At 45.1% G+C, this 128,136-nt stretch overlaps 3 protein-coding genes across 7 annotated transcripts; all 3 read left to right on the top strand.

The window, feature by feature from the left end:
* The first annotated feature begins 11,360 nt into the window (after window positions 1-11,360).
* RAPGEF3 (Rap guanine nucleotide exchange factor 3) lies at window positions 11,361-34,081 on the top strand. Of its 4 annotated transcripts, none has more exons than XM_074325788.2 (28): window positions 11,361-11,907; window positions 12,360-12,572; window positions 18,530-18,583; window positions 18,669-18,775; window positions 18,980-19,101; window positions 19,254-19,422; window positions 20,053-20,137; window positions 20,469-20,529; window positions 20,640-20,716; window positions 20,901-21,047; window positions 21,580-21,692; window positions 21,966-22,054; window positions 22,355-22,433; window positions 22,640-22,790; window positions 22,866-22,948; window positions 23,946-23,985; window positions 26,658-26,739; window positions 27,014-27,160; window positions 29,120-29,217; window positions 29,694-29,819; window positions 29,905-30,086; window positions 30,330-30,420; window positions 30,561-30,611; window positions 31,657-31,744; window positions 32,121-32,185; window positions 32,632-32,686; window positions 32,779-32,850; window positions 33,655-34,081. In XM_074325788.2, the coding sequence occupies exons 1-28, from the start codon at window positions 11,902-11,904 to the stop codon at window positions 33,771-33,773; spliced, it is 2,772 nt and encodes a 923-aa protein (XP_074181889.1). In that variant the 5' UTR covers window positions 11,361-11,901; the 3' UTR covers window positions 33,774-34,081. The 4 variants fall into 4 exon arrangements, with proteins under 4 accessions (XP_074181889.1, XP_074181891.1, XP_074181888.1 ...); XM_074325790.2 differs by having other exon boundaries at window positions 11,608-11,907; window positions 19,277-19,422; XM_074325787.2 differs by having other exon boundaries at window positions 11,770-11,907; window positions 19,209-19,422.
* A 10,599-nt stretch (window positions 34,082-44,680) lies between these two features.
* ENDOU (endonuclease, poly(U) specific) lies at window positions 44,681-59,777 on the top strand. The gene is made up of 10 exons (XM_019748344.3): window positions 44,681-44,814; window positions 49,072-49,194; window positions 51,422-51,505; window positions 52,025-52,159; window positions 52,619-52,790; window positions 53,174-53,373; window positions 56,236-56,349; window positions 56,980-57,086; window positions 57,855-57,997; window positions 58,650-59,777. Exons 1-10 carry the CDS (start codon window positions 44,760-44,762, stop codon window positions 58,768-58,770), a joined length of 1,254 nt encoding a protein of 417 aa, XP_019603903.3. The 5' UTR covers window positions 44,681-44,759; the 3' UTR covers window positions 58,771-59,777.
* A 3,531-nt stretch (window positions 59,778-63,308) lies between these two features.
* On the top strand, window positions 63,309-91,517 carry RPAP3 (RNA polymerase II associated protein 3). 2 transcript variants are annotated; one of them, XM_019748422.3, is made up of 17 exons: window positions 63,309-63,409; window positions 66,597-66,780; window positions 67,673-67,813; window positions 69,024-69,146; window positions 69,940-70,067; window positions 72,803-72,924; window positions 73,621-73,691; window positions 74,927-75,052; window positions 76,543-76,670; window positions 80,161-80,282; window positions 81,610-81,680; window positions 81,797-81,898; window positions 85,545-85,783; window positions 87,010-87,196; window positions 87,968-88,065; window positions 88,532-88,632; window positions 91,036-91,517. In XM_019748422.3, exons 2-17 carry the CDS (start codon window positions 66,628-66,630, stop codon window positions 91,119-91,121), a joined length of 1,998 nt encoding a protein of 665 aa, XP_019603981.1. In that variant the 5' UTR covers window positions 63,309-63,409; window positions 66,597-66,627; the 3' UTR covers window positions 91,122-91,517. The 2 variants fall into 2 exon arrangements, with proteins under 2 accessions (XP_019603981.1, XP_019603984.1); XM_019748425.3 differs by lacking the exon at window positions 63,309-63,409 and having other exon boundaries at window positions 66,618-66,780; window positions 67,696-67,813; window positions 91,036-91,343.
* Window positions 91,518-128,136: the final 36,619 nt, after the last annotated feature.

Here is a 128,136-nt window from a genome sequence, read left to right as displayed (position 1 = left end):
ATTCCATTCTTTAAAAATTATCAAGGTTGGGGCTGTCAAAATTATATTTTTATCATGGAAAGAAATTTCAACTCCCCAAGTCATAATGTTGAACAGAATTAGAGTATTTTCTTTAAAATTACTTGAAAAGACAACTGCAAGCTTATTATAGAATGCTTACATTTTCTTTTGTCTCTGTGGAATCAGTATATTGCTGGCAGCTATTGTATTAAAATAAAATATGTTTTCACTATCAAAATTAAAAGAAAAAATGAATGTGAGTGAATGAAGGTAAGCACTAAATAACGATCATGCACAAGAAATCTACGCAGTGCATGGGTAACTAATTGCTGGATGAGTGATGGAAACCATTGTAAACCACATTTGTCTCATTTCAGAAGTCTAGGAGCTTCTTAAAAAAGAAAAAGACCCCAGACTCTACTCCTAGCCCATTAATTTAGAATCTTGGGATTACATTTTTTAATGAGGAGTGATTTTTTTTTAATTTGGGAATAATGGGGAAGAGTGTGTCTTTCCAGGACCCATCAGCTCCATGTCAAATCATTGTTTTAAAATCTAGTTGGGGGGGGGGGGGCGCAGCTCAGCTCCAAGTCAAGTCATTGTTTTCAATCTAGTTGTGGAGGGTGCAGCTCACTGTCCCACGTGGGAACCGAACCAGCGGGCTTGGTGTTATGAACACCATGTTCTAACCACTGTACCAACTGGTCTCCCATGAGAAATGATTTTAATGTGGTGAACTCAGCGACCCAGCCCTCCTCTGATGGAGAGAGTAAGAGCTGGACATTCAGAGGAGGAAGCGAGGCCCATGGTCCAGAGTGTATTGCCCTGGATGGCTTCTCAGAGCTGGCTGGCTGGGATAACACTCCAGGCAGTGGGAACAGCATGCATATAGCCCAGAGGGAAGAAATAACGTGGCAGGTCAGGAAACTGTAAGTAGTTTGTGGTCTTTAGGTGGAGTGATGGATTTTGAGGTTAGAAATGTTCTGAACATAAAGGGCCTTGCCAGCTCTGCTAAAAAGGCTGTTCCCTTACCTATAGAGCCAGGCGAGGGAAGAAATTAGAAATGTGGCCAGGGTAATAGTGTAAGGCTGGAGTGCTTATGAAAACACTAGAAAGCAGGGAGATCATTGGGACAAGTCCTTTATCTCCCTATGCCTTAGTTATCCCATTTGTAAAGTGAGAACAGCAATGATATCTACTTTAAGTGTTGTGATGAGGACTCGGTGCTCAGAAGAGTGCCTAGCACATAGTAGGTGCTCAATAAATGTCCGCAAGACATCTCTTGCCATGGCAGCAGAGCAGCTGCCATGGCAAGAGATGATGAGGGGGAGTCTGAAAGGTGGTTCAGGCAGAGGCAGTGAGAGTGAAAATGAGGAATTTGATTCAAGAGATATTTCAGCTATTTGAACCTTAAAGGTCGGGTAGGAATTAATTAACTGGGCAGACAGAAAGGAGGAGAGCAAAAATATTATGAGTGGACATATTAGGAGTATTGGAGAGTAGGGAGCAAACTTGTTACACTGGAGCATGAGATTGTGCAAGAAAGTAATGAGGAAATAATTATGCAGCTTGGGCTCCAGTTGGTCAAGAAAGTTAAGAGCAGGCTGAAACTTTTTCTTAATTGTGGAAGCAATATGGAGCCATTGAAGGTATTTTACATTCAGACAGGGTCACCACTCACTCTGTAACCCTGGACAGTTCCCCTAATTCAATAGAAATTTCTGCCATGAGGAAAATTTTCTGTATCTGTGCTATTAGTCACATGTGTCTATTGAGTATCTGGTATGTGGCTAGCTGAATTTTTGATTGTTTTTTATTTTAATTTAAATAATCACACGCAGCTGGTGGCTACCGCACAGGAACCTCTCAGAACCCCTGTTGCTCCATCTATGTAATGGGGACGATGTTACCTCATAGGCTTGTTATAATGGTTAAGGTATATTGAAATTCTATAGTTAAAGCATTCAACACAGTAATTTAACCAATTTTTGTTGCTGTTGTTGAAATGGTTGCTATTGTTATTATTGAACAAGAGTTGCACGACATAAGCCATGTCTTGGGAAAATTGATTAGACTGTGATATCCAGGTTATATTTGATAGGAAAAAAAAATTGTAGAAGAGAAAGCATATACAAGGCTATTTAGGTGATAAGGGATGGGTTACTTAAGATCTTACCTGGAGAAAGGCCATGAGAATGGGAAAGAATGGAATGATTATTGAGCTACAAAGCACACGGCTGTGCACCATACATACATTTCTTCCCATATCATCTTCCTTGCCAAGGTACTTCCAAAAAGCAAACTTTCATCCCAACCCAAGACAGACACCATGGCCCACCCCTCACCCCCAAGACAGACAGCAGCCACCCTCCCTGCCTGCAGCAGAAACTGCTAATGCTCACCATTAGCTGCTCTTCTGGCACATGACCTACTAAATTTGAACTTTGAACACTTCCCAGCTCCTTGCAGTTCAATTGATGTCATGGGATGCAGTTCTGAGCCATGGAATCAAAGCAAAAGCAATGTGTGCCATTTCCAGGTTGGACCCATAAAAATCTCCCATGTATCCTCTATTCCTTCTTCCCATTCTATGATGATCTTAGAGGACACATGTTGAAGAGAGAAGCATCAAATGATGGAAAGAGCCTGGGACCCTTGAATGAATGAATGAATGAATGAATGAATGAATGAATAAGTGGAGCAGAACCATCCCCTCCTTCACCAGGCCCTCATTGAACTGGAACATGTGAGAAATACACTTTTGTTGTGCTAAGCCACGGAGACTTCAGGGTTGTTTATTACAGCTAACCTTACTGCCTGAATAAACCACCCCTCATTCCATTTCAGGTCATGTAAATATATCTTAGGACTATATGGATAACCTGTCTGAACTATCAATCCCTCTGAAGTCACTTATGAATTGGGCCCCACCAATAGTAAGACAGACTCTCACTCCCACCCACAGAGATCTTGCTTCCTAAGACATTTCTTCCTCAATTCCCCACAGGAGGCACATTCTAGACATATATCTCCTCCCATAATGCTGCATCAAGATTACCCCCACCGGGCTATCTTTCAGTAGATTGAATTTTTTGGACTTGTCAGGGCTTCCTCCTCTCTACTCCTTAATCCCCACACAGCAGGGGCGTGTCCTTGTTTACGATGGCTCCAGCCCTAAACCTAGGCATTATTACTGAGTCCTCCCTTTCCTTCACCCCCCACATCCAATTCATTAGCAGGTACAGTTGGGTCTGCCCTGTCCTTTCTTTCCATGCCTCTGCCACCACCCTAGTCCAGCCACCATCATCACCATCATTGCCCCCCTGCAACAGTCTCCTAACTGGTCCTCTTCTGTTCATTCTTTCCCCTCCAATTCATTCTCCACCCAGCAGCTGTCATGATCTTTAACAATGATAAGCAGAACATGGTACTCTCTTGCTTCAAGTCCTCCAGTAGCTTCTCATAGCGCTTAGGGTGAACTGATCAGGGCCTCGCCAACTCCAACAAGTCTCAGCCCTGCTCATTTCACTTCCCAAATTGGCCCTCTTTCTGTTTCTCGAAGGTGCCAAGTTTGTTCCTGCCTCAGAGTCTTTGTACCTTGTGCCTGGAAAGCTCTTCTCTGAGTGCTCAGAAGACTGACCCCCTCTTCACTCTAGTCTCCGCTCAAATGTTACCTCCTCAGAGAGGAAATTCTGTTTTCCTCATCTAAAGTACAACTCCTCATCTGTTTTATTTCCCATAGCACTTATACTATGTGAAATTGTCTTATGTATTTGTTTATCCTTTCCATCCACACCCTTTCCACCTCAACGGAATATAACCTCCAGGAGGGCAGGGGCTTTATCTGTTAGGGACCAACATCTCAGTTTGTCCAGGGCTGTCCTGGTTTTACCACTAAAAGTCCCACGTCCCAGGAAACCCCTCAGTCTAGGGCAAACCGTGATGGTTAGTCACCCTATTTCCTGCTTTGATCACTTCTGCATTCCCAGGACCTAGTCTAATACCAGGTGCATAGATAGGAACTCAATAAATATTTGGGCAGTGAATAAAGAAAAAAACCGACTAGCTGTCCATAAAGAATTCTTTGATCTTGGCTCTAGGGGGCAGCCTTCCCCAACCTTGTGCCATGAGACCCAGCTTTGCAAAGTTGGGCTAAAATCTCCTGTGCGTGAGTTTAGGTGGTGAGTTCCACACGATTCTCCCCAGACCTTACGTGGTCCCCTTGCCCACCCCTAGCCCTTGTGGACTTCAAGGTTGAGGACCCTGGGTAAGACAGCCCGAGGTTGTGCCTGACACAGAGGTGAATCACCTGTCCCCACCCCCTCTGCCCCCTTCCTGCAGCTTCGTCTTCCTCCTGAGGTCAGGCTTACAAACCACAGAGCAGAAAGGACTGTTCTAGAGAGGAGGAGCGATCACTGCAGGGAGAAGTTGGCTGGCCCTTCATGAGCATCCCAGCTGCCCAGGCTATAGGATGGGGTCCTGCGTTGAGGGCTCAGATCTGGGCCTTACCTTGGTACCCCAGTGCTGCTCCCCAGGGCTATGGCTGCCTTCTGCCCCTAAAGGGGGATATCTTCACTTCTCAGGGCTAGAGTGAAACTGCTCGGAGCCTGGCTTCTCTCAGCCCCACTTCCTCTGCCCGCCCACTGACAGCAGAAGGTCCACATAGAGGGCAGGATGCAGAGTGAGAAGATGCTGAGAAGAAGCAACAGGTCTCAGCTCAAGGGCTTAGTGAGCATCCCCAGACAGGGCTAGAGGCAACAAGGCGGGGGGAGGGGGGACTTGTGTGAGTTATCACAGCTGCATAGCATTTGGGAGGCCAGCATGGAGGAGCCCAGGCCTGCTCACCTCTCCTAACGTTCTCTGATGACTGCCGGCTCCTGACCTGAACACCCCTGCTCAAGGTACCTACTCCAACTCTCTTTTCCCTTTCACTGGGAGGTTGTTGTTCGGTGAGGGGAGGGGAGAGGAGAGAGTGAGGGAGAGAGGTAAAGCCTGCAGTTCGCCTGTACATGGCTTTGCCCCTGGTGCAGTGGGGAAGAAGCAAATACTAAGGCTGAGGGCAGGAGCGGAGGGCATTAACTCTTCCAAAGGGACAGAGCTCGGCACAGGGATTAGTACATATTTCCCCTGTATATTAGAATTTGGGGATTGGATTTATTGAATGAGAAAGTCACCACAGAGGCTTAATCAATACACGCGGACCCTCCTCTAGTCCAGCTGCAAGGGCACTGGGTAAAAGAAAGGGACTAGAAAATAAGGTTGTCATCTGTGCTCAGTCCAGAGCATGGGGCCCAAGAGGAGCACTACAGAGAGGTTCAAGTGGCCACACGTGAGGTGCTTCCTGGAGGAGGGAGAGGAAGGACTGGCAGTGTGAGGAATGGAGGTTGGTCAAGAACTGGGTGGAAAGGTACCAGGAAGAAAGATCTGGGGGAACCATGAAGGAGGTAAAATTAGTTTACCTACCATTGAACTTAAGAAACCTCTCTGGAGGGCCCTCTGTGTTCAAGGTCCCAACTGTGCCCGACTGTGCGACTCATGCAGCCTTGAGCAAAGCAAAGCTATTTCCTGCCTTCTGGGAACTTACATTCTTTTGGAGGAGGGATCACTAATAATAATTAGGCAATGATTTAATTTTAGTTGTGGTGAGTTCCAGGAGTTTGGCAGGGAAATAGGGGGGAAACCTGGCATAGGCTGGGGTTCTAACAGTAGAGAAGAATGAGGCTGGGGTTGCTGCTGCTTTGCCTGGCTCCCAGGGGCCCAGCAGGCACCCTCAGCTATGGCCTGAGGAGCTGGCGTGGTGAGGTGGGGAGTGGGACTGAAGTCTCAGGGAAGATTAAATCAGGATTTTGGACTTCCAAGGCCTGAATCCAAGGCTTCTGCTAGGAGGGGCAGCCAAGAGCAGGAAGAACTTCCCAGAGGCCTGAGATGGGACATCTGAGCAGCTGGGGAAGCCTCTCCATCAGGATGGGAAAGGCTGACACCAGGAGAAAAGGGAGTGACCTGCAGTTCTCAGAACTGCAGACTTCCCTCTCTTTCCCATTTCTCTCCGCTTCCTGCTCTGGACCCCATCTTTGCAGCCTTCCCTGGGCTTTCACTGTGTCCTCTCTGGAGGGAGGAAATGGGCTGTGGGTCTGGTGCCCGGAAGTCTTTGGATGTTCAGCTTCCTCTGTGGCCCCAGCACTTCCTGAGTGGGATTTAGGGGCAGGAGGGGGGTCTGCTCTGATGCTAGGAAGGGGCTTCTTTCCCTGGCCTGCTGGCTTGATTATCTGCATTCTTGCCCCCTCCTCCGCCAGTGCTCTGGATTCGGATAGATCCAGGTAGCTATGAACAGAGCTCAGGGCTCACCAGGACCCCTCCTTCAGGCCCCTGTAGCTGCCCTGCCAAGTCTCTGAAACATGAGTTTGAGTTTTGAACAAAGGCCATAGACCCAGGATGGTTTGGAAGATGGGAGTGTTTGAAACTCAGGTTTGGGGAGGCTGGGAGTGTTGGGAAGGGAGAAGGAGGAGGAGGTAGTGTGGGTGCTCAGCCCTGGGGAGGCTGGGGCGTGGGGTAGTAGTAAGTGCACGCTGAAAATTGGGATGGGGTACAGGAAAAGGAGAGACGCTCTGAAGCTGAGGGAAAGTGCCACAACCAGACTGGAGCTGCCATTTTACAACACTGATCACTCAAGGTCAGATGCAGTATCTCCTGGGTATTTGAAACACACGTACTCACACATACACATATAATTGAAAAGCAGCAGCTGGAGGAAGACATCAGATACTAATTTTTGCATGTTCATATAACCCCAAATTTGCCTGGTAGGCAGGCCTGTTCCCCTCCCTTTACCATAGCTCCTGACCTGCCCCAGCCTTTTCTCCTGCTCTCCCAGCCTCTCCTTACCCCACGGTCACCACCTTCACCACCACCACTGGTCTGCTCAGTGATTGCTTCCTTGCCCCAGTCACACATGGATAGTTTGAGTACCAGCCAGAAGAATGTGCCTCAACAAAAGTATGGGGTCCCTGCTCTTGCTTCATTCATCTCCCCGATGGTCACCAGGCATTTCCAGCCATCGTGAACCTCCCTCCAGCTTGCCCACCTCCCCCACCTGGAGACTGCAGGAGCCCATCTCTCCCCTGCCTCCCCATTCCACCACAGTCGTTAAGTGGCTCATGAGTGACTGGCTGTGACCTACTAGTCCTAGGGAGGTTTGGCTCAGTACCCATCAGCATTCCAGCTCCCTGCCTCTGCCCCCACCCCAGGAATGGGTAGGGAGGAGATGGGAGAACTGGACTGGAACCACCCTTGGGGGAAGGAACCTGGGCAAGCATCAGAGGACCTTGACTCTTCCAGAGCCAGAAGGTAGAGCCCACGTGAGGATCAGTGACTTCTCTTCTCGGTCCCTCTCCATGGCAGTCACCCGCGGCCAAGTCAGAGTCCCAGGAATGCCGAAGGAGGCTGCAGCAGCCATGGTACCAGGCACAGCCCTCACATCGTCTGGTAGCCAAGTTGGCCCTTTCTGCAGGAGGCCCGGTCCACTGGAGCCTGTTAGTTAAAACTTCCTCCAACCTCCCACTCTCCATCCTACCAATCAACCTCAAATGACACAGCTGAGTCTGTGAGCAAAGTGTGCAGCACAAGACAAAAGGAGAAAAGAGTAGGAGACAAAGAAGCAGAAAGGAGGGAGGAAGATGGAACAAAATGCCCTGTAAATGAACTGCAAAACCAGCCCTCTCCCTTCCACCCTGCCCTGGCTGCAGGCCCTCAGCAGGCACCAGCGGACTTCCCGCAGTTCCCATTCATTTCATTTCCACCCATATTCATTAAGCACCTGCTTTATGCCAGACACTGTGCTGAGTAGGGAGGCTTGACCAGATTACTGATACAAGAAATTCCCACTGGACTCCATGATCCTGATGCTGAGGATCTGCTCAGTTTTAGCTCTCCAGTGTACGGCAGAGTTCCCAGCACTTACAGTAAGTGTTGTAGAATGAATTAAAGATTTCTGTGGCATTACGTAGGAAGGACTGAGGAAGGCGAGGTGGAGACGAGTGATCAGGGAGGCAGTAGAAAATAGTGGTGAAGAGTGTGGGCTCTGCAGTCAGACTGCCCGAGTCTGGCTCTGCCTAATTCTATGTGTGACCTCGCGCGAGTTACTCTACCTCTCTGAGCCTCAGTGTCCTCACATGTAAATAGGGATTGTTCTGAGGATTAAAAGATGATGTCAGAAAAGGTCAAACCTCGTGCCCTGCACATAGTGCTAGAAGACACCATGCCTGGGCTAGGGCAGTTGCAGCAGGGATGGGGCATAAGGGGTGGATGAAAGAGATCATTCATTTGTTGAATCAACCTGACTTGGTGGCTGATTAGATGTGGGAGAAGGAGGGAATGAGGTTCCTTGCTTAGGCAGTGGGGGGGCTCCTGGAGCAGGGAGCTGAGAGGGGCAGGGCAGGTGGAGGGGCAGGCCTGGGTGGAAGGGAGATTTAGACCCACCTTGTGAGATTCAGGAACCTGTGGGCTCAACAGTATAGAGCTCAGCAAAGAGGCCTGGGGGGAGACGTACAGCCCAGAACCAAAGCCAGGGTCTGAGAAGTCCTTCTAACCCATTCACCCTCCTCGACTATTCCTTGGTAGACTCTTCAGTCCCCTGCCACCCACCTGAAGAGAATGGAGCAAAGAAAGTTGCTTGGGTAGACTCTGTTAAGGGGCCGTGCTTTTCAGCTTCCATCATCTGCCTGTTCCTTTCCCACCTCTGCAGCCTGTGCACCAAGGTGTGGGGGAAATGTCTCTGGATGTGGGCTTTTCCCTCTTGGTGGGAACTGTTAGTATATTTGAGAGGCAGGATTGCAGAGTGGTAAGTCACACAGACTCTAAATGCTTGGATAGAATCACTCACTGCTCCACATCTTCCTAGTTGTGAAATCTTGGGCGTGTCATTTGACCTTTTTGTTCTCAGCTTGCTCATCTGTAAAATGGGATAACAATAATAACTATCACGGGATTGTTGTAATGATTAAATCAGTGAATATATATAAAGTATCAAGAACAGGGCCTGGTGCTTGTTAACTATTGTTGTTATTGTTTATCTGTCTAACACCCCTGCCAGGCATCTAATGACAGTCGGTGGGGGGTGGGGGTGGTGGAGGCTGCACCAGGACACGGCAGGATTGTCTCCAAGATGACTCACCACCTGGCTTGGACTGTCTTCCTCAGACACACTCTCCTAGTCCCCTGCCCCCTCCAGGCCTCAGCCTCAATCAAATACCTACTGAGCAGTCATTCCACTGCCTAGCCCCCGCCTAGGAATACTGAGGCCTAGAAACCTGCCCCATCATCTGCCTTGACAGGAGGCAGGGGGCTTTGCCTGCCAATTATAAGAATGAGGCAAGTGGAAGGTACAACCCCGATGGTCTTCCCTGGCTACCAGGGAACAGGTAATCCCCCCAGGCCATCTTCTCAATCTCTCAGGAGAGGAGAAATGAGACAGAGATGTGAAAAAAGAAAGGCAAAGAAAGGGTAGTGTTGAGGGGAAACATAGATGGGGAGGAAGTAAGTTTGGGACACTTTCATTTTCACAGATTTAAATGTCTTTCTTTAGATCCTTGCACCCACCCCTCAATTTCTCTTTCCTTAGCTTCCTCTCTTAGACATATAGTTCAGATTAGAAGAATGAATATGATGTATACATGATACAGTATGACATGCGGTTAAGTGCAGCCATGCAACCTGGGTTCAAGCTCCAGCTCCATCATTTACTAGCTGTGTGATCTGGGCAAGTTACTTAATACCTCAGACTCAGTTTCACCATCTGTAAAGTGGGAATAACAGTAGTACTACTTCATAGGCAGAGGTTACATATACATGAAGCGCTTGCAACTGTGCCAGGCACTTCCAGGCTACTGTGGCCTGCTGAGAGGTCTCTGGAAGCACAAGTCCTGCCTCACTCCCCAGTTCCTTTTCCACCTGCCGAAAGTAAGGGCAGTATGAACAGGAAATGGGGGACCCTACTGACAGTCTTTGGAAACTCTCCTGCAAGAGCTTCTAGACCAGGTTACTGGCCACAGCAACTTGAAACTTCAACTCACTCCCCCATCCCACCCCAAACTCCCCCTGAACCCTCTTCCCCAAGCACACCTGTGACCCCAGCCAGTTATCCCTTCTTGCCAGTATCCAAGCTGTTCTTTCTTCTTCCAGATTCCCAGAACTTGGGTGGGTGGGTTTGGGCTTGGGGCCAGATTCCTTCTCAGGTCCCTTGCCTTCTCTGGAGGGGCATTTAAAACTCCACCATTGTTTCTCAAAGTGTGTACACAGCAGATAACTTGGGGGTGTTTATTTGAAATATAGATTTTTACATTTCATACCACTAGGACTAACTCTGAATTTGGGGAAATGGAACTTGGATTTTGATAAGCTCCTGGGAAAAATTTTTAAAAATACACATTAAAACTGAGATTTTCATCACAATTAAACCTCTCCCCAGCCCAGCTCCATGAAAATAATAGTCGGTGGAAGACGGGGGCTCGGCGTCCCCCACCAAGGGGATGGATTGTTAGAGATGTGTTTTCTCCGGTCCAGGGAGGCTCAGCAGCAAAGGCAAAACGACAGAGATGGGGCCAAAAGGGAACAAGTCCTAGAAAGCCGGGGGCGGGGCGTATGCCTCTTTCCAAAACCCTGGTTAACTTGCCGAGCAATTACCCGGCGCCGCGGGAGTCGCTGTCGCGGAGCCACTGTCTCTCCGCCCTCTCAGAGGCAGGAGTGGGGTGAAAAGGGCGGCGCTGGGCCACCTGCGCGGTGGTGGAAACTGAGGCCTGAGGAGGCGACAAGCTTTGGTACAGAGTCTGCACCGGACTGCAGTCCCAGGGCTGCACCTCCACCCTCCAGGCAGCCAGTGGGAGCGCGGTGTGGGGCGTGGCCCCCCTAAACCCCGCTCTTTTCTTGAAGCTCACGCACAACTGTGGCCTCCATCCACCCCCCCCGGGACGCAGTCCTTCTTCTCCAGCCTCAATTTCCCCAACCACGCCCTCTGTGTGTGTGTGTGTGTGTGTGTGTGTGTGTGTGTGTGTGTGTAGGGCAGGGAGTGGGGGGATGGGATGTGTGTACGGGAGCGCAGCGGTGGGAGGCTGGGCAGTGGGATTCCCCGCGGGAAAGCAGCCCAATCTCTCCCCCGGGCTATTCGAGACCCTGAACCGTAACATGAGGGAGACGCCCCCGGCCGGGAAGCGGCCCCAGCCCGGATTTCCCTCCCGGGTGGGGTCACAATGACTCACCCCCCTCCCCCTTCCCGCGTTTCCTTGTTTGCATTTCTCCTCCCGGCCACGTGGCGGCGGGTGCAGCCACTCACTGCCCCTACCCGGACACCCTGGTCCTGCAGCCCCGGCACACATCCCAGGGCTGCTCCTGGGCCCTGGGTTTTCTCAGGGCTCCAGCTCGTGCCCGCTCTGTTTACTCTAGAGTCCCGACTCTACCCCTGCAAGTCCCCTGCCCTACGCGCTCCCGGACCGCGAAGGCAGAGCGCCTCCTCTCCGCCCCTCAGCGGGTCCGGGAAGGGGAAGGGGGCGGGCAGCTCAGGGGGTGTGACAGCTCCCGCTCGGACCAGTGCCAGCTGCAGCCTCGCTTCAGTGCCCCGTGCCAGCTGGCTCTTTCGTCTGGGACGGAGGCGAAGGATCGGGGCTCCTGGTCGCTGGTGGGGGGGACTCCCCCCCTCCAGCCCTCTGTCCACCCAAGAGGAGCCTCTCCGCCCAACCCTGCTTCTGGCTGCTCTGGCAGCCGGGCCAGCTAGGAATTGGCCCTGGTCACTGCGCCTGGGACTTAGAGCCCACACCCCTCCAGGATCCCTTTATTGTAGCTGACCGGGGCTCGCTGGGGGTCCCTTCAGCCTTTTGCTAAAGCCTGAACGGCTAGGCGAGCTTGAGAAGGAACATGAAGGTGAGTAGGGGGGGCAGGGGCGAGGAGGGGCAGGAGAGGAAGCAGACACGGTGGGGAGTTTGGGTGGGAGAGAGAGGGTTGGTCAGGGGTGAGGGAGGAGGGGAGAAGGGTTTGAGCTGAAGCTGCATTTCTGGGGCATCCAGTGAGTCCATAGCCTCAGATTGGGAGATGGTGGAGATCCTCGCAGGGACTTGGGCAGCGGGGTGGGGCAGAAGTCCAAAGAAGACCGGGAAGGAGGGCCCGATCTCCCGCCAGCTGGAGACCCCTAAGTGCGCCAGACCGGCGGGCCCCAGTGAAGGTCTTCCTGTTCCTCCCCCGGCTCCTGGCGGGGTTGCAGCACCTCCGCCAGGCCAGTCCAGAGGACTCTGAGGAAGTGGTGCTGCCTAGGGTACTTGTGGCCTGGTCCAGCTGCCCCAGCCCCATGCTTGTCCGCCTTCCTTCCCACGTCACAGGTGGGCTGGCCAGGTGAGAGCCGCTGGCAGGTGGGCCTGACTGTGGAAGACAGCCCAGCTCTGGAAGCACCACAGGTGGGAGGCCTTCCAGACGTGGTACCGGAGGGGACACTGCTCAACATGGTGCTGAGGAGGATGTACCGGCCCCGAAGCTGCTCCTACCAGCTGCTGCTCGAGCACCAGCGCCCCAGCCGCATCCAGGGGCTTCGCTGGGTGAGTGCCCATTGCTTGCCCAGGCCAAGGACCAGGGCTGGAGGGGGGCCTGGATTGGGAGTGCGGGCATGCTGCTGGTAGCCCAACTTGCTCTGGGGGCGTACTGCCTGGTGCACAGTGGGTCAGGCAGCTTGGCTGCAGTGTGTGTGGGTGGCTCACACAGCTGCACTATGTGTCTGTGTGCATGTGGTGCCCAAGTGCCCCCATTCAGGCACTGGGGAAGAGGCAAGGGATTTGTCATTTATCCATCACCTCTGTGTGCCTTGAGTTAGGTGCTTGTGTGTTCTCCAGGGTGGTAGGAGGCATGCATGAAATACTGGGGGCCAGGTCAAGTGGGGGGTGAGATAAGCTTGGTTACTGTTCCTGATACATTACCGTGGCAACATTCTTATTTAACTGCATGGACTCTGCTTTTTGATCTTGGCGTGAGGTGGTCATGTGAACACTGCTTGGCATCTGGCTTTGAGGGGGCTCAGGGAAGGATTCTGGGAAGTTTGGAGAATCTAAGATGACCAGAGCTCCCCTTGCCGGTGAAGAACACCTCTGGAGCTGCAAGGATGAAGGAGAGAGCAGGAGAGGGGGGAAATGGTGGGGTGGGGTACAGGATAATGGTTGCAGGATCCAAAACAGCATAGAAGCTTTCTCCAAGCACCCAGACTTACAGAGTGACTGCACCTGAGGTTCAGTGTGTGTCTTAGGTGTGCCCATCTGTGTGTGTGTGTGGGGGCTACTTGGGTAAAGGGGTGGAGGGATGGAGGGAAAGCAGGACAGACTTGGGAGAGCTCACTCACTGAGTAGAGTGACCACCACCGTCTGCCTCCTTCCTCCTACCTCTCCCAACCACCATTTATATTTACCAAAACATGAGGCTGAGAGAACTGAGCCCAGCCAACATGAGTGGGTCCTCCTCGCAATCAGAATTGAGAGGATAATCTAGGTGGCAGTCCCTCAACCCCTCCCTGCCAGGGTCTTCCTGATAAGAGGCCTTTTGGGCCTGGGTCATGCTCAAGATGAGGCTCTGGAGGGGGCAGGGGAGCCGGTCACTTCTAGGCTGTCCCCACCGCCCCCCTTCGAATCACTGGCAGTAGCTACTGCTTGGAGCCAGTGGGCTGGAACACTCCCTCCCTCCTTCCCTCTCAGGCTATAATTACTTGTGCATTTCCTGTCCCCTTCCCAGCTTGTAGAGGCAAGGTGGGGAGTGGGGGGAAGGTCAGGTGCTAGGACAATGAGGTCACTAGAGGATCCTCTGGGACCAAGTCTTGGGGGGGTGTGGTGGATGAGGCCGCCAGGCTGTCTCCTGACTCCCCAGACCTCCCAGAATGGAAGGGCTGGTGTGCTTGGGGAGGCCGGAAGGGTGGGGGTGAGGGTTGCTGGAGTGTAAATGGGGTCAAAGGCACAGAAACAAGGCCCCTCCCCTGCCAAGTAGGGGGGCAAGTGGAGATTAGTGATTAGAAGGAACTTAGATATTTAGGGCTAGGGGCAGGGGCCACACCCTCCTAATGACCAGCTCTGGGGAGTGAGGGTGGGGTGGCTTCAGCCCATTGCTTCTATGTTTAAGAGGTTCTGGGTACCTGTAAAGCTGTAGGCCCATGAAGAGCTCACATGAGGGACAAGTGCCAGGCAGGGAATATGCATACATAGGGTGAAGGGTGGATGTTGAGACGGGGGTGGAGCCCAGCGTCCTAGGAGGACAGTGCTGGGAGTTATGCAGGTCAAGCCTGCCTCTTAGAAAACCAAGGGGGAAACCCATCAACCTCCTGAGGCCTGAAGAGAGCACTTTCTGTTCCTCCTAGACCAGGACAAGTGAAAATGAAAGCAGTTACAGCAGGAGGGCCTGAGGTTAGACATAGGAAGGACTTACCAACCCTGGCAAAGGTGACCCTGGAATAGGATGGAAGAACATCTCTGGAAAACATGAGGGGAAGAGGAGATTGCCTGGTGTCTGGGGGCGAACAGAGGGATCAATCTGTCTGGAGGTAGGGGCAAGATCAGGAAGACCTCTGGTGGGTCTCACGAACTCAGAGAAGCGTGGATGCTTCTCTTTGAGCGATTGTTTTGGGGGTGGTGTCTCTATGCTCTAACTCAGAAAACATGCTTTCATCTAACTTGTCCAAATAATGGTAGTAGCTAAGTTATCTAGTACTTATGTTCCAGGCACTATTATAAGAGCTTTACCTTTGTCCTATCGAATGCTCTCACAACAGCTCTGGGAGGCAGGTGTTAATGTCATCATCTCATTGTAGAGAGGAGAAAACAGAGGCACAGAGAGGCTAAGTGACAGGTCCAGGGTTACATAAGGGACAAAGCTGGACTTTGGTCCCGGGTAATCTGGCTGCAGAGTCCAAGCCCATGGTATACTTTCTCATGCTGTAGATTGTAACGCTGACACCCCAAAGCATCACCCCACCCCCTTCATCCTTTCCCTGTCCCACCATGCACAGCACAGGCTGGGCCTGAGACCCTAGCCATGGCCTAAAGGAACTGGTCTGACAGGTCCCCATGCGGCTGCCTGGCTCTGTGCCTACCTGCCAGTGGGGCTCTGACACTCAGTGACGGGGAGGGAGGGTGCGGCAGGCCATGGCACCAGTGCCAGGGGAGCTAGCTAGCACCTTCTCTTCCAACTTGAGTCCTTCCTGTCCAGGCATGAGAGAAGGAAGTGGGTGAGGGCCTCCATCCCGACCCATCCCAGCTACTTCTTTCCCACTGAGAACCCCTTAACGGACACTCAGGGTCATCCGATCAGGGACAGGGTCAGCCAAGGTACATTTCTTTAACATTTACAAAGCAGTTACGACAAGCCAGGCATTTTCTAGTATTAACTCATTTGATCTTCATAATAACTCTATGGGTCGGTGCTGTTATCACCACCCCATTTTACAGGTGAGGAGTATGAAGCATAGAGAGGTTGATAAGTGGCCCGAGGTCACACGACCAGCTAGTAATGGGAGAACAAGGATTTAAACACAGGCCTCCAGCTCCAGAGCCCACACACTTGACCACTGACCCTGAATAATACCCCCACCCTGATCCTAGGAGTTTCCTAGTACATAGGGACACGGTAGGGGCCCAGAGGGGCTATGATAATAAACCTATTGAACTTCGTTTAACCCAGTGTTTTCCAAGCTGACTTGCCCATGCCACATTCCCGAGGGCAGGATACCTCTACTATCTCAGCTTCCATGGCACAGTGAGGGAGACGTGAGGTAGGTGCCATGGAGATGGCAGGGCAGAGTGGCTAAGCACGTGGGCTTTGGAATCAGACGGGCATGGAGTGAATCCTGGTGCTCTTACTTACCAGCTCTCAGGGCAGGTTATATAACCTCTGAACCTCCTGTCCAGTGCGAAATAGGAGACAAACACCGACTTACAGGGTCAGCCTTGGTAGCAGTTATTTAGTAGGATCTTCCATTTCTAGCAGTGTGTGACTTTGGGTAAGTTGCTTCATCTCTGGGCACCTGCTTTCCTTGGCACAATGAGAGGGCTGCCTTCATGTCCCTTAGCTCTGATGGGCCAGAGCCCCCAGCCTCTCAGCCTCGTGCTCATCCCCTGGGGCAGGACAGGAAATGGTGTAAGCAAGGCCCGTGGATTTGGGATCTGGGTTGTGACCAGCCTGGCCACATGATCTGCCACCTCCCCTCCTGATGTGCCCTCCACGGTCAGAATAATACCAGGAAGGGAGCATGTGCTGGAGCCTGGGTTGTGGGCACCAGTGGGAGTTGGGGCAGGGACTGGGGCCACCTGGGCATTTTGACATGAACAACAACAAGTCATTAGCACCCGGCACTGTTTGTTCCAACTCAGGGGGCTGGCTGGGTAGCATTCCTGCCCTTCCTCCTTCCTCGGCTCCTCCTCCTCCTCCTCCTCGTTTCCTGTTGCTAAGTCTCCAGGGCTCTGTGTCTGGCACTGGGCTGGGCCCCATGACCCGGGCAGGGATACCCTGGGGACACCTAGTGACTTCCGCCCAATGCTGGGCCAGGAGCCGATACTCGCCAGACCTCAGGCCTCTGCCTGGTACACAGTAGAAGATGCCAAGACCAGGGAGGGGGTTCTGGCCCCACGCCTGGTTGTCCCCAGTTTCCCAGCCGGGTCCTTTTCAGGGACCTGAGTGCAGATGGGAAAGCAGGAAAGAGAGTGCTGGCGAGAAGAAGGGAGAAAGGCGAGGAAAAGGAGCAGGTGTGGCAGATGGAATGAGACCAAGGATATGAGCACTTCTGGTAAGAGCTCGAGTTTATCCATGGCCAGCTGCGTGTCCCAAGTATGTGTGACTCAGTTACCTGGGGGTTACCTGCGTTACCTCAAGTTTTGTTTCCTCGGGAAACAAAGAGGACAGATAATACCTACCCCGTCTAGTTCACATCTGATTCTATTTAATATAATATAGGATCAGAGGGAATCACAGAGATGGTCGTGCTTTGTAAACTGCGAAGTCCTCTGCCTTGGGGAGGGGCTCTTAGAGGGTAGGGCATCCTGTCCAGAGATGTCCACAAATTCTAGTTCTCGGGTGGCAGGAAAAGAAGGGTTGGTAGGGGCTTCATGGCCGACAGGCTGGGGAGTCCTGGATGGCTCGATTGATACCAAGGGCAGGAAACATTGCTAACCAATGTTTCCACATAAACCCTGTCTTCTGGAGTCCGTCCTGTGTGCCACCAAGCCTTACTCATTCTTACAGTGTTATGAACTAGCAGCAGCATTTCAGAGAGGAAAGGGGCCTTCCAGCAAGCAGCCGCCCTTTGTTTCACAGATGAGTAATAATAGGTAACATGCACATACAACTATACGCTAGGCAGTGCTTTGAACATTCAATGTATATTAACTCACGTAATCCTTCCAAAAGCCTGAATTGGTACTATGAGTGTTTTATAGATTTTATAGACAAGGAAGCTGAGGCAGAAAGAGATTAAATCATATTTGGGGTTACACGGCGAGTATAAAAAATGGAGGAGCAGAGATCTGAATCCAGGAGTCTGGCTCCAAGGTTTCTGTTAATACCAGGCTGCATTGAGGCTCACACAGGGCAGGAGGCTTGCCCACAGCCCTGTGGCTGGGGACAGACCCTGGCCCAGGAGCAAGAGTTCCAGCCACTCACTTCCTGACCTCTCACAGGCCTTCTTATCTCATTTCCTCATGCTTTTCCAGGTGGTTTACCTGGGCCCAGGGTAAGCAGAAGGGGGATCTGGGGATTCTCAACTGTGGGGATGCAATGCTTGCGTCTGGAAGGAAGACAGAGGTCTGGTGGTAGGGCAGCAGAGTGGGGGAGAGGTGACGCTGGGCACACGGGGTGCTCAGTGAGCATTTGTTTACAGTTGTCCCCCCTTATCCACGGGGGATATTTTCTAAGACCCCCAGTGGATGCCTGAAACCGTGGGTAGTTCTGAACCCTATATACATGCATACTACATTTTTTCCTATACATACATACATACATACATACATACATACATACATATGTATATACATACATACGTATATACATACCTTTTCACTTAAAGGCAACACTCGTGGCTTCTCTTTGGCATATCTGAATCTCCAGCATCACTACTCTTATGCTTTGGGGCCATTATTAAGTAAAACAAGGGCTATGTGAACACGAACACTGGGATAGTGGATCTGTCAACTGAGATGTCTAGTAAGTGACTAATGGCTGGGTGGCGTATAAGCGTGTACAGCATGGATACTGGACAAAGGGATGACTCATGTCCCAGGGGACAGCGTAAGATTTCATCACACTACTCAGAGTGGCGCGTAATTTAAAACTTACGAATTGTTTATTTCCGGAATTTTCCATGTAATATTTTCAGATAAGGGAGGTACTACTGTATTTGGTGACTGAATAACTAAATGGACGTATTTGGAGTTGGGAAGTAGGCAAGGGGTAGGAGTGAAGAGGGAGGGGTGGGGTCCGGGAGCTGGATTTGAAGGCCTAGCACTAACGTGTAGACTCTCCCCACTGCCCTCAGACGCCACTCACCAGCAGCGAGGAGTCCCTGGATTTCAGTGTGAGCCTGGAGCAGGTACGAGCCCGAGGGTGGAGCTGGGGCGGGGGGCAGCACGGCCAGGGGTCAGGGCCTGAGCCAGCTGTGCCGCTGTCCCTCCTAGGCATCCACAGAGCGGGTGCTCAGGGCTGGAAAGCAGCTGCATCGACATCTCCTGGCCACCTGTCCAAACCTCATCCGAGACCGAAAGTACCACCTTAGGCTCTACCGGTGAGTGGAGGCCTTGCCTGTCTCCTTGCCCAGCCCCTCTGTCTTCTTTTTCTTTTATTCTACTCCAGGCATCTGTGCCTGGCCTTGCTTCTATCTTACTGGAGCTGGGCCTAGGAAGGTGCCTTTCAGACGGAGAGTTCTTCCCTCTCCTCTCTCCCCTCCTGCCATTTGACTCTCCTTCTTTTTCTCTGTTCCCTCCTATAGGCAATGCTGCTCTGGCCGAGAACTGGTGGATGCAATCTTGGGCCTGGGGCTTGGGGTCCATTCCCGGAGCCAAGCTGTGGGAATCTGCCAGGTGCTGCTAGATGAAGCTGCCCTCTGCCATGGTGAGCCTGAGCCCAGGGTGGGGCACCCAGGGCTGGGCAGTTTTGGGGAGCAGGCATCTGGGGGTGAGGAGGGGTGGGCATCACAGTGGGGCCTCATACCCACACAGCCTCAATTTCCTCTCCTCCGCCACGCCTGGGCCTCTGCCCCCCAGTGAAACACGACTGGACCTTCCAGGACCGAGATACACAATTCTACCGCTTCCCCGGGTCGGAGCCAGAGCCTGCGGGAGTCCATGAGCTGGAGGAGGAATTGGCTGAGGCCGTGGCTCTGCTCTCCCAGCGGGGGCCTGATGCCCTGCTCACTGTGGCGCTTCGAAAGCCGTGAGTCAGCACCCTGTACCCTGCAACCCCAGGTCCCACATGGCTCCCAGAATCCATAGCTTCTCAGTTTCTTCTCCATGGGGATCCCTTACTGCTTGTTGAGGGAAAGGACCCTGGTTGGACCAGAGGCCTGAGCTCTGGTCTGCATTCTGCCACGGAATTGCTGTGTGATCTGAGCCCTCCTTCCCACCGCTGAACCTGTTTCTTCCTCTGTGACTGAGGGTGTGGGGCGCACGGCCTTCTAAGACCCTTCCCACTCTGAAGGGCAGCAATGGCTGAAAGAAGGTGGCCTTTGGAGGCTGCAGGCAGATCTGGGTTCAAATTCCGGTTCCACTGGCTACTAGCGGGGTGACCTTGGAAGTGTCCGTGCCAGCTTCCTCTTCTGTCAAAGGAGGATAGAATACCCATGTCATGGGGCTGTGGTGAGGGCGGGCTGAAATGATGCGTGGGGAGCGCTTAGTCCCATCTGGCACATAGCGTGCACTTGGGAAAGGCTGGCTTGTTAATGGTCACAGTCCTTGCTGAGGCACCCGCTGACCCCAGGCCTGTGCTTCATGGGTGGAGTGGACCCTGTCCCTGGCCCTGGGCCCATAATTCATCCTTTGCTTCCTGGTCCTCCCGTACCTGCAGCCCAGGGCAGCGCACAGACGAGGAGCTGGACCTCATCTTTGAGGAGCTGCTGCACATCAAGGCTGTGGCCCACCTCTCCAACTCGGTCAGTCCACAGACACCCCCCCGCCCCTTTCCCCAGAAGCCTCCTCTTCCTGTGACTGTTCTGAGGAGTCCCCAGCTGCTGGGCCACAAGGCACTTCCCTCCCCTTCCAGCTATGGCTTGGACATTTCCATCTAATTTCCTGCCCCCAGCATACTTGTCTGAAAATCCTCCTGTCTCTCTTAGCCCTTTACCTCCCGTTGAATCCCAGGCCATTTGACCTAGCCACTTCTCTGCCCCTGAGCACTCATGTCTTCGGGCCCTACCTCCTCACCCTTAACCCGGCCCTCTGCCCCTGGACTTGACCACGGATCCTCCTCTCCCTGCCCTGCAGGTGAAGCGGGAATTAGCGGCAGTGCTGCTCTTTGAACCACACAGCAAGGCGGGGACTGTGTGTAAGTCAGACATTGACAGGAAGCCTGGCACCAGGGGCCTGGACATGGGTGGAGGGCGCAGAGAAGATGTGGTAGGTGCTGAGGACAGGTCTGATCTGCGCTTCTCTCAGTGTTCAGCCAGGGGGATAAGGGCACCTCGTGGTACATTATCTGGAAGGGATCTGTCAACGTGGTGACTCACGGCAAGGTGAGTTCTCCCCTCGTCCCCAGCCCCCTGGGTCGCACCTGCTCCCTGGTCCGTGCCCTCATGCCTTTGTGGACCCGAGGCTGCTGATCTCCCAGGTCTTCTCCTGCCTTGGTGATCTCCCCACCGTGGTTCTGTTTCACGAGGGCTGGGGAGTGGGTGAGCGATGACTAAGGCCTGGATATAGGGGCTGGTGACCACACTGCACGAGGGCGATGACTTTGGACAGCTAGCTCTGGTGAACGATGCACCCCGGGCGGCCACCATCATCCTGCGAGAAGACAACTGTCATTTTCTCCGTGTGGACAAGCACGACTTCAACCGTATCATTAAGGTGCCATTGCTGGGGGTGGGGAAGGCAGGGGACATGGCAAGGACACTTTTTTGGAGAAGTGGTATGAGGCAAGAGGAGGGACCAGAGAGACCCAGTGAGGAGCAGGAAGAGAGAGGAGATGGAAAAGCTCAGAGGTGATGGCTGGAGGTGGGAGCATAGCCCGGGGTGTGTGAGCAGGTCCATACGGGCTAAGGAGGTTCAGTGAGCTCCGTGAACCACAGCTCGGTGTGGGAGACCAGGGGGTGGGGCTACAGAGGGGTGAGAGCCTAGGGTACAAAGGGGCAATGGAATGAAGACTGGGATCCATGGAGGGAAGCCAGGGAGGGATGGGTTGGAAGAGGGGCTCAGGCTTCGTGATGGGCAGGGGTGGGAGTAGAGGCAGATCCAAGCTGTGGACATTGAGTGGGGTGGGAGAAGGGCTGAGGGTCCTTGTGGGCTCAGGGTCTGGAATGGGGGAGGTGGAGGGAGGGACCCTAGAATGGGGAGAGGACTTGTGGTGTGTGCTGAGCACCAAGTGTGGCTCGTTCTCCAGGATGTGGAAGCAAAGACCATGAGGCTGGAGGAACATGGCAAAGTGGTATTGGTGCTGGAGAGAACCTCTCAGGGCGCTGGCTCTTCTCGCCCCCCCACCCCAGGCAGGAACCGGTAACACACCCGCCATGCTTCCTCTCTCCCTTCTCTCCTTCCATTTCCCAGGCTTTATTGCCATCCCCCGCGTCATACTCTGCCCGCTGACCTCCTGGAGGTGGGGAGGCATCCAGGGATTAAGATGTACTACCTGAGCCAGCCGCCCCTCTACCCTAAGATGGGGCAGGGCTGGCAAATAGGGAAGGGTGATATGATTGATTATTGATGTCTGCACTGGCTGTGGGAGGGGCCAGGAGGGGCACAAGTGCATGGATTGGCCATCTCTGCTAGGTATACGGTGATGTCTGGCACCCCAGAGAAGATCCTAGAACTGCTGTTGGAGGCCATGCGGCCTGATTCCAGTGCTCATGACCCAACAGGTAGGGGCAGGAGACACCCTGCCTGCTCTCTGACTCATTGGGTGGTCAAGCGCAGCCTGGGAGAGGGCCAGACACCTGCATCTGACCTCACTGGGTGCTGGATTGGTCTGTGGGGCCAGTCGGCAGGGAATCCTCATTCCTATGCTATTGGCTTGAGTGGGGAGCACAGTCATGGGGGCTGGGCCTTGCTGGTACCTTGCCCGTGGTGGGATTAGGGGATGGACGCCCCAGCTGTGCCTACCTGTGCTCAGTGGACTTGACCTCTGAAGCCCCGCCTGTCGCCACATCCCTGCCCTACAGAGACATTCCTCAGCGACTTCCTCCTGACCCACAGTGTCTTCATGCCCAGCGCCCAGCTCTGTGCTGCCCTCCTGCACCAATATCCTTCCAGCCTCAGGATAACTAGGATGGTGTGGAGAGCAGGGAGAAGGAATTGCTCATAGCATGGCTGTGTCAAACCCTCCGAAGTACCAGCCTCATGCCAGGCCCAACTTGTCAGCGGGCCCTGGGTGTCCTGCCCCTCCTTTGCCCAGGGTGTGGTGGGTAGCCCTGTTGGACGTTGTGGTTCCCTTGACTGGTGCCCACCTTCCACGTGGAGCCCGCGGGAGGCGGCGAGCAGGAGCACAGCACCTACATCTGCAACAAGAGGCAGCAGATCCTGCGGCTGGTCAGCCAGTGGGTGGCCCTGTACGGCCCCATGCTCCGCACTGACCCTGTGGCCACCAGCTTTCTCCAGGTACCTGGCAGTGGGGCAGGGCTGGACTGGGCTGCCTGGGTGGACAGCACCTAAGTGCATCCTGGCTCCTCCTAGAAACTCTCAGACCTGGTGAGCAGGGATGGCCGGCTCAGCAACCTGCTACGGGAGCAGTGGCCGGAGAGGCGGCGACACCACAGGTGATGCTTTGGCTTTTAGTTAATGTGTCATATGTGGGCCTGGCAGTGCCTTAGGCAGTGGACTCAGACGCGTGGCTTTATTATTTATCTATTTTCATTTTTTTTCTCATTAGTTTCAGACGTATAAAACAATGTAATAGTTAGACATTTATCATTTATATCCCTCACACAGTGATAACCCCATCTACTACCCCTTTGACATCACACACAGCCGTTACATTTCCATAGACACGTGGCTTTAAATCCAGGCTGCACCACTTATTGCCGTGCCGTCCTGCATGTTACCGGCACCCACCTCAGGGCTTTGGGCTCTTGTCTGTAAAGTGGGAGAGCACCTGCCTCATTGCGTGGATGGGATGAGTGACTGCGCCTTCCGAGCACAGACAGTGCCCTGTGCACCGTGCGTGCCATGCGAGCGTTGGCTGTGGTTGCTTATTTGTCTAGTCCTGCTTGTTTCAATGGACTGTTCTCACCAGCCACCTTGCTGTTCACCGTCACGTCATGCGCTCAGCCAGTCTCACACATCACGCAGTCATTTGTGTGTCATTCTCCTATCCCAGGTGCACCTGCTGTTCTCACTTCCTCCATTCTGCACATATTTATGACCCAGCCACACTGGTGCCAGTTCCTGCTGGCCCCGCCTGGTAAATTTCCTAGTCTACCTTCCTCCTCCCAGACATTGCCATGGGGGCAGCTGAGGTCCGGGGAGAGCTCATCTGAACCAGCACCTGCTCCATCTGACACCCAAGTCCATTTCTTCCGACAACTCTTTTTTTTCCTTCCCCTGCTGGGAAAATCACAGAATCCAGGGTCCCAGTTTCAGCAGCAGTGTTGCCCCTCTCTAAGTGATGTTCACCAAATCTGCAAAACTCTGAGCCTCTAAGGAGGGCGGATGGGATCCAGAGCACTGGATGCCTCCCTGCGCCTGACCCTGTGATGTCCTGCCCTCAGGGGTCTCGGGCCTCCAGTCTCACCTCCCTTCTCTTTTTCTTCACAGGTTGGAAAATGGCTGTGGGAATACATCTCCTCAGATGAAGGTGTCTGCTCTGAATTGGCTCCTTTCACATCTGTCAGCCTGGCTTGCTCCCTCTGCCCCATCTGAGGGGCTCTGCGTGGGAAGGTTCCCCACACACAGACACACCCTTGGGTCTGAGATGGGTGTTCACATGGGCTCATGTGGTGCTGGGGCCAGGTCCTGTGGGGACACAGAGGTCTAAGTTCACCCCTCCGCATTCACCCCCAAGGGGCTTCTATGTTAGGGAGGTAATTTATGTTCACATTTAAAGCCAGGCAGTAGTTCCCACGTGGGAGGTGAGGCATGGTGCCTGAAGGCAGCCAGGGAGGCCCAGCCATTTCTGTCAGAGCAAGGCAGGCCCCTCCTGGGGGTCAGAGGTGGCCAGTGCCATTCCTGGCAGGAGCCCCAGGAGAGCAAAGGGGAATATGAAGAGGTGAGGAGCTGAGATTTGGTTGAGGAACGGTGGGAGAAAGAAGTGGAAAGGTAGGTTGGGGCTGGTTGTGGGGAGTGCTGCGTTGGGAATGAAATCCAAACGCCTCACCTGGGCAGCTCCCTGTGTCCAGCTGCCTCTCCCACCTCATCCTGTCCCCTCCTCCCTGATGGAGACACTCACGGCCTTCTTCTATAGATGAAGCTTGTTCCCTCCTCAGGGCCTGCAACTGTCTTTCTCTGACTCTGCATACCTGGATTCTTCTTATTGTTCTGATATCAGACAAAATGTTGTGTTCCCATCTCTATATAGAGCACTCCCCCCACACACACACACACTGGCCACTGCCCTCCAAGGTGTCCACTGTGATTTTCTTCAAAGCATTATCACCATGTGGAATTGTTTTATTTGACTGGTTGCTTCTTGGCTGTTAGTATCTGTCACATCCCTCTAGGCTGCCGGCTTCAGAGGGGCCTTGACCTCTGTTTCCCAGGGCTCACAGTGCCGCCTGGCCTACGGCTGACGCTCAGGAACTAGCATGGAATGGCCCTCATGTGCCAGCACTGTGCTAGGAGCCGACGATGTAGGAATGGGCTCGCAGACACCCCTGGCCTCGAGGGGCTTACAGTCAAGCGAGGGACATTGCTGCTGAACAATCTCATGCTGCCTAAGGACTAAAACAGGGATCTCTGAAAGCAGGGAAGGGAAGGGCTGACTCAGGGTCGGGGTTGGGGAGAGCATCCTGGGCAGTGACTGCTGGGTGTGAGGGTGGAGGGAGAGGAGGACTGCAGGCAGGTATGAGGGAGAGGCGCCCACCCATTAAGAGTCGTGGAGGAGGGAGTGCCAGAGGGAGTGCCAGGGGAGTCTGGCGAGGTGGGCAGGGGCCAGAGCATACAGGGCCCTGTGGGCCACGGTGAGAGGTTTGTCGTTGTCCTCAGAGCAGGGAGCCATTGGAGGCGCTTGAGCCCGGGATTGACGGAATTTGTGTCTTGCACAGGTCAGCTAAGAAGGCTGTGCTTGCCCACCAGACAGGGATGGCCTTGCAGCCGTGTTAGGAGGCTTCGTCGCACTCTGCTCAGGCAGATTGGAGGAGGAAAGAAGGAGGCCCCTGAGGAGTGAGGATGTAGGAGAATGGTTGAGTAGATTGAAGTAGGTTAGGTACGAGGAGATGTGGGCAGGTGAAACTGGAGGGTTGGCCTGGGCTGGGGAGGGGGTCGCAAGGAGACCCTTTGTAAAGAACAGTCCCAGGACACCGTGACAAGCTGTGGGAAGCAGGGGAGGCAGGAGCCTTGAGCCCAGGAGAGTGACCAGGAGGAGTGGTCTGGGAGACAGAATGAGGGGATCCGACGGATGTGCTGAGCTTGGGGTGATGGAGCACAGATGCAGAAGGATCCAGAAGGCATTGGAGACCAGGGCATGGAAGGGAGTTCAGCGCTGGTGGTCAGGTTTGAGAGTCTTCCATGTGCAGGAGGTGCGAGAAGCTATGAGGAACTCTGAGGAGAGCTCTGAGATTTGGAAATCTAACGAAGAACCATGAACTGAGGTCTGAACCTGATCTGCCACATTCAGAGCTGGGAGGAGGAGAGTCACAGCAGAGTTGGAAAGGACAGTCAGGGTGGGCAGGGCGTTAGGGAGGCCTTCACCCCATCAGCCCATTGTGGTTGGGACCCACAGAGGAAGTGTTGTGGGATTGGACAGGGCACTTGAGAAAGTTGAGAGTCACAGAGGGAGGGAGGAGCAGGTTAGGATTGCAGCTGGGCCATTTAATAGCTGTGTTGCCTTGGGCATGTTACTTAACCTCTCTGAGCCTCATTTATCTCATCTACAAAATGAGAATAATAGTAGTAATGTTTTTGTCAAAGGGCTATTATAAATATTTAGATACTTAGAACAAGCATGTACCTAGCCTGGCATATAGTAAATAGCAAACTAGCATATGGTAGCCGAGGGAGGAAAAGGAAAATAAAACCAGGGTCAACAGCTGGGGTGTGTTCATATTAGAACAGCTCTGGGCCTATTTGGCAGAGGGGGTGACACACACACAGAGGGTCCATACTCGTTCTCAGCCCTGCTCTGTCTCTTCTGAAGCCTCAGTCACCGGTGCCTTACCTGGCTCAGGTTCATGCAGCAAGCAGAGCCTGCCCTGCCGGTGGTGTGCATGTTGTGTGGGTCCCATGCTCCCAGTGACAAAGGTGCCCCCCCCGCCCCCGACCCCCCCACATGCTCTCCTCTCTCCTCTGGGCCTTACTTTCTCTTTCTCTCAGGCCCGGAACATGCCTGTTTGGCTCCCTGGCCAGGACGAGGCCCTCCCCAGCAGCAACTGTGCCATCCGAGTTGGGGACAAAGGTTGGTCTGAGCCAGCCAGGGCATAGCTGGCACTCTGCTGTTATCACCCTTGACTGCTGTACCTGGATGAGGATAGCACGCTGTACTCCTTGGGGCCTCAGTTCCAGGCCCGCCAGCCCCCTCTCGGCTCAGAGCCTCCCACTTGCTCTGCAGGCTGCCCACCTTTAGCGCCCTTGTCCATCCTTGGGACCTTTCCCACTGCTTGCTGCCTTCTTCCTGGGGTAGGGAGACCAAGCAGCCTCTTCCCTCAGCTCCGCCCCGTCTTCCTCTCCAGTCCCCTATGACATCTGCCGGCCAGACCACTCAGTGCTGACCCTGCAGCTACCTGTGACAGCCTCAGTGAGAGAGGTGATGGCAGCATTGGCCCAGGAGGATGGCTGGACCAAGGGGCAGGTGCTCGTGAAGGTCAACTCTGCAGGCGGTGAGTTGTGTCTCTGGGTAGGATGGCCCCAAGGGAGGAGGTCCCCTCAGAGCCATGCCCAGATCCCCTAAATGAGGATCATTACCATCTCTATCATCTCCGTCAATGTGAATGATGGCTAACGTTTATGGGAGGTTGATAACCCCTCTTCAAAGTGCTTTATAGGTAGAGATTCACAGCATGAACTCTGGGGCCTGCTGCCTGCCTTCGACCCCAGCCCTTTAGCCCACATCTGTATGTCCTTGGGCAGGAGACTTCATCTCCCCCTGCTCTGTTTTTTCATCTGCGAAATGGGGATAAGAGTACCTGCCTCATAGAGGAATTGTGAGGACTAAGTGAGCTCACCTGTAGAAGTGTTTAGAATGGTGTCTGGCACATAGCACTCCGGCGGTATTAGCTGCTGCTATTATTATCACGCTTACATACTCATTTGCTCCTAATAACAATCATATGAGATAGGTACTTTTATCCTATTTTCAGACAAGGAAACCGAAGCACAATGGGATTAAGCAATTTCCCCAAGCTCCCACAGTGAGAGTGTAGCTTGCCTTGAATCAGAGAAGTCTTCATTCATTGGGTCAGTCAGCAAACATAGTTGAGGGTTAGCTACGGGCTAGTAATGTGTTAGGAGCTAAAGGTGCCATGGCAGGTAACATAGAGCAGCTTGGTGGTTAAGAACATAGATCGTGGACTCCCAGTCCTGGGTTGGAATCCGAGATCCACTCAGAAGCAGCTGTGTAATCCTGGGCAAGTTGTTTAACCTCTCTGCGCCTCCGTTTCCTTGTTCCTTGTCTGTCAAATGAGCTCTATAACCGAACCTATCACACCGGATCGCTGTGGCTATTAAATGAGGTGCTGTGTGTAAAGGTCTTAACATGGCACCTGGTACGAAGTCAGTGCGCAGGACGTGGCGGCAGGAGGCTTATTTAGACCTGCGTATGGAGAACTTGGGACATTAAAAACCCCTGTTGTCCATGAAGGATGCAGCCCAGGTCTGACAGCTGGAGCCCAGAGTAGACTGGAACTAGGGGCATCCAGAGAATAAAGCAAAGAGTGGTATTCTTCTTCCTTGCTATTATTAGCAAAGCCTTCTTCCTTCAGGAAGTGGGAAGGATGAGGTTACCTGTGCCTCTGTGTGCTCTACGAAGCACTGCCCTCTGGTGGCCACCTGGAGAGTTGCGGTTGCCCAAAGCTAATATTTCTTGAGGCCCTACCATGTGCCCTGCGCTGTTTGGGGCACTGATCCCTGAATTGTTTTGATTGACGCCCTTGTTAGTAACCGATGTTTTATTTCAAATCCCCTGCTTTGTATGTATTTGTATATAAGTCATATATATAATTTTCCTACCCTAATGTTACATAATTTTATAAAGCTGCACACAAAATAGAGATGCAAAACAGATGAGAAAAATAAATATAAGTAGGAGAGCTAACGTTTTTTCCTAGACACATGGATGGTCTTGCGTACCTTACTTTGGAGGCTACTGGTCTAGGGACTGGGGACTCACACATGGCTAAAAACACGGTCCTAGTCCACAGGAGCTGATGAAAATCAACACCGAGATTTCTGTAAGGCATTTCCCCATTTTCATACAGCTTCTGTATGTATCGTATACTTATAGCCACTATGTATATAGATTATTTCATTTGACCACGCATAGTCAGGGCAAGCCTTGTTGTCTCCATTTGGCAAGGAGGACATTGAGGCTCAGGGGCTTCCCACCTTGCCCCAGGTCCTCCTGTCACTAAGCCTTCCCTTTCATCCTCCTTGGGTGTGCTTCCTTGGGTGCAGATGTGTGGGCACGTGCACCTGTGCGTTTAGAGCACCTGCCCAGGAGTCTAACCCTGACACTGGGAGAGGGACCTCCCAGCCTCCCAGACAGGGCCTCCAGCCTGCCTCTGGCTGCTCCTGGCCTCTCTCCCTGTCCCTACCTAGCACTGCCTCTGCTCTCGTTGCAGATGCCATTGGCCTGCAGCCAGATGCCCGCGGTGTGGCCACATCCCTGGGGCTCAACGAGCGGCTGTTTGTTGTCCACCCACAGGAAGTGCATGAGCTGGTAGGAACAGGCAGGGTTCCAGGGCCCAGGGAGGATCTGTTTTTTGGGGGTGGTAGGGGCGGTGCTGGGGGAAGGTCACAGAGAGGAAGGAGGGGGGTCCTGGCTCTGGCTGCTTCTGCGCCTTAAGGGGGAAGAAAAAGGGCTGGGCCTCAGCTGATGGGGGATTCCAAAGAATGGGGAAGGGGGAGAGCCAGTTGGGGGTTCTTAAGGAGAAAGAGGAAGATGTGCCCTCATTAGGGGTTCTCCAGGGGACAGGAGCCCTACCAGGCGGGGTCCTAGCGTTGGGGAGCTGTCAGGAAGATGCTTCCTTGGGAAGCCCCATCCTTCAGGAGCCCCTCCACTCCCTGCAGCACCCCTGCCCACTCCCCAACACACTTCTGATCATGAGCACAGAGCCTGCCCCAAACTCTTTCCTCCCACCTGGTTCCTTTCCCCTGGATTCCTTGGACACGCCCTGAGTACTCTCCCACCTGCAGACTCCACACCCTGAGCAGCTGGGGCCCACGGTGGGCTCTGCTGATGGGCTGGACTTGGTGAGCGCCAAGGACCTGGCAGGCCAGCTGACGGACCATGACTGGAACCTCTTCAACAGTATCCACCAGGTGCAGGGAGCAGAGCCGAGGGGAGGAGAGCAGGCGGCGGGGCACCCCGCCCGACACACACTGATCTCCTTCTTCCCCCACCCAGGTGGAGCTGATCCACTATGTGCTGGGCCCCCAGCACCTGCGGGACGTCACCACCGCCAACCTGGAGCGCTTCATGCGCCGCTTCAACGAGTTACAGTACTGGGTGGCCACGGAGCTGTGCCTCTGCCCCGGGCCCGGTCTGCGGGCCCAGCTGCTCAGGAAGTTCATTAAGCTGGCAGCTCAGTGAGTGCCTGTGGGGGCTCATGGGGTGTGTGACGGAGTCCTGAGGCCACTTTTTCTTAACCCCCTGTATATTTCCAAATCTGCTAACCCCTTGCTTCCCTGAGTCCTCTGGAGCCTCTGCCTCCCCATCCCATCCATGCAGCTCCACTGCCTGCAGAGGCCCCAAGCCTGGCTCTTGTCTGGATGTGGGTCTCTCTGGGTGTGGCTGTTTCCCCTGAGGGTCTCTGGGTCTTCTGCTCACAGCCTCAAGGAACAAAAGAACCTTAATTCCTTCTTCGCTGTCATGTTTGGCCTCAGCAACTCGGCTATCAGCCGCCTGGCCCACACCTGGCAGGTAGGTGTGACCTGGAGAAGGAAGCCACGGCCTCCTCATCCCAGACCTGAGGTCAGGCCCCATGGCCGTCCTGGGAGTCTTGTTGGGGACGGGGTTCCCATCTGAGAGTAGTGACGGCTCTATTTGCCTCTCTTTCTCAGCGGCTGCCCCACAAAGTCCGGAAGCTGTACTCGGCCCTTGAGAGGCTGCTGGTGAGTGGTGGGCCTCAGCTTCTCCCTCCAGAAACCCTGATCCTTGGCCCCTCTACCTGTCTTTGGTCATTTCCAGGGTTCCCAACCCTGGTTCCTTCTGGCCTGTGAGGATTGGGTGTTTAGTATTATGGTGGGGGTGCAGAGTGTTATATCCCTCAGTATGTGTAGGTATTATGTGTGTGTGTGGGGAGCATTTGCTGTGGCTGTGAGGTCCTGTGTGATGACCAGGACAGGGCACATGTGGTGTCTGGGACACATAAGGTGCCAAGGGAGCATCACGGGGACACTAGTCTCCAGCTGACCTGCCTCAGGACTCGGGAAACAGGTCCCAGCCCCAGCACCCATCCTGTGCCAGGGCCTGTCAGTGGCCTCTCAGGAGACTTGATAAGCCTGTGGACCAGACAAGGTCAAAAGATGAGGAAAGAGTTAAGGAGCTGAACCTTAGACCCCAGGACTTTTGGGGGGAGGGGGTGGGAGGAGGAGGGGTTGACAGTGTCCAGGAGAGAACCAACACAGAGATGCTTTTATCAGCATGACTCTGGGAGCTCTTAAGAAATAAAATTCAGGGTGGCCGGTTAGCTCACTTGGTTAGAGCATGGTGCTAATAACACCAAGATTGCCAGTTCAATCCCCACATGGGCCACTGTGAGCTGCGCCCTCCATTAAAAAAAAAAAAAAAAAAAAAAAAAAAAGTCAAGAAATAAAATTCACCTCATGTGACTCAAGAGGGTCAAAGGAATTTATGAGCGAGAGAGAGAGAGAGAGAGAGAGAGAGAGAGAGGAAACCTCAGGGCCCCTGGACTAATTTAATGGCCATGAAGTCTCCTTGGGGCTAATCAGAAGCCAGGAAGCCACATGCACACATGACCTTTCCAGCTGCTGCAGAGCCTGCCCTGGTGAGATCTGGGGTTGCGGAGAAGCTGAGCTCCCAGGGGACGGACCTATGGCCCTCCCTGTGGGGTGGAGCATTTGGCTATGTTGTAGTATGTGGTGGGTTTTGGTGTGGGGGACCCTCCCTTCCTTACTGTGGCTTCTTCCCTTCCAGGACCCCTCATGGAACCACCGAGTGTATCGACTGGCCCTCACCAAGCTCTCCCCACCTGTCATCCCCTTCATGCCTCTTCTGCTCAAAGGTAATAGGACCAGTGCTTACCGTGCGGCCTCCAGCCCATCCATGACAGTACCTGTCTGTATGTCCACCTAGGCCTCTCTGAGAGATTCCAATGTGCTGACGCCTTGGGGGGCACAGAGATGAATGAGGAGTCCACAGGCTAGAAGCAGACTTAGGACATGCAAACTGATATTGGTGACATTAGATGGCCTATGATATGAGGCCTAAGAGATTCATGGAAATTGCTCTAGGAGGTCAGAGGGGAGCCAGAGAAAGATGGTAGTGTGGGGGTGGGATAGGCCTGAGGCTTCCTTCCCGTTATTGGCCCTTCACCTTTCCTGAGCTGCAGGAAGGGGAAGGAGTTTGGGGAGCTTTGAGCAAAACCCATCTCTTTGCAGACATGACCTTCATCCATGAGGGAAACCACACCCTGGTGGAGAATCTCATCAACTTTGAGAAGATGGTGAGTTCAAGGGGAGTAGTCGTCTGCCAGTGGAGTGGGTTGGGAGATATGACAATGGCCTTGGAAGGGGGCGAGGGCTGGAGACAGTCTCAAGTTATTAATTATAGAAATGGGAATACTTATTTTAACATAACCCCTGCCTTACTCCATTGCACTGGAAGGCCTGGTCTCCATAGGGGGGTGACAGCCTTAACTATGTCACCCTTCTATGAGAGCCCCTCCCAGGCCTCTTCCGCTAAGCCCTTCCTGGCCTCTGTTCTTTCCATTACCAGGTCCCTGCTGGGCTTCTGCATGTGCTGGGGCAAAGCAGACATGACCCCACCTCTTACAATCTCCTAGTCTCTAGGACCACCCTGCTCAAAGGGAGCTCAGGTTCCCAGCTGCCCCACTGGCCAGGCCAGGCTTCTGCCCTCAGGCCTGGTCTCATGTCCTTGCCTTGTCCGCAGAGAATGATGGCCAGAGCCGTGCGGATGCTACACCACTGCCGAAGCCACAGCAATGGTGAGAGGACTGGTCCCTTTGGGTAGGAGCCCTCTGCTTCATTGCTGCTGCTTGGCCCTGTCCCCCTGACTCCCTGCTCTCCCCCCACCCAGTGCCTCTCTCACCACTCAGAAGCCGAGTTTCCCACCTCCACGAAGACAGCCAGGCGTCAAGGATTTCCACATGTAAGTGGGGCAGGGTGGGTGCTGATGAGTTAGCCATGGCTGGCACGTACAGGCACTTGCATATGTGATGCTGATAACTTGGGAACAGCTCTGTGAGGTAAGTGGAATCTTAACCCAATTTAAAGATGCATAAACAGGCTTGAGCGTTAAAATAACTTGCAGAAATAACTAGTTAGCAATAGAGTTGCAACCCAGGCAGTCTTACTCCAGACCTGCATTTTTTAAATTGGCCAGCAGTTGCAAGAAATGGAATTAATCATAATCCACAGTTCATACCACACTTTCATCATTGGCCCTTTATTTTATTTCAGCGCGTATTTATTCTGATAATATAATGAACGTCTCTGAACCCAATCCAGCAATGACATACTTTTCTCCTGTCCCCTTGCCTCACCACCCGTAGGAACCACTATGCTGAATTTTGAGTTACTTATTTTCTTGTTTTTTAAAAATAGCTTTATCGTATGTATACACACATATACACACGTATATCTGCAAAATGCCTCATATAATATATGTATAATCACGAGAAACTATTCTTTAGTTGTAGTTGTTTTTGAACTTAGTGAAAGGGGTGTTATGCTGTATGTCTTCTTGGCGACCTGCTTTTCTCCGAGTCTGTGCTCTTAGTCACATGCTCTTCTGCCCAGAGATCAGTGGGAGGCGGGGCATCAGTCTTCAGGCAGCGGCAGGGTGGGTGGCAGAGGGCAGGAAGGCTGATTTGCTCCTTGGAGGGGGAAGGGATGGACTCTACAAAGTGGTGTCTGTGCGCTCCCTGACTGCTCTGTCCCCCCCCCCCCCCAGGCTCGGAGCAGTCCCTGAGCACCCGGAGTCCAGCCAGCACCTGGGCTTATGTCCAGCAGCTGAAGGTCATCGACAACCAGCGGGAACTGTCCCGCCTTTCCCGGGAGCTGGAGCCATGAGGAGGGGGCTGAAGCTGGAGCAGGCGCTTCCCGCTGGGGAAGTCAGGCCATGCCTGGGCCAAGGGGCCCACGGGCTGGCCACAGCTGGGCAGGGCTCTCCACGGACTGGACTCGAGGCCCTGGAGTGGGCAGTGTGGAGGCAGCCATCCCCTGTGATGATTGGCCGCTAAGGAGGACCTTGAAGTGGAATGAACCGGGGCCCAAGGCCAAGGAATGGGGGACAGAGAGGCCCTGGAGTGGGTGGGAGAGCGGAGCCGGCGCTGGGACTCTGTTCAATAGAGAGCTCTCCATACCAGGCTTTTTCCAGATTTTGTGTCTTATGGCTTTGTTGTCCAGCCATCTCCTGGCCCCTGTGGTTTGTTTTCACAGTGGACTGAGAGAGTGTCCACATGTGTGTGGCATGTGTGTGTCAGGGTAGGGCCGGTTGTAGAGGGGGCAGGAGAGGGGATGGGGCGGTTCTGCTTTTCTGTCCATAGCACGTAAGATAAACAGATGGGCGTGGTCAGGCCTGTTTGTGCGGCAGTGGTGGTCCCTGAGAAGCCCTATTGTTGCCGTAAATTAACAGAGATGCCTGTGTTCTGTGGCCAGTCTGGTGGGGGTGTGGCAGAGAAGCCTTGAAGCTGAGGAAAAGGTGCCGTGCCCTGGAGGGGACTCAGAGAGACTGACGCAGCAGCTCTCCTGCCCATGCGTGGTCTCTGGGACCCAGGCAAGCTGCTGTGCAAATCTAAGCCCCTTGGCCACAGAACCTGCTGGAGCCTGGAGCCCCTGTCTGTGGCTGACCAGCATAGCCCTCTGCTCTTCGCGGTGGTCTTGAGAGGACAGTTACAGCCCAGCTGCAAGTAACTCCGTCCACACCCTTGTCCGGCTCCACTTCCTATCCCTCGGCTTGGAGCACATCACGGCCTGTCTGGAGGAGCGCACGCTGAACTGCGGCCTCCGGGAGGTGGCCAGTGACAGAGAGGACACTGAGGCAGAGGCTTCCCAGGGGAGTCCATCCCTTGCCGAGGCCTAACAGGCTTTGAGGAAGTCAGGGTTTCTTGTCAGTGATGAGAATGGTCCTGGTCAGCTCTGTCGGCATTAAGTCCTCTCTGCAGCACATCCCATGGGAACCAGCTGCTACAACGACCCTTCCCACCGAGGAGCACACCTGAGGATGCTCTAGGCAGGGCTTCCCTCCTCTCTGCTCCCTGTGGCACTGAGCCTGGCAGGGGAAGGCCCACTGTCCTGCCCCAAGAGGGACCTCTCGGCCTTGACGATGACCCCGGAGTAGGTATTGAGCAGCAGGGCGCAGGGCGAATGGAGGAAGTGGGCCCTGCACTTGCTCAGCAGGTACGTCTGCCAGGGCTCAGGCAGGACACACCACTGCCTCCCTTCACCCCTCCACTGCCAGACCTCTCATCTCCATGCTCATGGACACACATGCAAACTGCTTCCAGAAAGTTTCAGAACGCTTAGCAGAAGCAGCACAGCTGGAATTCAACCTCAGGTTTCTAAGTGAATCTCTGCCTTCATCTCTCCATCTGTAAGATGGGTGTGATGATCTCAGTCCAGTTCTTAATGACAAACCAGTCAAGCTGCAGCTCTGCCTCCACAGCCGAGGTGAGAGCCATGGGCTGCCAGAGTGGCACCGTCACCTCCAGTGAAGTCGGGTGGAGCCTACCTCCCAGGGAGAGCCTGGGGTGGAGCAGGTGGCAGGGGTAACCAAGCCAGTTCCCTTGCCTGTGGGCAGAGATGGAGGACCACTGGGCACAGAAACTTCCAGAGCTGAGCAATCATGACAGGAGGCCTCAGCCTTGGTAAGTCCGGGCTCACAGGAGCTTTCTTCTCTTATAAACCGATTGTCAGGGTTTCGGCAAGACCAGCCAGCTGGCTGTGATCCTTTGCGACCCTTTCAGACTCAAGCGCAAGACCAGCCCTGCAACGATGGAAGATGAGCATGGTAGGGGCTCGTGTCCCCATCAGAATTTCTCCTTTTTTTCCTCTGTGGTCACATCTATGTCCCGACGGAATTTTGGCAACTTTTGAATCTCCTTCAGCCTTGGACTGCCCTGCAACGTCCCAGCTGCTTCAGTATCGGGCGGGACACCTTTTGAGCCTGCGGGGAAAGGTCTTGCCAGGAGAACAGTTCCCAGAATAGCAGGAGGACACACTGGGAGCCACAGAGGAGGGAAAGCTTCCGGGTCACAGTAACTCGCTCTGAGGGCTGTGTCCCTTCTGTCTCCCTGAGTGCCCAGGCATAGGGTGGCTGTGGTAGCATCTTGTGTCCTAGCAGCCCAGGCTTGTGTGTACGGGGCTCCTGGTTTGTGTCTCAGCTTCAGGAGAGCTGTGATGAGAGGAGGAATCCATACGACTGGTGAAAGAAGGAAGTATGAGATCAAGCCTTTAAAAAAATCGTTTACCTAAAAGGAGATAAAGCAGAGAGGGAATGTGTTTGTCCTCTGGGGAAGAACAGAACGGAGGGGGGAATTCCTCCCAGACACACACACACACACACACACACACACACACACACACACACACACTCCTCCTCCCTTACGCCCTTACCCTTGGCTTCTCTGGGCAGGCCTGGGGCAGGCTGGGGCCTGGGCCAGGACTCTAATTGTGGGGTGCACACCAGGGAGGGGCATGTTTCCAGCAGGCTGAGCAGGACCTAGTGAAGGAGTAGGGCAGGCTGGGGAGCCCCAACTCTGGCTGTCCAGCTTGTGTCCCTGGGAGCCAGCCCTCCCCTCTCTCCCCAGTCCCATCTAAGCGGGACAGACTAGAGATGGTGGTCCACCTCCCTCCACCCCACCACCTCCCACTTGGAGATAGAGCTGGGGGAGGGAGGAGGGTGTGGACCTGCTTTCACGCTCCTGGTGGCTTTTGCATCCCAACAGCCCTGGCCTCTGGCTGCCAGAGATCAATCTTCACATTGCTGTGACTCCCAGTACTTACCATGCTATTGGATTCGAATTGTTTTCATCCTTTCTAGCACACTTTCACTTCTATTACCTTATTTTTTACCCGAATGATAGGGCAGGTATTTTTATCCCAGTTTACAGTCAAAGAGACTGAGGCACAGAAAGATTTGCCTAAGGTTACGTCACTGGTTAGTCACAGGGTGGACTGATGAGGCAGCTGGATGTGTTTCAGCCATGCCTGTGCCATGGGCCTTGCTCATCCATGACCTTTCCTTGTGCCCCTGGCACTCCAGGTGCAATCTCCCTGAACCCCAACATTTCATCGACCCAGGCATGTAAGTTCCTCCCTCGCTTCCACCCCACTTCCCTTCATTTTTGAATATTTACTATGGGTTTGGTAGGGGCTCTGTGAACAAGACAGGTAGTCCTGGCCCCTCATGGAGCAGACCACCCACCTAGGCAGATGGACGCAGAACAAGGCCATCAAAAGGGACAAGGTGCCACAGAGGGCAAGTCCAGAGCAGTAGGTGCCTTGGGCTGCAGGGTCTCCGTGCTCATGGCTGCTTTTCAGGCCCATGGCTGCTCCCACGCTGGAATGGAGGTTCACAGCCCTAGTCATTGCATCTCTCAGAGCCCTGCACACCAGCCCACAAGTCTCAGCCTTCCAGAATTGGGGGTGCTCTGAGCTCCCCACTGGTACAAGCCGCCAGAGTGTTCCGAGTATCAGGTTATAGGGGCTGGTGGCCGGGGCGAAATCTCTGACCTGGCAGTTGTTCTTGATCCCGCCCTTCCTTCCGTGGATATATACGCCAGAACATAAAAGCATTTCCAAAATGTGTCCTTATACCCTGCTCACACACAAAGCTCTGGCTTCTCACTCATCTGCCAGGCCATGGGTTTGAACTAAGTACCTGTCCACTGAGGTCTGTGCAGTTGCCGCAGCCACTAGGCATCCTTCTCCCGGACTCTTCAAGACCTGAGCCTCGCACTCCTGCTGCCCGGCCTGATAGGGCATCTGAAGGCAAGGAGCTTACTTCTCAGGAGATGGGCGGCAGCTGTCTCTCCCAGTGATGATGATGACACTGGTCACTGTGAGAAGCTGTGCTTTGAGAGCTTGGAGTGTGACTCAGCTATGCTTCGAGAGCGTCTTCTCCCACACCTGGGGCCTTCCTGAGGCAGGTGGCCTTGATGGGGCCAGAGGTGGCGGCTGCTGGTGGTAGCTAGAACAGTGAGGCAGGAGAATAGGCCCAGTAACCCTCAGAAGAACGAAGAAAGCTGGGCTCAGAGTTCAGGCCCACTGTTTTGTACAAGAAGGCTTGAGAGTCTGGTGGCTTGTGTGTGTTTAGACTGACAAGTATGGACCCTGGACCAGGGACCTGGATACTAAGGGCCTTGCCGGACTCTCTGCCATGCTCTTGGCTTTTGGGAAGCGCTCAGGGCCTCAGTGTTCTGGCTGGGGTGTGAGCTGTGGGCAGCCAGAGCGGTTCCCAGGTTGCTGAGTGGAGGAGAGTGCAGGCTTTCCTGGCACTCTGGGACTCTGGCCAGCAGAGGGGTGGAGAGAGGGTGACATTTTGCTGGGGCCATGGCAGCAGGACATTTTAAGCTTATTGTGCTTTCCAGAAAAGTGCCCCGTAAACCAGAGCGTGAGGTGGCACAGGTGGGTGTCAGAGTGGTCCTCTTGCAGTGAGTAGTGTGTGGGAGTAGAGAGGCCTTGGTCTTAGCGGCGACGTGGCTTTAGTCAAATCCCTTTCTCTCCCTGGGCCTCAATTTCCTTACTTATAAATGAGGATTTGGACTAGAAGTGTCTGAGGATGTGTTCCTGCAATTCGCATCTATGACTTAGGCAGCTCAAGGTGTCAAAGGAGGTGAGGGGGCACAGACCCTTCTGAGCATCTTCCCAGCAGTGACCTCCAGCCAGACTGCCCTCGGGGGGGGGGGGGGGAGGCCAGCTGCAGTTTTATTAGAAAGGTTCACCGAGAGTTCCCTGCCCCTAAATATTGCCTCCTGTAGCCTGCCTGAGTGAGTCCTGCTTGGCTGTAGAAGGCCCCTGTTGTGTAGATATGTATATAACTTGAGAGGATTCTACTGGTCAGGATTCTAATGGTCACTTTAAGGGGGAGAAAAGGAAAGGAAGAGCCCTGAGGCAATGGCATGAGGGGAGTTGTCATGACATGGGGTCAGGGGCAAGGTCCAGGGTCTTCTTTAAGGCATATTGCAGGGGTCCTGGGGAGCACAGGGCTCCCCAGAGACAGAGAATTAGAGGGAGTGGTGGGTGACTAGCTCTACGCATTCAGCCTGCAGAGGCAAGCTATGTGCTGGAGGGAGAGCCTGCAGGTCCAGGCTGCACTCGGTGGGCCCCCCGAGGGAACCACACGTCTCTCTTTCTCTCGGTTCTTGGCTCTGCACCAGGCAGCTGTTGGTAATGTCATCAAATAGAACATGTGGCCCGGGATGTCAGAGCCACGGGTCTGCTCCCCATTGATGCTCTTGGCCTTCCTCAGAGCAAAGCCTAGTTCCCCAGGCTGCAGCTGCACCCCCAGACAATAGGTGGTCACCTTTGGCAACCAAACCAAGTGAGCTAGACAGTGTAACTCATTAAAGAGTCATCCCCGAGACTTGAAATTCTCAAAACGTATATTTTAAAAATGTACATGTCTTTTTTGGAATTTTTTCTTTTTAAAAATCACCCTATGAAGAGGTTTGAGAAAGTGCCACTTTCTCATGGTTGTGTCTCTGTTTTAAATGTCATTTTTTCAGGAAGTACTTCCCTAACCATCCTATCTAAATGAGGTCTTCTGTGGCCCTATTTTTTTTTTAAACACACTTAACTTGGTCATGTTACATGGCAGGCACTGTTTTAAGAGCTCTGAAAGTACTAACGCATTCGATCCTTACAAGAGCCCTGTAAGGTACTCTTACTTGCTCTATTTTAAGTGACAGGGAAGCTGAGGCATAACGAGGTTAGGAAGCTTGTACAGCTGGTGAGTGGCAGAGCTGGGGTTTGAGCCCAGGCAGTCTGGCGTTAGAACCAGCAGTCTCAGAGCTGTGTTCTGCCACCCCAGTCCTAGCTTTCCGTGTGCTTGGCCCATCATCCCTCCCGCCCTTCGGATGCTGAGCCCCTCACGCTTGCATCCACTTTGCTTGGCACAGTCCAGGGAAGGGACGACTGAATGAGAAAGGGGGAAGTCGCCCGTAATCCAACTACCCTAGCACAACAATTATGATAATTTGGACAGATTATATACCTTCAGACCATGGGTCAGAAATGACTCCTGCCAGTCCTGTCATCGTCTTTGTGGGGACAGAACAGCGGCTGTGCCAACACACCTGGGGCGAGTGGCCGGGCGGGGGGTGCCTCATGCCAGTGCTGACTCCTGATTGGCCCCAGCTTGGCACTCTGGCTCAATCTTGCCCTTGTTCACACCCTCCCTGTCTCTCTGAGCCTCCTTATTGCTGTCTGCCTGTCTCACCCACTTCTCTGTGTTGTCATCTGTGCCGCCAGGCCCTCTCCAAAGCCACTGGGATCTGAGGACATGAAATAGACATTTTATTTTCTAATCACGGTTGGGCAGTATAAAATAAACATGAGCACAGCTGGCAAAACATGCAGGCAGGTAGTCACTTTGAGATTCTAAAAAGCAAGATAAAGTTGAGTTATCAGTTACTCTCTGGATTTGGAAGCTGCTGGAATCCGACAGGTGGCTGCCCCTTGCAGGGGTGGTGCCAAGGGGTGGCTTGGGGGTTTAGGTCCCCCCAAATTTCCGTGAGTCCCAAATAAACATATAATATAGCTAAACATGGTGAGTTTGCTCTGAAAACACACCTGCATAATGAATCCCTAGACCCCATGCCATCTACTGCCCTTGAGCCTCCCCTCCCCCCATGAACAAACTCTGGAGCCTCCAGATCTCATAGAGGGATCCACCTGCCGTCTCTGTTTTGCTCATCATCTTCCATCGAGCCTTTATAACAAGTGGGGCTGGAAGGCTCAGTTTGCTCATTCGTTCATTTATTGATTCATTGATTCATTCATTCCTAGTCCCAGGCACACGTTGACAGTTGTCTAACACACTTTGGATGACAATACAAAGCAGTAGAGGAGACCCATGAGGCAGGGTATCAGGGAATTTCAGAGGTGAGCTGAAGAAACACCTGTATGGTGGAAAGTTAGATGGCAGTGCAGGGGTTAACTGACAGCACATTGGCAGCAACAACTATCAGAGGTGGCTGTGATGTGTCAAAGGCACACACGGGACAAACGGACAAACATCAAGAGCTGAGTGGTAGGCAGGTGAGATCCTGTGGGCTGGAGGGAAGAAGGGAGGCGTGTGGAAGGGTGGATTTGCCCTGGGGCTAGAGGATGAGTAGGAGACAGACAGCTGGCCAGTGGCGGGGAGGGCAGAGGACTGGCACGGGGCTTGGCCAGCAGAACCAGAAGCACAGCTTGGGACTGTGTGATGAATGGCCCATGCCGCATGTCTGAACAATGTGCCCAAGGCAGACTGTGAGTGTGAGGCTGAACGACAGGGCTGCCCACACACTTAAAAAGAAACGCCTGGAAGCCCACATGTGGTACACAGCACACCAACCAGTGTGGGGGGAATCATACATGGAGCCATTCTAAGTCTCATTCCATAAGAGGACACTACAGCCTGAGGTGGTTCACAAGTGGTCAGGTGCAGGCGGCTGTCCTGGGCCTCTGGCCTGGGGCACTCGCAGGCCACAGTGGGATGGAGGCTGGAGAGCCAGCATCTTCAGGTGCTAGGGTCCCCGTGGGAGGTGACGTCAGGCCTTGCCTGAGCTGGGCCAGCTGCAGGGTCCTTCCAGCCCCTTGTTCTGTGCTGAAGTGACTTGGTCTTGGTTTCACAGAGGATAGGGTGGTACAATAGGCTGGCGTCCCCCGTGTCAGTCTCTCCCATAGCCCGGTGGTCCTGACAGACCCCTGACCACTTTTGTAGCCAGAGACGAGTGGGATCTCCTTCAAACAGTGGCCTGATGTTGGGGCTTTGCTGTCCTCCGTTTCATCAGAAACCAATCAATTTCAAGAACAGATTTCCAGGCCATTCTGAACCCTGCCAGTTCAGCAACAGTGTAGACCAAGCATAGAGTGAGTACCCAGTAAATATGTGCTGGTGGAATTCCCATTCCCCACACCACTGGCAGCTGACTGCCTCCTGGACCCTCGCCCCGGCAGCTTCACCCTCTTCCCCCGCCTCCAAGCCTCTACAGAGGCCACCACTGCACCCTCTCCTCACTTTCTTATATGGAGGAGGCATCTCTATTGGTGTTCTCATCACGGGTATGCCACCCTTATGCACTTCTCCCCTCCTTCTCCCCACCCCAGGTGTCCAGGACCCCCTTTCCCCATTGGGACCCTCAACTTGCTGGCTAGTCCCCATGGTGGCTCCTTGGGAAGAGCTTTCAATTAAGATGGAAAGCGGATGTGAGGACGTAATTGGGGAAGAACTTAGGAGGACAAGCAACGGAGTTTTCTGTCCAGACCAGTCCAGCTGGGAAGAGAAAGTTGTCTGAAACACAATATAAGAGGGCTCTCTCTATATACATATATGTGCATCTAAGTTTATCTATGAGGCATCCTTGCATGAATATCCAGATGTATGCTCATGTGTTGGCTGAGTGGATTTTTTCCTTCTGTTCTACTTCCATCCACATCAGCCTGTCTTGGGTTGCGAAGTCCTGGGGTTTGGGAATAATATTTGGGAATAATTTCTGGGAAGTGGGGGTGAGCAGGCCTGAGAGAGTGGGATCCTTCCCTTAGCACCACAAGTATTCAAGAGGAGGCAGAACACCTGCTTAGGATTGTTTAGGGCATTGTAACATCATATGCGAAGTGGAAATATGAGGTCCCTTTAATTCTGATGAATCTGATTCCAGACCACTTTGCACAGCAACCCAGACATAATGAAGTAGATGCTGCTGTAGTTTGAGGTGTGATGTTTGGGGGCAATGTGGCATTGGTGCTCGCCAGGATGGCCTCTGGTCAGAGGGACTTGAGTGCATAAGTTAATAACCGTGTGCTCCTGGGCACATCTCCCAAGCTTTCTGTGCCTCGGTGTCCTCATCTGTAAAATGAGGATGACAGTAGTACCTGTTAAGGGTTGTAGAGAGGATGAAGGAGAGAGCACACAGGAAGCTCTTCGTGTGTGACATGTGGCAAGTGCTCCATCAGTGTTGGTCGTGGTTGTGAAGTTGACATTGTAGTTCTTGTTGGAGGACCCAGTCTGAAACACACGGGTCCTCAGATGACCCATCTGACTCTATGGGGTCAGTCCAACTGTCTCCCCAGTTTCCAGCCTTGCCCCTGACGTAAAATTCCCCTGCTGGAGGGAAGCCCTCCCACCCTTGAAACTCCATTCCATAGTCAGTTCAGTTGGACATCACAGCAATGCTGGCCAGAACCCACTCCCCCTCTAATAACTTCCGCCTCATCCAAGGGCCACCCAGCTGGGGCCTTGGAAGGGACAGACCATCTGATCCCAAATTCTCAGATGTGGTGTCATTGCTTCCTGGCCCAATGAGACTCTCCTTTATCCCCTAAACTAACTGGAGTCCGAGCTACATTCACGCGCTGCAATCCAGGAAGGATGAGGAGTCTGGCTGGCGGGGCCGCTCAGCACCTGCTTTCGGGTTGTGCAAATGAAACTTGTGCAAACAAAGCAGCCATTGCGGCTCCTACTCCCTTTAACCAGGCTTCCTTTCTGAGAACAGCGCCAGGCTTACTCTTCAGCTGTGCTTCTGAGGTGAGTTCCTTACCAGGTGGCCTTCCCAGGCTGTCTTCTCCATCCTGGGGAGCCCACATTCGGCCTCATCTCCACAAACTAAGGGGTGGGAGGGTTCTTCACCGCGACTGCTCGACTTGGGACATAGGCAGGGAGCCTCAAAATTAAAGCCTGAGAAGTTGGAAGGGCTTGTCAGATCCAACCCCATCCTTTCAAAGATGAGAAAACTGAAGACGAGAGAGGAAGAAAGGGCTGCTATGAAACTACACTGGCTGAGGAGGCCATGCACCGACTCCTCTACCCCCGAAATAAATCTTATAAAGTGGTCTCAATTGTTTGTTGGTTTTGCGTTTTTAAGAGTTTTCTTATTTGAGAGGGCTGAGAATCTCCATGCAGTGCTCTTTGACTCACCAGTAGCAGATTTATTTAACCTTTGTTAGGAGGGGAAAGCTTGGCAGCCCCAAGTTGCTACACCTCTGTTCTTGGACTTGGGAAGAAAGGAGCCCTGAGAAGCTGCATCTGTCTCTGGGGAGGGTCTTTGGGGGAGACCCAGGGATGAAGGGAGCCAGGGATGAAGAGAGTGGGGCCTGGGCTTCCAGGAGAGGAAGGGTGGGTCCTTTAAGAGGCCTCTGGCCCTTCCCCAGCCCCGTACACCTGGAACTCGTGTGAGCCTGAAACAGGTAAGAACTGAGAGACTCATTTGCATTATATTCCTAGGATGATTTAGTTGAATGTGTGGCTTGCTGGTAATAAGAACAGTCCTTGTTTCTGACCCAGGCCTCCTATAGCTCTCCTTCTGCTGCCCCCAATGCTTTTTTGAGCGTTTACTGTTTGTTAAACTTGTAATGATCCTCTTACTATGTTCCTCATGCTAAGTACCAGAATTCAAAGATGAAGCCAGCCTGTAGCCCCTTCCCTGTAGGAAGGGCCGGCCTGCAGTTGCAGGTAGGTGGGTGGTTGTTAGGGTATCACCCCTGGGTGCCCCTAACTTGGACAGAGAACCCCCCCAAACGAGGCCCATCTTTCTGTGCCTGCTTGCATGACCTATTTCCTAGCTACAAATGGCTAGCATTACCTGTTCTAAACATCTGGCATTACCTGCCTGCTTAGTCACCTTCCCTCTGGCTTCAAACAGCTGGAGGACCCGCCCCCCCAGTCCACTTCCATCTGGGCTTCCTCCCTCCCATTTTTTTTTCTGGAAGGATCTGGAGGTACCAGATCCACAAGTTCTGATGTCTTTAAAAGGATCAGCTTGGGAAATAAGGCTCATTTGAGAGCTGCGGCATTCACCTTGACTCTGGTGAAAGTCCGAGAGCCAATCCTGTTTTGGCCTCCCACTGGGTACCATGAAGGCCTGTGTCCCCCTGGTAGTGGCCGTGCTCTGCTGCCTGGCCTGCGCTGGTAAGTCACTGTTTGGTGGGGATCAAAGGGGTCCTGCATGAAGAGGCAGGTATTGGGGAAACTTGGTGGAGGGAGAGGGTAATGGGACAAGGGAGGGTCAGCTCTGTTCTGAATTCATGGAGCGACTCAGACCTGTCCTTGTCTAAGGTGGGAGTGGCCTCTGGAGTGGAGTGGCCTGTGTGCAGGGCTGACGGACTAATGTCATGGAAACCCCTTCTTGATATCTTGGAAGAGCAGCCCCAAACTTCCCTTAGTCCAACCTGCCTTTTGATCTCACTAAGGATTTGCTTGTCAGGGCCATTGTGCCGTATAAAGCTGGGGCTGTGGTTTGCTGGGTTTGAGTGGCCTGGCTGCCCTTGGTTACTCCCCCCACTGCCTGGGGTGGGACCTGTGTGTGTGGGCAAAGCCTTAGGAGATGAGTAGGCTCAGGGGAAACTGGAAGGAAGGGCCCCTGACCAGGAGGTGGGCCACGTGCTATGGGGGCTGCAGGTGATCAGAGGAATTGGTCTTTGTCCCAGTGTTAGGGGGACTAAAGCATAGAGAAGGGTCCTGGCCCACAGCTACCAGCGGTAAAGGGGATGGAATGGGACCAGCAGAGGAATGGGAGCACTTTCCTGTTTAGTAGCTGTGCAAAATGCTGATGCTGTTACGTTAATCGGTGGTTATGGATGAGTAAAACTGAGTGCCAAGGGAGGGGGCTGAGCTGAGGGTGCGGGGAGAATTCTCCTCTGCCCAGAGGACAAAGAATCAGAGCTTGATGCCCGTCCCACCCAACCCAGGTGGTTCCGAGATAGGACTGTTGCAAGGACTAAATACGATAATGTATAAGAGAAACCATATATGGGGTGAGATCTCAATGAATTGGGGAATTGATTAGGATTATAAATATTCCTGGGAGAAACTTACTCTTGGAGTCATTTTCAGTAGGTTGTGGATAAGGAGATCCCTGACGGGATTCCTAAATGGAAAAGCTTTCAAGAGGAAAGCTTTTCCCAGGCCTCCCAACCCTGGATGGGATGCTGTTCCTCTATTTTGGCACATCCTGCAGAACAGCCGGGAAATCAGTTCTGTCTGGGCCCTGGGTGGCGGAGAGCCAGTGGGAGAGTGAGGGAGGGAGGGGGGCATGAGAACGTCTGGCTTAGTGTGGAGTGGCATCCAGGTTGGGATAGCCCGGTCTCAGGACGGGAGAGCGACTGGAGACTTTTGGTCCCTGGGCAAGGTGGGGAGGGGGGCGTGGGGGGGGTGGGCATCCCTAAAGGCAGAGGCAACAGTGGCTTCAGAAGTGCAGGTGGAGCCCTGGTCCCTGCGGGTGGTGATCTGATCAGCTGTGGCATTCATGGGGAAGTAGGGTCAAATGAGTGATGGCTTCTTTCCTAAGGTGGGAGGAAAGAGCCTCTGTTCTTGTCTATCCTGTTCCAACATTCCAGAACTTTGATGCAAGAATAGAAATCACATGGGAGAGTCATCGCCGGCCCCAGGTCCTTGGTTGTTTCAAGTGAACTGAGGCAGGAAGCTGGAAAAGCATCTTATTGGTTGACTAGGTCTCCATGGAAAAAGCATCTAGGAGCATTTGTGTGAACAGTAGGCGTGGGGTGGGGCACTGGTGTGAGTAGTCGGGGTGACTAGGCGCCTGCGTGTCCCCAGAACAGCACTGTGAGGTGCCTATGAGGAAAAGTCCCTCCCGCCCCTCCCCTCCCCCCTCAGATCCCAAGGTTGTCTTAAAGCCCATCAAGTTTACAGGGAAGTGGGAAGGATCGCTGGACCGGGCTTCTTACTGGGTTCAAAGTTCTTGAACAAAGATGAAAAGGTCCACTCAGCTCTGGCCAGTGGGGGGTATTCTCCTGAGCGCTGCAGAGCTGACTATTCACGTACAGCCATCTCAACTGGTGTCAGCTGCTGGAATGGAATGAATTCTTTCCTTGGACTCTGCTGATCTAGTCCATTAAAATGTTGCCCTGATTTGTCTGAATTCTCTCCCTTTCCATTCTGGGTGTACTGCCAGACTGACTGGGCAGGCAGCTGACAGCGCCTTCCTCCCAGGCTGAAAATTTCTGCTTAGATCTTTGCATTCAGGTTCCAAGGAAGCATCATTTAAGATTCAAGAGGAGTTCCCCTGGGCCCAAAGGGACAAGGGAACTTGGGCCTGGTCTTTTTTAGGGACAATGGACTGGATCAGAGGCCTGCCTTCCTGGCCACATTGGAGGCCCCGTACAGTACGTGAAGTTGCCTCGGGATGTGGGTTAACCTTGACCTGACACCTCTTTGATGTAAAGAAAACAGACCTATAACGATGATGTCACCTAGGATACTGTCAGCAACACAAATGCGTTGACACCCCAGCCCAAGGGATAGCCCAGCTGAAACCCAGGGAGGGAGTCAGCTACATTAAGTATGTCGGCAGGGAGGGAAGACTGCTCCAGCCAGTCTGAATTACTTGCCACCTTGAAGAGGGGCATGGAATAATGCCACTGTTTATGCATCTAATTTATACGGTGCGACTCTGTATCATACACGGTACTAAATGCTTTACAAATATTAATCATTTGATTCTTATAAATATGCTATGAGACAGGCTCCATTATTATCACACTTTTACAGGCAAGGAAACTGAGGCACAGGTCAAATAACTCGTCCAAGATTACATAGCTAGAAGGCAGCAGAACCAGAATTCTAGGCCCAAGCAGTTTGGTGCCAGAGTCCAGGTTCTTGATTTCTCTGCTCTGCCACCCTCATTAGCAGAGTATGAACCCTAATCCCAGGATCCACACCGGTAACTAAACCCATGTCCCTAATATTCCCCTCTGCCCCAATCCATGCTAAATTGAGATACTACAAAATCACCATCATACCCAAATCCCAAATCTAATCTATGGCAAAACTGAGCTAATTTCTCCTCTCCTAATCTTGACACATTTGGCACCCCTCAATGTGGTGTGAAACCTACTCCCATTCCTTATCCAGACATCGATACAAAATTGTTCCTTTCTCAATACATTTAACTCCAAACCAAATCTCAACTGTAGCTCTTAATCTAAACCTAACTAACCCCAGCCCTGGCCCAAATTAGGTTTCAGTTTCCTCATTCACACAAATTCCGATGGTAACAGCAATTCTGACTCTGATCTTGACATTCTCCGTAACCCACAGCCTGACCCGAAACCCAGCACTCTCTAAATCCAAACCTCAGGAACCTCAAATGGAAACAAAGGCTCTGTTATCACCCTTAAAGCCTCCAGTGGAAGGAAGGGCTCCCACAGCCAGCTGTGGCCCTGGCTTGCAACCTCTACTGTCTTTGCTGTGGTGGTCATGGTGGGGCTTGTTTTTTTAGGAGGGGTAGTGGGTTTGTACCGTTTCTTTCAAAATTTCTTGTCGTATGCTCCTTGTGACCAAAAGCTTGTTTCTGCAAGCCACTTGGCTGGAGTAAGGGATGTGGTCTGTGGTTACATAAGAGCTTATTCCAGATGCCGTTTCTCACCCACACCCGCCTCATTCCCCACCCTGAGCATAAAATGCATTTCAAAGGCTCGAAGAAAGAAAGAGATGTGACACAGGGGTAGTGGGATGCAGAGTAGACCAGATGAAGGGGAGGGTAGAACAAAGAAGCAGGAGACTTAAATGGGACAGGGTGAAAGGAAGGGGATGGATTTAGAGGGGAGAGGGCAAGTGCAATCATTGGAACAGCAGTGACTTGCCTTCATCTACAGGACAGGTAAATAGTGGCCTCCAGGCCATGCCCAGCCCACAGACCTTTCTTTGATCTGCCTGAATCTTTTAAAAAGTTGGAACATTCACATAAAAATTAAAGCTTCTTTTGAAAAACTGGAGTTTCTATCAACGCGGAGCCTGCATGCAAACATGGCGGCAATTGGCTGGAGCTGATACATAGTGGCTGCCAATTTCAGGCAGAGCCCTACTCTCGTTTGTCATCATCCCCACCTCTTCCTACTGTCTTCCTGCTTCTTTACTTGTTTATGTCACAGATCTAGCCCCGACAGGCATTTGAGTTTGTGGTCCTGGTTCATCTTATGAGCCCTGCAATATTTGGTGGGTGATGGGTGGTGGATGGTAGACAGGGGGCAGTGGGAGGTTTATGTTGTGCAGGGTAGGCTATGGCTGTACTTCTCCCTTGAAGACAGCCATGAGCCTCTCTGCCAGGTGGAGCCCCTGCCCTTGCCTGTGAACCCTCCTGCTGGGGGTACCTTGATGAGGAGAATAGGATTCCCACAGAGCTGAACTGGTGACGTTGACTGCCCATAGGAGAAACGGGGTCATGTGCATCTCGCTGTCACGAGAAGTTTAACCGCGATGCTGCCTGCCAGTGTGACCACCGGTGTGCCTTGCACTCGGACTGCTGTGACGACTATGAGCACCTGTGTACAGGTAAGACTCCTAGGGGGTGAAGGGTCTGGGAAGCACAGCGGCCTGGGCCATGTCCGTGCCCAGCCTGCCTGAGGGGCCGCTGGCTTGGGTGTCCAGCGGTCACCAGAGCAGGGTTCAGGACTGATGACGGGGCTCAAAGGGCCTAGGATGAGGGCACTGAGCCGCACTGCAGGGCTCAGCGATTTGGCCACTACTTGTCCCAGGTATTCTAGGATGTCCCCAATGTAAAACCCTAACTTAAAGTAAAACAGATGCCATTTACCTCAATTATCTATCTGGTAATAATATCTTGAAAGTGTAAGTAATTTAAAAAAAAAAGATAAAAATATTATTTTGGCATGTATTACGTTACCAATTGTTATTCAACACTTTAAATCACAAAAGTATGAAAATGGCAGTGACCTTTGCCAATTTGCATGCCACTAGGAAGACGGCATGGCATCACAGTGACCGTCACAATCCACACCATGGTTCCTGTCATGAGTAGGCGGAGTGGCTGCAGCATCTCCAGCCTGTCATGCCCAGTACAGCAATTAAATGACACATGCACTGCTCTCAAGAGCCAATTATCCTTCTGCTGCTTTAATGGCACAGTTTTAAATGAGTCATTTTTAAAAATCATTTAAAATAATCCCCTTCTTTGTATGCTACCAGTGTTTTAGACTTCCAGGACAAATGATCTTCTGTTTTGTGATACGAAGAGTTGCTTAGGTCACTGTCAAACCATGTGTTCTGATTCCCAGTTTGGAAAACATGGTCACTGAAGCCATGGTAGATAATGGCCAGCTAATGGCAAGACCACTGCGTGTGGTTGTATAGGTTGTGCACTGTACAAGGGTACCTGGCTGAGAAAGCAAATTGGACCAGAATTCAATCTCTATCCTTCTTGCTAAGCCATGTGCCTTGGTGCCAATCTGTGTCTGTTGAGACTCTTGAAAAGTGCCTTTTCCTAATTTACCCAAAGGTGGTTATCTGGTGACTCAGTCATGGGCCTACAGAGTTGCTTCAATCAATTCATATGGGAACACCACATATATGTATATACTAGCAGAAGTTCTGCTGATCAGGCTCAGGTAGGGAAGCAGACTCAGAGCCCACTGGCAGAGTCAGAGCCTACCCCTTTTCTGCGGCGTCTGTGCCCCATAGAGCAGACACACGAAGGCCTGTTCACCTTGGACCATCAGGCTGGCACTTCCAGCTAGAAACAACACTCAGCTTAGGAGCCCTTTCATCTCTAACGCTCTGATTTGCAACTCAAAATACTATAAATGATGGCTGAGACTCTAGATCAGCTCACCAAAGTCTATTAGCATAAAACGTGGCTGAGTTAGGAACCCTGTCAGCATTTAGAACACAGCCTGGCACAGAGTAAGTGATCTGAAGATATTTTTTTGCCTGAGTAAGTAGCCTGACTCACAGTTCTGATGGTAGTAACGTGAACTCACTAATAGATTCTGAATCACTTTGTAGTTCCATTGTTTCTTTGGGGGAAATTATTCCCCTGTGTGATGAGAGAGGAGCTCTGAGTCCCCAGGAACATTCCTTCTCTCCCTCCCCGCCCCCCCCACACACCCTTCTCAGCCCCGAGTGGAGGCTGCAGTCACTAAGCTTGCAGGCAGATGGAATGGAGCAGCAATAGGAATGTGCTTTTCTAAACATGCCCTCCCCCCACACAAAGCCTTTGTGGCCATTGTCAAGTGTTGCAAAGAAAGAAGGGAAGCTGGTCTCTCAGGAAACAGTTCTTATTCCTGGACGGCCTGGGAGGAGTTCACCCTTGACTCTGACTGGAAGTTAATATAGATGTTCCTAAGTGAGGGTCTTGTCATTTGGAGAGTGTCAAGCCTATGCATCTACCGACTTCCATTAAAGAAAAGTCACAACCAAAACCTGAGTTTTTAATCCAGAAGGGACCACCTCCTGCCATCCTCTCCCCTTTTTACAAATGAGCACACTGAGTACCAGAACAATTAAAGTGGAAAGGAGGGTTGACACCTGGGGAGATTCTTTTCACTTTTTATAAGTTTTCAGTGATCTGTCCCCTTCTAGTATCTTCCATTATCAGTTTTTCTCCTCCTTCACTTGGTATTTGTTCATTGTACGCTAGCTCTTGTTTTATATTTTCTTCTACTGTATATGCTTGTCCGTGAGGCTTGGAGAACTGAGAACCAGAGATAAAGGGGAGGGAACCCTAGAGGATGGTTGATGACTTTACTTCTCTGCCCTTCAGCTGAAGAGGACCCCGAAGAGCCAGAGCCATTCCTGGAGCTGGAGGAAGAGATGGAGGAAGAGATGGAGGAGGCCCCAGCTAGCAGTGAGTCTGCCTCCCCAAAGGGGGCCTTCAGGATAAAGGAGGAGGGCTGTGAGAGGGTGATAAGGGAGGGGCAGCCAAACCAGACGCAAAAGGCCCAGGACTAAGCCATACAGACCCCAACTCCAGCACCTGGAGGTAGTAAGAGGGGCTCGGAGGACTCTTGGGGCTTAGGTGGCTGCAGGCCTGGGGACCTCAGCAGCTTGGGGGGTTTGACAGGAAAGAGACTCTGAGGCCTGCAGAGAGGCCAGAGGGGGAAGTGGAAGAGATCTTATTTTTAGAGTGGGAAGATTATAAAAACAACAGGCCAGAGAGTAGAGTTCAGAATCAGAAAGGACATCCTGGCTGTGAAGGGGGTGCACCAGTGAAGTTTGTTTGTTTTCCTTCCCTGGAGATCTTTACCAGACAAGTAAGGAGAGCCAGGCTGAGAGGGGAACTAGCCATGACAGAGCGACCTCTAGAGGTCGGCCCAACACCCCTCCCCCGCTTCCCCACTGCCCCACCTTCTCCCTGTTCTTTCAGGCTTGTACTCAGCACCCAACTCCTGCCGGGGCCGCTGCCAGGAAGCCTTTGACAAGCACCATCCATGCCATTGCAATGTCCGCTGCCCAGAGTTTGGGAACTGCTGCAAGGATTTCGAGAGCCAGTGTGGCCAAGGTCAGTCTCCTGCTCCCTCTAAGGAACCCTAGAGGGACTCTCTAGAGCGATACTTCTCCAAGTGGGGCTCCTGGGCAGGCAGCATCAGCCTCATCTTGGAATTTATTAGAAATGAAAACGCTAGGGCTTAACTCTGGACCTACTGAATCCAAAACTCTGGGGGTGGGGCCCACCCTGGTGTTTTAACAAACCCTCCAGGTGATTCTGAGGCACGCCAAAGTTTGAGAACCTTCATAGAGGAAGGAGGGAGCGTGGACATCCTGTGGACATACCGTAGGCAAGGCCATGTAATGATGCTTTAGGCCCAAGGCCCCTGTCCTCTGGCCACTGGGGAGCCTGATCGCAGCCCCTCTCCCTCGCTGCCAGCTTCTGGCAGGTGCCCAGAAGGGGATGCACACAGAGAGCAGCCTCCCCCTGGCCTCCCTGGCTCTGAGACGCCCTCCCTCCAATTCCTCCCAGAGGGCTTCTCCCACAGCAGTGACGCCATAACCAAGGAGGAGCTGCAGGGCATCTCGGAGAAGATCTACATGGTGGACGCCAACAAAGCCCAGAAGGAAGACATCATTCTCAACAGTCAAAACCACATCTCACCCTCTGAGACCGGAGACCAAGTGGACCACTGCCCGGAGCCGTGAGTTCCCTTCATTCCTCTTCCTGCAAAGTCTCTCCCCCAAGTTTGCTTTTTTTTGATGCCTCAGCTCTTTTCTCCTCCAGGCAGGCAGGATCAAAGGGAGAGAAAAAAAATAGGTCTCCAGAGACAAAGCCATCCTGAGGGACTGTAGGCATCCTGTCAGGAGGGTTTATGTGATTGGCTAGGCTGAGCACACAGCAAACCTTCCAAGAGCTGAAGTGCAAGAAAAGAGCGACCTCATGCATGGCCTTCGAGCGTATCTGAAGTTCCTACTCTGCTCCTGAACCCAACCTGCGCAGGCCTGTCCCGGCCGGTCTGGCAGTTCCTGGACGGGTTTCTGTTCCATCTCCGGCCTCTCACTGGGCCTCCTTCCATCTCTTCAGGCTCTTCACGTATGTCAATGAGAAGCTGTTTTCCAAGCCGACCTATGCAGCCTTCATCAACCTCCTCAACAACTACCAGCGGGCCACGGGCCGTGGGGAGAACTTCAGTCCCCAGGAGCTGGCTGAGCAGGACACCTTCCTCAGAGAGGTCATGAAGACGGCAGTCATGAAGGAGCTCTATGGCTTCCTCCGTCACCAGAGTGAGTGAGCCCTCCCCAGGTCCCACGAGGCAGTGCTGAGGGCTCAGGACTGTCCACAGGAGAACGAGGCATCTCTGGGGGCTCCACGGTGGGGAGGTTAAAAGCGCAGGTCGGGACTATGTGGAGCCTGGTATACACTTGGAAGGGGACCGGGAGGGGGCCATAGAGGAGCCCAGAGACATCATGGACCCAAACAGGAACTGGGTCCTCTGGAAGTCACCCTATCTTTTGATTTACTCTCAGCTGCCTTGTTTATCCCCCCCACTCCCTGCAGCAGTCTCGGGGTTCTCTGCAGGGCTGGGAGCCACCCCACTCCATACTGGGCACTGGTCAGCCACCTCAGCTGATCCCAATGTCAGCACCACCTTCTAGGCTTGCAGAGTTCCCCATTCTGCTCCCTCCTCCTGCTCCAAGTCCAGAGCGGAGGTCAGCCCACGCCGCGATTTTGCTGGGAAAATAGCAACAGAAAGTCAACAAAGGTTCAGAGGGGGAAGTTCTGCGGGGAAGGGTTCTGGTTGGAGTGGCTCCAGATAGAGATACATTTGAATCAGACCAAAAAAGGTTGGGGCTGCGGGAATTCTTGGCATGCGTTGTGTTTGTCAGTGTCCTCCAGATTCCTTTCTTGAAGTCCAGGCAGCTGGGCTTTGCCTCAGGGGCGGCTCCCGTTCTGTCCAGGTCTTTCCTCCCTGGCTCAGCCCTGCGGCATTCCATCCACAGGCCTCCTTTTAAGAGTTAGTAAGTGCTCTGTTTTTAGGTAAAGCCAGGGACACACAAGTAACCCCTATGAAGAGGACACAGTCCCACACTGCCTCCTGGTGTTCTCTTTGTAGTAAGCACAAGAGAATCTTGGAGGTCAAGACTGAGACCTTCAACTTTTCCAATGAGAGAAATGGAGGCCTAGACAAGCTAGGTACCTTGTCAAAGGCCACAGAGGAAGTTGTAAGCAGAGCCAGGCTGGGACCCGGGGTTCCAATACCAAGGCCAGGCTGTTCTATTATTCACCTTGTCTTCACCTTTCTCCCTGTCCATACCCCACTTGTCCTTAAAGATACAGCTCACTGCATTTAGGAAGCTGCACTTGCCTGGGCTCACAACTGGCTTTCCACATCTCTTCAGAGGTCAAGGGTTTGGGGTATGGCCCAAAATAAACTTGGGCCAGAGAGACTTGGTTTGACTCCAGGCTCCTGCCACTTGCTAGTGGTGTGATCTTGGGCAAGTTATCTTACCTGTCTGAGTCTTACCTGTGAAATAGGCTCTTGGAGGATTAATGCATGTAAAGCACCCAGTGGAAAAAGCCTGGCACCAAGTTAAGTGGTAGCCATTCAGATTGTGAAACCATTCTGGGTTATTTTGTGTATGTTTAGTCTTGTTTTCCAACTGTCTTTTAAGTCCTTGAAAGGGAATGTCTGCTATCTCTTTTGTACGCTCCACACACAATTGTGGGCGTAGACAGTCAATATTTGACGGCTCCCTAACTTAGATCCGCAGCCCGGATCCTTCCCTTAAGTCCTGACTGCCTTTTTAACATCTCGACCTGCCTATCTAACTGGCACCACTTAGGTCTTAGTGTAAAGAGAACTTATGGTTCCTGACTCTTCCTCCATTTTTCCCATCACATAAGTGACATCATAATTTACCTAGTTGCTCAGGTCATGTGCAGAAGTACAGGAGTTATATTTGATTCTTCTCTTTACCTTCCTGCTCCCCACCCCCATTTCCTCCACCAGTAACATCTATCACTTTCACCTTCAAAGTCTACCCCTGATCTGCCTGCTTCTCACCCCTCCTCCATGGCTGTCATCTCAGTCTAAGCCACCATCACCTGTGACCTGGACAAAGCATTGTCCTCATAACTGGTGTCTCTGCTGTTCATATATGACCTTTTTACACAACCAGAGTGATCCTTTAAAAACAAAGCTCTTAGCAGGGAGGGCCACGTTCATTCCCTAGCACATAACTCCCCTTCAGTGGCTCTCCCACCACCAAGAAGCTATAGAATCATTAAGAGATTGGTCTCTGGAGCTAGATTCTGTGGGCTCAAGTGCTGTCTCTACTCTTATTTACTGTGTAGTCTTGCATGAGTTATATAACCTTTGTTTGCCTCAATTTCCTCATCTCTAAACTGGGGATAATTAGTACCAACCTGATGTGAAGATTCAATGAGAGGATTGAAAGCACTTAGAACAGGGCCGGGCACACAGCACACTCTCAGCAAATCTAAAACAGGTTTGCTATTATTAGTGTTCGACTGGGATGCAACCCTCTTGCCATGGCTTACGTGTTCTGTCCACTGCCTACCTGTCTGACCCCCTCTCCTCCTGCTCTCCCCTCCCGCTCACTCTGCTGCAGCTCAAGTCTTTCTGGAGCCTCTGCACTTGCTGTTCCCTCTACGTGGAAGAATCTTTGCCCCAGATCTTTGCAAGGCCAGCTGCTTAGCCTTCAGGTCTCTGGGTCATGCTACCTTCTCAGGGAGGCCTTTCTGATCCTCCTTTCTAGAAAAGCCCCCTACCCCATCCCCACCTTCAGTCATCAGGGGTTAATCGGCTTTATTTTCTTCACAGCACTTATCTGAAATCATATTGTTTAGTTACTGTTTTAGTTGTTTATTTGTCTCCTCCACTGGAATGTAAACTATAAAGACTGGGATCTCGTCCCTCTGATTCCCTGCTGCATCCTCAGCCTTTAGCTCTGGGGCTGGCACAAAGCAGGTGCCCCATAGATAACTGTTGAATGAACAACTGAATCTATTTGTTGGCAGAACCCACATGTCTCTTGACGTGCTGGAGTGGGTGGCCCTTCCTTGCTTCCCGGGATCTAGCCTTGCCTCCCACTCTCCTAAGCCCTCTGTGCTCCTCTCCCCAGACCGCTACAGCTCGGAACAAGAATTCCTCAACGACTTGAAGAACATGTGGTTTGGGCTCTATTCAAGAGGCAACGAAGAGAGGGACTCAAGTGGCTTTGAACACGTCTTCTCAGGTGGGACCACTCTGCCTGGAAAGAAAGAGTTGGAGGGATGAAGAGAGATGGCTTCCCTCAGGAGCAGGGCAGCGTGGGCATTGATGAATCCACAGCCACACCAGCCAGCAGGGAGGGCCACGTCCACTCCCAGGCCAGGAGGGAGGGGTCTGAGGAACAGTCTCTCTGGAGTATTTAAGGGAGAGAGAAGACCAGATACTGGGGCTCCCAACGGGCACACGTAGGAAGGGAGACCTGTTTGGGGCCATGGCTGTTTGAGGACCTCTGGATGGTCCTCTGTTTCCAGGGCTTAGTCAGCTGCTTCCCAAGAGGGCCTTGGTCTCTCTCTCCACTGCCCGACCCCATAAGCCTCCCACCAAGTCTGGCTTGCCTCTGGAAAAATGAATGAGAGGAGTATCTCAGATTGGTCACCAGGAGGAGGAATTATCCCAAGGCCTTGAGCTGAAAGGGGTGGGGGGGCTGAATTGAAAGTTAGGGATGCAAGGGACTCTGGGAAGTCCGGGCACGGGGCTGAGCAGGTGGACACTCTAGGAGTCAGAGACTTGAGGAAGGGGGCCAGCCCTGACACGGAAAGGGGAAAGGAGCTGGAGGGTAGGCCCAGATCACCCACTGTGCACTCTTTATTTGTAGGTGAAGTCAAAAAAGGCAAGGTCACTGGCTTCCATAACTGGATCCGCTTCTACATGCAAGAGAAGGAGGGCCTGGTTGACTATTACAGTTACATCTACGACGGGCCTGTGAGTACTGAATGCTGACCCCAGGGGCTGGAAATACCGTGTTAGTACCCAGACTTCTTGCCCTTATTCTGCATTCTGAACAGTCAGGCTTGTCTCTCTCACCCTGACCCTCATGGCAGCCTAGTGGGGATTGTGAATATGACTTCCCCAGCTGCTGGACAGCGGGTTTAGCCCGCCAGGACACTGGGATTCCCTTCCAAACCGTGAAGGCTTCACAACGGTAGGGGAAGGAGGCAGAGGGTATCATCTCTGGATGGGAGGGTGGGGGCAGGGGAGGATTCTCGGAGGAGAGAACGAAAGACATGCAATTACCTCCTGCCTGAATTTCCTTAGAATGTGGTGTCAGCTGGAAGTTTCAGTCTGGCTAATCTGAGTTAAACTCCTTATATATTTTTTAAAAAAGAAACCTTTGCTGCCTGGTATCAGGAAATAATTTGGGGACAATAAATGGTCCTTCTCTCCAATATGTAGGAGCCACAGGGGACAGTTTTGTCCCTGTTCCCCAGGTATCGGTCATATGGATGCTAACTAACTCTGGCCTCCCTGGGAGGTCTGCACTGGCAGCCCCAGACAGACGGTCTGAGTGGGGTTTATGCATCATAGCAGGGCAGACTGTTTCTTCTGTTGATTTAAAGAATCCAGCCTCCCTGGAAAGCTCACACAGACCCCTAATGGGCCCTCAACAAATCCTGCTGTCTGCTGCCATTCCCCCCTCCCCCAGTCTGCCTCCACTCTGTGGCCTTCACCAGATACCCTTTCTGTCCCCAGTGGGAGTCTTACCCCGACGTGTTAGCCATGCAGTTCAACTGGGACGGCTACTATAAGGAAGTGGGCTCAGCTTTCATTGGCAGCAGCCCTGAGTTTGAGTTTGCGCTCTACTCCCTGTGCTATATTGCCAGGCCAGGCAAAAAGTAAGTACTGGGCCAGCGAGGCCTGGGGAGCGGGCTGGGGCCACAGGCTATCCTCAGCCAGGACCATTGGGAGACCTGGATTCTGCCACTCGGTGGCTCGGACGGCATGGACAAATCACTGTTCTGGGCCTGTTTCCTCACTTGGGAAATGAAGCAGTTAGATTAGATTGATGGCTGCGAAACTTCATCTTAGCAGCAGAACCTTAGTACATGAAACAGTGAGAAATGGAGTTGCCCAGGCACTCCAAGCTTCTCTAGTTGCCCCCCGGGGCTGCTTGGGGGAACCCAGAGAGTACAGTTGAAACCACTGGGCCTCATGTTCTCTAACATTTAAGGACTCTGGGTCCTGCTACTTTTGAAACTCTAAGTGGACATTTAATTCCTGGGGGTTCAGCGCTGCGATTTGGGATTTTAGACTGTTCTGGGAAAGATGAGGAGCAGTGTTCTTTAAGTAGAAAATAAGACATACATTTTGAAAGGGCTCCCTGGACGTGGGAGCTGGAGGCAGGGCTGACGCAAGCTGGGGAAGCTCTCTCAGAGGCCTTTTCACACAGGGTGGAGCCCTTCTGTGTGGGTTGTGCTTCATCCTTCCCACCTAGGGACTGAAGGCAAGTGAAGCAGGTCCTCATGATCTGATGATCTTTCCCCACAGGTGCCAGTTAAGTCTGGGTGGACATCCCTTGGCCATTCAGACCTATACCTGGGACAAGTCCACTTACGGAAACGGCAAGAAGTACATCGCCACAGCCTACGTGGTGTCTTCTACCCAGTAGCGCTTCAAGCCTGAAAGGGGCATGAGGGCACGGAGAGCTTTTGCAGGACTGAGGTGCTATCTGCTCTGGGCTGGAGGGGGGATGGAGGAGACTGGGAGGGATTCCCAAATCCAGAAATGTCCATATGGGAAAGAGAGAAAAGATACAAATTAGAAAAATGCAGAGAAACAGTCAACTCTTTGTCCTCCAGCCTTTTGGAAACAGCATTCAGACAGAGGAGGTGGGACCCTCCGTAGCTCTTTGCTCTGCTGGCAGCTGAAACTGTGAATAAGTCCTTGACCACTCCAGGTCTCATGTTTCCTTTTAGTGTAAAGAGAAAGGATTTGCACCCTTTCCTCTTCTGGGGGTTGGTGAGAGGGCAAACCTAATTGATATCGTTACTGTGAAGGTGTTATCAATTGTTCTTAGGAAGAACGGCTGATAGAAATTCAAGATTACTACAATGGCTGTTATTGTACACAGCTCTGCAAACTGTGATTCAGCCCTGTGTTGGGGCCTCAAAGAAATCAGGCCATGGAAATCAAGCATGGTGTGTTCCAGGGTTGGAGCCTCTCAGAACAAGGTCTGGGAGAACTTCAATGCTGGACAGAGAGGGTCATGGGTTGGCATAGTGAGGGGGCTGGGGAGGAGTCGACTTCTGCTGGCCTGAGGGTTTTTGCTAATTTAGTAACTGCAGCAAGAATCTTCCTACTTACTGGCATTTAGTGCAGTCCCGGAGCTGTATTTTGGTCCCAAATAGTGAATGAAAGAGTTCCCTCGTAGGAGGAAGCTTCTGCAGCAGCAGAAGAAAGGAGGCTGTAGCTTGGTGTCATTGATATAATTATTTTAAGGCTTATCCAACAGCCATAATTTGCATAAACTCTAGAATGGAAGACCAGGGAGACTGGGTTTCAATCTCAGTTATGCATCTCCCCTAATCCCTCTGGGAACCAGTTACTGTCCCACAGAGCCAGGCTTGAACTGTAGTTTAGAGGGTTCGGATCTCCAATTAAAGTCATTTAAGAAAATTTGAAATGTGTCTCTTCTTTGTAATTGGCGCCTTTCAACTGTCTATCTCCCTTCCTTTTCCTTGGAGCGGGGGTTGGGGGTGGGGGGGGTGGGGGGGCTGGGAGTGATGCTTCTGGCTTTAGTGTCTCTTCAGGATGTCTTGGAGAATGTGGTATCTCAGTGAGGTCCCTGAAGACTCCCCAAGTCTCTCTAGCCAAGATGGGGGGAGAATTCTTCCCGGTGGACTTGTAATACAAAGAGTGGAAGGAATGTATTTCTGCCTTTTGGTTCCACATATAAGGAGCGTGGAAGTCACCACTCCAAACTAACAACTGAATGGACTGAAAAACCAATAATTCTTCTTGGATCCATAGGAGAAGGGAGGACACAGGCAAACCACTGCCCTCAAGGTTGGAAAGACAGGCGAATATAGGGAGAGACAGTTTATTGGAGCAGAGACTCTGGAGAAGACACCAGTGTTGGAGTAGGAACAGCTGGACTATAATTGATAAATTGCTGGAGGCTCAGGGTAGATGGCCCTGAGAGTTAACTCCAGGTGGACACAGTCATATGAGCCCCCACAATATTGTGAGATTTACCTCCAGGAGTCCGACTAGGTTTCCATACTAAAAATCTGAGAAAAATCCCCTCACACTCCTGGCACAGCCAGGAGAAAAGAAACCATTTAAAAATACATCCTTCCTAATGAAGCCTGTTCTGAGGGGAAAGTAATTCACCAGAGCCTGACTTGCTGGGCTAGTATCAGAGCCTAACTGACGCAGAGAAGGAAAATACCCAACTCCAGCCTACTGCAGCCATCTGTCCCATCTCAGGGGGAAGAAAAACACCTGAGAAAAACCTGTGAAGTTCACAGTCCAGAAGAATGGGCTCAGTAAAAGCCTGAGGCCTAATCACGGGACTATAGAAAGTTTCTCCTCCCCCGTACCTCACCACCACACTGCTAAAGGCCTATTTATAGCACTTCCTTTGACTGGTATGTCATGTTTGGCCATCAAGACAAAATTATAAAGTATACCTAAAGACAAAAAACACAATCTGAAGAGACAGAGCAAATATCAGAACCAGACATGGCAGGGATATTGGAATTATCAGATTTTTAGGGCAGCGAAAATACTCTGTATGATATTATAAATGTAGCTATAAAGTCATTGTCCAAACCCATTGCACAACACCAAGAATGAACGCTTACTTAATCTATGGCCACTGGGTGACTCTGATGTGTCAATGTAGGGTCATCCCTGGTAAAAAAAACACAAACGTCCCTTCTGCTGAGTGATGTTGATTGCAGGGGAGGGCTATGCATGTGTGGGGGCTCGAGTATATGGGAAATCTCTGTACCTTCCTCTCAATTGTATTGTAAACCTAAAACTGTTCTGAAACATAAAGTCTTAAAAAAAGAGTGGAAGGACATTGCACATAGATGATGAGGAGGTAAATGGAGACTGATGGTCCCCAGTCCCGATAACCAGGCCCCTTGACCACGTACATGGGAACATAAGGACACCTCTGGGCGCAGCTTCCGTGGTTGCAGTGGCTGACCAAACTGAGGGAAAAGGTGGTGCTACGGAGATCTACACAGGGGCTTCTCACCTGCAAATAGCCCATTTACGTTACATGCTAGAAGAATGCCACGTAGGAAGGAATATCTCAGGTAAGTTACAAAGCACAGATGGATGAAACAGGGCCTCATCCTGCCCTCCTCAGGGGAGTTCAGTCAAACGAGCGAGACAGGGAGTCAGTAGAACATGCTGGTCACAGGAGCTGGCTCTGAAGTCAGACTGCCCAGGTACCTCACTAGGTTCTGTCACTTGCTGGTTGTTTGGCAAATTTCTCATTTAGATCAGTTTCCTCATCAGTAACGTAGGGAATTCACGATTGTTGTGAGATAAGGAATGTAAAATAACATGCTTATTTCTTATAATAATTCTTACTTGTCTCACTTATTATGCAGTTTTCATTTTGCACTAGGAGAGGCAGTTTCCCTGCCTTGCTATCAACCTTAACCTTCATCTACTGGTGCCCAGCACATGTCTTCAGATAGCCCTCTTCAGATGTCTTCTAAGCAGTCAAGTTGGAAACAAAGAGATAGAGAGAGATACCACATATTCCAGGGTCTGAGCCTTAAGCTTTGCAGGAGGGAGCAGCAGGATATATTTGTTAAACTCTTACCGTGTCCCAACCTGTGCTAAGTATGTGCCTTTTACATACATTTTCTCACTAGAGTAGGTATTTTTATCTTCACCATTTTAATTATACCTAAACTGAAATTTAGATTAAGCCTCAGTTTACAGACTGAATTCAGGTTAATTCTAACCTGGTTCCTTTCTCCCATTTCTACTGACTCTGCCAGAATTAATAACAATAATAAAAAACACAGTTGCTTTTGTTAAGAACATCTATCAATCAAAGTTTTTTTATTATTAATTTTAAAACACAAAAAACTCTTAGCTATCTATTCGCTTCACACAAAACCCATAACAATCATTCCACTAGTACATATTTTAATGACACTTAATGATTTGACTACTGTGACTTTAAAATACAAAGATACCAAATAATTAGACAGTGGGAAAGATGTGCTAATGTGGACCTTGTAAAGGAGGACCCCAGGGCACTACCTGGATTCATGGTTCCCAGTCTCAGCTGTACAGCTGTATCCTGTGCTTTAAAAAAATCATGATGCCCAGGCTGCACTAATTAAATTAAAAATCTCTGGGTATGGGACCTAGAAATAAAATTTTTTTCCTGCTCCCTAGGTAATTTCAAAGTTCAGCCAAGCTTGAGAGCCACTGATTTGGATTTTTGCGATAATTTTTGAGGTCATAGAGCTGTTTCAAATGGAAAATTTTGTTTGTTTCTGTTTGTTTTTTGTGGGCATTAAAAATTATTACCTATTATTATTTTTTTTACAATTTTAGAGTTGTCATGAAAATGAAAAAAGCTCACTCATACAGGAAGCAGAAGCAAGAAATGTTAAAAGCTTCATATTATTTGTTTTGTAAGCCAGAGTACATCTAAAGACAGACCTTAATATACGCGTTCTAGAAAGACTCAAAGATAGACACACTTAGAAAAGGAAAGAGTTTACTTGCAAGGGTGTAAGGGAGTCAGTCTGAAGAACTGGTTTGCCAAATATAAGTACTTAAGGGGGGAAAAAAACTCTGCAAAACTGCCAGAGCTACAAGTTTACATCGTCTATTCACGGTAGAGAAACAGTAACTTTCTCACATGATTATCATACTTAACAAAGGTTGTGACATATCGTTAGACATCAGCAAGGCAAATATTAGGGATAAAATTGAGGGAAGTCCAAGGAAATATTCAAGGCGTTACTATTTTGGGCATCAGAACAAGTCCGGACGACCCTGCAGTTTTTGGGTTACCTCTGGTGAAGTTGAATCATATTAGAAGCAGGCAGGGCATCAGATTTTGTATTAACACATCTGTCAATTCTCTAAGCAGGTTCTACTCGGAGAAGGAAGGAGCGTTACATCTGACTTTCTGCGCACGCTCCAGGGGGCGGGGCGAGGCCACGCGAGGACTTGTGGGAAAAAGCCCGGGAAGGCGGGGTTCGGGGGCCAGTCGCTGCGGGCGGGACGCGGCGGAGGTGCGGAGCTAACGGCCTGGTGAGGTGAGCCTGCTTTGCCGTTATCGCCGAGAAGGCTTTTGGGGTCGCCTGGCGGGAGAAGTGGGCCCCGCCGTGGGCCCAGGGGAGGCAGAGAGGGTGAGGGCGGGCGGGGGCGCGGCCTTTGGTTGGCTCGGTGGTGTCCTGGGGAGCGGCGTCCGGGGGAGCGGGGAGCGCGTTCCAGGTTCAGGTAGGGGCTCGACCCGCGCGGCCCGGGCCTGGACGTTCTGCTTCGCTGACGGTCTCTCCACCCAGGCTGTCCGGGCCATTGAGATTTTGCGGTAGTGAGGACCGCACATCCACCTTCCCGAGAAGACCGCGGAGGGGCCCGCCCCCTTTCGGCGTGGGTGTGCAATGCTTGCCTGGTTGTTGGGTATGAAAGTGATACCCTCAAGCACTGGAAGTTTCTCGTTGCCTGCCTGGACCTCAGCCCCACCGCGGGTTGCATGGGAGTAGTTGGGCCTGCAGGAGTGGCAGACGTGATGGGTGAAATGGACAAGGTTTTGACATTTTACACCTTCTTAGTGGCTTACTGCGCTTTATGCATATTTTTGAGTCCCCAGCAGAGCATTGTACTAGTTTTGTTTTTTAATGAGATATACATATGTGAACGAACATGGGCACTGGCCAGAAGAAACTTAAACTTAGTTTGGTTTCTGAGCCTAGGCTGGGGGTTCAGACCTATCTGCACTTGCAACTGTCTCTCCCTCTCGAGGAATCCGTTTTCTAATCACTCACATCTCTCCCAGTCTACTCCTCCTTTCCCCTCCCCCCTTAAGCTTTGAATCTGCTCTCACCTTTTGGGGACCTTGCCCCATCACTCATCCTCTTTCCTATACCTGTAGCTTCTTTTCCGATGTTTCTCCGCAGGGCTCTCCCATCAGACCATAGCCATGCACCGACTAATGATGAAGATGTGTTCTGGGGTCTGTGCTGAGAAATGTGTCATTAGGCGATTAATAGTTGGGTGTACATCGCAGAGTGTGGTTACACAAACTTAGATGGTGTGTCCAACTACACACCTAGGCTACATGGTACAGCCTATTGCTCGTAGACCACAAGCCCGTACAGCATGTTACTGTACAAGGCAACTTAGTTTAAATCAAGCACAAGAGAAAATGATGCAATGAAGAGACCCGGTGAAAATGAGATGTAAGAGACTGCAGCTGGTGTAACACGGCATAATGTTTTACAGCAAACTTTTTTTTTAATAAGTAGAAAGAGTACACTCTAAAATAACAAAAAGTGTAATGTAGTAAATACATAAACCAGTAGCATGGTCATTTATTGTCATTCTCAAGTATTATGTACTGTACATAATTATAATAGTGTGTGCTCAACTTTTATATGACTGGCAATGCAGTAGATTTTTCTACCTCAGCATCACCACAAACACGTGAGTAATGCGTGTATTACAATGGCTACGATGTCACTGGGTGGTAGGGATTTTTCAGCTCCATTATAATTATGGGACCATGGTCGTGTGTGTGGTCCATCGTTGACCCAAATGTGGTTATGTGGCACATGAACAATCTTATCAAAGACAAAATTACATTAATACCCGTATAATAATCTCGTTTACTTCGCTTACTGTATTTCCACTCTTTTAAAAAATTCCATTAAAACTCAATTTCTTTTTCAATAATCTTCATATGACTAAATATAATATACTTTCTTTCCCCCATACGACTTCTGTGGCATCCACAGAAGTGGCCTTCAAGAACTCTTGAAAATATTCTTCTGTAACAGCTCCCTAGATGCTACTGCCTAGTTTTTTCAATGTTGGCATCTCTTCCTCAGTTTGTTCCCTAAATATTAGTGTTCTCCAGGTTCTCCCCGCCGACACCCCTCCCAGAGTCACAGTGATTAAACGTGTTCAAATCCCATGATTGTAGCTTCCACCTTTATGCTAGTGACACCCAAATTTATATCTCTAGCCCTCTGTAGCTACCTACTGGATTCGTCCTCCTCATGTCTCATGAGCACTCAAATTCAACATACAAGTATCCCAAACTGAAATATCTGTCTTTTCACTTGTCCTCCAACCCTGAAACCGTTTTTCCTTTTAAAATTGTGATTCCTGACTCAGAACGGCACCACTAATATTACCAGGCTCCCAAACAAGAAATCTATGAGACAGTCCTTCTCTGCTCCCCAATTCCTCATTCTAATCAGTCATTATGTCCCTTTTATTTTACCACCTTAATACTGTCACATAGCTTTCAGACTAGGTCAGACCTCCTGGCCTGACATTTTAAGATCTGTTCTATTTCCACCTCATTAGCCTTCCATCATTCTCCCTCATCTCCCTCATAGTCCCTCACTCCGCCTGCCCACCGCTTCATGTAAATCATTTGGCTGGGCCCTTTTGAAACTTAGGCTGAAGTTGCAGAACCTCTGGAGCCTCTTTTCTTGAACCTACCACCTGATTTATGCCTATCCTTTGTGGTCAGTCCTGTATGCTAGTGACACCCAATGACATCTGTCTGTATGTCTAGCACAGTGGTTCTGAACCAGGGGTTATTATGCCTTCCCAGGGACATTTGACAATTTCTGGAGACATTTTTGGTTGTCACAGTCTGGAGGGGAGGCGGTGATACTGGCACCTGGTTGGTAGAGGCAAGGGAGGTTGTCAATCTTACAATGCACAGGACAGCCCCCGCCCCGCCCCCTTATCCAGCCCTTAATGTCAATAGTCCCAAGGTTGAGAAACCCCTGCCTAGCCTAGCCTGGTATTTTGTTACTCAGTATTTGATTGTTTTGTTCCCTTCTCCACTAGACAAGGGACTTTGTGTTACTAATTTTTGCAACCTTAAATCTTGATACAAGATCTATCAATACATGTTGAAAGAAAAAGGAGCAAAGGAGGTAATTAGGATACATTTATAAAGTCTAGAGATGCGCAGCCAATCTGCTCCCATGGGCTACCTGCTAATTTCAGTGATTCCTTCCCCATTGCCTTTCATTCATGTTGCATTATGGGGATGCCCAAACTTGTTCATTTTTCTTTTTTTTTTATTCAGCCAACATTGATTGCCTCACTTAAAGAATAATATACTGATATTTTCTTTCTTCAGCAGCACTTTAGGCTGTCTTCTATCCATGTATTTTGACCATTTATGAAGAGGTAAAAAGTCATTAGCTAGGTTTCAAAAAAAAACTAAACCAAGTAATTCTGTTTAATTTTTATCAGAGGTTGGTCAGTCAAAACTCTCCAGGCCATAATGACTTCAACCAATAAAGCAATTGAATTACAACTACAAGTGAAACAAAATGCAGAAGAATTACAAGACTTTATGAGGGATTTAGAAAACTGGGAAAAAGATATTAAACAAAAGGATATGGAACTAAGAAGACAGAATGGTGTTCCTGAAGAGGTAAACTTCTTTCTTAAATTTCTTAATTAAATTCCTACTTCAGAATCCAGCAAAATTATTTGTTTTAAAATAAAGCACCTTTTAAAATGGTTTGTGAAAATACTAAAGTTGAAGTGATTTGCTTCCGGTCAACATTATAGAAAATTCTGCTTTTTAAAGTCTTTGTAATAATTGTATGAACTCTATTAAGACATTTTAAAGTTAGTGAATAGTTTAACATTATGAAAAACATTATGAAACATTATGAAAAATTCTGCTTTTTGGAGTCTTTGTAATAATTGTGTGACCTATATTAAGACATTTTAAAGTTAGTGAATAGTTAACTGTAAAGAAGACCATATGATAATTCTTAAGGTAAATGAATAGTATAAAATACGTAGATGTGTATATATATCATGTATATCATATAATTATATATTTAATGGCATATTAACATATACTATTCCCATTAAAATATAGATAGTACCTCAATTCTGTTAAATGATTTTCTAAAGACAGTGCATTTAAATATGGGCAGCCTTTTCATACTGTATGCGATGATGTGGAGGCAGTTCAGATTGCCATTTGTACGGCTAACTCATTGTACTGAGGCTGAATGAAGATCAGGAGGTCTGAATTTAGGATGGCAAATTAAGTGTATGATTAAAATTTCTAGATAATACTTTCCTTGTGACTGAACAATATTCAACGTTCGTTTAAGGATGAATTAAACTTTTAAAGCATAAATTATCTTTGTAAGTGAAGATGGTAAATTGATATTTTTAAGCACTTGAAAATTAAATTTGAAAGTATTTCTTACTTGAAATATAATTTAGAGAGAATTTTAAATATTGCTAGTTATACAGGAAAGCAATAGAGCAGTGCTCAAAACATGTTTTTTTCCCCTCACTAGAATTTACCTCCTATTCGAAATAGGAATTTTAGGAAAAAGAAGAAAGGCAAAGCTACAGAAGCGTCTAAAAAAACCAAAGATGAAAACACAAAAAACAGGATAAAATCTTATGATTATGAGGCATGGGCAAAACTTGATGTGGTAAGTTAATCTAGTTATGTGCTTCTTAATATTTGAGTAAAATTTTCTTGGTGGTAGCTAAGAGTCATGGATTAAATGAAAAATAACGTAAAGTTCTTATAACCTGTTTCTTTGTCTTATAGACTATTTTATATGGAATAAAAATGTAATTACAGAGCTCTTCAATTAACCAAATTATTTTTTTCTCCTGCAGACTCTTTCATTGAATAGTACCTAAAACAGCCAGGATTCTTTTATTATTATTATTTTTTCTCTATTTGCAAAAAGTATCACGTAGAGATCCAGTGTATTCTTCACCCAGTTTTCCCCAATGGTTACATCTTAACTGCAGTATAGTATCAAAACCAGGAAATTGACATTGGTACAATGTATGTATAGTTCTATGCCATTTTATCACGTGTAGGTTTGGGTAACCACATTGCAAAGAAGATACAGAAATATTGCATCACCATAAAGATCTCCCTATGTTACCCATTTATAGTGGGGTTATTACGTGAAAAGAATGTGTGAGTCAAAAGAGATTGGGAATTTCTGGACTAGCATATTGTATATTTTCTTTGGTAGAGTCAGTTATATTTTTGGATACACTAAGACAGTACAGCATAATCATTGAGAGCTGTCTGGAGGGGACAGACTGCCTGGTTTCAAATCCTGACTTGGCCACTTAACTAGCTGAGTGATCTTGAATGAATTAACTAACTTCTGAGTTTCAGTTCCTTCAACTGAAAATCACGGTAATTGTATCTTCCTCATAGATTGTTATAAGAATCAGGAGTTAATTGTGCTTTATAAGTAGATTTTGTTGTTTTAAAAATAAGAACAAAAGGTTTTTAGGAAAAAACCTTTCTCTGGTATTGGTTGCTATTACATTAGTTTGGGGTTATTTGCAAACTTTTCTCTTATGTCAAACCATAATACCTCACTGCTACGTAATAGTTTGTGATTTAGGAGTGGTTTGTAGACTCTGTTGACTGAGCTTAATTGATGAGTTCAAAGTCAGATTCTTTAAGTGGTTTGGATCTTGGTTTTCTAAGCAAGGGTACCTTTGGATATAATCTTAACAATGAGAGATTGTTTGGGTTGCTTTTATAATAAGCCTTTAGGTCCTTAGACATAACAACTTATTAAGTTCTGTTGAGTGTACTTTTTTGTGTGTGCTTTTTTAATAGTCATGTGATGATGAGCACCGTTCTCCTACTTACGATTTCAGGAAAGTATCCTTGATGAACTTGACAAAGAAGAGAGTATCCATGATTCTGTTTCTCAAGAATCAGAGTCAGAAGAAGATGGAATTCGTGTAGATTCACAAAAGGCTCTTGCCCTAAAAGAAAAGGTACTCTAGGTTAGCCTTAGGTAGGCAGGATATGTAGAAAATCATGTGGATCCCAAGATTTCTTCAGCATAGTTAGGGGGTGTTCACACTTCAAGTTGCTTGGGCTGTGTCCCTAACGGGAAGCAGTATAGGATAGTGGTTAGGCGCATGTGCTCTGAAACTGATTACCTGGGTTCATTCCTGTGACAAGTTCTTCAAATTGCTTGTGTTTAGTTTTCTCAGCTGTAAAATAAGATTAGTATTATTACTAAACCTCAATGAGTTATTGTGAATATTAAATTAATCATTATATGTGAAGTGCTTGGACCGTACAGAGATTTGTTCCAGGGTTTTAGTAGTAGATTAAAGTAACTTAAAAATCAACACGTGATTCTTGACATGAATATTATATTCCACTCCTCCATGTCACAGGCCATCGGATGTTCAACATCTCCCTGAGGAGTGTCTCGTTATAAAACTAGATATATTGCTTTTCAAAAAGGTGGCACTCTTCAGATTGCACTTCATCTTGATGGCTTCTTTTTTGTTACATTTCTCTGGGTTATTATTGTCAATAAAAAGTATATAATGCCAAGTATTTTACTCATTTTTCTGCCAGGACTCTTGGATTGTGCCCCCACTATGAGTATATAGTGAATTTTAGCACTTGAAAAAAGACCATTTTGCTCCATTCTCTTTTTTTTCCTGTTAGCCTTGATCACACAGCTAATGAGTTAGAATGAGGTGGATAACACTGAAAAAATTGGTTCTGAATTCCTGTGCCAGTATATATCTGACTTGTATGCTTTTTCAGGGCAATAAGTACTTCAAACAAGGAAAATATGATGAAGCAATTGAATGCTACACCAAAGGCATGGATGCTGATCCGTATAACCCCGTGTTGCCGACAAACAGAGCCTCAGCTTACTTTAGAGTGAAAAAGTAAGGGATTTCCTTAATGTGTGTGAATATTCTATGTGTATATGGAGACTGATATTTTAAAAAGTCTTTCATGATAAAATGTGTGGGAAAGATTGAAAAAGCATTACATTTCATTTCAAATTCTTATAGCTCACCCCCTTTTATTTATTTTATTTAAGCCATTTTAAACATTCGGTTGCTCAAACCTTGTCCCCTGTAGCTCATTTTACAGAGATGTTCTTCAAAAATTGAATAATGATGTTCTTTACCTCATTCACCAAAGAAAACATCAGCAGGTAAAAATTGTTAGAAGTTAATTTCCCTCCATTATTTTGAAAAATCGTTTATCCACTGTTTAACCTAGAGAACTTTCATTATGGTAAACTTAAAATATGTCCCAACATTTGTTTAAGTCATACTGATTCTTTAAATACATACTTACTGTTGAAGAACATAAATCTTATGATCTTATCATAAGCAGGGAATTGACCTATCATGAGAATTTGTAAAAAGACACAATACCAACAAGGAATATATTCTTACTGTTTTAATTATTATTTGGAAATACGAGGTGCTGTAGGGAGTGTTAGTAGGGGGTATAAAATGGTAATTGGTTTCTGAATTTTTACTGTGTTTAGGTCTTTGCAATTTATGATGTTAATATCCTGACAAATTTATATTTTATAATATTTAATATCTACAATATATGTAAATGATGAAGAATAATTTTAAATAATCTCAGCATGAACCCACCACCCAATTTAAGAACCAGAACATTATTATTTTTGAGGCTACCTTGACACTCCTTTCCATATCCTGAGCCTTCTCTCTCTCAGTTAACCACTGTCTTGACTGGTATATTTATCAGTTTTTGACTTAAAAAAAAAGTTCATTTTATATATGTATCCCTAAATAATATATTGTATAACTTTGCTTATTTTTGAACTTTAGAAGTATATCATACTGAATGTAGTCTTAAATTTTTCTGAATATTTCTCAGATTTGTCATGCTTCACATATATAGCTGTAGATCTCTCATTTTCACTTATATACAGTTTCGTTTTAGGAATATACTGTTATGTGTTTGTTCTCCTGTTGCTGGATTGTTGGTTGATTTCTTTCTTTCTCGCCTTCCTTTCCATCTCCCCCCTCCTCCCCACTCTCTCCCTGCCTCCCACCTTCCTTATTTAAAAACAGTCATGCTGGGAACACTTTTGTGCACGTTTCTTGGTGCTGAGTGGTAGGATGTGCACATGGTTTTTAAAGGGTGATGACCTGTTGTTACAAAGGTAGCTGTACAAGTTCATATTCCCATTAGCAGTGTGTGAGAATGGCCATTCTGTATCTTTACCAACACTGGTATAATTGGGCTTCCTAGTTGTTTTCAGTCTAGGGGGTATAAAATGAGAATTCATTGTGGTCTTAATTTGCATTCCCCAGTTTCTAATGAGGCTGAGCATCTTCTTACATGTTCATTCACCACTTGTATTTTCTGTAAAATGCTTGTTTTCTCTCTTGGCCATTTTTCTGTTCTTCTGTTTTGCTACTGATTTTTAAGAGTTCTTTATTCTGGATACTAATCCTTTAGTGTTTGTTTATAATTGTCTTCTCCCAGTTTGTAGCTTATCTTCTTTCCTTTCTTTATGGAGTCTTGATGAACAGAAATTTTTAATTTTAATGTATATCAATTTACTGATTTTTAAAAAAATATTAGTACTTTTAAAAATACAATTTGTTGAAATAGTTTCCTTCCCTGAGCTTATAATAGTGTCCTATATTTTCTTCTAAAAGTTTTCTTGTTTCACTTTTCACATTTAAGTCTTTTTATATAGGCTGAAGGTAGAATTCCAATTTTGTATCTTTTCATGTGACTATCCCAGTTGTGCCATCCCTATTTAGCGAATGTCCACCCATGCCTTCCCCATGGACCTACAGTGCCACCATTGTCATAGGTCAGGTTTGCACGCATCTCTTTCTCATCTCTGTTCTTTACATTGATCTGTTGCCTATTACTATACCTATTCCACACGATCTTTAATTGCATTGTAAGTCTTGATATTTGGCATAGGGCATGTTTTCCTACCTTATTCTTCAGGAATGTCTTGGGTTTTCTTGGACTTTAGCTTATCAATATAAATTTTAAAATCATCTTGTCAAATTCCTTGAAAATGTCTGTTGGGATTTTGATTACAATTGCTTCAAATTTATAAGATCAGTGTAGAGAGAATTACATTGTTATGTTTTTGTGCCTTATAGATGAATGTGAAATACCTTCCTTAATGTCTTTGAAGACGGTCTTGCAGTTTTCTGTATATGGGTCTTGTACATCTTTTGTTAGATTTGTTTTTTGTTTCTGATCTCTAGTAAAGCAGCCACCTTGCTTAACCTTCATTATTTCTAACAATCTCTTTAGATTGTTCTGAGTTTTCTAGGTAGATCGTCGTATCTGAGAATGTCAGTTTTGTCCCTTCCTTTCCAGTCTTTTTAGTATTTCTTATGGAACTGCATTGACAAGGATTTATAGTACAATACTGAGAAAAAGCAGTTGATAGTGTGCATTCTTGTTCCTTGCTTTAAAGGGAATGCTATTTACATCGCGGCATAAAGAATTATCGATTTTAGTAAGCTTAATGGAGTAAAAGGAGGTAGGAAACATGCCTTTAGTTGGGAAATTAATCCCCTTTTGGGGGATTTCAGAAACAAATTTTGAAATTTTGGTTTAACAAATGATTTTTAGTAATTTTTTTAAATTTCAGATTTGCTGTTGCTGAGTCTGATTGTAATTTGGCAATTGCCTTGAACAGAAGTTATACAAAGGCTTATGCAAGACGAGGTGCTGCTCGATTTGCTTTGCAAAAATTAGAGGATGCCAAAACAGGTATTAATATTTTCCAGGTCATTGTTATCTAAAAATTCCTTAATTGTTTAATTTAATAGCTACTATACAAAGAATATTAGACAATCAGTTATTACCTTCAGAGAGCTTTGTGTATCTCAATAAGCTAATTTTTGCAATTGAGAAGGTATCTTGATACTTTGGGAAAGAATGCGTTATTTGCCACCAGTTAGACTTTGGTTCAGATTCTCATTCCACTATGTGTGACCAGGGGAAGGTTATGTATCTTCTCTGATTTTCAGTTTCTCATCTGTAAAATAGGGATTAAAGCATTTTACTGGCTGTTGTAAGGCTAGAGGTATGCACGTGAAGCTCTTATCACATTTTTGTTTAGATGTTTGAAATTTCTAAGCCTCTTGTTTTTCCATAAAATAGATTTGTGTAGTATAAATCACAAAACTCTGAATAAAGCTAGTGTCTAAAAGATTCTGCTGCTTTTTGATTGTATGATGTATGACTCAAAATAGCAAGTATCCTTTCTGGGGCTGGTGGAAGATGATTTTGTCAGGATATGTCTGGGGGAAAATGGAGAGAGCCAGTAGCCTAATGTTAGCATTTCTTGGTTCCTCTTAACTTTGCTATAGGACAGTTGCGTATTTGTCACATGTAGCAAATGATTATTGTTTTATACAGGTATTTAAATATATCTTTCAAATATTCTCTTTCTATTTTACTCAGATTATGAAAAAGTATTAGAACTGGAACCAAATAACTTTGAAGCAACAAGTGAACTCAGGAAAATTAATCAGGTGAACTATAGTTATTTAAGTGCGTTACTTATCTTATTTCATGAAGTAAAGGTGTTAGCATAGACTCTGTACTGTAGATTACTTAATATAGACATTTTTCTAATTGTAATTCTTTGTACTGTAGAGTTTTACCAAATTTGCAAGCAAGAGGTAGTACCATGTTTCCCCGAAAATTTAAGACCTAGCCGGACAATCAGCTCTAATCCATCTTTTGGAGCAAAAATGAATACAAGACCCGGTCTTATTTTACTATAAGGTCCGGTCTTATATAATATAAGACCAGGTCTTATATTCATTTTTGCTCCGAAAGACGCATTAGAGCTGATTGTCCGACTAGGTCTTATTTTCAGGGAAACACGGTATAATGGTATTTAAAGATCCTTTATTAATCATCATCTAAGAAAGTTGTCTGAAATCTTTAGAACTGCTGCTTTACTTTTTCCCAGATGACAGAATTATTTTTCTTTATCCTATTGATTTTTCTTTTTTGGCTTGTGCTATGATTTCTGTACTAAACTTCTGTGTATTTCTTTCATTTTGTAATTTTTAAGTTGGGCATCTTTATAGTTTATATCTTAGCAAAAATCATACTGATTTTTTTAACACTAAGAAATGAGTTATTACTTAAATATAAAATTTGCGGTCAAATGGTACTGAACAGTTACATATCCTTTAACTTTGCCGTTGAATCAGTTACAATTATTTTGCCGTCCGTTGAAACTTTGAGAAAAAAGTGACAGTGATTGGGGGAAAATCTGCTTTTTATGTTGCCATTGTTTATTGCACATAAAATCTGTTGGTAAATATATCAACTTGATTACAATTGTGAACTGTATTGTATATTTTTGTATTTTGTCCCAGGTCAAATAATGACTATGAATATTAAGTTTGAGAAATTTGGTGATGTGTTTTATGTTTGAAAATAGTTCTTAGAACAGTACCTGGCCTGTGTAGAAATTCAATAAATGTTTGCTGAATAAATAAATGAATAGCTGCGTTTAGTAGATACTACTAACTGTAATTGGAATAAGTTGCACATTAAATTTGTTACAATTTTTTTTTTTGCTTTTTATTTTAATAAGTAGAAAGACTTAGAATTAGAGTAAATATTTTAATTATTAATTTGAACTGTGGCAGAAATTCTAATGTGTTTGAATAATTTAGTTTTTTAAAAGTCAAACATGCATACATCTTGCATTACTTGTTTTAGTTTATCTTACTGGTATGTCTCCTAGGCTCTAACAACCAAAGAAAACTCATATCCAGAGGCACCTGATACAATGATTAAGTCAACTGAAGGAGAGAAAAAACAAATTGAAGAGCAGCAGAATAAGCAGCAGGCAATTTCAGAGAAAGATCTGGTAATCCAGAGGGATTCCAATATATATATGTTTTGCTGAATTTACTCTTAGTTTCTTATGTATCAGTTAAGTTTCTGCTTTTTCTAGTATATTAAAATTGTTTTTCACTGGGGACTGAAAATTAAATATACTAAAACTTCTGGAGCCTATTCAAAATTTGAGTAATTAATGACTTAATAAATAATTTTTTTAAAAAATTTAATTTTAGGGAACAAATTACTTTGGAGCATTTTAACATATTTACATGTGGCTAGAAATTTAACATAAATAAATTACAATTTATTTATGATTTTTTTCATTAATTCACACTGGACTATTTCTGATCCAAATTCCTATAGAAATCCTGAGTTGAGATTTAATTTAATATATTTACAGCTTTTCGTGTACCCACAGAGGATTCGTAATACTTATGATTATTGATTGTGATGTAATCACAATCAATTTTTTTTCCTGATTTTAAATAAATGTTACAGTGAAACCTGGTATACACATTTAATACAGTTTAATTTATCCCATGTTTAGACATATTAATGTTATGAAGAGTAGCTGTAAAATTCTTGTATTCTCTTCTTTCATAAAAATTGTTATGAAATTCTTTTGTACAGCTTATAATGTAACTAAATATTGAATATAATGTAACTAAATATTGAATATAATATAATATATTATTATAATATATTTATATTTATATTATATTTATAATATATATATTTATAAATATAAATTATATTATATAATATATTTATATTATATTTTAATATAATATAATTATTATAATATAAATTATGAAATTGAATATAATATTATAATATAAATTATGGAATTGAATATAATATAATATATTATTATAATATATTTATATTATATTATATTTATAATATAAATATTTATAAATATAAATTATATTATATAATATATTTATATTATATTTTAATATAATATAATTATTATATAAATTATGAAATTCTTTTGTACAGCTTATAATGTAACTAAAGAGTATAATATTTGAATAATATAAATATTGAATATTTATTAAAATGTGTTTTTAAATTTAAGCTTTGTGTAATAATTGTACAAAATGGTTAATGCTGCAAAGTAACATACTGTGTTTCCCCGAAAATAAGACCAGTTCTTATATTAAGTTTTGTTCCAAAAGACACATTAGGGCTTATGTTCAGGGGATGTCATCCTGAAAAATCATGCTAGGGCTTATTTTCTGGTTAGGTCTTATTTCTGGGGAAACACGGTAGTAATACACATTTTTTTCTCTTTAGTACTGAAAAGAGAATGACATCACTATAAAACTATAAAACAACTCAAACTTACAAATTCTAAAGCATATATCATGGACTAGATTTTTGACAATTAAAATATATTGTAATTATTGATATAATAAATTGATGCATATACTGGCAGTGTTTTTTAAGATTTGAATTCAACTAATCTTTTTGCATACTTTTTATTCTTCATATTTCTTTCCAAAATGATAGGGGAATGGATTTTTCAAAGAGGGAAAATATGAAAGAGCAATTGAATGCTATACTCGAGGGATAGCAGCAGATGGTGCTAATGCGCTTCTTCCAGCTAACAGAGCAATGGCCTATCTGAAGATTCAGAAGTAAGTATTGGTTACATTTAATGCTTTTCAGGATGAGAATGAAATTTACCATAAATTGGCATATTAACTAAACAGTAAAATTTAATTTATTTATTCTTGAGAATTAAAATTAAATGAGACAGAGTGTGTGTGTGTGTGTGTGTGTGTGTGTGTATATATGTGTGTATGTGTGTGTCATAGTACGTGTTCGGTAAACTTAGCTCTTGTTAATATTTTTCCATTTTTAGTAGTCTAGAATTATACAATTTAACACTTTTTAAGTTGCTAAATGCATGTTACTCTGAATTACTGATTTGAAAATTATTTTTAACCTCAGAATCCTTTGGGCAAAGTCTTAATCCTGAAATTTTTATACTTTTATTTATTTTTATTATTTTTTGTTATTGAGGAATACTGGAGAACAGTGTGTTTCTCCAGGGCCCATCAGCTCCAAGTCGTTGTCCTTCAATCTAGTTGTGGAGGGCGCAGCTCAGCTCCAAGTCTAGTCGCTGTTTTCAATCTTTAGTTGCAGGAGGAGCAGCCCACCATCCCATGTGGGAATTGAACTGGCAACCTTGTCCGAGAGCTCGCGCTCTAACCAACTGAGCCGTTCATCCGGCTGCCCCTCCGGAAGCTCAGCAGCAGCTCCTTGTCTTCAGTCTAGTTGTGGAGGGCTCAGCCCCCTGGCCCATGTGGGAATAGAACTGGCAACCCTGTTGTTTTCAGAGCTCATGCTCTAACCAACTGAGCCATCCAGCCACCCCCTGAAATGTTTTATATATACATATACATACACAGCAAAAGTGGATTGCTGTCATTGAAACCGCTGCTTAATTATATATGCACCTAAAACTTGGTCCTGTGATATTTACCAGCTGTTTTTGGATAAATGCAGGGTCTCCAAGTTGGACAATCAGGATAGTATTTGATGGCAGAAACTTTATCTTACATTTCATTGTATCTGTTGTTATAATACTTTACACACTAGTGACAGAATTAAGAAAAAGACCTATAAATATTGTAAATAGGGATGCTAAACATTTTTGGTGCCATGGACCCCTTTGTCTGCATGTTGAACCTTTCTCAAAATTTTTAAATGTGTAGTTATATATATTTAGGATTCCAGAGGAAACCAATTATATTAAAATATAGTTTTAAAAATATTAAATTTGTGATATAGTGGTTTATATACTTTTTAAAAACACACTACATAGTGAGAAACCATATTTACAATATAGGCAAGTTAAAGTGAAAATTGTTTTTAAAGATATTAATGTGAAGGTTTGAATAAGGACACTAGGATTTGGGGTGATCTTTGACATAGCTTATTCCACATGTTGTTCAAGTAGTAAGTGTGGATAGGGAATACTCAGAAAGCAGCACTGATGATTATGTTACTAGTGTCATAACACATGGCTTCATTCTTTGACATCTGAGTGACGACCAGGGGCAGAGTCCCACTAGTTGGCTGGCTAGATCATAAGAGTGTCTGTAAACAGGGATACTGTGATCACATGCAAGCAAGTAACAGGTTGTATTGCTACTGTAGTTATGAAATAGTGGTGATATCCCCAAACAATCTTGTGAGATAGCTAAGAAATGTAATGTGATATGGAAATATCTGTGATTTTTATTGGGAACAAAGGTATAGTTGCTTTTACAACTGTGGTTTGTTATCTACACTTAAAATTGAAAGGAAAGCTAAATTTTATTTAAAAGCTAGTGAAAATAAGGATGTAATATTTTTCCCATCCAAGTTTTCATATCTCAAAGGACCTCAGGTTAGGAACCCCTGTCATAGAAGCAAATTTTGGTTGTATATTTAACCTTATTGAAACTAATAGACATAGCTAGAGACATATTATTTTGATTAAAGACATACTATTTTGATTTTATTTGTCCTGCTAGCTTATGAAAATTTTGGTTTTGCTATTCAAGAATTGTGCATTATTTAAAAATTGTAAAGCCTGATTCTTAGGTTTGACTAATGTGAAGAATAATATCTTCTATTATAATAGGTGAGATTATATCTACATTTATGAGGGCTCTGATTTATTGCTTTAGTTATAATCACATCAGTGTATTATAGCAAGTTAACAGTGTAATTCAAATTACACTTGATCTTAGCCAAAAGGCCGAGAAGCGATGTATATTTCAAATTAAAAGAACTATATGACCCCTTTTTACATTTTTTCTAGTGTACCTTTTAGATTCACACTTAATATCAGAAGTTGTCTCCACTACATGGTGACTCTTGTCAGATATTAGACTAGATGAGGAACATAAAACGGAGCAATTTTTTAAACAGAAATTTGAACTGAACTGAGATCTAATGGGGTAATATGAGTTAGGTGAAAAAACCGGTTGAATATCCCAATGCAGGTTCAAAGGCACAGGAGTGGGAAACTTCATGGAAACTTCTGGAAAGGGCAAGTGATCCATATTATGGCTGTTATGCAGGGGACAGAGATAAGGTTGGAGAGTCAGACAAGCCCCTGACTGTGCTCTGCAGAGGAGCTTGACTTTATCCTGAAAAGTGTGGGGACCATGTAAGGATCTCGAATGGGAGAGGGGTATAATTAGGTAGAAAATATATCGGTAGGGTCATGGACACACAGCACACACACACACACACACACACACACGTGCACACACACACATTCTTTCTTGTTGAAAGTGAATTAAAGAATTCAGAGATGTTTAAGTTCATTATAAAATCTAATTTTGTTCATATTGGGTCTTATTTTGATCTAATATGGTAGGATGGCATTTATTTAGGCCTTGGGGAGATCCTTTTTTAAAAAAATATATTAATTATGCAGTTTTTCAAACTTTCATGAAAGTAATATAGCAAGCTCCATGCACGAAATCATCTAGGTTAACAAGCCATACCTTTTTTGGTCATACTTGTTTCAGCTCTTTCCCCCCACTGAATTATTATAAAGCAAATCACAGACGTTTTGTTCGTTTTCTAGCTCCTCTTAGTGCTTTATCATAGAGCAGTACCAGTCAGACTGAATTGATTGCTGGTTGCCTGGTTAAATAGAGTTTATGAAAAATGTCAGATGATATGCTCTCACATATATAATGTTTTTGTGTGGGTTGTTTTTCCTTAGGTGGTGTGTACTATAGGTAAATATTAATGAAGTTTTATTAGAAAATTAATGCTAGTTATAATTATTAATGTAGTATCTGTTTATATTGAGGTTTGGAGGAGAGATAGATGGCCAGAAGTGGTATTCTTTTGTCTGATCTATTCATATTTTACCGTCATTAATACCATCCTTCCAGCACTCTCTTTTCTTACTTTCCTTTAATCTGGCACCTTTCCCCTCCTTACCAGATGATTTCAAGATTTGGTGAGAATATAAAATTTAAAAATAGTCTCTTCTCTCATTTGGGAATTGGTAATTGAAATTATATGCATGCTTTTTACATTAGAAACTCAGTTTATATGGAGTTTTTCTATAGGCTGCATTTTTCCAGTTGGTATTTTTATCATGTTTAATAGATATGAAGAGGCTGAAAAAGACTGCACACAAGCTATTTTATTAGATGGCTCTTATTCTAAAGCTTTTGCCAGAAGAGGAACTGCAAGAACATTTTTGGGAAAGTTAAATGAAGCCAAACAAGGTATGACTTTTTATAACAACTAGCACTCACTCAGCCCGACGAGACTTCCAAGTTGTAGAAGCAGAGATTGGCACAGCCTTCCCATGGTTCAAGGACGCAGAACTTAGAGAAGTACATTTCCTATCACAGTTTAGTTCATGAGTAGGTTTGCAGATTTGAAGGAATGCAGTTTCCATAGTGGGCCTGATTGTCTTCTAACAGCGTACAGTATAATCTGGCTAATTGCCAATCAGAATTAATGAGAAATTTGAATTATAGGTGAGAAGGAAAAAAGCAAGCATGAAAAGGAAGGGAATTGGCAGCTGGGGGATAGAGGATAATGTGAGATCTATAGTGATGCCCCACCTCTTTTTTTCTTCGTACTGGTTATTTGTTCTTTTATTTTTCCATGTCTTTTAAGTATTTATTAATCCTTTTGAAGAACCAACTTGTTTCTATTGTGTGTTCTGCTCTTTATTTCCTTCCTTCAACTGTCTTTAGGTTTAATTTGCTGTTTTTCTAAATTCTTGACATCAGTAATTAATTTTCACCTTCTTTCCCGATATGTGCATTTAAATCTGTCAGTGTCTCTCTAAGCATGGCTTTGGCTATAGCTCATATATTTTTTTTTATTATGGTAAAATACACATGACATAAAATTTACTGTTTTAACCACTTTTGAGTGTACAGTTCAGTGGCATTGAGTACATTCACATTGTTGTGCAACCATTGCCACTATCCGTCTCCAGAACTTACTTATGATTCCATTCTGAAAACTTGTTAAACAATTACTCTCCATTCTCCTCTTTCTCCAGCCCCTGGAAACCACTATTCCACGTTCTGTCTCTGAATGTGCCTATTCTAGGTACTTCATATAAGTAGACTCATACAATATTTTGTTCTTTTGTGTCTGGCTTATTCCATTTAGCATAATGTCTTCAAGGTTCATCCATATTGTAGTGTATGTCAGAATTCAATTCCTTTTGAAGGCTGAATAATATTCCATTATATGACATTCTCTTACATTCTATTTTGCATTTAGTGAGTTACCCTGTCATTTGTTAACAGGGCAGCTTTGGTAAGTTAGATGACCTCTAGGCCTCAGTCATATTGATTGTAAAGTGGGGTTGTAGTGAGCGTTACATGAGAATTAACACATAGCAACTAGAATAGTGCTCAGTAAATTTTAGTCCTTGCTATCTATCGATCACCTATTTCCTACTATCCTGTATAAAACTTCTTTAGATAAACACAAAGTTACAAAACTAAATAAGCGCTCGTATATCATGTCTTGAACTGCATAAAGTATTTTCACTAATTTATTATATTTCTTAAAAATTCATTTCAGATTTTGAAACTGTTTTACTTCTGGAACCTGGAAATAAGCAAGCAGTAACTGAACTTTCCAAAATTAAAAAGGTAATGAATGCATTCTTTTCACCAACATATCCTTTTATTTTCTGCAACATAAACACATTTATTTGTTGCATAATTGAGAATATTTTTATTATCATGATTACAAATTTATTTTCAAGGAATTAATTGAGAAAGGACACTGGGATGATGTCTTTCTTGATTCTACTCAAAGGCAAAATGTGATAAAACCCATTGATAGTCCACCTCATCTTGGATCAACTGTAAGTAAAGTATTTTTCTTTCTTTTTTTCCCCTTGCTATTCAATTATTGGTGTTGCATACCTAAGAGTTGAAAACAAGTTTGAATTCATAATCTCGTAAATGTTGGAATCTCTTCCTAGGGTCATTTTTAGAATCTTTAAAAAATACTTCTTAGGATAATTGACATAATAAAATTGGGGAAGATAGAGCTGTTTAGAATTCTGGGGTACCTTTTTAAGTGACTTTTAATTTAACAGTATAAATTTAAGTATTTCCACATATGTTATGATATTAAAGGAATATGAAACAGTTTTACATTATTTTTAAGAATTAAGAATTTTTTACTTCTATTACTGTTTTTGAGATTGGGAAAATGTTGCAATAATCTTGCATTTTGCGTGGGCTTAGATCTAAAATCAGCACTTAGGCAAAAATCTTGTATAGGCAAGATTATCTTTAAAAATATATACTGCACATTGTTTTTGGTATACCATACCGTTTTTCAGTAAGTCCAGCAAAATCAGCTCTTTTCCTGTAATATTGGGACAGAGAGAGTAGCTGGCATGAATTCAGAAGTTTGTTTTGTGCTAAACCTTTAAAATTGAGTTCATTTAAGGCAAATATAAATATAATGTGACTCTATGATAGTTTCTAACATTTATATATATTCATATATACATGTACGTATATGTATACATACATATACATATACACATACATAACACCCATGAAACCACCAACCAGGTAAAAAAGTTGAAAGGTATCAGCTTCCCAAAATTTCCCTGTGTCCCTCACAGATGACAATCCTCTCCCTGCCCCTAGAAGTAACTGTTAGGCATGGATGATGCTACCACAGAAGTAATTTTATAAGAAAGTCAGAGCAGATGTTTTAGTTTTCTTTTTACAAAGGAAGAAAATGAGGCAAAGAATGTTTAATGTTTTTGCTAAGTTCATATTTCAGGTTAGTAGCTGATAGAGGAATCCTTAGTGTAATACTTTTCCAGTGTTCTTATTGTGACTTTATTCTTGAATTTTATGAGACAATACTTGTTTCATGTGCCAGGCATAAACTAGTTACTTTCATTCATTATATTTATTTGCTATTTTACTCTTTTCAATGAAGGTGATTAAATGTTTAATTAAATGTGATTTAAACTTTTACATCTTTGTAACACTTCTTCACAAAAATTAATTTACGAGTTTTAAAAAAGCCTTTGTCAGACTGCTATGTATAATTATAAACACATGCCCTTGTTGTAAATCAAATATTTGTATATGTAATATCCCACGGCCAATATACTCTAAACAGCTTTTATAAATCTGTTGGGTTTTCTTCTCCTTCGTGTGAAAAATCAATTTATGTTAATAGTTGTGAAAATGCAACATGAATTTAAATCTTTTGTAGCACGATGTCAAAACACCTCAACATATGAAATGAGACGTCTGGGGAAAACCATTTTGTAAATGATTCAACATAAGTAAAATCATTATCCTAGTAGGAAAGAGGGAAAAAAAGGCTGTTTATTTTTATAATAGGTTTCCATAATAAAAATGTGGTCATTATTTAAAAAATAGAAGGTGCAGTTTGGCATAATGCTTTTAAGTTGTTTTGAGCCCCACCAACTTTATAAACTTTAAAATCTTAGGCAAGTTACCTAATTCCTCTGTGATCCTTACTTTTTCTCCTTCAGTTGAGAAGAACTCACAGATTAGTTGAAATCAAAGGAATGTCCATTAATACTAATTTCAGGTGAAATGAATGTTAATTTCCTTTTCAGTCACATATTTGTGAGTCTACTTGGTCGCTGAGGAAAGGAAGGAAGGCCCAGGAAGTGGAGAGAGTTCTAGGGTTGGTTACTTTATTAAAGTGAGAGGCTGGGCCAGGGTAGCCTGAGCTTCAAGGGCTGGCAGCCTGGGAGTACTTTTTATTTTTGGCAGATCTTCTCTAGAGAGAGTGTGGGAGAGCAGTGATGAGGATCAGCTAAGCCAGGGCCTGGGGTTCCCTGGGAGGGTGTGGGTAAATGAGATTTCTCCTGGTCTCTGCTAAAATATGTATTTTGTTTTATTTTCATTTTTCTGTTTTCCCACGTAAAACTCATCTTTCAATATTTTGTCCTTCACCTTGTCTTTCTCCCTTTCTGTTTATTCTTATTTCTCTCTTCTTTTTCTTGAAACGGCCATAATAAAGAGCTAAATGAAATGTGTGCCTAAATCTTAATTTAAAAAAAAGGGATGAATTGACCCTTTCATATTTTTTCTTGTCTTTCTATAGTGGTATCTTTTGAGTTTTACTCCTGTTAGTAGCATAGTCATACCCCCGATTCCTCCCAACCGTTATCCGTAGCCTTCAGCTGCTCTCATTACCTATTGGTTTACAGTGAACAGAGCTCATCTATTAGGACATTTGTTTATTAGGATCATGCTTATGCATCTTGTCAATGGAAAGATTTGGTTTTAAATGGGACTGCATTGATACATTGCAATAATTATTGCCTCAAAAATTATAGCCTATTTTTTTAACACTAATACATGTCCATTCTTGGTCAATATCTTAATAGAAAACTATTACTAATAGTTTTCAGCAAAGGCCTTATCTTAATATAATTATGCTTTAAAATAGAACTGCTAACAGATTCTGCTAACAAATTTGTTAATAGGTTTTTTATCTATGCATTCATACTGCAACATTTAATTGTTACCTGTTAGGTCTTATCTTAGCGATGCTAATCAAATGTCTGATTTTAACATTGAGTTTAATGTATATGTCAAAAGTTTTCATATTTACAACTTTTTGATTTAAAATTCAACTGTACAGTTAGACTAGACATTTAGAATATATTGAAGAAAGCTTTTATTAAAAATAAGAGTACTGTATGTAAACTTAAGAAATTGAAAATGTTTGACACTTGTAATGATTGAAATAAATAGTGAATGCTATTTATTTTATTAAATTAAAAACCATTATTGCGGTCAAGTTCTTAGCAACTTGGTGAATATTATTTGGCAGATTTAATCCTGGGCTGGTTTTATCCCACAGCTACTTACATAGAGAACGTATTTAGGTTTTAATCCAGAATGCTGGTTATTGCCTGGCCTTATTCTTCCTGCCTTCAGTTAGCCTACAGTATTGCTGTCAGTTTGGTCATATTTTTTCTTGGCTTCATTGCCTCTAGGATCAAATCCAAACTCCTTGACATGGCACACAAGGTCCTGTGTGCACTGTCTTTCAGCGACCTGGCAGGCTTTGTGTGCGTCGCCCTCCCCTTGCGCCAGCCCCATTGGCCTTCTTGCCTTTCCGCGGACCGACGCTCGTCTTCCGTTTTTGTGTACTTTTTCTGGGACGTCTCTGCTCATGCCAGTGTTTATGTACCTTCTTCTGTGTTCTCTTCTAGTTCTGTGCTGTCACCTTTTATGGTGTGTGTCTCATTGCCTTGTAATTACCTATATGTACATCTTCTTTCCCCCATTTAGACCTATGTGGGATAGATGCTATGCATCTTTTTATTTGTATTCTCAGAGTATGACTCCTGAGTCTGTCTAGCCATCAAATTGAATTTACTTATAACTGAGATATTGGCTGTAAGAACACTGCAACCTTTTAATTTGTGACCCTAAAATAGAAAACCTTTATGTGTTGATTTAAGGAATTGATTTTAATTGTTTTAGAAACCACTCAAGAAGGTTATTATTGAAGAAACTGGTAATTTGATACAGACTATTGATGTGCCAGATAGCACTACGGCTGCTGCTCCAGAAAGTAATCCTATTAATCTAGCAAATCTAACAGCAAGCACAGGCACTACAAGTAAGAAGAATTCAATCCAAGATGACCTTTTGCCCACAAATGATATTCCAAAAGCAAAAGTATTGAAAATAGAAGAAATCAGTGATACTTCAGCTCTGCAGTGAGTAGTAATACTTCTACATGATAATCTCTAGAATGCTAATAATTCAGTTGGAAATTGATGAGACTTCTGGTTTGTACTCAGAACCGTCATTTTTTCAACTTCACACTCTATCTAGTTTTTCTTTTTCATTTGTTCTTGCTCTAAGAGAGGCTTTGCTTAAGGACTGATCACTGTTCCTTTACCAGAGTGGGAATTTAGAGATGATAAGAAAGTGTCTTGAACAGATTGATTTTGTTCATTTTCTTTTCTAGAACTTTACTATATTGTTTCACTTTTGAATTCAGCAAAAAATGTTTGATTTTTTAAAAGGAGGCTGGTGACTATCACAGGACCAAGTTTAGGTGCATATATAATTAAGCAGCAGTTTCAATGACAGCAGTTCGCTTTTGCTGTGTATGTACATGTATATATAAAACACTTCCAGACTTTGCCCAGAGGATTCTGAAGTTAAAAATAATTTTTCAAATCACTAATTCAGAATAACATGCATAGAGCAATTTTAAAAGTGTTAAATTGTGTAATTCCAGACTATCAAAAGTGGAAAAATTGAGGCTTTATCATTATTCTAGCCATTCATACTTAAGGTTATTTGTGGGCTGTTTAAAATTTGGAATTTAAAAAAATAGTCATGTGTTTCCTTCATGATGAGAATATGAAAAAACATAGACTGGGTTTATTTTGGGGGTATTTATACTTTATTCATATATTCTTGCGTTGCACTCAACAGTCCTATTAGAAGTGTCGTTTTTTTTAACTTTGAATTTTAGTAGTAATTCTATTTAAAGGGATAGTATGGGTTGTGGGAAAACACTAAATAGGTAGTTTTTTTTTTTTTTTTTTTTTTTAAGGAGGAAGCATTTTTTTCTTTCTCAGAATATATTTCTTGAAACTGATAATTCAGATTTCTGAAAGGCTGAGTTTTATGTACATGTGACGTAGTAATGCAATATGTAGAAATGGTCAAAAGTATGAGGGCAGACTAATAGCCCAACAGATGAGAATAGTCATTAACATAGCATGTGAAAATTTGCAAAGGCATTATCTTGTCTTGCGAAAAAAAATGTATTATCAACTGAAAGAATTTACTACTTTCGGAGTGTAAATAGATAATATAATAATAAAGTCAGAAATTAAAAAAATCTCTATGGATGTTTCCTTATGTAAGCTTTAACTATTTGTGGTTCTTTTTCAATTGTTTGACTGATGCCTCTGAAATATTTCAGACCTCATGTTAATTTGAAACAGGATGTGCATCGGTCTTTCAGTGAGAAGATTTCCGTAGAGGTAGATAAAATACCTGCTCAGTTGATCACAACTGTTCTTCCTCCAGTTCCTGCAAACTCATTCCAGCTTGAATCTGATTTCAGACATTTGAAAAATTCTCCAGATATGATATATCAGTATTTGAAGGTAAGAAAAAGAAAGCTAGTAGTTTTAGTTCTATTGTTAGTAAAAGGTCAAAGAACTTCTTTGTCACTCTATAATAATAATGTTATATTTGCTTTTTGTATAGTATGATTATAGACAGTGCTCTTACCCCTTGCCTGATACATATAGCACCCTGGCCAGGCCATTTTAAATATTTGCAACCAGGAAACCTTTGGAAATAAGTCTTGTTTTGAATTCTCTTGTCTAAAAATAATCTAATTTTCATATATAACTTAAACGTAATTCTTTATCCTTCAAGATGGAGAAAGAAGCTAAAATACATCGAGGGCCTTCTGTGTACCAAGTAATGCTTGCAATAGTTAGGCAGTCATTCTGAAAATAAGCTTTTATTTGCTCTAAGAAAAAGAATGAAATTACATGAAATTTATGAAATAATGGAATAGATTAGTTTTTTCCAGTATGATTATAGTTAATCCCTTATATAATTATGCAGTATACAAATACTTCCAAATACATTGTTTCATGAAATTTTATTTTTTAAACTATTTGTATTGCTCCTTGAGAGCTCTTAAGTTTCATGTCCCTCCTGGGGTGATGTATCTCTCTGTTCATGAGGTTTTTCTCTGAATTGAACTGATTATAGTTCTTCTAACTTGCTTTCTTCTATCATTAATTACATAAGTATTAATGTATAATAGTTATTCTTTCCTATATTCATCTAAGTAATTATTATATGATTTATGATATGTGAATGTTGCCATAATTTAATTTTTCTAACTATTTTTTCCCAAGAAAATTGAACCATCCTCGTATCCTAAGTTGTTTCAGAAAAATCTAGATCCAGATGTATTCAACCAAATCATTAAAATTCTTCATGACTTTTACATTGAGTAAGTTGAATTTTTTTAGTTATACCTCCGTATTGTAATGCTATACTATTTCTAGAGGTTTGGGAAATTCATTCATTTTGATGTCATATTGCTACCTGCTATGTAGCACATTAGGTCTCGTAAATTTTACTGGTGCAGAAGTTGTAAAGAGATGACAGACATGTGCAAGCGGTAATAAGGGAAATGATTAAGTAGGAGGACAAAGGACTTAAAATTTTTCTTAGAGAAAAGTAGTGTGTGGAAGTGACAAGTGTTATAGCAGATTAATGTCTTGCTAAGCCTCACATTTAAGAATGTTATAATTTCTTCAATTGACTTGATACATTTCTTCATTTGGGTACTTAAAATATAGACAGTATCCAGGGAAAAAAGATAAATGAAGACCTTATTTATATATACTGTGTTAGTAAAGAATTAAATGAGCAACTTTTAATGGATCATTTGTTTTATATTTGGTTTATTTCAGAAGAGAAAAGCCATCACTCATCTTTGAAATCTTACAAAGACTTTCTGAACTAAAAAGGTTTGATATGGCAGTGATGTTTATGTCAGAACCTGAGAAAAAAAGTAAGTTCTGTGAAGAAAGCCTTTCCATATTGCTGTATTCTTGTATTGTTCCTTTATTTTTTTTAAACAAATGACAGAACAAACATTTATTGAATGTTGACTATGTCCAAGGTACATACAATTAAATTGAAATTAATTACAATTAAATTACTTGAAAAACAGTTAAGTAAAATTAAAAATTTAAATCCTGATAATAACATTATGAGGTGTTGGTTTGATTATCATTCTGCTTTTACAAAGGAGGAAACTGAGGCATAGGGAGGTAAAGAACGTGATCAAGGTCACATAGGTAGGAAGTCAGACCCAGGATTTAAGCTTAGGCAGTCTTGCTCTAGAGTCTGGGCTCTTCTACTTGAAAATGCAATAAGAGTGTAATAGTTGAGCTCCTGCCATTGTGGAACATGTAAAGGGTCCCTGCTATGGGAGGTCTGACCCATTCTGTGAGAGCTAATTTCCTTGAGTGTGTTTAGTTTAAGCTGAATCTTCAAAGAAGTGCAGGAGTCAGTGAGATGAAGGGGTAGGGAAGAGTTTTAGACGGAAGGAATGATTTGTGCAGAGGCTTTGAGGCAGGAAAGAGCAAATTGAGTTTAGAAAATTAAACGAAGTACAGTGTGGCCGGGTTGTAGAGTTAGGGGGTAACGAGTGGCAGGTGATGAGCCTGAAGAATTAGATCCCTTACTTATTTCTATATCTCAGTCTTTTGTAGAATGTGTCCATTTTGGGAAACCCTAATTTAAGTAAAATCAAACTCTGCAGAATCTTCAATTACTCAGACTTTTGAGCTATACTCTAGTTTTACGAAAAAGAGAAAAATCATTAAAATACCGAAGTACTAGTTTTTTAGGTTTAAAAATAGCAAAAATTCAATGTACCATTTTCAGACCTCCTAGACTAAATGTACTCAGGGCTCCTTCTCTTATTTCTTCTTTATGTTTCTAGCGGTGACATTAAATAAGTCTCAGTCACTAAGAAAAATACTCTATGTTCTTAGGGAAGTGGATGTGTAATTTAGAAAGATTTTTAAATAGAATTTAAACCAAAAGAAGTTTCTGCTTTATCTTCAGTTAATCAAAAACAGTGCCTGAAATTCCCTGACAAGTATTGCTCTTATTACTGTTTTGACTCATCTTTTACCACTTTTTTCCACCACTCTGCCCCACCACATGGCTTTGTGTTTTTTTAATATATACCAAACTGCCAGACTTATTTTTAGCCTCAAGGGCTTTGCTTTTGGCTGTTCCCTCAGCCTGGAATAGCTTCCCACGCATCTTCACCTAGCCTGCTTCCTCGCTTCATTCGTTTCCACCTAACAGTCAGCACCTCGGAGATCCTCTCCTGACCAGCCCTAGTTAAAATAACGGCTGCCTCCCCTTCCTCATCATCCTGTTTTCTTACCCTGCTTTATTTTTCTTCATAATGCATAACTAGCTGACAGTATTTCATGTATGTTTATTATTTTTCTCCTTAATAGAATGAAAGTTTCATGAGAGCAGGAACTTTATTTACCCTGTTTTCTAGGCCTCAGAGCATAGAACAATACTTAGTACATCATAATCTCTTAGTATAAGTGTGTTGAATGAATGAATTTCTTGCCACTATAATGTGATAAGTTCAAGTGCAGTCAAACAATGTGATTGGCTCTTCAGACTGGCCTAACAATAATACCCTCTGGGTTGGGTCACCACTGTCCATGAGAAGTGCTTAGAATGGTTCCTGGCATGTAACTAAACATTTAATAATTAATAGCTGCTGCTATCTTTTATTACTGCCATTACTGTTAACAATTGTTAGCTAGTTTTAATGTTGAAAAGTATATAAACTAGAACTGTATTTTCCACAGTGTTGAGTGTAGACCGCTCAGTGGTATGAAAGGTAAAGATTTAATGTGGTTTGTAGGAAGATCTTCTAACTTTTAATAGTTATATGTTTTATTACATATTATAAAAATGTGTAACTACCCCATCAAACATGATTTCATAGATGTTATTGCTAATTTTCAATTTAGAGTAGTGATGCAAAATTTTCTTCTAAAATAAAATGATTTAAGTTGGAGAAACAGTTAATTATAATATTAAGTAAAAGTACACTTACTAAATAGAATAAAAATTTTAGGAAGCTCAGATGAATTAAGTTTAATTTGCAAGATTAATGTCATTGAGTAAGTAGGATAAATTTTTTACTAGAAAGTGAAATATTCTGGTAAAAGACATTGGATTGCTGTATGATTTTCTGTTCTGGGGTTGGCTATTTAAATATCGGAATTAGACTTTATAAATAATCCTAATGATTATTGCTTTCAAGTGTAAAAAGTTTAATTTGACAGATCAGATTACTCCCTTTAATTTCTGTTTCACTTAGTTTTTAAAAATGGAGATTAAAATGAATAATTTTTTTCTTTTTCAGTTGCACGTGTATTATTCAATCACATAGACAAATCAGGACTGAAGGGTAATTCTGTTGAAGAACTCAAGAAAAGATATGGTGGTTGATTTCCACTTTTACTGAAATTATTTTCTTTGACTTTCATATGTAAATTTTTTCTACTGAAATAAAATGTTTTGTTTTGCTTTTAAGAAAATGAAATACAGGAAAGTACTGTCTTTGGATATAAGCTAATTAAATATAAAGTGAGTTGTGATTTAACTAGTGAGAAATGTGTTTAAATGAACTATTTATAAGTTTTTCTGAAAATAAAAATATAAATAATGAGGTGTAATTGTAAAGATCCAGTGTTTTATAAATCATTTTAAATGTTAGATATAAAGACATTCTTCAATGCCCCGTCAGTGTTACATTATTTTTATGTTTTCATGCGTTTTGTAACCATGTGACCAGGTTGTTTCATTAGCATATGAATAAAGTTGTATTTGTATAGGGAGAGTTAAGTCGTAACTAGATTTGTTCTTTATAAAACTTTTTTAAATCATTGTGCCAGTTCACTAACATAAAATTACTTAGTTGCAGGATATGTAGTTTTAGTATTTATGTATAATAGGAGAGACTTTTAACTGGATTTTTTATATAGGTTAATTGAAGAGTCCCCAGCATCCTAAATTTTAATGCTTCAGCTTTTTTCCTCATGATATCCACGTTATATAGTAATTTAAGACATAATCTAAAGCAAGGTGTAAACAATTTAAAAGCTAGAAAAGTTTACAGTAGTAATTAGGATAGAGCTTGCTGTATGTGTTATGTGGGAGTGTGTGTCTATAAGCTTTTGAAAGCAGGGCTAGTAAAATTCTATTTATCCTAGTTCTTCGTAGTACCTGGCACAGCCCTTTGCACCTGGTTAGTGCTCAGTTGAGATTTATACAATTTAATTGAATTTGACAGCAAGAATCAACGTTAGTAAATGTTTAAAGCAGCAACGTAGGGCATCTTGCAAATGTTAAAACCAACTTAATATTAGAGGCTATCAGGTAAAAAAAATGTTAGTTCACCATTCTGTAGCTGTTATCAGCATCAATAACAAACTTTAAAACTTTGTTGATAATTTTGTTGCATCGTACATATTATTATGCTTACAATTGCTTGAGGAATAATCAAGGAATAATCAATCTGTTCGCAAAGATAATTTTTCCGGTTCACGGTATAAATTACTCAAATGATCATAATTTGTATAGCCTTAGTATTTTGCAATATACTTAGGATAGGATTTATTAATGTTATGCTTTGCTAAATGTGTTGTCTTACTATGGTATAAGAATAGCAATGAAATTTAGCCTTTTATGTATAGCTTATGCATAAGCTATGTGTATTGAATTTTGAATGACTGAATTTTTCTCATTAATAAGAATGTATAGATGTATAGAAAAGCATTCCAAGGGCAAAAAATTTTTCGCATATTTTTTTATGTGACCCTTAGAAGAAACTTAATGGTAGTCAGGGCAGGTAATGTTACTGCCATTTGTAACATAAGAAAAGGAGACTCAGAGTAAATGTTCCTGTGATTACAGAGCTAAAAAATAGCAGAGCAGGTTCAGAACATGCTGTCTTCTGTTAGGTTGGTGCAAAAGTAATTGGGGTTTTTGCAATATTTTAACCTTTTAAACCACAGTCACTTTTGCACCAACCTAATAACTCTTATTAATCTACACATATTTGAACTACTCCAGTTGCAGTATTTATGTTGTGTTACCTGTGTAGGCGCTGGACTGAAGAAGTATAAATCCCAAGATTTACTTTAGAATTTGCATTAAATTATTTTTCTTTTTAAATGTTAGCCTGTTTTCCATTATTAGTATTTCATTAGATGCTCATTATTTATCTCCTACATTCCTGCAGTATTCTTCTAATTGGTCTCCCTGTTCCCAGCTATACCATCAGCAATCATCCCCTCATCACTGCTACCAGAATGATCTTAAAACTCAAATCACATATCACTCCTTTGCTTAAAACCCTTGAGTGGCTTCTCAGCACTTTCAGAAAACTGGCTTCTTTGTTACTGCATAGAAGGCCCTTCATGATCTGACTCCCACCTCGTCACCCATCTCCACACAGCCAGGCCCCCATAAGCACTCTACTGCCTGCAAATCCCTGATTGTGTCCTGTTCTCAACGCCCTTTCATTCCAGGCTGTTCTCTGCCTGGACCACGCTTTTCTCTGTATTCGCCTGGATGATTCTTTGTGATCCTTCGTGTCTGAGCCTAGCTGTCTCCTTGGGGATGCCTTCCTCGGCTCCACCACGTGAGCTTTGTGTCCTGCATCTTGGGCTTCTGTCATGGTGTTTGTCACCCTTTATTATAGTTGATGATTCCTGTCTGATTCCCCCACTAAACTCAGAGATCCTTGAAAGCAGAGGCTGTGGCTTTAATTTTTGTATTTGTAACACCTAGTAGCATAGTGCCTGGTATGTAATGCATATTGCTGAATTTAAACTGAAATCCACAAATCAGAAAGACCTTTGTTAAACTACATGTTTCAATATTAAGTTCAAAACAAGACCATCCTGTCCTACAACAGGCGAGTTGGGGTCCATCGAACTGGGGAAATCGAGAAATAATAAAATATGGTGATTCTGGTATTTATTCTCACTGGGAGAATTGAATGTGCATGTTCTGTAACATCAAAGCAAAAACTATAGCTCTGAACTCAGGGCAGGTCCTGAATTATGGTAGAATAGTATGCATTTGCAATGACACAAGGCCAAGTGGAGACCAAGAAGCTGTCATAGTTCTGTAGCCATTGCTTTGATATCCCAGAGACTATGCCACATTGTGTTCCCTTTTCTATGCTTTCTACCAAGCTTTTTGTGAGTGCTAAACATCCTTGAATTTTTTGTGGTTCGTTACTACTCATTGGGCAGGTGGTAACTTATCAGGAGGTGAGAGGACCAAAGGAAAAGACATCTATTTATTACCCAGCGATATATAGAGATAGCCGACATGCCAGCCTGCTTCTCCAGCTACTGATCTGATTTTAGCCCTGAAAGCCTTCAAGACCCAGGGCAGTATTCTCCTGAGAGTCTGGTCATGGTGGAAGCTCTGCTTGGTAATAGACTTGACCATGTCCTCGGCTCCAGCCCTGGATGAGACAGCCACTAAGAAATGCCAAAGGGCCCCTGTCAAATACATTCTCCTTTCTGGCTTGTTGCAGTGCCTAAAAAACCTATTCTAGACCTCTTGGAGACACAAACTGTTTTATGCTGGCCCAGGCAAATTATTATTAAATGATACAATTGTAATTTGAAAGAAGTAACATGAACTAATAGGTCCATTAGCAGAGATGATTTTATCAGGTAAAGCGCATACCATGGGGAGGGCATTCTGAAGGAATCCAAAGGCAGGCCTTGGGAGGCCGAAGCTAAGGTGGAGTTTAGAGTAATCCAGAAGTGAAAAGGGAGTGATCTAACGAGAAGTTGAAAAGGAGAAGAGGAAAGTAAGGAGCCTGTCCACCTTCCACAGGCTCAGACTTTTGCCTGAGTGGGGCTTGGAGACCCCGAGGTCCCAGGCTCACAACTTGACATAAGTATCTGTGGGTCTTCAGAGTGAGCGTTCTCTGTATACTGGGGCCTCAGGTGGCCTTGCTGGTTGGTTTGCAGAAGGGCTGACGGCAGTGGGGGCTGCCTTACTGCATCCTACTGAACCTCCCCTTCCACTAACGTCAATCAAGACATCACTGAGGTAAGAACCAGAGCTACAAGTTATGAGTGCCCGGCACTGAATCAACTCAGAATCCAGAGAGAGTAGCAGATTCAGATTGACTTACATAACGGACTCCAGAACATCCTCAGAGGCTCCAGCTCTAGGGGATCATTCACCCCTTTCATGCCCCAAAACATGCCTGAGCCTCCTTGTTCCACTGGAAGATGTCAGTCTTTTATTGGGTCCCAGTAACACCCAGCCCAGAAGTTGACACGCACACAAATCCATCCCGACTGCTCCTTTGGACGCTGCTGCAGGCTTCCCTGCCGTGGCCATCTCTTAGCCCCTTCTCCCGGCCTCCGCTCCTCCCCAGGCCTGCTGAACCCCACTGCTGTAGCCTCCCACACACAGGTGAGCCTAGAAGGCAGAGTGAACACAGTGTTACTGAGTGTGTGAGGATGTCTTCAGAACATTACGGCACAGAAGAGGGCAGGCACCTGTGTTCCTGGAGCCCACTGCTGCTTTGCCTGGGGATCCCCCTCAAGTCCAGAATGCTCTACCAGCTGGCCTACACCAGAGGAAGCAAAGCCAGTTACTGTCCTCACAGCCTTGGCAGAGGTTCCCTGCTCACTGTGAAGACGGCTTTGCCAGAAGCTCCTCAGCACCTCCCTGCAGCCTCAGCCCTTGTTCTGGGATCGCTCCTGTTCACAGGACTTCCCTGAGTGGGAAGGCACTTGCTTTAGACATGCTCGGCCAAAACAGAGGGTGTTTCCAGAAAATGGGAGAATCTTCCCAAAGGGAAAAGAAAGTCCAGGAAACAGAAGAATGCAGAAAATGCTTGTGATTCCCCAAACATTGGCCTTAATTTTTTGGTTTCGTGTCTGTTACAATTGGTACCTGGGATTTGAGGTCCTTTTTTATCTTCTTACATTCTTTGTCATCCAAGAAAGCCTGATTTGGATAATCAGAGTAAGTCAGTCAAAATGTCCAAACTGGGTGTGTAGTCTGTCGAGTAAACTTGCAGTCGGAAATGTGACAAATGTATGTGTTTGTCATCTCATTTTTCATCGCACTTGATTTGTTATTGCATTTGGTAGAGCAAAGCAGAACAAAGTTTTCACTAACCAATCACGCAAAAACACTAACTGCCAGAGAAGTTTGAACCCAGGCCAGGTAGAAATTTAGAAAATCACATGAGGGAATGAGGCTCCTCAGGTGAATTTGAAAGATCCTCTTAACAAGTGAATTCAGGACCAAGATTTTTCATTACTATAGTGATCAATATTGCTTTTAATTACATTACCCTTACATTTGTTAGAAAGCAGAGTCTTCATTTGTATAATTTTCTTAGACCTGCTTTTGACTTAGAGCTGTATTGTTGTCTTTTTTTTAAGGGCTGCATTATTAGCTTTGATCCAGGAGATGGCAGTGTGCCTTTCATTTGGGGACTTGGACTTGAAATCATACCTCCTTCCGTGAGCTGTCATGTGTAATAGGGTGGTACATTGTGAAATCTATAACGTAATATGTTAATCGATATACTATATTAAAACATTAATGAAAATTGAATCTGAATTATAAGAATGGAGTCATATAAATTCATAAAATTATTTTTATCAATCAAATAGTGAACACTTAACACAGTGCTGGATATTCAGTGGGTAAAACAGAAATATATGAACTCACAAGGCTAATAAAAAACGATGGTTATATGTTAAACAAATTAGGAATTAAGAGAAAGGAGAGATTGTGGTCTGACATCGGCCACAGGACTTCTCAGACAGGGAGGTAATTAAAATGACGGGTAGGAACTCCTGGATAAAGATGGGGGATTCAGCACATTCATTTTTTTCCCCCATCTCTCAAATCCTATGAAAAAAACAGTAAAGGATTAAAAAAAGGAATAAATCATAAACAATAAAAGGAAAGGCAACAGGGCACTAGGAAATGAGATAAAAAGTTTTGGAAAGATGAAGGTGGAGAGAGTTACAGGAAGGATGTGCATGAAGGAGGATATGGAAGGTGTTATGAATGGTGCCGCCCCACAAAATTCATATGTTGATCTCCTAACCCCTACTAGTACCTCAGAATATGACTGTATTTGGAGATAAGGTCCTTAAAGAGGAAATTAAGTTAAAATGATGTCAATAGGGTGGCCCCTAATCCAATATACTTGTCCTTATAAGATTGGAGGAAAGACCATGTGAAGAGAGGGAAGAAGTGGCCATCTGTAAGCCAAGGAGAGAGTCCTTCAGAAGAAACCACCCTGATGAACCTCGACCTCAGATTTCCAGCCTCCAGAATTGTGAGAAAATCAATTTCTGTTGTTTAAGCCACATAATCTATGGTACTTTGCTATGGCGGCCCTAGCAAACTAATACAGAAAGTACTCTGCCTTCCAGAACATTTGAGAAGCTCTGGACTGGGGGAAACCAGGTGCAAGAAAGGGTAGATGTCTGTCATTAATTTGGGGAAATTCTCAGTCATTATCGCTTCAAATATTTCTTCGTCTGGTGTTCCTATTACATATATGTTACACCTTTTGTAATTGTCCCCCAGTTCTTGGATATTCTAATCTGTCTTTTCCATTCCTTTTTCTCTTTGCATTTCAGTTTTGGAAGTTTTGTGTTGTGCATTTAGATCTGTGATCCATTTTGAGTTAATTTTTGTGAAAATTGCACTGGCTGATTGCACTGGCCAGATCTCCTAGTATTATGCTAAATAACAGTGGTGGGAGTGAATATTCTTGCCTGTCCCTAATCTTGGGAAAGCAGTCTGTCACCATTAGGTATAATGCTGGTTGTAGATTTTTGTTTTTGTAAATACTCTATCAGTTGGGGAAAGTTCCCTCTGTTGCTGTTTTTCTGAGAGTTTTTTTTAAATCAAGAATGGATGTTAAATTTTTTCAAATACTTTTTCTGTACTATTGATAAGATCATGTGATTCCCCCCCATTAGCTTTTTAATATGGTGGGTTACATTGATTTATATTCAAATACGGAAGTAGACTTGCATCTTTGGAATAAACCTCATTGGGTCATGGTATAAAATTTTATTTATATACGGTAATACTGAATTTTATTTGCTAATATTTTATTAAGGATTCTTTACTCTATATTCATGAGATTTTACTCTATATTCATAGTTTTGTTTTTGATAGTTTGTTTGGTTTTGGTGCCAGGGTAATATTAGCTTCATAAAATTAATTGGGAAATGTTATCTCTTATTTTTTGGAAGACATTGTGTACAATTGGTACTAATTCTTCAAATACTGAATTAAATTCTCTAGTGAAACTGTCTGGGCCTAGAGATTTTTTTTGGGGGAAGCAATAAATTACAAATTAAAAAATTTAAATATTATCAAATTATTTCGTATTGAATGATAATGGTAATTTGTGTTATTTGAGATATTGATCCATTTCTTCTAGGTTTTCAGCTGTGTGTAGAGATTTGTCATATTTTATTATACTTGAAATAATAATTTCAATTATTTTAAATTTGTTGAGATTTGTTTTATAGCCCAGGGTATAGTATATGATTTGTGGGCACTTGAAAAAACTATGGATTCTGCTGTTGTGGGTGCAGTATTTTATAAATGCCAACCTATTGGTTGACGGTGTTGTGTTCTTCTGTATTTTTGCTGATCTTTTTGTCTAGTTCTATCAGTCGTTGAGAGAGGTATGTTGAAGTCTCCAACTATAATTGTGGCTTTGTCTATTTCGCATTTCAGTTCAGTTTTTGCTTCACACACTTTGCAGCTCTGCTGTTTAGTACATACACATTTAGGATTGCTATATCTTAGTGGATTAATCCCTTTGTCATTATGTAATGTCCCTTCTTGTTTCTAGTAAGTTTCTTTTTTTCTGAAGTCTACTTTACTTAATATAGCCATTCCTGCTTTCTTCTGATTAATGTTTGCATGATATGCCCTTTTTCCATCATTTTACTTTCAACCTTCTTGTATCATTATATTCAAAGTGAGTTCTTGTAGACAGTATATAGTTAGGTCATATTTTGTAATTCCATCTGTTACTCTCTATCTTTTAATTTGTATATTTAGACTATTTATATTTAATGTAATTATTGATATGTTAGGATATGTCTGCCATTATTTTTGTCTTATGTTTGTTCTTATTTTTTATTATTATTATTTTTAACCTTTGTGTTACTGGAACATATTTTACATTCCATTTTGATTAGTTTATCTTTTTTAAAAAAGTATAGCTTTTTTTTATTGATTGCTCTTAGTTTTATATTATATATGCATAACTTAGCACAGTTTACAGTGATGTCATTTTACTGGTTTGAATGAAGTATAGAAACCTTACCTCTCTTTATGTCCCTTTACCTCCCTCCCCCTATTTATAATGTAAGTCTTAAATATTTTCTCTATATACATTTAGAACCATATTAGACAATGTTATTAAGTCCTGACTCTACATTAGGCCTCCTTTGACACCACCCCATCTGGAAGGGGGATAGATGTGGGGATCCATGTACAATTGTCCTATGTGGTCTCTATTGATATCATGAGGGGTTGGAGTGCTAGTTACTGGCCAGTGGGGATCAAACTCCTGGCTCCCTACTTGGCTTGTCTTACACCAGCCCCCTTGGGTGTTGGAGCTCCCCATTAGAGCCTTGTGAGGGTGGGAGCCTAGGCTTCCTACTTGGATTTTGCTGATGTGCATGGGAGTGTAGCCACAGATTTTTCTGTGATGTTTGTCTGGAGTAGAAAAGCTATTATCTAGAAGTTTCTGTCTTGCTCCTTTCCTGGTTCCTTGTCTAGTGAGAGCAGGGGCCTTTTTTTGGTATGTGCCCACTAGTGTTTCCAGGTTGCTGAACCCTTCAGCAACACGTTTGGGATATATGAGGCAGAAAGACAGCCCACAGTATTCTCCACTGTGTTCTTTGGGTCCCAAAGTCCCTAGTCAATCTGCCTTCTTCTCTCTACTTTGTAGTCTTCTTATATTGGATGTATAAATAATGTCCAGGGTTTTTAATTGTATTTAGCAGAAAAAATAGGGAGAAGTATAACTACCACTAATTGTTTTAAAATATTTTATGTACTCTCAAATTTAATCTCACCCAGAAGCTTAAGTCAAAATCTCTGCATCATGCTTGGTCCTTCGCTGTCCCTCATTTTCCTTCAGTAGCTCCTCTTGGCTCTATCGCTGATCCCCTCAGATCCCCTCCTCTCCATCTTCACTTCCATTAGCCAAGGGCCAGTTAGCATCTTTCCTAGACTACCACAGTTAGCAGTAACTGGTCTTGCTGCCTCCATTCTTGCCCCTACAGCTCATTCTCTACACAATGGTTAGAATAAACTTTTAAAAACAAATCACTTTATGTCACTACCCTAATAAAGAACCTCTAAATGGTTTTTCATTGCACTTTGAATAACATGTGAATTCCTCATTCTAGTTTTATTAAGTCCTAGTCTTCTTAAGTCCCCAAATTATCTACCCCTTGCCTACATCGCCAACAGCATCTCCTCTCCTCCTCCCTTAAGTCAGAATGCTCCCATTGTACTTACTGCATTTTTCTCTCAAGTACTTCTGTCTTGGACCTGCCTCAGGGGCTTTGCACTTGGTGTTGCAGAGCCCAGATTTTCACAGGGTTCCTTATGTTCCTGCGAATTCCAGCTTAAACATTACCTCCTCTGAAAGCCTTCTCTACCACCTCCCTTACCTACATAACTTTCTGTATCAGCTTCCTGTTTAATTTTCTTCAACGTGTTTATCACTAATATTTCTGGTATATTTATTATTTACTGGCCATCAGCTGTCTTTTCCCGCTGAGATATGAACTCCATGAGATTAGGGTCATTGCCTATCCTGTTTACTGAAATACACTGAGGACATAGTAGCTGAATAATTTTTACTGACTGGGCGAATGTAATCAACTTCTAGTAATTTTGTACGAGAGTCTATGACAGGTGCAAGACAATATTTCATACCTGACTTGTCATTGAATCCGAACACTGACCTTTTGTTGCAAATATCTTTGTCACCTTTTGTAAAGGAAGAAACTGAGGCTTGAGGAGATTTAGTACTTCCCTGAATGTTAATGAATTCACTTCCGCTAACGTTTACTGACGGTACACTGTATGCCAGGCACGGTGCATCATACCAGGAATACAAACGGGAATACAGTGGGGCTCTTGCCCTCTAGTTGCTCAGTCTGGTGTGGGAGACCGAGCACAAACCATTAATTGTACTATAGTGTGATGTGTGAATAAATGCAGGTAAGCCTTATTCCAAAGGTAAGAGCAAAACACTAAGGGATAAAGAATTGTGTGACTAATTTTGCGGGACGGTTGGATGAAGATTTTGAAAAGCTTTCCAGAGAGGCTGACGTTTGAGCGAGGCCTTCAAAGATGAGTAAGATTTTGCCAGGTGCAGAAGGAGCGATAAGAGCTTTGCAGGTAGAGAGAAGAGGAGAGAGGCGTGAAAGCAGAGAGTCTTGAAAGAGCACACATCCCAGCTAGTCAGCTGCTTCAAAGCCAGAATTCCACACATTTATTAAAGGCAGCATTAGAGTGAATCTGGCCAAAGAACTGTATGAATAGATTTTCATTCTTTTCTGAGTTAATGAATTTTTGATCTATCTCCAAGAATCAATAAAGTTTGCTTTGTCTAAGATTTTGCTTTCAAAGTTTGATGTGCTTTTCCCTCAGTTAGCCTCTTCTATTTGAATTAATTATGGCTGCACTGTGTTGAAGTGAGGATAAGGGCATGGTAACCCATAAATAGCCCTGGTTTGCTTGTTCCGTGGCCTTGGCACAGGTGGTGTGCTGTACCTAGGGAAGCCCTCTCCCCCCTCCCAATAGGACCACGCAGCATGAAATCCTGGAACTGGGACTTGTTGCTATGGAGTCAACCTTGCTGACTGGAACACAAGTATTGCTGGGGAGAGAAACACGTACAACTGTTATTAGATATTAATATCTTCATGAGAATGAGTTTGTGAGCATCTCCCCTCGATGCTAGCCAGTGTCCTTAGGGACAAGGGAATGGGCCTTTGGTTGTGGGAAAGTGACAAGGATGAGTATCAAATGTATGCCTGATACAGAGCCAGGTGCTCTGGTGCATTTTTCATTTTAATATTATCAACACTATTCTCTTAAACTCACACATTGGCTCACTGAGGCACGTAGAGGTTGAGTAGCTTAACTGAGGTCACACTGCTAACAGCAGTAAAATTGGAATTCAAAACCAGGTCTGCTTCTAAACTATACCTACTCTTGAAGTAGCATGGGTCACTGGGGGTGGTGGTGGTGAGCATGGGAGGAAAAAATGGAAAGGACGTAGATCGTGGAGGTCACAGTTCACTCCGTTCACAGTCACACTGCGGGCTGACCCTGAGAATACTACCTTCTCTCTAGTCCAGGAGTTGTCTCTTTAACTTTATCTCCGTGTTATCTATCTTGAGCACTTGGAGGGATAGACGCATTATATGCATATGCTGATAAAATTCTTGGTAAAAAAGAATGTGCCAGGTAAGTGGCCTGTGGTGACTCTGTGGCCTGGAGATAATCAGAAAATCTTTTTCATCAGATGACGCATGACAGATGAGAAAAACAAGGCAAGTTGAGTTAGGGAGACAGTGTTAGATACAGACTGGCTTAAGCCCGTGGCCCCCCATCCTTGGGAAGGCTGGTGTGAGTCTTTCCCAAGTTCCCTTCCTGCTCATACTCAGCTCCTAGGAAGCAGCAAACATGACTGACTCTTCAGAATCTGTCACCCAGAAATGAAGAATGCAGTCCCCAGGGAAATGGCCTTCTGTGTATGCTACCTGCATTTTGTCCTCCAGAGACTAGAGGATTGTGCACACAGCCAAAGAAGGAAGCTATTGAGCAGGTTGTGAGTAGGGTACCCCTAGCCACCCCTCCCCCAGCAATGGCGCTTCCATCTCCTACTCATTGTGTTGTAGGTGTGCAAACAATGCGAAAGGCCTTCAATTTGCAGTTTTCTATTCTACAGTGTCTCTAGGGTTTCTAGCCACCAATCCAGGCTTTCAGTGTGCACCTGGGGACAATGTCAGGGTGTCAATCCACTGCAGGATACACCATTCTGTACCTTCTGCCTTAGAGTTAGAAGCTGGATATTGTCCACTCTTTTACTCCTTTAGGCAAAACGCATTTCATTCAGTGACTGTTACATGTACCTTGAACACACCACTAAGGGCTGTAGATTCAGTGCTAAAGGAGACAATATTGGCTCTTTATTACAATGAAAATAAAATCTCACCTGCAACATCAGGTAGACGCTCCTTGTTCATTTTGCTCCAGCCACAAGAGCCTCTTTCTATTTCTTGAACATGTCTGAGGCGTTTTCCTGGGACTCCCCTCCTGCCTCATCTTGCAGATCTCCCCGCAAGAGAGGTCCTGCCCAATCCTCAGACTGAAGCTCCGCTCTCCCTCCTGGCCACACTCTGCACTAGTCATTCTCTAGCCAGCACATCTGCTTCTGTGATTGCAATCTTAGCATTTATCACTACCTGATGTATCTTTTTATTAGTCACTTGTTTGTTTTCTATCCTCTAGTATGTTAGCTTCTTGCAAACAGGGAACTTGCCTCTTTACTGTACTCTTGGCACTTTCAGTAGCTTAGAATGGTTTGTAGTAGTGGCTCATGAAGTTTTGCTGAATGAATGAATGGCACTGTTCCTGCCCTTTGTGCTTACAGTCTAGAGAGGTGGTATTGCATCAGGACATAGATTCAAGAGTCAGACAGCCAGGCGTCTGAATTCCAGCTCCAGGGCTCACGATTCAAAGTCCTTGAGCTTCAGATACTTCATCTTTGAAAAGCAGATACTGTACTTGCCATGTATAATGCGCTCCTGTGTATAACGCGCATCCATGTTTTTGCCCCAAACTTTCAGGGAAATGCAATTAGTACCACCCATGTATAATGCGCATCCTTATTTTTCCCTCACAAATTTGGGCAAAAAATGTGCACATTATACACGGTATAATACGGTAATAATAAAACACCTACTTTACAGAGTTAATGTGAGGATTCATTGAGAAAATTCATCTGAAGTGCTTGGCATTGGGTTTGCAACGTAGTCAGTGACAATCAATGTTGTGTTTTATTATTACTGGGAGCGCATCTAATGAGAATATAAGAAAATATAAAGGATGCAATAAAATGAAATAAATGGAATGAGAGGGGAGGTGAAGGGTAGGCCCCCCCAAAGGAAGTGACATCTAAGGTGAGACCTGTTTCAGAAAAGTTTCATTGAGGAGCCATGCCCAGCCAGTCATGCCCGTGACCCAAATCAACAACCCACTTTGAAGGAGAGACATTAATGATGAGGGTCCTCGTTCACATCCCTGGGGGGGTCATCCCCAAGTTCTCCGTGCCCCTCAGTAGCTCCTGTCCACTTACCTACAGCCCGAGAACCAGGCCGCCACGGCCCTACAGCAGTGAGCGCTCTGGTTGGGGATTCCGATGAATGACCTTAATAATCCGATGTGGTTGAGATTCCTTTCTCTCATTTAAGAGTTGGAGTCACATATAGGGAGAAACATACTAGCCCTTTATGTGCTGTCGGTTCAGATTTCATGCTTCTTTCTGCATGCTCTGTCTATATTAAATCTTGGTTTCACTGGGAAGCCCTTTGGCTGTTCGCTCCTATTTTTGGAATAGTAGTCAAGACTTGGATCTCCAAAAAAGGAGGCCCCAGGGCTCCTGCGGTAGTCTGGGCTCCTCATTGACGGCTCTGCGGCTCAGCCAGACCACAGTGGCTCTGAGGGTTAGTGTTTTTCTTTTTCCTGCCACTGGGACATTGTTCAGCCAGGGACACCAGTGGTATCTTGAAACCAAGCCTTCATCCACCAGGATGTCCCCCCTCAGGCTTTGAAGCCAGAGTCTCCAGGACAGCACTGAGGTTCTACCTTTCATGCTTGTCTGGCTCTTTCTTGGATGAGTAGATAGACTCCCCATGAAGAATGACGTGTAACAGCAAGCTGGAGATTGGCAGGGGGAAGAAGTGAACCTGGAGACTCAGATTTACTTACTGGATCTGGAATGTTGCCAAAGGCCAGCTGTTAGTCATGGGTCCTGTTGCTATTTTCAGTAGCACCTGTGGGTAGAGCTGGGGTTTAACCGCTGGTGCTCTTGTAGGCCACGTATGTGGGGGTCTCTCTTACAGACTAGGTGGGGAAGTGTGGTGAGATCAAGGGGCCGTGACTTGGTTTTCTCTTGAAGCATTTATCCTAGGATGGCCACTGCCACACGGAGCCTGGCTCCCAGGGTAAGCTTGAAAATTCGGGCCCACAAGAAGATACAAACCCCTTTCTTTTGTTCCCCACAGCAGAACTTGGGTAAACTGGCATTTTCAAAAGGACTTGACCAATTTCCAAGCGTGAACATAGACTATTAATGAAGAAGATACTAGAGGCATGAAAAGTTCAGCTCACAGAGGCGTCCCTTGTGTCACCCGGGGTAGCCTGCACCACTGTGCTGTGTCCTCCCGTGTCCCCTGCTTTCAGCTCCTAGACTGTCTTTGTGTAGAGGGCAACTTCTCTCTTCTCTGGTGCCAGAATCTGCTTTTTCAGATGTCAGCACTTGGCTTCTCTGATATTTTCAGTTCTTCAAGGTCAAGGCCAAGGAAAAATGCTAATTCTGCCTCTCACGTGGGGACTCAGTTTCAGATTCTGTCTAAAGATGGGCCTTTTTCCAGCCACCCAAGACAAGGATTTATTTCAATTGAGATCCTTTCTCTGCTTAAAGAAAGCAGTTTTGGTCTTCACATGTCTAAGAGTGAAACAATAAGAACATTCATTCAAGAACTGCCCACTTACAGCTTTGTGGAGGAATTCACTGATAAATGATGCTCTAATGGGGCAAATTTGAAGAGTGAAGGCCTAGAAAGACACAGTTTGGGAAACTGGCCCTCTTCCTCAATGACTTTCTCAGAGTATCTCTGTTTTGGTGACATTCATGACATTCCCACATTTAATGCATTTCTTGTTATTAATTATGCCAGTGAGCTTTTATAAGCTTCTCAGCAGGTGGGTTTTCCACATTCTATGCCGTGTGAAGACTCACCTTCATCGTGTGGGAGGAACATTGTCTCTGGGGGGTAATGGGGGTGGTGGAAGGTATTTCTTCCACTGGAAAATGAAGGGTGTCCTGGACTGCATGGTTTCTACATTTTCACTCCTAAAGGTGTATTTTATATCTTTCATATCTCCATGAGCCCCTTATTTTCTACCAGATACACTGCGTTTGACAAAGCACTTGTTTTTTCACTTTTTCTTGATCCAGGCCTTACTCAGCCGTTCATTTTATGATACAACCGGCATGACTACATTGAGGTGTTACAATTCCAATGCAAAGCAAAGAAACTTGGATGTTTTCGTTAACATCCTAGCTAAGTTGTGCTAGCAAATGTGATTTTTTGTCACGTTTTAAAGTACCAATGCATCCTTTTTAGAGGTCTACAGGGACACCAAATAGGTGGTTGGAGGGGGAGTTGGTTGATGTGAGCTGAAATGGGTTGGTACGGGCCGGCGTAGCTGTAGATGATGGTTATGTGTGACAGCTTGGAGAGGCAGCGGGGAGAAGGGAGCCATTGCAGGCAGGGGGCTGTGGTGGGGCTGTGCCTGGCGTGTCATACAAGATAGAGTTTAAAATGCGGCAGATGTTTGGACATTCTCCAGCCCCAAACCAAGGAGCCTGGACTATATTCTGGAGACAAAGGGGAGCCGTGAGAGAGATTTGAGCTCAGAAGTCATCTGATAAGCTTGCCTTTAGGAAAATGGTTTGGCTGTAAGATGATTGTATTAATTGTAATTGCTGAGTTGTAGACAGCAGTGTATTGAATGAAGAAACCATAACGTATAAATATTTTATTTACACACGCTTAATTTTTACATTGTGTTGTGGTAGGAGAATGTTTTCAGATATTAATGGATGTTTTCACCCTCCCTGAATTCCCTTCTGTCTCTTCCTGCACTCCTTACCACAGCCAAGGGGATATAGTACAGATATATATATAACTGTGGGAATTTTCTGGACTTCTGTTTTCAAAAGTCTAAACCCCAAGGAATAGGAAAGATTCTGAAGACTACGTCAAAGTTCCCGGCCAGACACCGAAGGGAAGTGTGATTTCTCAAAGACTAGAAAAACAGAACTCTCCGTCTTGTCCCCAGGGTGGGGAGAGAGTAAGAGGTGATGGGAGCAGAGAGAACCTGTCCTTGGTTTCCCAGGCAGTGCCCCACCGAGCCGCGCAGGGGCAGCCAGTCTCCCAGGAACTCGAGCCAGGAAGGTGTGGCCTTTGGCAACTCCCCCAAGGCCTGGGACTCAAAGGGCTTCAAGGACAGCACCCAGTGTGAATAGATGACACAGTCAGCAGAGGGGGCCCTCTCCCCACAGCACCTGGTGCTGGGTAGGATTCCAGAATTGGGGCTGAGCAGGCAACCTACTCTTCTCCTCCTGTATGTTTCTCCTTTCCTCTCACACTACTGCCGCTTGCAACACTGCTGACACCAGATGTGTGGGTTTTTCCCCCCATGCTGAGCAATTCTCTGTGATACTAGCTGGGTGTCCTACCATGTAGCTCAAATCTGACACTGTCTGCCTGGAGATACAGTTAGATCCCTCAGGTGAAGGGCTCAGTCCCACGAGACGGCCCTCACTTCTGACGCCAATCGCAAGTAGTAGGTGCTCGCATTCTCAATTCTGTCTGACTTGGCTACAAATTAGGTGTTCCCATGACCTCCTCCTCCGTGGATTTGATTATGTGCTAGAATAGCTCATAGAACTCAGAGAAATACGGTTACCTGGTTAGTTTATATAGGCTATGATAAAGCATACAGGTGAACAGCTGGATGAAAACATACATGGAGTAGCACTGGGAGGGTCCCCAGTGCAGGAGCTTCTGTCCTGTGGCGTTGGGATGTGTCACCCTCCCGGTGTGGATGTGTTCACCTGTGGAGGGGCTCCCTGAACCTTCCCCCACTGGGGTTTTATGGAGGTTTTCTCGCATAGGCATGTTCAATGTTCAACTCCATGTCCAGCCGTCTACCCCTTCTGGAGAGTGTGGGGATGGGGCTGAAAATTCCAAGCTTCTAATCATGACTTCGTCATTCCAGTGACCAGTCCCCTCCAGGAATCTGCTCAGAGTCACCTCATTAGAACAAAAGACACTGCTGTCATCCAGGAAATTCTAAGGGATTTAGGAGCGCTGTGTCAGGAACAGGGGCAAAGACCAAACATTAGAACAAACGATGATCCAAGTGCTCTTATCACGTAGGCATTTACAGGGATTTTAGGAGCTCTGTGCCAGGGACCAGGGGAAGAGACCAGTATATATATTTTCTTTTATCTCATGGTGGCCCATCCCAGGAAGAGGGTTGGGAAGTAGTGCTTCCACTGTCCCAGCAGAAGGAAGATTTAAAATAGAAACTAACTTGAGTTATAAAAAAATAAAGCTATGATTTTTGACACTAGGATGTATGGTTTGAGATTCATACCTGCTACAAGATTAATTCAGTGCCAGTGAAAAATATTAGTTTACGTGGCTGTTTGAGTATCTGATAGAAGCAGTTTTCTATAACTATCCATTTGCAAATCCAGGTGGGGAGTTTAGGCCCCTTTCCCCAGGATGGTGGAAAGAGCCCTGGGCTTAGCGAAGCCCTGCCGCACACCAGTGCAGTGCTTGTGAGCTGAGGTTGCCATATATATATGGGACACCCAGTTAAATTTGAATAGTATTTGGGATATACTTATACTAAAACACTATTTGTTACTTATCGGAAACCACATTTAACTGGGTGGCTTGTGTTTTTCCCCCTACGTCTGGCAACCCTACTTTGGGCAAGTTATTTAAACTCTTGGAACTTCAATGTCCTTCTTTGAAAGATGAAATGATAGTCACGTTAGGGCTGTGCTTAGGATGCAGGGGGACACTGCAGGGCAGGGGCAGTTTTCCTCAACGCTCTTAGGGTCTCTGGCTGGGCCTGAGAAAGATTAGTACACGTTTTGTGTGATCTGGGGGCCTTCATAAGGAAATGAAGATCCAAAGAAACAGACCCGAGTACTTTTATGCTGGGTTGGATGAAGAGTGGACAGTCATGGAGGAATAGGGTAGGTTAAGGAGTATGAGGTGAGTATAAACTGGGGAAACTGAGCAAGGCCCGTTTGTGAGGATTCTTCTCTGTGTCCCTTGGTCTTTGAGATAAGGATGCCCCTTTCTCCCGGGTAGAGGGAGGGCACGTCTCACGTGAGGGTTTTATGACTTATTTCAGGGGAGAAGGGTTGGGGGACGGCCCAAGTGACCTTTATGCATCTTCAGATTTCTCAAACTCTTAAAATATGCAATATGCCAAGGTGTCTTGTTTTGGGATAGACTGTCCTGACCCCATCATTACAATGGTTAAAATGATTTAGGATCTGTAGTCCTATGCACTCCTAGAACCGTTCTATAATAGTTAAGTCTGTGTGGAGTACGACAAATTCAGGTTTAGTTCTTCTGCTTAATAGATGTGTGTTCTTGGCTATCCATAAAATGGGATAATGATGGTATCTACCTCCCAGCATACTCCTGTGGCTTAAATGAGTTAACAAATGTAAAGTGCTGAGCCCTGAGCATGGTACATTGTAGGTGCTCAATAAATATTACTTAGTTACTGCTGCAATTGTGTGAATACGACACAATATTATCTGGACTACTTATTGAGTACCCTCTCTGCACTCAGTACTGATGGGCAGTATCTTCTCCTCTCAGTGAGTTATTAGAAGGGGGCAGAAATGGCCAAGTTTATCTGGGGCAGAACTTTACAAATTTTCCTGAGTATAAGAGACAGAGTAACACCTTTGTGAGCATTTTCAAAAACACTGAAAAATTTTCCTGAATCTCAATCCATTCTACAAACGCAGAAGAAATCAACAGCTGATGCCTTCATTTCACCCCAGGCAAAAACATCTCTCATAAGCAAACGGGGGGTTCACTGCAGCCTTAAATGTATTGCTACCCCAAGGCTAAAACCCTTCCTGTTTATTAAATAAAACAGACTCAATCTGGGTCACAGTGTTAGCGAGTGGTGAGCTGGCCTCGGAGATTTCCCCAGATCCCTGAGCACAGAGTCAGAAAAAAGGAATTAATCAGGCAAAGTCCTGTCAGGGGAGTTTCAGGAGAGGCTCTGATACCTTTTAATATAGAAAAACATTAAGCCGTAACCACACAGAAAGGTAGAAATAGGAGCTAGATATTAGTGACAGCAGCATCAATTTTTAAACATTTTTTGAGCTTATTAAAAAAAATACGAATATTTGATTAGCTGCATGTCATGTACTGTCAGTGTTGACTTTTCAGGGACTTCAGAGGTTGATGGAAAAGTGAACTAAACCGATAAACAAGTGAATAAGCCATCAGACCCTCAGCCATCAGATGACCGGAAACCCAGCCTTCCTCCCCAGCCTTCCTCCCCAACCCCCTTCTGCATGGCCGCTGAGCCCTCTCTGACTTGGGCTGCAGTTTCTTTAAGCTGCTCTCCCTCTTTTCTCTCTTCCAGTCTTTCTCTCTGGTGTTTTCTGTACCAAGTCCTTCTATTCTAAAGCTTTTACAGTCCAATCTCCATGTTGCTGCTTTGTCTCCTTTTTAACCCTTAGTAGGTTTAATTTCTTAAGTAGCTCTTCTTTTGCCTGAACTAATGAGCGGGGTGTGGAATGGAGTGGAGAAGTGAAGATGTCTCTGTTAATGGCACTTTGAAAGGTGATGAACAGATTTACATCCATCAAGCTGCATAGTCTGAACCGACATCTAAGATGCTCCTTGGGAATATTCTGATTTTGTTGTTGTTTTTCCTTCGCTTCATGACCTCTTGAAGATTTTGAATATTGCAGGCCTGTTTGGTTTAAGAATGTCCCTTGATTTGGGTTTGTCTGATGTTTCCTTATGATTAGTTTCAAGGCTGTGCAATTTTTGCACGAATATCACAGAAATGATGTGTGTTCTCATTACATCTTATCATATGGTGCATAATTTTGAGTTGTTTCACTACTGATGAGGTTGACTTTGATCACTTGATTAAGGTGGTCGATTGTGGGTTCTTTTTCCCTTTGTAATTAATAAATATTTGTGGGATGGGACTTTGAAACTATGTAAATATCCTGTTTCTCAACAAAGCTTTGGTTAATTAATTAATATCATTATTTCCTATTTTATTCATGTATTATAATTTGTTATTATCGTTATTTATTTGGAGGCCCAAATTGTCCCAGATTGCATTAGTGGGAATGTCTTCAAGCTGGCTTCTGTGCCCTTTTGAGGTGGTTTCATTATTCCTTGAGTACTTTCTTGCTTTCCGGCACAAGACGTTCCAATGTTGGACTTCCCTGCCTCAGCCCTGGAACCAGCCATTTCTCCAAGGATCCCTGGTTCCTTGGAGAATGGTGTTTACAAACTAAGATTTATATGCTAGCTGTGCTCACTGCTATTGGGGTGTCACTTCTCTCAGGCAGTCTCGGGACAGATGAATGTGTGTGTGTGTGTGTGTGTGTGTGTGTGTGTGTGTACCTTTACATCTATATTTACTTCTGTGTCTATTATAGATTTCAAAAACTGAGTTCACCTTCATATCTCCAATTCCTATCTAACATCACAGGATTCATTTTAATTATCTCTCTCTATTATTTGTAACTCCCGTCTCTGGCACTGAGAAACCTTGCTCCCATTTTCCTTCATATAGTCACTTATTTGCTCAATCCACTTGTATACAAACTATCTCCCATCACAGCCCCTGCCCCCTTCCCCCACGCAGACGCTCTCCTTACTCCCCCTGTGCTCTGATACTTGCATCAGTCCTCACCTTGCTGGGGCTCCAGGTAGTCCTCCTAGATGAGCTCTCTCCTCACCCTTCTTGGCCCTGGATCCTTACTTTGGACCAGCACAGCAATCCCTCCTCTCCGCTGTCACCACCTACTTTACTCTGAACTGCTTGAGAGCTTTAGGACTGACTAGTTCAGAAAGGCAAAGGAGGGAGGAGGAAGATGAAAAAGTGGAAGAACATAAACATTTAAAAAAATTACAAGATGGAGGAGACAGAGATGGAATCAAAACTCATGTTCATTTTTATATAATTTTAGTTTTTTTTAGTATTCAAAAAGAGAGTTCCTAAAATTGAAAATAAGTAAGAGTAATTATAATATCAAATTGGTAACAAACACACCAAGAAAACAATTATTTCAAGTACTTTAGAAGCATTTGAAATATTTTAACAGGCCTAATGGGATATGTTCTCAAGACAAAAGAAATCTCAAATTTAATTCAAGAGTTTAAAGCTAGTTATTATACTGATATTTTTATTTTGAATCTAATATATATTGCAAAATAAAGCAAATAAGTGACATGTTAGTGTTGGTAACAACTCAGTTATTAGTATAAGAGAAAAGCAATGTAAGTATAAAAATAAAAAAGTTAAAGTGAAACCTTTGTATTACTAAATTTGAATGGAAAATTTCAATATGATTTAAAAATACATACACGTATATTTTCCCCCAATTCTTTCCATTGGAAGGGCCTAGAAGTGTTGAAAAGCGAGTAGCAATGAATACCCCTAGCACCCAGGTTTTGGTCTGTAAGTACCATTCCCACTGAAAGAAATCAGGGCTCTTTAGAGAAAAGGCTGATTCTAGGTCTGAATGAGGGAGTGTACAAGCTTGGGACATCTTGCTGTGCTAGGAAAAGAGCCAGTTTAAAGGGACTCTTATTGGCCAAAGATGGGACAATTTGAGCTTCAAAAAGAAAGACTGCAATGGAATAAAATACACTGAATACATAAAAATCTGTAAATCTATAAAATAATACTCAGAGACGAGAACACCAAAGACCAAACAAAGCAAACAAAACACCATGTCACTTACTCCTTACTCTGAAAAGTGATAATTCAAAATAAATATTTACCTTGCTTTTCCAGGGAGATGAGATAAGTCTCTCTCTCTCTCTCTCTTGCTCTTCTCTCTCTTATAAAGATCGTCAGCTAATAAATATAGAACGAATAATAGAAATAGAAAAATTACCATTTTGCAACATGAAGCAATTGACTGAGGCAAGAATCGTCAATAGACGATACATCCATTAAATGATGGAGAATTGGATACTCTAGTGTGCTGAAGTGTTACTCCAGAGACTATCTGACGGTTTAAAAAGAAAAAAGGGAACTTTACAATGGAGGGATGAAGCTGTCTCTGGCTTCCTGATAATCGCTCAAGTAGACACGAGGTACCTCATGATGTGTTACAATATCATATAGCCTTAGTAGTGATACCTTGACCAAAATCTTTAACCTGAATATAATCCAGCCTTTAGATCCAAGCTCTGGTTTACAGGGAATGCATGGGTGAGTGGAATAAATGACAATACAAATTCAGCAGTTGCACAAATGCAGAACGTGGGTCATTTTGAGGGACGGCTGGACTGGTCTCTTCACCCAGTTAATGTCATGTCAAAGAAAGGGATGGGGGAAGCACGGTTCTAGGTTAGAAGTGAATTAAGAGATATAACAACCACATGTAATGTAGATTGGATCCTGGTAGGATTAAACTGGGAGTAGCATACATTTTTGGAGCAAGTGACAAAATTTGAATATAGATCAGATGTTAGATGGTGATAAAGAATTATCATTAATTTTGTTAGCTATCTAATGGTATTGATTTTAAGAATCATTCTACTCTTTTTTTCTGTGTTTGAAAAAGTTTATAACAAAAAATTAAAAATAATACTGATTCCTAGGCTTCAACCCAGACCTGCTGAATAAGCCTAAGCCCTAGTTGGTATCTGTATTTTATCAAGGCTCCCATCTCAGTGAGGGAATGGATGAATGGATGTCTTTTTCATCTGTGTAATCTTCTTCAACAAGTATTTATTGAGTCCCTACTATGGGCCAAGCACTTTTCTAGGAGCTGAAGATTCAGCAGTGAACAAAACAGATACATGGAGTTGGCACCCTGCCTTGTCCAGAGTAGGCCTCTTTAAAACAAACCAAGAAACTTTAAAACATGTTAAATATAACACAAACACAGAAAACTGCATACAACACGGACAGCTTCATTGTTGGACAGTAGCACCACTGCCCCCCACAGGACCCATGGTCCTGCCAGCCAGCTGTCGTCTTCCACGCCCCCGCAAGTCACACCTCTCTTTCCCCGCAAGAATATATTTTAGAAAACCATGGTAAAGAGCAAAGCCAAAGTTAACCCTGTCCTTAATATTCTTCTGAACGTTACCCGTCAAAAGTGAGATTTCACATTTTTTCCTTTGGTTCAGAAGTTTTTCGGTTGCGAAGTTTTCCAAAACAGTACAAGTCAGACATGCATTATTAGACATGTGATTTTCACTTTATAATACCAAGTCAATGGAGCAGCTCTGGGGCAGACTCATTACTGACTCACAGCTATTTCTGAGAAAGGAATGTCATAAAGGATCTTCAGATGCAAACGCATAATTCTATCATTGTGGGATGAAGAAATTAAAATGTTATTTAAAATCACCTCAGTGCCAGCTTCACATGAGTAAAGCTGGTCCCAAGAGACTGTCTACAGAGTGATTGTGCTGCAATGATGTCAAAAGGCGACCCGAGGCACTGCTTGTTACCTGGGCTGCTTGAATCAAATGAGAAATAAGCTTTTTTCTTTCTGTTTTTTAAAAAAACACTCAGAGAACTTTAATCATCTCCCATTTTGTATGATTTTTTTTTTTTTCTAATTTAGATCTTTCAGACCCAGAGCTGAAATATTACAAAAATAGATGCTGTGTTCCCTGCCTGCCTGTTCTCAGACTGCCCAAATCTTGGTAACAACACAAAGATTGAAAAGGAAAGATACGTGCATCTCACCTGGAAGTCTCAAAGCTATTATTAAGTAGGTAATTTTTAATGCACAATGATGCACCATCTTCAGCAGGCTGTCGTGTGCATTAACTAAAAGTACAAGCCCACAGTGCAGCTTGGAGCACCTCCTAGGAGTGCAGGTAGCTGGGGGGGTGGGAAGGGTTCCAGACCGGGTAGGAATTGGGGCTCCTTCCAGCAACTCCATTTCCAACCTTGATGGCCTTGGGCATCTCGATTTGGCCAAGCCTCAGTCTCCTCACGGGTAAATGGGGAAAGATAACAGTTTCTCACAGTGAGGATTAATGGTGACACCCACCGTTATTTGAGTGCTCACCGTGTCTCCTTACGTCTATCATCTCATGTATTCGCAAGGCAGCTGCCCTCTCCATTTCACTCATGAGCAAACAGAAAATGTGGGAGACATAATTTTTTTTTTTTAAAAGAAGTCACTTTTGCCATTTCCGCACCCATCCCCTTTCCCTAAAACAGGAGGCATCTTGATGGCATCCTGGGTCCTCATTTGGTCCTCATTTAATAGGTTTCGTCTCTTTCAAGTTCCTTAATCTCTCTAAACCTTAATTTCCTCATGTATAAAATGGGGATCAAAGTAGTACCTTTTCCCTGGGTTGTAGTGAGGATTACATGAGGTAATGCATCTTTGTTTTTATCGGAGTGTGGAATATTAGGGAGTCTTGAGTCTGAAGCCCCTGCTGTGCTGAGAGGACTCCCACCTCCTCCCTCCTGGTATGAACGAGGCTGAGACACCTCGGAGGCAGCAGCTGGAGCAAAGGATGACAAATGTGGCTTGAGGCATGTGATGGAAACTCCTGCTGCTGCCCAGGCTCCCCACAGGGAGACTCGGAACAAAGCAGAGAGAGATGGGGAAATTGTATTACCCTCCTCTTTCATCTGTCACTTCCTTTCTCTCGTCAATAACTGTCTCCCAGCTATTGCCTCTCAGCGTCCTTCTCGGGGTTTACAGCTTGATACTTTAAGTTTTAATGGGGAATAATGGTCATATTTGGCTTTTTTTCTTTCTTGTGCAAAGCCTTATATTTGTTTGCTTCCTGGAAGAAGAATAAAAGTGTATCATGTTGTTGGTGTTGGGCTGGACGTTAAACAAAAACAGTCAAATTGAAATGGAATGTCAGCAATAGGGTTTAGCTTTGGCTCCGGGTTTTCAGGGTTTTCAGAGCAGGAGCTTCTGGGTCTCTGAGGCACTGGGAAGAGCAGTTTCTCACAGAAGTTGCTAACGGCACAAGCTCTTTCTGAAATTTTCTAAAGGGCCTATTGTATCAAAAAGCCATTGGATTATATTCTCAAGTCGAATACTGTCCCCATTTTGTTTCTCTTCATGGTGCTCATTTGAATGCAGGACATGTGCCCAAGGACTTCAGGGAATCAGCCTGTCTGAGGACCTCTGTGTCCCCAAATATCTTCTTTGCCCACGGGCCTAAAGTTCTGTCACTAGCCATCATCTCCAGAAGGCCATTGTTGAAATGCTTCACGGGAGGTGTTCTGTCCCACAGACTCAGTTCCCTTCCTTGGAGAGAGCAGTGCGGACGTGGTGGCCGCTAAAGCTGCCTCAGAATCCTTCCTCCAGGGTTGGAGACTCTGGGCCCTGTGGCCTTCGCGCTCTTCTTTGTCCATGGTTCCAATTCTCCCCCCTTCCTCTTCCTCCCTGCTCAGCTGTGTTGTAACCACAGAGCATTCACTGTGGATTCTGACAACTTTTTAGAAATACATTTTATGAATTAATTTCTTCCTTTTATTGTGAAGTTCCTTGGCACGTCAAATGTGTTGAAAAGTACATTTTTCATCTCCCTGCTGTCCCAGGGAATTAAGATTCCCAGAAGACAGCAGACTTCTTTCCTAAGTGCTCTCTGCTTTGGCAAAAGTAAGCCAGCAAATAAACAAAGCAAGCAAGCAAGCAAACGATCCAAAACACCTTTTATCAACGAGTTGTGTGATGTATGAGCAATGCTTATAGAAAATGACACAAAAGTTTTTTGCTTTTCCTTACAAATATGATAAAGTCAGTTTGAAAGAGTCCTTCTCACTTCAAGTAAAATTAGAATGAGTGTCATAAAGTTTATTTGTATATTCCTAACTATTGGTAACTAAAGTGTTTACTTTATGTGTATGTCCACATGACCCAATGCATATATATAACCAATACATTTAATTGGCTTCTTTGTTCTTTCCTTGAAGTTTCCTGTGGTTCATTCATCCATTCAATTACTCTCATTAATTCATTCTATATTTGTTTGAATGCCTCCTAAATGTTAGACATTGTGCAAAGCCTACTGAGAGGAAACTATGGAATACACATGACCACCAGCTAAAATACTACATTTTCAACCATCTGAGTAGCTGGGTGTGGCCATGTGTGACAGGTTGGGTTATCTAGAAGTAGACACTGAGATGGAATTCGGTGTGCACAGGGCTTATTAGGGTTTGACTCCCCATCCTGGCGGAGGTCCCATGGTGCCTGCACTGTTCTGAGACTCAGGAGACTGAGTTTTAATGTTAGCTCTGCCCCTAAGAAGCTGTGTGATCTTGAACATGTTGCTTCTCCTCTCTGGACTCAGTTTTCCAATGGCAAAATCTAGAGAAGGGGTTACATCTGCCATTTCATCTGAAGGGCGTAGTAGTGATGATGACACTACTCACATTTGTATGAATACCTCATTACTCAGAAATAGAAAATCTCAGTCTTCATGACATCCCTATGCAGGCTGTCATAGGGATGCAAAGAGACATTATTCCAATTGCACAGATAAGAAAATAGACTGAAAACATAGAATACATGGTGGTCAGTTTTGCCTCAGCAAAATCATCAGACCAGGAGTATAAAATATTTCCTAGGTTCACCCTGGTATCCAGTGGCTTTGGAAACAGAGTCTTTGTTTGAAAGGAAGGAGACTAATATGTACTGAGTGTTACTCTGTCCAAGGCACCAATGGTAGGTCCTATTATTTTCTTGTGTGCGACCATGTGTCCTGTGGTATATATTAGCCTCGTTTTACAAAGGAGAGAACTGAGAGTTTCAGAAAGGTTATGTCTGGCGCTTGTAAGAGGTGAAGATGGATTTAAATGTTGTCTTACTCCAACACCCAGAATTGCCAGGGATCATAGAGCACAACCTCCAACTAGACGATCCTAGTTGGGCCATAAAAATAGGGCTTCTCTCCAACCAGGGTGGTCTTGGCTGGGATGGCTGTGCAGTCTCAGCCCGATTGTCCCAATATCCACGAACTGTTCATGAACTGCACACAGTCTTTATGGAAATTCACGGAAACCCTGTGTTAATGTTACTGTTGACAATTTAACGTATCTGTGCTCCGGGCCATAGTTCTGTACATGGTAGTCAAATCATTTAAAAAAGGGCATTTTAAGCAGGCCTATTTATTAGTTTGGCTCCCTCTGACTGATAAACACAATCTATTAGACTGGCTCCAACTAAAATTTATTTATCATTAAAACATTACTGAAATATAACCAATTTCCTGGTTTCTAGAGCTTACATGAAATCTCATGGTGTTGATATATTATCCACTCTATATTTAAATGTTTAGTTAGGTTCAAAATAAATCATTTCGTTCCTCTTCCTAACTCTTACTTTGTCATAAAGTTTGGCTTCATGGCTGGATATCCCCCATAGCAAACCCTTGTGTAACTTCGTATATTTTTCCAAAAGAGGACGGGAAGTTATAAATATGCTCAGAGCAGGAAGCTGTGGGAAAAAACAATTTGCAGCTGTTGGTAACTTTGGGCAAACCACACACAGCATCAGAAAACAGAAAAAAATTCAGTCTCATGGAGAAAATGCTTATTGGAAAGTCAGCACTGTGCATAAAATCTAATAGATTTTATTTTTTTCAATTCTCGCTGAATTCTTTTCTTCAAATTTTGAACCGTCTGATTCCCAAGGAAATATATTTAGGTAGTTGCTGCTGAATCAGGTTTTTAAATGGATACTTACATGAAGTTTCTTTCCTCCTTAAGGAATTTTGAGCTGAGGAAGAACTTTGGTTCCATCCTCTTGATAGAGGTCCAAAAGGTAAAGTGACTTGCTTAAGGGCACACAGCTGGTTGGGGCAGAGGTGGGAGTAGACCTGGTCTATTGTTCACGCTTCAAATGCAGGGAGCTCTTCTGGGTGAGAAACAGGATATTCATACATTAGTCAACCACACATGGTTACCGTACATAGACGACTGATTATGTACTTCCATAATGCTGCATACTTGAAAAAAATTCAAACGATATGAATGTGTATAAAAGTATATTAGAGTGAAAGCCCACCTCTTCCTGCACTCCTCCAATCTCACTCCCCAGAGCTCCCCACCACCAATAGGCTGCGCTATAGCCATCTGGATCTTTCTATGCATATCTAAAACTCTCTCAAACACACAACATTTACTTTTTACAATTAAAATTTAAATTGTTTATGTATACAAAATCTTCTTTAATTTGCTTTTTCAATACGAAAAATAGATCATGGGCTTCTTTCCATGTCACTATGTACAGCCCTCCCTCCTTTCTTCTTTCTTGTGTGGTTCTCCTGTGGGTAGAACAGAATATATTAAACCGATTCCTATTGATTTAAAAAAATCACAAATCATGACCACGGAATATTATATTAGAGGATCACAACACCATCTGGCCTGCCTCCCCCTTTCCCTTGCCGTTGCAGGAGTCCCTTTGGCTCATCTCTGCTGGTCATTCAGTCTTTGGCCTGACATCTCCAGTGGGGCATTAAAGTCACTTCCAGTATGTGCCAGGCACAATATAATGCGTCCTCTAAAATCTCACTGAATGTAATTTGTGCTCCTGTAGTGATTCAGTTTGGCTGAACTGCAGGCTCATGATTAAGAAGATGAACAACCGTTGCTCTGTAGAAGCCAGGCAGTGCTGGGTATTGGAAGCTTGGACCGAGAGAATGTCCAAATCAGTCGTTAGCAAATGTTCACCTAAAAAATGCTTTTGCTATTTAGTTTTTATTTTAATAGGAGAGTACAGGTATTTAGTATCTGAAGTTAATAAACTGAAAAAATTCTACATATTTTCCCCTATTCCATTCATAATTCAGTAGCTACTTATTGAGTGCTTACTGTATGCCAGGTACTGTATTTGACCTGAGGCTTCAATGCACGTCACACATGGCTTCCGCCCGAGGTGCTCACAGCACAGTAGAGATGCTGATGCTGGAAATGGCATCGTGTTCTTTGGTAGGTATTAGATGCTCTGCTGATATTAAAAAGTGGAGGAGGGGAAGAAAAGATGAAGAGGGAGGAATGGGAGGAGGATAAACAGGAGAACTCCCTTCTGAACTCTATTAAAAATGATTAAAGAAGACAATTTAGGTGATACAGACAAACCTTGTTTTAACAGTTCATGAAGCGGGCAGTCTCGTTCTCAAGGGTCCAGAGAACTGTACAATGGGGCCGAAGGCAGGACACTTCTATAGGATAAAGAATGGGCAACAGGAAGAAAAAGAGAAAATGAGTAAGGACAAGGAAATGAGTAGAGAGCTCAGAGTTGGCTTGGCATTTGGGGCCGGGCAGACTGGATAGACCGCAATTCTGGTCAAGGGGCGCGTTTACAGGGGCACAGTTATCTAAGTTTCGGTTTGCTGATGTGGCACCCCGGGCAGGCGCGGCTCTATCTTGGGCCTAGAAATGTATTTCATCACCTTAGGTCCAGAGCAATGGTCGTCACATTTTAGTGGGTATCAGAAAGATGGGTGGTTATATTCAAGCCCCCATCATTTCTTGCCTAAATTATTAGGAAGGAAGGAAGGAAGGAAGGATGGAAAAGAGAAAGGAAGGAAGGGAAGAAAAGGAAGGAAAGAAAGGAAGGGTGAGCCAACAATCAGCTCAATAGCAATCTCCTTTTTGTTTCCTGTGTTTCTCTTTTCCTACTCCCCACCTCCTTTCACTCTCCACTCTGCTGCTCTAACTCTCACGGGTTTCACACCTTTGCCCGAAGGCCATCTCCGACCCTCAATCCCCAGCCACTCCTCAGGGGGAGAGAAGGGCTACTTCTGCTGGAATTCAGGCTCCTAGCTTTGCTCCAAGTCTGCTTTGTATATTAGACTTCTGCGTAATATATCATTTTATTAACCGAGTCCCACTGCGTTAGCAGAACAAAACAACCTGAAAGTTTACCATTCATCTGTTGTCGGTCACTTAGGCTGTTTTCGGCGTATCTTTTGATGATTTAGCTAACAGTGTTCAGTGGTATAAAGCAGGGCTCTTTTCTGCACCCCCTGTTGTATAAGTTAAATATTAATGATTTGAAACTGACTTTGGTTAATGTGGATGCCTGTCCATTGGCCATAGAAAATAGTGGAATGAGTTTCTTCCTATACACGAATATTAATGTCCACATCCTGGAAGTGACCTTTGTGTGTGATGCATCCTGTGGTCAGACCACTAACAGAAAGACTCGTCTTAGATCAACTATTTCACAATTGAAATAATTATTATGTGGCTGTTCTCCAATTGTAGTGACTCTAAGTTTAATAATGCCATTCAACCAGCTAGATTTTTTAGTTTTTATAACAGTGATATCCCAACTGTTTTAATTACATACTTCATGAGTAAAACAATGTGTCAGCATGCTTTCCCAAACTATATAGATTTATCTATAAATTATGTATAATGTGTTACATATTAATAAATTAATAAATCCATGTACTATTATATCAGTATGTTATTTATATTATAAAGCATACATAAAAACAATTTAAAAGGATGATAAAGATGAAATAAATGCCTTTTGTTATTTTATTCATTAATAGAATAATATTGCTCATCTACAACAATGAATGTTCTGGCTGCTTCCTGTTAAAAATGTCTTGCTAGTCCTGACAGCTTTATGCTCCCATTAGCCAATATCAAAGGCCCACTATAAACTCAAGGCAAGGTTTGTAAGGAAAAAGAGTCGAAGTAAATCTATAGTTTAGGTTGTCTTTTTATTAATTTTAAATGTGGCGGTTGCTTCTGTCAGATCCTTGTTTTACCTCATGTGGCTGATAGAAAGCTGTGTGTTCTAAGAATCAGAGAAGCACAGGCTCTGCCATTTTCTTTCTGTGTGCTTGTGTGTATTACTGATACTGTCTTTAATCCTCTCCATTTTATGGGTTAGTTTAGTCAAAACCAGATGCTACAGTCCACACATCCACTTAATTAGACACATTTGAACTGTAACATATGGCCATTTGGTGAAAGTGAACAAAAAAATGTGTCAACTCTCTCCTTAGGGAAATTACACTTTCCCCCCAAGATGCCCAGAGGACCACAGGGGGCGACCCGGGCAGGGACCATCTGGCAAGTTGACCAAACTGGTGAGGTGCCTGTGTCAGTTGGGATATTTACATAGTATTACAGCCTGACTCCTTTCAGATTGTTACACATATAGCTATAACTTGCAGTCTTTTCTTCCTGCATGGCGCCTGTTTTACATGGCCCCTACAGTGCACAGACTACAGTCAGAGAGACATTTGCTGCTAACTCATCTCGGAAAGTTCAATGGATGTCCCAGCAGAGAGCTACTTCCCAAACTCCAGGCATTAACATAATACCTGCACAAGTTGGCCTTACCTACGAGTATACATCATCCGTATGCTTAATTCATGTTGCTATCTGTATGGACTTACTTTGAAAAACTTAAATTTATTTAAAAAGGGAACATTACGTCACTGGCATGAAAGGAAAAACCCCTATCACTTGCCCTTCATCTTATTTCACAAATCCAGTTCTTAGCACAGCCTGAACACAGTGCCGGCTGCCGGCCTGGGGTGGAGAGCTGCAACTGGGCAGCTGAGGGCCCAGAGTGCTTCTTGCTCACCTCCCAGCAATACCCAGGTTCAGTGAGGTGAGGCGGGACTGCATAGGAAGCACATTTCACTGCTACCTGCTGAAGGGGCCTCTGAGCCAGTGGTACAGAGGGTGGGGAGGTGGGCATACGCTGGCAGCCTTGTACCACCGCAGATCAACTGTGTACCACATTTGGGGAAACACATCTCTTCTTACTTCTAGGAAATACAGAACCACATATACGAATATCGTCATGATATGATCCTTATGGTTTGCATATTTAGTGTAGTGTCTCTTACTACCCCCAACCCTGGGTCTTGATTTTCTACGTATCAATTATATTTTCCTAGTCTAATGCCTTGTTCTTATTTACATGATGCTGGTATTTGTAGGTAGCTGGTAGAGTATGCAAGCTACCTCAAAGCTTTGTGGAACAAGGCAAAGGACGTAAATCCATAAACTATCTCACATGACATTCTCTGCCCCTAATGTCATTGCTGACTTCATCTCTAGTGAGGGAGTAAGTTGCTGTATCTTACAAAGGACAGTGCTAAGGCAGGACACGTCAGTGGATGTTTTATTACATTATATCTGCTTTATGGCACTTCATGATTTATAAAGTCTACACAAGGACCATCTCATTTAGTATTCAGGACAGCCCTGTGAAAAGGTGAGGCCAAGAGCTTGTGGAACGTGTATCAGATGGCCGTGCTGAGCCTAACTCGCATGTTCCCTTCCCTTCTGTCTTTCTCCCTCTCTTCTTCTGTATCTCCCCCACCACCAGAAGAACGACCCTGGGCTAGCCTGCTAGAGGATGAGATAAACTGCATGAAGCAGAACCAGTTTGTCGTAGCTGAAGCTTTCCTAGAACTACCAGCCCCCAACTGATCTGCCAACTGACCCCAGAGGGATGAGCAAAAAACCCCAGTGGAGCTCAGCTGAGCCTGTCCCAGATCAGCAGAACCACCGAGCCATGGATTAGTGAGAAATCGTAAGTGTGTATTGTTTTTAGCTACCAGCTTTTGGTGTGTGTTGCTACATGGCAATAGCTAACTGATGCAAAGACTCAGATTCAGGTTACCTGATGGAGTTTGTTGGTGGCGGAGCTAGAGTAGAATCTGGCTGCTTCTTACTGCTGGTGTAGGTGACTGTTCACCATCTCATGCCACGGAATCCATCTCCCTGCCTTCCCCTGATGAGCTGACCTCCTGTCTTCTGGAGAGTAACCTCTGGGGCATTCTGTCCCTCAGGGAGTCAACTGGGACATATGGATACAGGGATGACATTCTTATGCAAAGAAAATCCTTTTAAATTTTGTCAAGTGAATCTGTTTTTGAAGACACAGCAAACAATCTTCAATTGTTCTGTAACTGTCTCTCATCTCCATCTGCCTGCTTTTTTTTTACATAAAATGTTCATAAACCAAATCAAATTAGCTCTATTTGATTTTCTATCTTAATATGTAGCAGTAAAATGAAACACTACGCATTGTCATCAAGAGGTCAAGAGGTAGATCAGATGTCCTGAGGTTGTTTGGACTCTGGGAGGATTCAGCGAATGTTTCGAGAGGAATCTCCCTCCCATCCCACCTTCGCCTGAGGCTTCACATCTGACTGTTGTACAAAAGGCAACCTATAGCTTATACTAGGTTGATTTCTAAGATTATGCTCTTTCTCTTGCTTTGTAAAATCTCATAACAACATAGTAAGAAAGATCATGTAACAATGAGACAGTTAACATGTTTCCTCCCCATGAATGAAGTTTGGTGTGAAAAGAGGCAAAAGTAATGCCAGAAATAAATTACTGGCTTATATACATGTTTATTAAATGCATCATACTTGGAGCTCCAGATGTGAGAAAGACAAAGGCTAAATGCCAGCAGCAGGGTTGCTAAGTAAATTATTTGGCTTCTTGCTGGTAATGAGAGGCTGCACTTGGGGGAGTTGCCATGAAATTACATGTTTCCGCTGTTTTTTTCCTTAATGAACACTGATCAACTCTAGGAATTGTTTGGATAACTTTTCCCTTTGGTGTTGACAGAAAAGATAATTCTCTCTAAAAGAAAATGTTTATAAGCCCAAATATATATTTTTTCTGAATTCACAATTTCTTTATGTCTTCATTTGGGGTTGTTACTCAGCAATAAATAAACAAAATTGATTCATACATGTATTAAATGTAATTTATGATTACCTCTAATCCTCCCCTTTCCTCATACCTTGCAAAAACATACTATTGATTTATGCCCAAGATGTAGAATAAGTGGGAAGAAGAACCTAGAAAGATGGTAGCATTTCCAAATCATATTTCTGCAGCAGAAATGGGCAAATCTTGCAAAAAAGCTGCTGATTTGATTAGAAAGACTACTAATTACACTCTATAGCGACACTCTCGTGCCCAATCTCCTATTCATAGATCTGGCATTCTTCCTACTTCTTGTTTAGAAAAAATATTTTCTGGCTTGGTTAGAAGTTCTGGTAAACAGTTGTGTGTGGGGTGTCCACTTGAGCAAGCAGCTGTCCTTTGAAAATTGCCTTTATTATGTGAGGCTCCCAATTTTGCACTCAGAAGGTCTTAAAAAAAATCAGTTAAGCCAGAGGATCTCTAAGTAATCAGCTCTGAGAACTCTTGACTCAGCTGTGATTATTTGCTGACTGCCACTCCAGTGTCACTGGTGCCCACCTGTGAGCCTTTGTCTCCCGGCAGCAGTATGGTTTGCTACATGGGAATAGCTAACTGGTCTGCCTTGCCCCTTTTAGCTTCTTCCCTTTGCCAGCCCTTTGCTGGTCCAGCCCAGGCTGCATCTCCCTGAGTCTTAGCCAGGCTCTCGCTCTCAAGAGATGCCAGGAGAGTTGCCTGCTGGGTTAAGAGGTTGTGGCAGTCAGGTCCTCCTCACCAGCAGGTAGGAAGCTGGAAGAACCACAAATTGCTGCTGTTGCTATGGCAACCAGAGCTGCTGCTCAGAAAAGCTGTTAAAGAGGAAAAGCTCCTCTAGTCTTTTGATCTATCTTTCTGTATCTTCCCCTCCCTCACCCTTTATTAGGCACCTCAAGCAATCATCTCTTCTAATATCTCCACCCACCTCCTCCTGAGGAAATCATTCACACTGAGGCTTAAACCACCAAAGAGCCTCCATCCTTTAATAAGGCACAAATTCTTAAACCAAAGGAAGAAAATCTCATAATAGCTAATGTTATAAATTTATGCATCATTTGGCTGGCTGGGGAAAGTATCTCAAGGTGTAGGGTGGAGAATTCATTCATTCACTCATTCATCAAGCGTTTATTAAATACTCACCAATGAGTATCAGGAAAAATGCCAAACACAGAATTCAGAGACAAGTAAGATACAGCTTCTACTTCACAGTCTGGAGGAGAGACAGATGTGAAAATAAACTCCCACACTAAGATATTGCTGGTGTCTGACAGAAGTCTATCTGGGGCTTGTGGGGCATGAGGGAGGGGTAAGTTGGTCTATGGGAAGAGGTGTGTGGGGAGGTAGGAAAGGCTCATGAAGGACGTGAGTTGTGGGAGATGGATAGGAATGCAGTGAGCACACACATTACTTTGGAGGCCTGTATATGTTCCCCTGAGTTCATTATCATGGATTAATTTATTAGTTGGTGGGTTGAGACGTTGGAGGCCCAGAGAGCCTTTGGGAAATATAGAATAAATGTGATTCAGAGAAAGGCGGTGGGATCTCACTTGTGAGTGTTTGGAAGATGGAGATGGAAGCAGGGTGGTGGAAACTGGGAATCAGGCTAGGGACCGACTCAGACATCCTCCTGGGAGGCAAGGCCTGGCTAGGACATTGGACCTTGGGGAGGTGAGAGTGGGAATGACAGGAGGTTCATGTGGGAGGAGTAGTTGGCGTAAGGTAATGAAGCCCCTGGGGGTTGGGAGCCTGAAATTGGGTGGAGACAATGGTGGAAAAAGATCCATCTGATTATTATTAAGGGCAGTAGTGTCATAAGTAACAGCTGGGCTTTGGGATCAACAGATCTAAGTTTGTCTGGACTCTGCTACCACTAATTAGAGACTTTGGACAAGTAGCAGTATTTCTGGGCCTATTTCCTCAGCTGTAAAATGGGAAATCCATATCTGTAATTGGTTTTATGTGTCTTCCCCCAGAATTCATGTGCCAAAGCTCTAACCTCTAGTACTGTATTTGGAGGCAGGGTGTCCAGAACGTGACCATATTTGGAGGTTGGGTCTTTAAAGAGATGATTACATAAAAACGAGAATATTAGGATGGATGGGGCCTGGTCCGATATGACTGGTATCCTTCTAAGAAATTTGGACACAGACACATATAGAGGGGTGATGATGTGAAGACACAGGGAGAAGATGAACATCTACAAGCCATGGAGAGAGGCTTGGAACAGCGCTTTTCTTCACAAATCTCAGAAAGAACAACCCTGCGGACACTTTGATCTTGGACTTCCCAGAACTCCTCCAGAACTGTGAGAAAATAAATTTCTGTTGTTTAAGCCACCAGTCTGTGGTACTTTGTCATGTCAGCCCTAGGAAACTGAGGACTTATAAGAACTTTAATATCATAACTTGTGACGCAAAATTTGGATTTTTGCCACTTGAGTTCTGAAGCTGCTTTCAGAGCATAACTTTGCCCTTTTGGGCTCTGGAACTGCCTACAGAGCCAACAATCCACCCTCCCCACCCCAGTGCTGATTGTACTGTTTGATAAATTGTACGCCTTGCGTCGTTGTTATGTTAAATAATACTCCCTGTACTATGATTGTGTGATCAAAGGCAGCCTTTTTGTTCTACAGGCCTGAGCTGACACCAGGGCTTGATAAATGCTTAATCATATATTACCCATTGTTCTCACCTCACAACTTCCCTTGTTCAATCACCAAGTCAGCCAATTATTGAAAGTCCAGTGGCCACCACCAATCAGAAAACAAATGATGTAAGTTTATGATCTTGTTTCCCCTAGCAACCCACGTCTTGGATCCTCAGCTCCTTGCAACTTTTGCCTTTATAAACCTTGCTCTATGCCCTCCATTTTGGAAAGTATTCTCAGTTCATACTGAGGGCTGCGTTTTCCAGTTTGTAAATCGTCACCTGAATAAACTCTCTTCAAATTTCTTTAAAAAGATATCTCCGGATTTTTGTTTACAAAACTAATCCATGGAGTTACTGTGAAGATTAAGTAATTTATATAATACATTAAAGCATGTGATAATATTCAATATATGGTAGCTATTATTATTAAAACAGTAAGATTCACTCTAAATAAAAAATCCCAACCGACCTGCATATTTGGATTGTTAAGGCTACCGGGATTAATGGATTTCTCTGGTTATCTGAGTACCAGAGGACTCTGTGTTTCCATTCTGATGCCAGCTGAACTTTTAAACATGCCTCATCCATCCTTACACTGCCTAAAATTGAACCTTCTTCTTATTATTTTTTTTATTTACGGGCCTGAGTGCCTCTCTTTAATTGTAAGAGTTTGAAGTTGAATGTATACTGCTTCTAGAAAGAAGTTTTATTTTGTTTTTAATAAGTCAGTTGTCAATGTTTTCTAATGATTTGCTCGTTTTTCCCCCCACAGTGGAGTGCTAAAAATTCTAGTTAACTTTAAGGTCCTAGGAAATTGGACAAATTCAACATGTCAACATTTCCACGAGCACATTCTGTAAAATGTAGTTTTACATAACTGCTCTGCACTGTGAGGATTCAAACTTATTTCTGGAACTTTAATTATAATAAAATAACATATGCAAATTACTATC

Source organism: Rhinolophus sinicus, chromosome 1, assembly GCF_057876585.1.
Source record: "Rhinolophus sinicus isolate RSI-liver-muscle chromosome 1, RSI-T2T, whole genome shotgun sequence".
NCBI classification, from domain to species: Eukaryota; Metazoa; Chordata; class Mammalia; order Chiroptera; family Rhinolophidae; genus Rhinolophus; species Rhinolophus sinicus.
Note: the sequence above shows the minus strand (reverse complement) of the source record. Positions and strands in the feature narration are given on the sequence as shown.

Bases quoted from the DNA above. Each gene is read 5' to 3' on its own strand.
- ENDOU (XM_019748344.3), top strand. From the start codon at position 44,760: ATGAAGGCCTGTGTCCCCCTGGTAGTGGCCGTGCTCTGCTGCCTGGCC. The intron at 51,506-52,024 runs GTGAGTCTGCCT...CTGTTCTTTCAG, and splicing joins GGAGGAGGCCCCAGCTAGCA to GCTTGTACTCAGCACCCAAC. The intron at 57,998-58,649 runs GTAAGTACTGGG...CTTTCCCCACAG, and splicing joins ATTGCCAGGCCAGGCAAAAA to GTGCCAGTTAAGTCTGGGTG.
- RPAP3 (XM_019748422.3), top strand. From the start codon at position 66,628: ATGACTTCAACCAATAAAGCAATTGAATTACAACTACAAGTGAAACAA. The intron at 66,781-67,672 runs GTAAACTTCTTT...TCCCCTCACTAG, and splicing joins AGAATGGTGTTCCTGAAGAG to AATTTACCTCCTATTCGAAA. The intron at 81,681-81,796 runs GTAATGAATGCA...TTTATTTTCAAG, and splicing joins AACTTTCCAAAATTAAAAAG to GAATTAATTGAGAAAGGACA.
- RAPGEF3 (XM_074325787.2), top strand. The intron at 19,423-20,052 runs GTGAGTCAGCAC...CCGTACCTGCAG, and splicing joins ACTGTGGCGCTTCGAAAGCC to CCCAGGGCAGCGCACAGACG. The intron at 31,745-32,120 runs GTAATAGGACCA...ATCTCTTTGCAG, and splicing joins CATGCCTCTTCTGCTCAAAG to ACATGACCTTCATCCATGAG.